The sequence below is a fragment of the Scyliorhinus torazame genome, chromosome 20 (assembly GCF_047496885.1).
Source record: "Scyliorhinus torazame isolate Kashiwa2021f chromosome 20, sScyTor2.1, whole genome shotgun sequence".
Lineage (NCBI taxonomy): Eukaryota > Metazoa > Chordata > Chondrichthyes > Carcharhiniformes > Scyliorhinidae > Scyliorhinus > Scyliorhinus torazame.
In genome coordinates, this window is record NC_092726.1 from 30,550,022 (window position 1) to 30,683,324 (window position 133,303).

At 45.4% G+C, this 133,303-nt stretch overlaps 1 long non-coding RNA gene, 11 other non-coding genes and 2 pseudogenes across 12 annotated transcripts; all 14 read left to right on the plus strand.

The window, feature by feature from the left end:
* The first annotated feature begins 14,609 nt into the window (after nucleotides 1-14,609).
* On the plus strand, nucleotides 14,610-16,638 carry LOC140397036 (uncharacterized). The gene is made up of 3 exons (XR_011936670.1): nucleotides 14,610-14,717; nucleotides 15,202-15,333; nucleotides 16,329-16,638. It is a non-coding gene; the product is annotated as an uncharacterized lncRNA (long non-coding RNA).
* Nucleotides 16,639-36,967: 20,329 nt separating this feature from the next.
* On the plus strand, nucleotides 36,968-37,157 carry LOC140397914 (U2 spliceosomal RNA). The gene has a single exon (XR_011937336.1). It is a non-coding gene; the product is annotated as a U2 spliceosomal RNA (small nuclear RNA).
* A 6,132-nt stretch (nucleotides 37,158-43,289) lies between these two features.
* LOC140397136 (U2 spliceosomal RNA) lies at nucleotides 43,290-43,465 on the plus strand (annotated as a pseudogene).
* Nucleotides 43,466-49,608: 6,143 nt separating this feature from the next.
* LOC140397281 (U2 spliceosomal RNA) lies at nucleotides 49,609-49,787 on the plus strand (annotated as a pseudogene).
* Nucleotides 49,788-50,572: 785 nt separating this feature from the next.
* On the plus strand, nucleotides 50,573-50,763 carry LOC140397573 (U2 spliceosomal RNA). Its single transcript, XR_011937007.1, has one exon. It is a non-coding gene; the product is annotated as a U2 spliceosomal RNA (small nuclear RNA).
* Nucleotides 50,764-56,889: 6,126 nt separating this feature from the next.
* On the plus strand, nucleotides 56,890-57,074 carry LOC140397120 (U2 spliceosomal RNA). Its single transcript, XR_011936715.1, has one exon. It is a non-coding gene; the product is annotated as a U2 spliceosomal RNA (small nuclear RNA).
* A 5,770-nt stretch (nucleotides 57,075-62,844) lies between these two features.
* Nucleotides 62,845-63,032, plus strand: LOC140397162 (U2 spliceosomal RNA). The gene has a single exon (XR_011936734.1). It is a non-coding gene; the product is annotated as a U2 spliceosomal RNA (small nuclear RNA).
* Nucleotides 63,033-63,817: 785 nt separating this feature from the next.
* LOC140397688 (U2 spliceosomal RNA) lies at nucleotides 63,818-64,008 on the plus strand. The gene has a single exon (XR_011937120.1). It is a non-coding gene; the product is annotated as a U2 spliceosomal RNA (small nuclear RNA).
* Nucleotides 64,009-64,792: 784 nt separating this feature from the next.
* LOC140397712 (U2 spliceosomal RNA) lies at nucleotides 64,793-64,983 on the plus strand. Its single transcript, XR_011937143.1, has one exon. It is a non-coding gene; the product is annotated as a U2 spliceosomal RNA (small nuclear RNA).
* Nucleotides 64,984-65,760: 777 nt separating this feature from the next.
* LOC140397478 (U2 spliceosomal RNA) lies at nucleotides 65,761-65,951 on the plus strand. Its single transcript, XR_011936914.1, has one exon. It is a non-coding gene; the product is annotated as a U2 spliceosomal RNA (small nuclear RNA).
* Nucleotides 65,952-66,736: 785 nt separating this feature from the next.
* LOC140397762 (U2 spliceosomal RNA) lies at nucleotides 66,737-66,927 on the plus strand. The gene has a single exon (XR_011937190.1). It is a non-coding gene; the product is annotated as a U2 spliceosomal RNA (small nuclear RNA).
* A 785-nt stretch (nucleotides 66,928-67,712) lies between these two features.
* LOC140397598 (U2 spliceosomal RNA) lies at nucleotides 67,713-67,903 on the plus strand. The gene has a single exon (XR_011937031.1). It is a non-coding gene; the product is annotated as a U2 spliceosomal RNA (small nuclear RNA).
* A 785-nt stretch (nucleotides 67,904-68,688) lies between these two features.
* LOC140397674 (U2 spliceosomal RNA) lies at nucleotides 68,689-68,879 on the plus strand. The gene has a single exon (XR_011937107.1). It is a non-coding gene; the product is annotated as a U2 spliceosomal RNA (small nuclear RNA).
* Nucleotides 68,880-78,971: 10,092 nt separating this feature from the next.
* On the plus strand, nucleotides 78,972-79,154 carry LOC140397400 (U2 spliceosomal RNA). Its single transcript, XR_011936853.1, has one exon. It is a non-coding gene; the product is annotated as a U2 spliceosomal RNA (small nuclear RNA).
* Nucleotides 79,155-133,303: the final 54,149 nt, after the last annotated feature.

The window sequence follows — 133,303 nt, forward strand, 5'->3', positions numbered from 1 at the left end:
AAGGAGGTAAGTTGCTTGATTAGTGTTGGAGCGGAAATGAGCCAATGTCCAAACTAATCGTGACAGATTCTCATTCAGCAGATGTGTACAGATTTGTAAATCATTTGTATCATTGTAATCTATTGTTGCTCAGCCCACAGATTTCCCAGATTGGTATCCCAAGGTGCACACTGCGCTGGAAGACTGGAGATCCAGGTCGGTATAACCTGGGGAACAGTTTGTAACCTTGACTGGGACTGGAATGATGCCATGGTAGTCTGTGCTCAACTTCAGTGTGGAGTCGCCGTGTCTGTGAGAAGAGGGGGTGATTTTGGAGAGGGCACTGGACTGATACACAGCGATAGATTTCAATGCATAGGCAACGAGACAAGCCTGGAGGACTGTCCTCTTGTTCCAGTAAATCGGACCCAATGCACTCACAGCAACGATGTCAGTGTGATCTGTTCTGGTGAGTGTTGAATTATGAATGATAGATCATTTTTGTCCAATATTTCAGTAACTGAGCAAAAGACAATCCAAGTCCGAGATATTCAGTTCTAATCACTTATTTAGAGATCACGATGCCCGGCCAATCAGTGATTAATTTCATATTTCTGGCGTGACCTTACAAAGTAAGCACGGATATTGATAATGGTAAATATCTACATTTAATTGATCTTGTGAAAACAACAAATTATCATTGCTAATTACACATTGATGTAACTTTATATCGTACACTTCAATAGACAAGCTCTGTCTCCCCAGTCATGATCCACTTTATGGACTCTAACAATAGGTAATTTAGTAATTAACGGTGTTTACATTGTTAATAGAGAAAGATCTAGGGTATTGACAAAAGGAAAAAGATGAAGAGGTAGAACCATACAGTAATAGAATTTGAAGTGGAGAAGGAGGCCATTCGGCCCATCACGTTACCACCGGCCCTTGGACATAGCACCCCAGTTAAGGCCTCAACTCCGTCCTATCCCCGTAACCCAGTAACCCTACCTAACCTGTTTTGGATACTAAGGGCAATTTATCATGGCCAATCCATCGAACCTGCACATCTTTCCACTATGGAAGGGAACTGGAGCACCCGGAGGAAACCAATGCAGACACGGGGAGAACGTGCAGACTCCGCACAGACAGTGAACCAAGCCGAGAACCGATCCTGGGACCTGGAGCTGTGAAACAACGGTTCTAACCATTGTGGTATCGTGCTGCGCCTAAAGTATATATGTCATTTTTTGCTGCCGGTAGAAATTAATGAAGTTAGCTCTGTAACATAATTGCAAATGCCCGGTTAACATTCGGACACCAGCACTTGTAGTGGATAGTTTTCAAGCAGTTGAGTATAGAAATGAACAATACATGGAGAATTTTCCAAGAACGTCATAACCCCAAGAATTAAAACTATTCCAATAAACGGCCTCTTTCTGCATTTCCCGATCAGCGCCCTGTCTAAACATTGAAAGTCCTTCAACATTTTAAACATAATTCAGTCAACTCTGGACTGAGTCGATACGATACGTTTTTCAAACTGGCATAATCATGCAAAGCTTAATTAAACAGCTTTTACTTAGTTGTAATCTATACAATGTCGCCTTTAAACCCACTATAATCGGCAATATTCCATCAGATTGATTTTCAGGATGAACACTCACATTTGAGTTGAGGCAGCTTCTTAAAAGTGTCCAGCACCATTTTAACTCCTTTAAAATGAGTATTTGGTGAACATGAGCAGTGGGTATAGGTGCCTTGGTATAATTTACTTTCCTTACTTTTGACGTGTGACTATTCTAATGGATATCTACAAGTTACGTGGGTCCGTGTTTATATCCGAAACAGGACAACATGGTCCCCGATTGGTTGGTGGCCAGGACAGGTGCTCAGGACGGGTGGAGTTGTTACACGGAGACCGCTGGGGGACGCTGTGTGATGTTTACTTTGGTTTAGAAGCCGCCAGTGTGATCTGTGAGCATCTTCAGTGCGGGGCGGTAAAGAACATCATGAGAGGTGTTGCCTTTGGAAAGGGAACCGGCCCTGTGTGGAAGGAGAACTACAGGTGCGGCGGGAACGAGTCCAGGTTGTGGCAGTGTCCGCTTTCATCCGTGGACGATTTTAGCTGCTCCCATGGAAATGAAGCCAGTGTCATCTGCTCGGGTGAGTGCCCTCAATCCAGATAATCCGAGCAAAGTAAAATGTGGTACAGAAAGTGACCGTGCAAGCGTTTTGGAAATGTAACTCACCTCATCACAGCCCTGGAGTGCCCTCGCAGACTGTATTATTTCCCTTCCACATAATTGATCAATTCTCTTTTCAATGACATGATTGATCTCCACCTCCATTATACCCACACTGTCCATTTCCGATCCAAACCACTCACTGCCGATGAAAGTACTCTGAGGTCACAATTGTTATTTTGTCAAGTATCTTAAATCTGAACCTCCTCCCATCCTCGCCCTATGCCGACGGGAACATTGCGTCCATATCTGTGTTACACAGAACTCAGGACTCTGAACACACGGTCAAATCGGGAAGTTAAAAAATCCTCACACTGCATTGAGGGTAATTAGAGGAGAAGTCCCGCGTGTCCACGCCTGTATTTTCTTTCACTCAATATCACACAGGACAGATTAATGGCTACTCTCACATGGCTGTTTGCGGGACTTTGGTCTCCTCCTTAATGTCTCTATTTTTTTTTTCATTTTGCATATTCCTGCAGCTGTTTCAGACAATTCACCTTTGCAATGGCAGAATAATAGCTCTCGGTATTCGGCACTGCAGGCAAATTCTTTCCCACACTCTGAATTTACATCCCTAGAATGCAAGCGTAATTTCAAAGGAGTTACATTCTCTTCTCCTATAATCCCAGATAATGCCGCAATCGCCCATCCTCTCGTGCTAGCTGCCAGCACCGATTCTCCGAACGTGATCGATTTCCCCTAATGTTACCTCATAGCTCCAAAATGTTTTCCAAATCTGTCCTGACCATACCGATGGAACTAGCCAATTGAACTGGAAGGATATGGGACGCGACTGCGTTCAGCTGCAACCTATCCCAACATTCCCTGATCACTCTTCCGCAGAACTGTTGCCCATATTGGAGGAAATTTATGTCCAAACCCCAGCATCTAATATCCAGCAAGGTGTACATGCGTTTCCTAATGTTACAAAAACAGAGCTGCATTTGCTCAGCATCCGCTCAGTCACACCCTTCACTCTTGCACCAGAGAAGCAGTCGGGGTGAAGATGATCGAAATCTGCGTTAATTTGTTTCACTGTTACCATTGTTCTCAACGTCTCACTTCACACAGATGAAAATTGGTCACTGAGATTGATGAATGGGGGTAGCAGGTGTGATGGCCGAGTGGAGATTTACTACAACCGCAGCTGGGGCAGAGTCCAGGACAGCCTCTGGGACCTGAATGACGCTCACGTGGTCTGCAGACAGCTGGGCTGCGGAGCCGCGATAGCCGCATATAACTCTTCACAATACGGAGAGGGTGAAGGGTCAGTGTGGTTGAATTATGTCCATTGTAAAGGAAACGAATCGCATGTCTGGAACTGCAGCTCATTCCCACCGATGTTGCCTCACACTGACAGCATCGACGTAGGGGTTCTGTGTTCAGGTGAATAAACACGTCATGTGACTGAAATGAATGGGAAATGTGTCATCGGCAATGGGAACATGTCATTTCTTCCTCAGGGGCCTGTGGAACAATTATTTAACACTGGAGCCAGGATGAACATGGGCAGTAATAACACATATTTGGAACTATGTTGACAGATTGAACAACGCGATAAATCTCTAGGTCCCGCCCTCAGTAAATACAGACAAAGCCAATAAGGACCAATGGCAACGATGACAAATGAATTGGTCAAAGGGGTAGATTTCATCAGCGCAACTGAAAGGGAGAGGAAAGGTTTATGTAAAGGAATTCTGATATTGTCTGTCAAAAGCCAATGTCGGGGCTGTTGATTTTTTTTTGTTCGTTCTTGTGATGTGGGCGTCGCTGTCTGGGCCAGCAATTGTTACCCAAATCTAATTGCCCTTGAACTGAGTGGAGTTCTAGACTATTTCAGACTGGGGGAAACTAAGACTTAACCGCATTGGTGTGTGGGGCTATAGTCACATGGAGGTCAGAGCGGGTTAGGACAACAGATTTCCTCACTGAGGTGCATTAGTGAATGAGATGGGTTTTTACGACAATCGACAATGGTTACATTGTCATCAATAGACGTCCAATTACAGATTTTAGTTGAATTCAAATTCCACCATTTCGCAAGATGGGATTAGAAGCCGCGCCCCCAGAGATATCCCCAGGTCTCTGCATTAGTAGTCCAGTAACAATACCGCTACGAAGACGCCTCCTCATTAAGTATGGGGGATCGATTGATGTATTTGTGCATTTGAACATGACAATGATATTCTAAAGCTAAATTATATTATAGGATGAAAGTGCAGGATAGATCAAATAGGTGATTTTGGTAGGCGGGGGGAGTGTGTGAGGCAATGTAATTGCGGTGGGCATTTCTGGTGAGATCAAATTTGCGCGGTTCACTTTGGAAAGTGTTGTTTGCAATAGCGTTTTTGAAGGGAGCAAGATTGGTTTCCCAGCTAGGCATTTGAGAAATCCTCCTGTCTTGAAAGAACATGGATCTTCTGAAACTTTCAGCCGGATGTGTGGTGAATTCGCGGGGAGGGTCAGTGCTTGAGCGGTTAAGCCGCTTATTCTCTCAATGATGCTACCAACCCATTGAACATTTTCTGATTTGTACCATTAAGAACATTATGGCGATATCTGATGAAATATGGGCAGCAAAACAGTATGCAGTGAAAAACATAACATAAAATGTTTGCTTAAAGGGATTGTGTTTAGACCAATTAATTAACATAATTAGACAATTGCGGGCGAAATATACTATCCAGCATAGAATGGGCCAATCCCTAAAACCACGGTGCAGATTTTATAACATAAATTGAGAGTACCCACTAATTTTTTCCAATTAACGGGCAATTTAGCGTGATCAAATCACCATACGCTATTCATGTTTGGGTTGTGAGTGTGAGAACAACGCAGACACGGGCAGAATGTGAATTCTCCACATTGCCAGTGACCCAGGGCCGGGATTAATCCTGGGACCGCTGCGCGGTGAGGCAGCGGTGCTAACCACTGCTCGCTTTATCAATCTCCAAATGATTTGTATCGGTTGATTCAGATTTTCGGAACAGGCATTTCCCTACGTCCCATTGAAGAGCAGTTCCACATTGCCTTCACGGCGTAATTTTCCAGTCACCATATTATACATTTAGGTAAGACTACAAAAGTGTTGGACAACAGGTATTCATTTACCTGTGAACAGCAGCTTGAAAGGGAGATTTTGATTCAGCCGGCTATGACACAATAGTTTGAATTAAACAGTGATATGAATTTGTGTTAGAAGGATAATATTCCACTGCATTATTTTCTATCAGGACACAAACAGTTAAGGCTGTCTGACGGGGCAAGCCGGTGTGCTGGCCGATTGGAGATTTATTACTCTGGGACCTGGGGCTCAGTTTGTGACGATTCCTGGGACCTGACAGACGCTGACGTTGTTTGCAAACAGCTGGGCTGTGGAAATGCATTGCAGCTTCCATTTCCTGCCCCGTCTGGACCAGGCACAGGCACCATTTGGCTTGAAGAGCTGGACTGCTCCGGGAACGAATCGTCTATCTGGCAATGCCCCCATGCATTGTGGGGAAATCACGACTGTAATCATAAAGAAGATGTGGAGATCATGTGCTCAGGTAAAGATCGTATTTCCTTCAGTTATAAGCGAAGTTTCATACTGAAGATATATCCCCGAATTTGGTCGGAACTGCACTGACGTAGGTTAGTCGGACTAACGCCGAGTGTGGCGTTTATTCTGCACACAAATAGCATTAAAACGTTGATTCAGCCTACCGGATCTATGTTCCCTTCCGATTCTTTCTCCTCTCACTTCCGTTTATACTCTCAGTGTAAAAGCATCGATGCTGTCCGCCTCAAGTATCTTATGTTTTCTGAGTTTCACTTTCCTCCAACCTTCTGGCAATCAGAAGAAAAACATGTTCTCCTGAACTCACTGTGAATGTTATTCGTACAAGAGATGGTCGTAACAGGGTCATACAAATCCACAGCACAGAAAAGAGCTCTCGGCCCATCGTGTCTGTTATATATTGTGCAGCCCTCTTCAGAAGTAACTGCTTGCCCCATTTTCTGCCTCCTATAAATTTGGAACTTTTACTTGTGAGGGCAAAGTACGACTGGTTGATGTATATCATCAGGAACAGTAAAACCAGCACCAATCCATGTGAACATCCCGTTCGTACTTCTGCTATTTAACTAACAGAATAATTTACAGCTAATTTTACAGCAACTTTCCTACTGACTCGCTGGTTTCTCATTTTCTGACATGAGTTAACAATGTGGGAACTTGTCAAAGCTCTGCTGACAATCCAGGCTGATTTAAAGGAACGCATTTATCATAGATTATCATAGAATTTTCAGTGAAGAAGGACGCCATTGGGCCCATGGAGTCTTCACCGGCTCTTGGAAAGAGCACCCTACCCAAGGTCAACACCTCCACACCCAATCCCCATAACCCAGTAACTCCACCCAACACTAAACTTTGCAAAGTTTCCTAGTCATTCAATGCGGTACATCATGTAAATATCTGGTTTGGAATTCACATTTACTTATTATGGACTGTATCGTTTGATTGCAGCTGCTCGTTTCTGTTAATTTTCTGAAATAATATCAATGAAAATGTTAACTCAACTGGCGCAACATATGTATTGCAGTGCACTGTGGATAAACAATTGGTCAATTGAACCAACAGGGTGTTTGTTATTTCATTGATAGAACACAAAGAGCTACGTCTGGTTAATGGAAAGCATCGCTGTGAGGGGAGAGTGGAAGTGTTCTACAATGGGACCTGGGGCACAGTGTGCTCTGACAAACTGGAGAACCGTGATGCAGATGTGATCTGTAAACAGTTAGAGTGCGGCACCGCCGATTTCATTGACTATGACGCTAAATCATTTGGAATGGGTACCGGCCACATTTGGCTCGATGAGATCGAATGTCTGTCACATGAGACGACGCTTTGGCAATGTCAGGGAGACCCGTGGGGTCAACACAACTGTGAACATCGGGAAGATGCGGGTATTGTTTGTTCAGGTAACACAATGAACTACTTTGTTTGCAGATGTAATTTCACATATTAATTTCATCTTCATTCAACATGTCTGTCTTATCAACAGGGGGAAACACAATAAAGGGACCACACTACAGTTTCAAGGACTGCGGTGGAGAATCAGGTTCTCCTTCATCTTTTCTAACAGCTGCCTGATTGTATTCTGCGCTTGTGTCACGTCAAGTGTAATAATTATTTTTTCTTTTACAAATTCAGGACAAATCTTGCGCTTGGCTGGAGGTGACACCAAATGCTCCGGGCGAGTGGCGATATTGTGTAACGACACTTGGGGCACGGTATGCGATGATTCCTGGGATATGAACGATGCCAGAGTTGTGTGCAGGCAGTTGGAGTGTGGTCCCCCTCTATTGGCCCCAGGAGGGGCCTCTTTTGGCCAGGGTAACGGTACTACCTGGCTGGATGAGGTGAAGTGCACTGGAAATGAATCCTTTCTCTCTGATTGTCCTTTATCATTGTGGCCTCAAGCTGACTGTGATCACAAGGAAGACGCCAGTGTGGTTTGTTCCGGTAAGCATCGCACAGAGTGGTGGGAGCTTGAGCTGGACAGGGGTGTTTGGTTCTTGGTTTCATAGATTATCATAGAATTTACAGTGCAGAAGGAGGCCATTCGGCCCATCGAGTCTGCACCGGCTCTTGGAAAGAGCACCCTACCCAAGGTCAACACCGCCACCCTATCCCCATAACCCAGTAACCCCACCCAACACTAAGGGCAATTTTGGACACTATAGATTAAATCTTCTGAATATGAAGCACGTATATAAATTAAGAATAACAGCTAAATTTCGAACATCAAACCCAAATAATTGTTTATTTTTTTCGACATGTTCCACAGATCCGCCTTTCTCTCCAACTTCTTCTCCATCCACGCCTGAAGGTACATCTCGTTGATAGAAATCATTCAATATTATTGTTATTTTTATATTCGGGGAATAATTGGACATTGGAATTGCCTAGTTGTGAGGATTTCTCAAAATGATAATCATGTAAACATTGAAAATTACACGGTGAAACCTTTATCTGTGAAAACGTTCCTGAATCTTTAATACAGCTCCTGGAGATGAAAACACTTCCATTCCTCTTGTTATCTGCATATCACTCGGAGTCCTATTGATCTGTGAGTTACTCGCCCTGGTGACAGTAATGCAGAGGAAGATGTCAATAAAAGGTGCGGCTCGAATCGGATTGTGAACCTCACACTGAATTTTGAATGTTGCTTTATCTTCTCTTCAATGTCTCTTTCCCCAAACTGTACCCAGTCGGTTGTAAGACAGAAAATAACATGCTATTGGTCAGTCATTTCGTTCAAGGTATTCGAGAAACAGTAACATCATAGAATCATAAAAACTGTACAGTACAGAGGGAGACCAGTCGCCCCATCGAATCTGCACCAACCCTCCTAATGCGCACCCGACGTAGGCCTGATCCAACCCTCTATTCCCGTACCCGCACCTAACCATAGGCACTAAGGGGAAATTTTGAATTGTCAATCCGACTAACCTCCACATCTTTGAATAGATTCAAAACATTACACTTAAAATAGGGACTTTTCATCAGCCGTCCAGGAGACTCGAAATTAGTTTCATTTTTGTAACAATAGATCAACACATGGAATGAAAACACTTTAAACTCTGAGCTCAGTATTTTCTTTAGCTGCTTATATATATTATTCCATTCAGTATTCGTTGTAAGCCTGCACAGTCTGTGCCGATGTCCACTGTCAACTTCTCTGAATGGAATCAGCCGCCGTTTTCAGAAGTGATGGAACATTTTCTATCTTTTACATTCTGCATCCCAGCACAACAAACACTCTGGTATCAGTGGATCTCTGCTGGTGGTGCAGTGAGTACTGGGCCCACAGCCGAGTCAGAAGCTCCGCTTCAGGTCCAAAGACTTCATATACCAAGGAATATCAAAACACCTTGAAAGTTCTTTCCATGGCCACAATGACACACAGGTAAAGTGGGGGAAAGTCCTGCTCCGTCAAGCTTGGTGTGGATTTGTGACCGTCTGGCGACAGGCTGGCGACATTTTCCCTACAGAATTTTGGCTATAGAATCTGATGAACCTTTGTCTTGTGAACCACTATGATTGGGGCTGAGAAACAAAACTGCTCCCCGTATCTTAACTCGCACCAAGTTATTTTGATTCATATCTGATGGACAGAACAATAGTGGCCCGGAAATCCCTCCGTTACTGATCCTTGAAATCGAGTAAGTGGAATTATTACTGGGCCAATCATCCAGAGACACAAAGTAATGCTCTGTGTTCCGTGGTACAAATACAGCCTCGGCAAAGAGGGAGATTTGAAATGAGTCAATCTGGAATTATATGTCTAACTATGATTGTAACAATATGCTAATCGTTCCGCTCTCCCGCCAACAGGTCCTCTCACTGGCGGCTGGGACTCACCATCTGGTTTCTACCAACCAATTTATGCAGAAATATATAATACTCCACCTGACAAGGTTTCCATCCAGACCCGTGATTCAGGTTTGCATTCTGTATTCACTTCAAAACCAAGTTACAAGGGCAAATACCGGTTCAGGTTTAACAAGTTTAATTTTCAGTGCACTGGCTGCACAACACCATTCTCGTGCAACAAGGAGATCTGTATTTCTTCATCTTCAGATGACGAATGATTTTGATTCGATTCCCACTCTCCCGAATTGTTCCAGAATGTTTTTGGCGGCCAGTGCATAACATATAGAGCACCGTAGGAGTTTCCCACAAGGCTGCATCGCGGCTCCATTTGCCCCCAGCAACGTTCAGCTTCAAATACGTATCGGCAAAGCGGCTGCTGGAATATGTAAATGAACATTTCAAAGCTTGCAGATGATACCACGTTGGGTGGGAGGGTGAACTGTGACGAGGATGCCGGAATCCAACAGCATGCTCTGGACAGGTACGGTGAGTGGGGAAATCAATGGCAGATGCAGTATAATTTGGATAAGTGTGAGATTAATCACTTTGGAAGCAAAAACAGGAAGGCAGATTACCACCTGAATTGTTGTAATTTGGGAGAGGGGAGTGTGCAGCGGGACCTGGGAGTCATTGCGCACCAGTCGCTGAAGGTAAGCATGCAGATGCACAGGCGGTAAAGGAGGTTAAGGGCTGGATGAGCTCAGTGGGCTCGACCGTTGGTTTCCAGTGCCGAACAAGGCTAGCAGCGTGGGTTCAATCCCCGTACCAGCTTACGCGAACAGGTGCCGTAATGTGGCAACGAGGGGCTTTTCGCAGTAACTTCATACTTATGACAATAAAAGATTAGTATTATATTATGGTATTTTGGCCTTCATTGCAAGAAATTTCGAGTACAGATGCCGGGATGTGTTGCTGCCATACCTCGAATATTGCGCACAGTTTTGGTCTCCCTTTCTGAGGAAGAATGTTCTTGCTCTCGAGGTAGTGCAACGAAGGTTTATCAGACTGATCCCAGGTATGGACTGATACCAAGAATGGTAGATCTGTCAAATGCGGAGAGATTCAGTACGTTAGGATTGTCCTCTCTGAAGTTCAGGAAAATGATCTCATCGAGACTTACAAAATTCTAACAGGTCTAGACAGGGTAGATGCAGGGAAGATGTTACCAATGATGAGTGTGTCCACAACCAGGAGTCAGTCTGAGGATTCAGGGTAAACTATTTCGGACAGAGATGAGGACACGTTTCTTCACCCAATGTGTGGTGAGCCTGTGGAATCCATTCTCACAGAATGTATTCACGAGGCGGCAAGATATAGCACTTGGGGAGAGTGGGACATAAATGGAAAAGATAGCAGAGGCAGTACTGCAGTTATTTACTAATCATGACTAAAGGTGTAATGTCAGGCTCCTAGCGGAAAGCTAGGGATATTACGAATAAATAATATTACTAAAGGATATTACTAATAAAGGATGAGAAGAATGTCTAGGAAAATAAACATCAATCCGCTGAACATTATCGAGAGGAAAATTCCGACTAAAGGAGGGAAGAAAATCAATACAAATAAAAGAATATTAGAACGGTCAGCGCATCTTTCAAATAGGACCTCTCAACACCGAATTAATTTAAAGGCGCCGGAGCAGATATGGTTTACACTATAAATCTTGATGTCTAATATTAGGCTAGAAGTTAGCACCTAATACACTAATGAATGAGACCAGAGCACAGCTGTCAGCTAGGTGATAAGTAGGTGCAATGTGGCCTCTGAGTCAGACGTTTTCAGGTTCAGGCTCCACCCCATAACTTGGACAGATAAATGAAGTCTGGCACTGCGGTGCATTGCTGAGCGGGGAGCTGTGCATCTTCGGATGTCAGCTTTCATTGGAGCTATTGAAGAGAGGAACATCATGTCCTCTATTCTGAGTATAAAGTATCAATTGACCATGCTGAAGAAGTCTTGAGGGTTTGCCGTTTTGTCCTGACCAATAATGACCCCTGTCGCAAATTCACACAATCAGGTGACATGTTCTTTATGTTGAAATGCTGTGATGTCCGTGGTAATTCACAATTTGACTGCTGTGTTCCCATATTGTAACAGCGACTAATTTTAATTGTACATCTTTAGCTGCAAAGAGTTTAAAACCTGCTGATCATGAAAAACACGAAAAACAAGTGGTTATTTCATGAGTATGGAGTCACGTGGAAAGCAGAAGAATTAGTCCCAGTCGGTAGTGATCGAAGGACTAAATTCTGGGAATAAATGCATCCATATAGACGGAAGGAGGTTAGGAATGTGCTCTGCATGAATAGGCGCTAAGATGAATGTTGTTTGTAATTTGTTGGATCAACTTTGAGTTTGGAGTCAAAACTACATTTTTACGATGGTCTCAAATTGTGGTAGGCGGAGATGTACTGACTTGATAGAATAGATATACGATTGGAAAATTAATTTTTACATAAGTAACTAACATAAATGAAAACTTTGTGAGAAAAGGCACCATGTCATGTATTAAATTAAGAATAATTTAAATGACATACTTACTAAATGGGGTTAAGAACACAAAGGTAGAATAGTAATCTGATGTAAAGTAAAAACGTCAACTAAAACCAAATAAAACACAAATGTTCATTTCTAACTCCGGGAAAACAGACATTTCCGGACAAAGTCAGCAGGTGTGGCAGGATTCTGGGCGAGACCAACAAATCCAACACTTTGAGACCATGTGACTCTTCCTGCCAGACCATCTGACTGTGACATAATTTGATTTTCAGCATCCGCAGTATGTTGCTTTTATAAAAGTTTATTTTTAACCAGGTATAACTGGAAGGTAGAAGAATGAAGATCAAAGTCAATCGAACTTTGGTTGGATGGAATTGGAGTAGATTGTATGGATCTGAAGAGGATATTACGAAAGTGCAAGAACAGTTAAGGGGAGGGCTGATCACAATGTACAAGAGCGTGAACAGTATTGAGGGGTGCTGTTTATCCAGAATGGCTGAACAGAAAGGAAGCAAAATGATCGCATTTGGCGCATTCTGGCTCTTCCCTGAACCATTGCCCGCGGGTTCCACGATCTAAATCCACTTCTGATGTATTTACCGTCAGTGATATTGAAACAGAGGGAATTATTGTGGGAGGGGAAGCGGTTCTGTATCAAACACCCAACGGCTGATGCAGACCTCACGGATTATGCCTTATATTATTTAATCCACTGGGATATCTGACACATTAACTATCCGAACGGACGGAACTGTTAGATGACAGAAGTGACATTTATTGTCCACCTGATGGACATAAATAACAAACCAGTCATTTTCTGGAACACAGGGTTTACTGCAGAAACTCAGTATTAGTAAAGAAGTGGAGATAGGAAACTGATGACAGTGAAGGCCGATAAATATCAGGACTTGATAATATACATTCCAGGCTACTTACCAACGTGGCGCTAGATCTTGTTGATGCATTGTGCGTCATCTTTTATGATGATTTGCACTTTGTAATTAATTATTGGAGGATAGCTCATGTAATCCCATTATTCAGAAGGAGAGGGTGACTGAAAATGGGAAATGATAGATCAGTACACCTAACGTCAGTAGTGGGGACAATTCTAGAGTCATTATGAAAAACCAAATAGCAGGCCACTTATAAAACAGTGATAAAATCGTGCAGAGTCATCATGGATTTACGAAAAGGAAAACATGCTTATGAGTACGACTGGAATTATTTGAGCATATAATCAGTAGAATATATAAGGTGGGACAGTGGGCCTGGTTTACCTAGACTTTCAGAAGGCTTTCTACAATGACCCTCACCCGATTATCAGCAAGTGACATTGAAGCGCAAACGATTAGGAGGAGGATATTAAGATGGATGGAATTTTGTTTGGCAGAAAAGAAGCAGAAGAGTAGGGATTTTTAAAAAAAATCTGAATGGCAGTCATTGAGGTATTGCATGTTTCAGTGCTGGGACCCAAGCTGTTCACAATATACATTAATGATTTAAAGAATGCAATATGCCCAACACTTCAGATGACACACGCTGGGTGAGAGGGTGAGCTATAAGGAGGATGGATACAAAGATGTTTCAGTGTGATTTGGCCGAGCTGAGTGGGAAAATTCAGGGGATATGCAGTGTTATGTGGATAAATGTGAGGTTGGCGGCAAAAGTAAGAAGACAGAATATCATCTGATTGATTATAAATTGAGAGAGCGGTTTGTGCAACGAGACCCGGGTGTCTTCTCACACCAGTCGCTGAAGGTAATCCTGCAGGTACAGCAGGTGGAACAGAAGGCAACTGGTTTGCTGGCCATAAAAGTAGAAGAACAGGATGTCATGGTGCAATTATAAAGTGCCTTCGTGAGACCACACCAGGAATATTGTACAGTTTTGGTCACCTTATCTGAGGGGTGATTTGTTTTTGCCATAAAGGGAGTGCAACGAATATTTACCAGATGGATCCCTATAATGGTGGGTCCGACATATGAGGAAATAGTGAGTCCTTCACGATAATTTACGCTTGAGTTCAGAAGAATGCAGAGCGTTTGTGGCATCTATCTGAAACCTATAAAATGCAATCAGGATTACTTCCTTCACTTGGATATGATATTGTGTAATTTGCTACTACAAAAAGTAATTGAGCCCAAAACACATATGTTGATTTCCAGAACGAATTAGAAGGGCCGAATGACCCACTCCTGCTCCTACGTTCCATATTTCTATGTCTCTCTATGTTCCTCTGTATAGTTGTCCTGAAAAGTTTGTGCAGTTTCTTCGCCTGATCTCCCAAAGTTGAATGTTCTTCCAAAGTGGAGTCATGTATCAATTCCAGGACATTGTCACAATGATGGTGAAGTTATTGATACCTCGCCTCTGATTGGTTGAAATATTATGTGTCGTGATGACTTTATGATGACCCCACCACAAACAACTGATCCATTAACCAATCACTTTCTGTTTAGCAGATTCTGCAACGATTAACACTCTCAACCAGATTGAATATTACAGCAGTCACAGTTTGGGTGACACTGATCCTGGATCCGCATATCCTGAAGATGAATGCTCAAATATGCAGGGTATGTAGAAATTTACTTTCCACCATCTCGTTTCAGTTCTTCACTCTGTAATATCTGAAATACCAAAACAGATCAACTATTAAATGAGAGATTCAAGGATCTCAGGTATTGCACAATGATTTCAGTAACCGAAACATCGAAACTGCTTGAGTCTGAAACAACGTCTTATCATTTCTCCCAATAAAATAAATTAATTAAAAATAAACGTTTCCTTGTGATTCTACACAAGCCTATGGAGGCTGTGAAATGTTTGCAGGTTGGTGGGATGTACATTTTCTGGGAACAGTATGAATTTAAACTAAAATTGAAAATACTGCCGCACAAGCTGGCTCAATAATTCTCTCCACTCAAACTCAATGACATTATACCGTAATCGATCTACTTTCCTGCCCCGGTATTACTTGGGAGAGAATGATTAAAGTATATCATTCTAACTGTCCTTTGGACGTAAGTAACTTCAACTGCAAACACCTGTGCCTCTCAGCTCCTGTTTCTGCCGACTATGACGATGCTGAGACTGAAACCATTGACGCCCAGAGTGGACACATGCTGCAGGATCCTGGGTCTGATGATCGCATTACATTGGGAAAGTTCAGCGGTGATATCCACACTCTGGGTAAGATAATCCTTTGATTCTTCTGTTTCTTTGAGAATCGCTCGCTTCCGTCGATGATTTTCTCCAGCTCCGCTGAGATAGGCTCTAGGATGAACGATGAGCCCAATGGACGACCTGCAGATTTTGCTACATCTGGGGCAGCTTGATGGGCTGGGAAAACAGGTTGTTTAACAGGAGGATCATCAACTTTTCACAACTCAAGTTCGGCTTTGCGCATTTCCACGAAGTCTCTTGATGTGCTTCATGCCATTGGGGGTGACCCTTCTACATTATTGGGCTTTCAAATTCCAGGTCCTTCCATTGGTCATCGCGCATGTTTCAATTTGCTTGGATGTTTGATGACACCCCTGTACTTTTCCACGTCCCTCTTGCTGTCTTCTGTTGCGACTGCGTTCCCAATAGATTATCAGCTCTGGTTATTCCCTCAGTCACCAACCTTCTTGTGAGGAATTGACTCTCTCTGGATTGAAGTTATTCTAATCGATCATGGAACAAAGTGGGATTTGCAATTGTTCATGTCGCAAATGCAAATAATTTAAAGAAAACATCTAACTTTCAGCCCAATGTTTAACTGAAGTATGCTCATCCCCACAGTGTACAACAGTCATATCCTCATTGACCCAGCGTTATCGGTTCCTTCCACACCTTCTCACAATACCAATGTTATCTGTGTCACAGGCCGGGGGGTTCTACCATCATTGGGCAGTGACCGTTTACATCTAAAGTTTACAAATCTGCATTGCACTGTTAAACGGTGATGGTTAGTTCCATTTCCCTCTGTATGTGGCGCGCTGCTGGGGCGTTCCGTGTCCCGTATAATTTTGGGTCTCCTGGACTATTCCCACGGTTCACTGAGTGAGAGTTTATGAGAGAAAAAACGGAGAATGTTTTTGATAGAATTTTAAAAGGCCAGTTGCACTTGAAATGTTACGAAAGAGAAAACATGTAGATGTGATTTCTTTCGATGATCTCTTCTTTCTTTTCACCCATCTCAGATAATAGTCAACTCCACATCCCTGAGGTGACGTCCACAGATATATGATTCTACATTAAATCTGATGGAAGACATCAGAACTTTTCCAAAATGTCATCGCTTTGATTATGCTTTGCTGCCCGATATCAATATTGTATTTGACTGAATGAGAGATTACTTCCTGTTGTGTTTCTTAGAATCACATTTCTCTCCTTATTTTGTGTGAAAGAATCTGCATTCTGTCTCTTTAGAAATGAAAAACAAAATAGAATGTATATCCAGTATTGCACTGCCCATGTTAAAGCTGTGTTAAATCGCAGTGCATTGTGGAACCGAACCGGCATTATAATTAAATAACTGATGCTGTTTCATGTCAGGTGTATTGGAAGACCATTTGGTAAAATCCCTCACTCTTGCACCATTACATTAAGATTAGGAGTGATAAATGCATTATTTCTCTGTTTTATCTCCAGTTATTGATGATGTGGAGATGCCGGCGTTGGACTGGGGTGAGCACAGTAAGACGTCTTACAACACCAGATAAAAGTCCAACAGATTTGTTTCGAATTACTAGCTTTCGGACCTCAGCTCCTTTCTCAGGTGAAGGAGCTGCACTCCGAAAGCTAGTAATTCGAAACAAATCTCTTGGACTTTAACCTGGTGTTGTTAGACATCTTACTGCCCAGTTATTGAGCCCGTACATCATGTATTCGAGGAACAGCGATCACTGCATTCTCCCAGCAGCAAAGTCCCACACATTCATTCCAGCACTGCCCCTGACAATCGGGTCCTGAAGGCTGTAATCAGAATTTAACGTAGTTTTCTCACTTCAATTCCCCAATTTGTATATTCATTTCCATTAGTGTTGCCCCACTCAAGAGATCATCGGCAGTATCACCCAGTATCACCCAGTGCTGGAGAGAATTCTTCGAGACAGGATCTGCTCACATTTGATTATCATAGAATTTACAGTGCAGAAGGAGGCCATGCGAATCATCGAGTCTGCACCGGCTCTTGGAAAGAGCACCCTACCCAAGGTCAACACCTCCACCCTATCCCCATAACCCAGTAACCCCACCCAACACTAAGGGCAATTTTGGACACTAAGGGCAATTTATCATGGCCAATCCACCTAACCTGCACATCTTTGGACTGTGGGAGCAAACCAGAGCACCCGGAGGAAACCCGCGCACACACGGGGAGGATGTGCAGACTCCGCACAGACAGTGACCCAAGCCGGAATCGAACCTGGGACCCTGGAACTGTGAAGCAATTGTGCTATCCACAATGCCACCGTGCTGCCCATTTGGAAGCAAATGGACGTGTTAGTGAGAGGCAGCATGGTTTTGTGAAGGAGAGGTCGTGTCTCACTAAATTGATAGAGTTTTTCAAGGAGGTCACAAAGATGATTGGTGAAGGTAGGGCAGTGGATGTTGTCTATATGGACTTCAGTAAGGCCTTTGACAAGGTCCCTCATGGCAGACTAGTACAAAAGGTGAAGTCACACGGGTGAGCTGGCAAGGTGGATATAGAACTGGCTAGGTCATAGAAGGCAGAGAATAGCAATGGAAGGATGCTTTTCTAATTGCAGGGCTGTGACTAGTGGTGTTCCGCAGGGATCAGTGCTGGGACCTTTGCTGTTTGTAGTATATAAAAATGATTTGGAGGAAAATGTAACTGGTCAGATTAGTACGTTTGCAGACGACACAAAGGTTTGTGGAATTGCGGATAGCGATGAGGACTGTCAGAGGATACAGCAGGATTTAGATTGTTTGGAGATTGGGCGGAGAGATGGCAGATGGAGTTTAATCCGGACAAATGTGAGGTCAGGCATTTTGGAAGGTCTAATGCAGGTAGTGAATATACAGTGATAGGTAGAACCCTCAAGAGTATTGAAAGTCAGAGAGATCTAGGTGTACAGGTACACAGGTCACTGAAAGGGGCAACACAGGCGAAGAAGGTAGTCAAGAAGGCATACGGCATGCTTGCCTTCATTGGCCGAGGCATTGAGTAAAAGAATTGGCAAGTCATGTTGCAGCTGTATAGAACCTTAGTTAGGCCACACTTGGAGTATAGTGTCCAATTCTGGTCGCCACACTACCAGAAGGGTGTGGAGGCTTTAGAGGGGGTGCAGAAGAGATTTACCAGAATGTTGCCTGCTATGGAGGGCATTAGCTATGAGGAGGGTCAAAGACATAGTGGCTAGTCAGAGGCTTTTTCCCAGGGTAGAGGGGTCAATTACTAGGGGGCATAGGTTTAAGGTGCGAGGGGCAAGGTACAGAGTAGATGTACGAGGCATGTTTTTTACGCAGAGGGTAGTGGGTGCCTGGAACTCGCTGCCGGAGGAGGTGATATTTAAGGGGCATCTTGACAAATACGTGAATAGAATGGGAATATATGGATACGGACCCAGGAAGTGTAGAAGATTGTAGTTTAGCCGGGCAGGATGGTCGGCACGGGATTGGGTGGCCAAAGGGTCTGTTCCTGTGCTGTACGTGTCTTTATTCTTTTTCCTTATAAACAGTGCCCTAAAGTAAACGAAAGGCATTTGAACAGGGCCCGCCAGTAAATCATTACATTTAAACCGTGTCCTCCAGCAAACAAAATGTATTTAAACAGTACCCGACATAAATCAAGTGCATTTAAACAGTGCACCTACAGTGAATCAAATGTATTTAAACAGTGCCCTACAGTAACTCAAATGTATTTATACCGTACCCTAAAGTAAATCAATCACATTTAAACAGTTCCCGACAGTAAACCAAATGTATTTAAACAGTGCTGTATAGAAAATCAAATGCATTTAAACAGTGCGCTACAGTAAATCAAATGCATTTCAACTGTGCCCCACAGTAAATCAAATGTATTTCAACGGTGCCCGACACGAAAGCAAATGCATTTAAACAGTGCCCTACAGTAAATAAAATGCAGTTAAAGTGCCCTACTGAAAATCAAATGCTTTTAAACAGTGTCCAACAGTAAACTAAAGACAGTTAAACAGTGCCTGTCACTAAATCTAATGCATTTAAACAGTACCCTACAGTAAATAAAATGCTGTTAAAGTACCCTACAGAAAATCAAATGCATTTAAACAGCGTCCAACAGTAAACTAAAGACAGTTAAACAGTGCCCGTCACTAAATCTAATGCATTTAAACAGTGCCCTACAGTAAATCAAATGCATTTAAACAGTGTCCAACAGTAAACTAAAGGCAGTTAAACAGTGCCCGTCACTTAATCTAATGTATTTAAACAGTGTCCTATAGGAAATCAAGTGCATTTAAACAGTGCCCAAATGGAAACCAAATGAATTTGAACAATGCGCTACATTAAAGAAAATGCTTTTAAACAGTGCTCGACAGTAAATCAAAGGCATTTAAACAGTGCGCTACAGAAAATCAAATGCTTTAAAATAGTGCGCTACAGTGAACCAAATGCCTTTAAACAGTGCCTGACAGTAAACAAATAGCATTAACAGCGCATTACAGGAATTCAAATGTACTTAAAGAGGGTCCTGGAGTAAATTAAATGCATTTAAACAGTGCTCGACTCTAAATCAAATGTCTTGAAACAGTTCTCTACTGTAAATCAAATTTATTTAAACAGTGCCCTCCAGTAAATCAAACGTATTTAAACAGTGTCCTACATAAATCAGATGCGTTTAAACAGTGCCCTACAGTAAATCAAATGTATTCAAACAGAGACCGACAGTAAATCAAACGCATTTAAACAGTGTCCTACAGTAAATCAAACGCATTTAAACAGTGCCCTACAGTAAATCAAATGTATTCAAACAGAGCCCTACTGTAAATCAAACGCATTTAAACAGTGTCCTACAGTAAATCAAATGCATTGAAGCAGTGCCCTACAGTAAATCAAATGTATACAAACAGAGCCCGACAGTAAATCAAATGTATTCAAACAGTGTCCTACAGTAAATCAAATGTATGCAAACAGTGCCCTACAGTAAATCAAATGCATTTAAACAGTGCCCTACGGTAAATCAAATGCTTTTAAATAGTGCCCGACAAAAACCAAATGCCTTTGAAGTGCATTACATTAAATCAGACAAATTTGAACAATGAAATGAAATGAAAATCGCTTATTGTCATACGTAGGCTTCAAAGGAAGTTACTGTGAAATGCCCCTCGTCGCCACATTCCGATGCCTGTTCGGGGAGTCGTTACGGGAAATACGGAAAACAGTGCCCTGAAGTAAACCAAATGCATTCAACAGTGCACAACAAAAAATCAAATGTATTTAAACAGTGCCCTGCGGTAAGTCAAATGCTTTTAAACAGCGCCCTATAGCAAATAAAATGCATTTAAACAGTGACCTACAGTATATCAATCGCATTTACAAAGTGCCCTCCAGTAAACCAAATGCTCTTAAATAGTGCCCTACAGTAAATCAAAAGCATTTAAACAGTGCCCTACAGTAAATCAAAAGCATTTAAACAGTGCCCTACAGTCAACCAAATACATTTATATAGTGCACCACAGTAAATCAAATGTATTAAAAAAGTGCCCGACACTAAAGCAAATGCATTTAATCAGGGCCCTACAGCAAGCCAAACGTATTTAACCAGTGCCCTAATGTAAAATCACTTGGATTTAAACAGTGCCCTGAAGTAAATCAAATGCATTTAATAAGTGCCCTATAGCAACTCATATACATTTAAACAGTGCCCGACAGTTAACTGAGGCAGTTAAACAGTGCCCGTCACTAAATCTAATGTATTTAAACAGTGTCCTACAGGAAATGAAGTGCATTTAAACAGTGCCCAATTGGAAACCAAATGCCTTTAAACAGTGCCTTACAGTAAACAAATAGCATTAACAGCGCATTACAGGAATTCAAATGTACTTAAAGAGGGTCCTAGAGTAAATTAAATGCATTTAAACAGTGCTCGACTCTAAATCAAATGTCTTGAAACAGTTCTCTACTGTAAATCAAATTTATTTAAACAGTGCCCTCCAGTAAATCAAACGTATTTAAACAGTGTCCTACAGCAAATCAGATACATTTAAACAGTGCCCTACCGTAACCCAAATGCATTTAAACAGTGCCCTACGTTAAGTCAAATGAATTTAACCAGAACCCTACAGTAAAGAAAATGCATTTAAACAGTGTCCTGCAGTAACTCAAATGCATTTAAACAGTGTCCTACTGTAAATAAAATGCACTGAAGCAGTGCCCTACAGTAAATCAAATGTATTTAAACAGTGTCCTACTGTAAATAAAATGCACTGAAGCAGTGCCCTACAGAAAATCAAATGCATTTAAACAGTGCCCTACCGTAACCCAAATGCGTTTGAACAGTGATATACGTCAAATCAAATGCATTTAAACTGGACCCTCCAGTAAATAAAATGTATTTAAACAGTGCCCGACAGTAAATCAAAGATAGTTAAACAGGGCCCTGCAGAAATACAAATGCATTTGAACAGTGCCCCCGAGTAAATCCAATGTATTGAAACAGTGTCCTACAGTAAGTCAAACACATTTAAACAGTGTCCTACAGTAAGTCAAATGCTTTTAAATAGTGCCCGGCAAAAACCAAATGCCCTTGAAGTGTCTTACAGTAAATCAGACAAATTTAAACAGTGAAATGAAATGAAAATCGCTTATTGTCATAAGTAGGCCTCAAAGGAAGTTACTGTGAAAAGCTCCTCGTCGCCACATTCCGATGCCTGTTCGGGGAGTCGGTACGGGAAATACGGAAAACAGTGCCCTGAAGTAAACCAAATGCATTCAACAGTGCACAACAAAAAATCAAATGTATTGAAACAGTGCCCTAAGATAAACCAAATGCATTTAAACAGTGCCCTACAGTAAGTCAAATGCATTTAAACAGCGCCATGCAGAAAATCAAATGTATTTAAACAGTGCCCTGCGGAAAGTCAAATACATTTAAACAGCGCCCTATAGCAAATAAAATGCATTTAAACAGTGACCTACAGTATATCAATCGCATTTACAAAGTGCCCTCCAGTAAACCAAATGCTCTTAAATAGTGCCCTACAGTTTTTCAATCGCATATAAAATGTGCCTCAAAGTAAATAAATCACATTTAAACAGTTCCATGCAGTGAACCAAATGTTTTTAAACAGTGTTTTATAGTAAATCAAATGCATTTACAGTGCCCTGCAGTAAACCAAATGCATTTCAACTGTGCCCCACAGTAAATTAATTGTGCTTAAACAGTCCCATGCACAACACAAATGCAGTTGAACAGTGGCCCACACTCAATCAAATGCATTTAGAAAGTGCCCTGCAGTCAATCAAATGCAGTTAAACAGCGCCTCAGAGGAAATAAATGCATTTCAACAGTGGCCTACAATAAACCAAATACGTTTATCCAGTGCACTACAGTAAATCAAATGCATTTAAACAGTGCCCTACAGTCAACCAAAGACATTTATACAGTGCACCACAGTAAATCAAATGTATTAAAAAAGTGCCCGACACTAAAGCAAATGCATTTAATCAGGGCCCTACAGCAAGCCAAACGTATTTAACCAGTGCCCTAATGTAAAATCACTTGGATTTAAACAGTGCCCTGAAGTAAATCAAATGCATTTAAAAAGTGCCCTACAGTAAATCATATACATTTAAACAGTGCCCGACAGTTAACTGAGGCAGTTAAACAGTGCCCGTCACTAAATCTAATGTATTTAAACAGTGTCCTACAGGAAATGAAGTGCATTTAAACAGTGCCCAATTGGAAACCAAATGCCTTTAAACAGTGCCTGACAGTAAACAAATAGCATTAACAGCGCATTACAGGAATTCAAATGTACTTAAAGAGGGTCCTAGAGTAAATTAAATGCATTTAAACAGTGCTCGACTCTAAATCAAATGTCTTGAAACAGTGCTCTACTGTAAATCAGATTTACTTAAACAGTGTCCTGCAGCAAATCAGATGCATTTAAACAGTGCCCTACCGTAACCCAAATGCATTTAAACAGTGCCCTACGTTAAGTCAAATGCATTTAAACAGAACCCTACAGTAAATAAAAAGCATTTAAACAGTGTCCTGCAGTAACTCAAATGCATTTAAACAGTGTCCTACAGTAACTCAAATGCATTCAAACAGTGCCCTACCGTAACCCAAATGCGTTTGAACAGTGATCTACGTACCCTCCAGTAAATAAAATGTATTTAAACAGTGTCCGACAGTAAATCAAAGATAGTTAAACAGGGCCCTGCAGAAAATCAAATGCATTTAAACAGTGCCCCCGAGTAAATCCAATGTATTTAAACAGTGTCCTACAGTAAGTCAAACACATTTAAACGGTGCCCTGCAGTAAATCAAATGCATTTAAACAGTGCCCTATAGTAAATCAAATGCTTTTAAACAGTGCCCAACAGTAAATCAAATGCATTTAAACAGTGCCCTGCAGTAAATCAAATGCATTTAAACAGTGCCCTACAGTAAATCAAATGCTTTTAAACAGTGCCCTACAGAAAATCAAACGCATTTAAACAGTGTCCTACAGTAAATCAAACACATTTAAACAGTGCCCTACAGTAAATCAAATGCTTTTAAACAGTGCCCTACAGTAAACCAAACGCATTTAAACAGTGCCCTACAGTAAATCAAATGCATTTAAACAGTGCCCTGCAGTAAATCAAATGCATTTAAACAGTGCCCTACAGTAAATCAAATGCTTTTAAACAGTGCCCTACAGAAAATCAAACGCATTTAAACAGTGTCCTACAGTAAATCAAACACATTTAAACAGTGCCCTACAGTAAATCAAATGCTTTTAAACAGTGCCCTACAGTAAACCAAACGCATTTAAACAGTGCCCTACAGTAAATCAAATGCATTTAAACAGTGTCCTACAGTAAATCAAACGCATTTAAACAGTGCCCTGCAGAAAATCAAATGCATTTAAACAGTGCCCTACAGTAAATCAAATGCTTTTAAACAGTGGCCTACAGTAAATCAAACGCATTTAAACAGTGCCCTGCAGTAAATCAAATGCTTTTAAACAGTGTCCTACAGTAAATCAAACGCATTTAAACAGTGCCCTCCGGTAAATCAAATGCATTTAAACAGTGCCCGACAGTAAATCAAATGTATTTAAACAGTGCCCTGCAGTAAATCAAATGCATTTAAACAGATTCCTACAGTAAATCAAATGCATTTAAACAGTGCCCTGCAGTAAATCAAACGCGTTTAAACAGTGTCCTGCAGTAAATCAAACGCATTTAAACAGTGCCCTGCAGTAAATCAAATGCTTTTAAACAGTGTCCTACAGTAAATCAATCGCATTTAAACAGTGCCCTGCAGTAAATCAAATGCATTTAAACAGTGCCCTACAGTAAATCAAATGCTTTTAAACAGTGTCCTACAGTAAATCAAACGCATTTAAACAGTGCCCTCCGGTAAATCAAATGCATTTAAACAGTGCCCGACAGTAAATCAAATGTATTTAAACAGTGTCCTACAGTAAATCAAACGCATTTAAACAGTGCCCTGCAGGAAATCAAATGCATTTCAACAGTGCACAACAAAAAATGTAATGTATTTAAACAGTGCCCGACAGAAAATCCAATGTATTTAAACAGTGCCCTACAGTAAATGAAATGCATTTAAACAGTGCCCTACAGTAAACCAAATGCATTTAAACAGCGCGCCAGAGTAAATAAAATGCATGAAAACAGCGGCCTACAATAAACCAAATACGTTTATCCAGTGCACTACAGTAAATCAAATGCATTTATACAGTGCACCACAGTAAATCAAATGTATTTAAAAAGTGCCCGACACTAAAGCAAATGCATTTAAACTGTGCTCTGAAGAAAATCAAATGAATTTAATCAGTGCCCTACAGCAAACCAAACGTATTTAACCAGTGCCCTGATGCAAAATCACTTGGAATTAAACAGTGCCCTGCAGAAAATCAAATGCATTTAAACAGTGCCCTGCAGTAAATCAAATGCTTTTAAACAGTGTCCTACAGTAAATCAATCGCATTTAAACAGTGCCCTGCAGTAAATCAAATGCATTTAAACAGTGCCCTACCGTAAATCAAATGCTTTTAAACAGTGTCCTACAGTAAATCAAACGCATTTAAACAGTGCCCTGCAGGAAATCAAATGCTTTTAAACAGTGTCCCACAGTAAATCAAACGCATTTAAACAATGCCCTACAGTAAATCAAACGCATTTAAACAGTGCCCGACAGTAAATCAAATGTATTTAAACAGTGCCCTGCAGTAAATCAAATGCATTTAAACAGTGTCCTGCAGAAAATCAAATGAATTTAATCAGTGCCCTACAGCAAACCAAACGTATTTAACCAGTGCCCTGATGCAAAATCACTTGGAATTAAACAGTGCCCTGCAGAAAATCAAATGCATTTAAACAGTGCCCTGCAGTAAATCAAATGCTTTTAAACAGTGTCCTACAGTAAATCAATCGCATTTAAACAGTGCCCTGCAGTAAATCAAATGCATTTAAACAGTGCCCTACCGTAAATCAAATGCTTTTAAACAGTGTCCTACAGTAAATCAAACGCATTTAAACAGTGCCCTGCAGGAAATCAAATGCTTTTAAACAGTGTCCCACAGTAAATCAAACGCATTTAAACAATGCCCTACAGTAAATCAAACGCATTTAAACAGTGCCCTCCGGTAAATCAAATGCATTTAAACAGTGCCCGACAGTAAATCAAATGTATTTAAACAGTGCCCTGCAGTAAATCAAATGCATTTAAACAGTGTCCTGCAGTAAATCAAATGCATTTAAACAGTGCCCTGCAGTAAATCAAACGCATTTAAACAGTGCCCTGCAGTAAATCAAATGCATTTAAACAGTGCCCTACAGTAAATCAAATGCATTTAAACAGTGCCCGACAGTAAATCAAATGTATTTAAACAGTGCCCTGCAGTAAATCAAACACATTTCAACAGTGCCCTACAGTAAATCAAATGCATTTAAACAGTGCCCTACGGTAAATAAAATGCGTTTAAATAGTGCCCGACAAAAACCAAATGCCTTTGAAGTGCATTACAGTAAATCAGACAAATTTAAACAGTGAAATGAAATGAAAATCGCTTATTGTCATACGTAGGCTTCAAAGGAAGTTACTGTGAAATGCCCCTCGTCGCCACATTCCGATGCCTGTTCGGGGAGTCGGTACGGGAAATACGGGAAACAGTGCCCTGAAGTAAACCAAATGCATTTCAACAGTGCACAACAAAAAATGTAATGTATTTAAACAGTGCCCGACAGAAAATCCAATGTATTTAAACAGTGCCCTACAGTAAATCAAATGCATTTAAACAGTGCCCTACAGTAAACCAAATGCATTAAACCGCGCGCCAGAGTAAATAAAATGCATGAAAACAGCGGCCTACAATAAACCAAATACGTTTATCCAGTGCACTACAGTAAATCAAATGCATTTATACAGTGCACCACAGTAAATAAAATGTATTTAAAAAGTGCCCGACACTAAAGCAAATGCATTTAAACTGTGCTCTGAAGAAAATCAAATGCATTTAATCAGTGCCCTACAGCAAACCAAACGTATTTAACCAGTGCGCTGATGCAAAATCACTTGGAATTAAACAGTGCCCTGCAGTAAATCAAATGCATTTAAACAGTGCCCTACAGTAAATCAAATGCATTTAAACAGTGCCCTACAGTAAATCAAATACATTTAAACAGTGCCCGACAGTTAAATGAAGGTAATTAAACAGTGCCCGACATTAAATCAAATGTATTTAAACAGTGTACTACAGTAAATCAAAGGCACTTAAACAGTACTTTACAGTAAACCAAAGGCATTTAATCAGTGCCCTACTGTACATCAATCGCATTTAAACAGTGTCCTACAATAAACCAAATGCACTTAAATAGTGCCTACAGTACATCAATCTTATTTGTTCTGGGCCAGGGTTTAGAGATTCCCAAAGTGTATCATGAAGTTCACCTCACGCCCCTGACCCAGAACTTTTAATAGACTGTGGTATGGGGAGCACACGGCCCACTCTACAGGAGTGGTACAGCAGAAATGGAAAATATATTTTAAATAACAAATCGATGTTTATTCTATGAATTTAAGTTAACCTTTTTAAAACATACAGTGAACTTCTTAGCAACCATTAATTCAACTACAACCCCCAAAGAATACAACACTAAGTAATGCTTACGCTGTCCTTTTAACATCCAGAAGACTTACAAAAAACAGAACCTTTAACAGAAGCACATCTGGTTAACGTCACTCCTGAAAACGTTTATAATTCTGACTTCACCAAATGATCAAGAGATAGACGCTTCATGGCAGAGAGATCAAGAGTACACCTGCTTTGTCTGGCTTCTGCTCCAACACTGAAACTAAAACACACCCTGCAGCAAACAGCCTAAAACGAAAGTAAAAAGCTGCCAGACATCCCAGCTCCACCCATACTCTGACATCACTGATAAACACCCGTTTCTTAAAGGTTCATTTCTTAAACACCCATTTCTTAAAGGTACTCTCACATGACACCTCCGCCCAAGAAAAAATATAAACCATCAACTTCAAGATGGTTTCATTTTTCACCTTGTCACTATCCTTTAAGAAATGCACGAAGTAAACACACTTTTGCGTTTCTAAAAACAACACACGCAAACAGGGATAATAATATAGTCCATTTGTGTTCTTCTTCCTTCAACTGAAGCCCTTCTCGATTGACAGTCACTTTCAACATGAAATTTTACTTAAATGTTTAATGAAATTCACTCATGCCAAGAAATCGCATTATTTCCCTACGTTTGAGGGTATCGGAAACTTCGCAATGAAAGTGACTTGGGTTTTTCCAAATTCACTTTTGGCTAGGTTTATCACCAAACCAGCCTCCTGAAGTCGATCGAATAATTCCATCAGACGTTTCAACTGTTCTTTCCATGTCTGGCTGAAAACTATCAGATCGTCGATGTATACCACACGATTGGGTAATCCTGAAACAACTTTGTTAGTTAACCATTTAAACGTGGTTCGGCGTTTTTCATGCCAAATGGCATAACTTTGAATTGTTATATACCATCTGGAGTCACAAAAGCTGAAATCTCCTTCGCCCTTTCGGATAAAGGTACCTGCCAGCAACCCTTAAGTAAATCCAGTTTGGAAATAAAAGCTGATTGTCCCACTTTCTCAATGCAATTCTTCAAACGTGGGATAGGGTAAGAGCCCGTTCTTGTAACTGCATTAACCTTTCTATTGTCTACACACAACTGTTGGGTACCGTCTGGTATTGGTATCATCACTATGGGCGAGCTCCATTGGCTGCAACCCACTTCAATTATGCCATTTTAAAGCATAATCACCATCTCTTTGTTAACCTGTGCCAATTTTAAAGGATTAAGTCTACATGGATGTCGTTTGATTGGAACAGCATTTCCCACATCTACATCATGTATAGCCATTTTAGTACTTCCCAATTTATGTCCACAAACTTGCCCATGTGATAACTTTCAGGTCAGTCCGTTTTTCCTCTGGAAGGTAACTCTACAATTTATCCCAATTTTTAAGAACATCCCCGTTTTCCAATTTAATTTGAGGTGTGTCAAATTCACAGTCATCTGGATTTGGTTGGTCATTTTGAGTTAGAATCATTAAAACCTTTTTCTCTCCTTCCCTTTCCAAGCACCTTTTAAGCATATTCACATGACACACTCGGTGAGTCTTCCTTTTATCTGGTGTTGTTACCACGTAATTCATTTCACTTAATTTCCTTTCAATCTGATATGGTCCACAAAGCCTAGCTTTTAAAAGTTCACCTCCCACTTGGAACAATACTAAAGCTTGATCTCCACAGGCGAAACAACAAACTTTGGATTTCTTGTCCGCTACCCGTTTCATCGCATTTTGTGCAACTTTTAAATGTTGTCTAGCCAATTGACCTGCTCTATTTAATAGTTCCCTAAAAATTGCCACGTAATCCAATAATGTAATTTCTGATTACTCACGCACCAATTTTTCCTTACTCAATTTAAGTGACCCTCGTACCTCATGACGAAAGGTTAGTTCAAAAGACTAAATTTGGTTGACTCAGTAGGTGCATCCATAATTGCAAACAGTACGAATGGAATTTCTTTATCACAATCCTCTCAATTATCGTGACACTAAGCCCTCAACACTGTCTTTAATTTCTGACATTTACCTTTCGATTACTCCGTGCGATTCTGGGTGGTACGCAGTTGATTTAAATTGTTTTATTCCGAAACTATCCATAACTTCTTTGAATAATCAGGAGGTAAAATTTGACCCTTGATCCGGTTGTATTTCTGTGGGTCGTCTATTGCTAGTAAATAATTCAAGTAATTCCTCCAGAATCTTTTTAGCTGTAATATTACTGGATGGCCTCCGGAAACCTAGTAGACACCTCCATTATCGCCAAAAGATATTGATTCCAACATTTTGTTTTAGGAAGTTGTCCTACACAATCAATTAGGACCCTTGGAAAAGGTTCCTCAAATGCTGCAACGGGTATTCAGGGCGCTGCTTTTATCACTACTTGAGGTTTCCCTCTCATTTGACATGTGTGACATGACTGACAACATTTAATTACATCTTTCTGGCGTACAGGCCAATAAAATTGTTTTTGTATTTTAGCTTAAGTTTTCCTTATTCCCAAATGACCTCCCACTGGAACCTCATGTGAAACTCGCAACACCTCCTTTCCATACCCAACGGCAATACTACTTGATGAACCTCTGCCCACTTTTCATCAGCCTGCATATGTAAAGGTCTCCATTTTCTCATCAAGCCATTACTTTTACGGTAATAACACTCTGTTATACACTCTTCCGTGTATGTTTCTGATACATCCGTTTTATTTCTACACCTTTCTGTTGTAACTCTGCCAATTTTCCTGAACTAAAAATATCCGCCTCATCCTCCACCTTTGTCAACCATCTGATCAAAAATCCTTTCTGATAATTGCACTTCAACTTCATCTTCACTCTCTGAATTCCCCTCCTGTCTTAACCTGTGACTTTGCGACCTTGTAACTACAGAATCCGGAAAAATCCTTCAACACTTCAGTTGTCTGATTTTCCACTGGATTATCAACCACCGTGGGCATCAGTCCCACCTGCGATTCAGCTGTATCATTACCAGAGATAAACTGTATTCCTGGACAAGATAGTTTCTCTATTACTCCTACTACCACCTCACGCCTCTTCACTGGACTTTCCAACCTTACCTTATATAATTGAACACTACTCCTCTCACCCTGAATTCCACATATTACCACCTTTTCTGGCAGCATTCTTCCCAAACTACATAACTCCTCATCTCCTACCATTAAAGATTGATTAGCTCCCGTATCTCTTAAAATTGTGACTTCTTGACCTACTCCTCATGATACACATGAGTAACCTTTACCAACACAAGTAAATTCTTTAAAGAGATCTGGCACCATTTGATAAATCACCTCTTGATCAGGTGTACAATCTTTTGCAACTCCTTCGCTTCATTTGGGCTTTCCTTTACCACTTTAACTACCCCCACTGTCTTATCCTGTTTTACCACATCAGCCTTCCCAGCGCTTTTCTTCAAGCACCAACACTGTGACTTTACATGGCCTAGTTTATTACAGTGAAAACATTTGAACCTTTTCATGTCTCTTCCACCCTCCTGGATTTTTACTCTGAGGTACACTTTCCTTATTATATCCCATCACATCACCTTTACTTTTACCACTTGAGTATTTCTCATGTCCCCAGTTTCTATCCCTCACAGGCTGAAACTGATGTCGGAAACCAAGCTTTGATTTATGAACTAATTCATAATCATCTGCCATTTTGCTGCTAATCTCGCAATTTTAACCCTCTGTTCATGCACATGAGTGCATACTGCATCAGGAATTCAATGTTAAACTACTCCAAAAGTATAATTTCTCTGAGAGCTTTGTACGTTTGGTCTATTTTCAAATCCCTTATCCACCTATCAAAATTAATTTGTTTGAGCCTTTCAAACTCCATGTATGTATGACCAAATTCTTTCTTTAATTTTCTAAACCTTTGTCAGTGAGCTTCGTGCCCGAGTTCATATGCACCTAAGATGGATTTTGTCACCTCCTCATACGTCCCAGATACCTCCTGCGGTAGTGATGCAAACACTTCACTGGCTCTACCTTCCAGCTTTGTTTGAATCAGTAATACCCACATGTCCTGTGGCCATTTTATTTGTTTAGCCACCTTATCAAATTAAATGAAAAAGGCTTCTACTTCCTTCTCGTCAAACCTTGGCAATGCTTGGACATATTAAAAAAAAATTCCACCAAGCCTTCAACTTTGACGCTCTTTCTCACTCTCTTCATCACTATCATCCAACTGTACGTTTCCCTTTGCATCTACCAATTTTAACTGACTGTCATGTTTCATGGCTATTTTCTGAAGTTCAAACTCTCTCTCTTTACTTTTTCCCCTCATCTGTATCTCCCGTTTTCTTTCTCTTTGTTCTGCTGGGGCTATTCTTCCATTTCTACTTACTTCTCTCACCTTTTCTATTTCTTCTCTCTCTCTCATTCATTTCCGTCTCTCTCCCTTTCTTATTCCTCTCTATCTCTTTCTTTCTCCCTTTCTTTTTCCTACAGCAAACTAAAGGCATTTAATCAGTGCCCTACAGTAAATCAAATGTACAGAAACAGTGCCCCAGAATAAATCCAAAGTATTTAAACAGTGCACTGCAGTAAATCAAATATAATTAAATAGCGCACAACAGTCCATCAATTGTATTTAAACAGTGCCCTCGAGTCAATTAAATGCATTTCAACAGTGCCCGACTGTAAATCAAATGCATTTAAACAGTGCCCTAAGTTAAATCAAATGCATTTAAACAATGCCCTACAGTAAACCAAACGTTTTTGAACAGTGCTTTATAGTAAATCAAATGCATTTAAATAGTGCCCTACAGTAAATGAAATGCATTTAAACAGTGACACAGTAAATCAAATGTATTTAAACAGGCGCTGCAATAAATCAAATGCGTTTAAACAGTGCCCTACCGGAAACTAAATGCATTAAAAAAGTGCCACGAAGTAAATCAAATGCATTCAAACAGTGCCCTACAGTGAGCCAAATATATTTAAATCGTGATTTATAGTAAATTAATTGCATTTAAACAGTGCCTGACAGTAAATCAAAAGTATTTAAATTTGCGCCCTAGAATAAATTAAATGCGTTTACACAGTGTCCGACACGAAATCAAACGCATTGAAACAATGCCCTACAGTAAGTCAAGTGCATTTAAACAGTGCCCGACAGCAAACTAAAGGCATTTAAACAGTGCCCTGCAGTACATTAAATGCATTTAAACTGCCCGACAGTAAATCAAATGTATTTAAACAGTGCCCCAGAATAAATCCAAAGTATTTAAACAGTGTACTGCAGTAAATCAAATATAATTAAATAGCGCACAACAGTCCATCAAATGCATTTAAACAGTGCCCTCGAGTCAATTAAATGCATTTAAACAGTGCCCTACAGTAAATCAAATGCATTTGAACAGTGGCCTAAAATAAATCAATTATATCTAAACGGTGCCAAATGTATTTAAACAGTTCTTTATAGTAAATTAAATGCATTTAAACAGTGCCAACAATAAATCAAATGTATTTAAACAGTGCCACGACAGTCAATCAAATGTGTTTAAACACTGCGCAAGAGTAAAACAAATACTTTTAAACAGTGCACCACAGTAAATCAAATGCATTTAAACAGTGCCCTACAGTAAATCAAATGCATTTAAACAGTGCCCAACAGTAAATCAAATGCATTTTGTTCCCTACAGTAAACTAATTGCATTTATACAGTGCCCGATACTCAAATGCATTTTATCATTGCCCTCCTGTAAATCAAAAGCATTTAAACAGTGTTCTACGTTAAATCAAATGCATATAAACAGTGCCCTACAGTAAATCAAATGCATTTAAACAGTAACATAGTAAATCAAATGTTTTTAAACAGGCGCTACAATAAATCAAATGCATTTAAACAGTATCCCACAATGAACTAAATGCATTTTAAAAATGCCCTGCAGTGAATCAAATGCATTCAAACAGTGCCCTCCAGTATACGAAATGCTTTTAAACAGTTTCTGACAGTTAAATAAATGCATTTAAAGAGTGCCCAACACTCAAATGCATATAAGTAGTGCCCTACAGTAAATTAAATCAATTTAAACAGTGCCCTGTTGTAAACCAAATGCGTTTAAATAGTGCGGTGAAGTAAATGAAATGCATTTAAACTGTGCCCTACAATAAATCAAATGCATTTTAACAGTGCCCATCGTAAATCAATGCATTTAAACAGTGCCCTACAGGAAATCAAATGCATTTATACAGTGCCCTACAGTAAACCAAATGCATTTAAACAGTGCCCTATAGTCAATCAAATGTATTTAAACAGTGCCCGACAGTCAAACGGACCTTATTTAAACAGAGCCTTACAGTAACACACCAATTAAAAGTGCCCTACTGTAATCGGACTTAAAATGTGCCCGATAATAAATCATGTTTTTAAACATTAAACATGTTTATGTAAAGCGAATTGCTTTGGAGACCTAAAAAACAACTTTCCCGAGGACAGTATATGCCCTTCCAAAAACTGAACGGGATCCAGCCAAAATAATACTGTTCCATATTTCTATCCAGCATATTAATTCTGCTCCATTTTAATATGCAGCCATATTAAAACGGCTCCATATTAATACTGTTCCATATTAATACTCTTCCACATTAATACTGTTCCATATTAATACTGTTCCATATTCGTGCTGCTTCATTTTAAGACCGTTACAAATGAGTACTGTTCCCTATTAATGTCCAGCATATAAACATTGTTCCATATTAATACTCGCTCAGATTATAACTTTTCCATATTAGTAGTGTTCCATATTAATACTGTTCTATATGATTACCGGTACATATTAATATCCAGCCATGTTAACACTGTTCCATATTAGTACTGTTCCATATTAACATCTGGCCAATTTAATATCCGGCTATATTAACACTGTTCCATAGTAATACAGTTCCATATTAACATCCAGCCACATTCCATATTAATAATAATTATCTTTGTCACAAGTAGTCTTACATTAACACAACAACGAAGTTACTGTGAAAAGCCCTTCGTCGCCACATTCTGGCGCCTGTTCGGGTACACAGAGGGAGAATTCAGAATGTCCAATTCACCTAACAAGCACGTCTTTCGGGCCTTGTGGGAGGAAACCGGAGCAGGAAATGCACGCAGACACCGGGAGAACATGCAGGCTCCGCAAAGAGACTGACCCAAGCTAGGAATCAAATCTGGGACCCTGGAGCTGTGACGATATGGTTCCATATTAATACTGTTCCATATTAGTACTGTTCCATATTAATATTCAGCCATATTAATACTATTCCATATTAATACGGTTCCAAGTTAATATGCAGCCATATTAATCCTGCTCCATATGAATAATGTTCCATATTAATATCCAGCCACATTAATGCTCTTCCATATCAATATGGTTCCATATTAATATGCAGCCAGATTAATACGTTTTTGCTCAATGCCTGCTACCCCGCCCCCCACATGGATGTTGGACATGGCCCGACTTGCACAGAATGCTTTGTGCAAGAAAATATCACAGCCACAGATAACTATATTATTAATAACTAGAATGGGGAAGTCCCGCCCTTCACGCTCTGGGAGGCCACGAAGGCTGTGGTCAGGGGTGATATCATAGCCAAGAACGCACGTAGAGACAAGGTAGAGAGGGTGGCTAGGCGACAGTTGTGGACTCCATACTGGAGGTAGACAGGCGATACTCTGAGGGCCTGACCAAAGAACTCCTGGCGGAGAGGAAAAAGCTACAAATGGACTTTGATCTGCTCTCCACGAGGGAAGCATTGCAGTAACTCCGCCAGGTACGGGAGACCCTTTACGAACACGGAGATAAAGCCAGCCACTGCTGGTTCGCCAGCTGAGAAAGCAGGCAGCCACGGGGGTAATAGCTCAGATTAGAAGCAGCAGACCGAATCCAGTGGCAGAGCCAAAAAATGTCTACGAGGCATTTGAGACGTTCTACCGGGGGCTATTCACCTACAAGCCATCACCTCAGGGATGAAACAGTTCATCGATGGACGGGACACGCCAGTTGTGAGACAGGCTGAAAATGGGACTGGAAGCACCAGTAAAACTGGGAGAAGGATAGCGCAGTGGTGAGCCGTCGTTCCTCATGATCCCGCCCGCCCCAAACATCCCTGTGACTATGGATGTGGCTGTCCTGAAACCCAGTTGTGTGTAGAAGCTGGGATTCGTCTTTCTGGAGCGCAGGAGGTTAGGGGGAATTGAAACAAGTCTTCAACGTCATAAAGATTTTTTTTTAATGATAGAAATGGATAGATCCTCTGCCCCCAATTGCTCGACTGCATAAATCCCACCTTAGTTAGTGTACCAATCCACCGGACTTTCCACAATACCATATCCAGCAATGCTCAGGAAGAATAATTGTTTTCCTATCCAGCCGAATGTTCTATATTGAAGAAGCTGGTGAACTTTAGAAGGACAATTCTGCCTTCCTATCCACACTGCTGTTCACACATCAGTGCACTACGTCGAGATATACTTTGGACTGACTTTTCTGTGTCATTTTTGGCTCTATTGTTCATAAAAACAGATCAAGCTGAGCTGGACGAGATCTGCGTGTTCCCAGTGCACTCTGCTGAACACATCCAGATATCGTCTGGAGTAATATTTCGCTCTTCCGTTCTAACCTGGTGCTCCAACGGACACATGCACCTGCCCTGCAGCCGAACATGTATGTGTTTCATTTCCCAACCACTGTCCACACCCACTGACCCAAGCTGTACTTCAGAAGCCAATCTGCCTGTGCCATTCGCCTTGGATTGTTTCGAAATCCCACGTCAGGCTCGAATGCAGGTTACGATTCTTTATAGAATCATAGAATACAGAGCGGAAGGCGGGTCATTCGGCGCAACGCGTCTGCACCAGCCCTTAGAAAGAGCAACCTATTTAAGCCCACACCGCCACCCTATCCACATTCCCGCAAACCAAACTAACCTAAAGGGCAATTTAGCACGGCGAATCCACCTGACTTGCACATATTTGGACTGTGGGAGGAAAACAGAGAACCCAGAGGAAACCGTGTCAGAGAAAGTGCAAACTCCACATGGACAGACATCCGAGGCTGGAATTGAACCTGGGTTGCTGGCGCGCTGAGGCAAGCGTGCAAACTACTGTGACACCGGATTGCAGCCTCCTGGACTCTGCACAGCACCGATTCACCGTGTAGGACAATCTCTGGGGTCTCTGACATCCTCTTTTTTGTTTTACAATGAAATACACAGTTCTTAAAATTTAGAGTAGTCAATTATTTTTCCAATTTATGGTGGCTAATCCACCTACCTCTCACATCTTTGAGTTGTGGGGTGAGACTCACGCAGAACCGGGGAGAATGTGCAAACTCCACGCGGCCAGTGACCCGGGGCCGGGGTCGCAATGTGGACTGGGAACTTCAGGTAATTAGGAGAGCAAAAACGGTACATGAAAGGATACAGGCAGGTAAAATGAACGAACGTCCTAAGTAATTTTACCAGCTCATTACGGGTAAAAGGATAACTCGGGAAATAGCCGGAAAACATGGGCTATCGCTTCTCGGCCTTTTGGTTCAGATCAAGTGTTGTATCTGTTCTTATCAGTTTAATATCTTGTATGTCCCCTTCGGGGGACCGAATATTAAATTGATTTTTGGGACACGGAGATGGTTCAGGGGCTTTCTTGCTCCGCTCCAGGCATCAACCTGGTCTTGCAATGTTTCCAGGAATGGTGCCTTCACCCCGCTTTGGGCACAAATAGTGCAAAAGCAGAAAATGGCGCAAAACCTGGCTTCCCCTCTCCTGTCTTGTCCAGTTGTCTCATCCTGACCAATTAAAAAAATTTCAGGCTCCAGAGCATTGCTAGCTTTTCTGCTGGCGGGCGCTTCGCGCACTAATGTCGTGAGCCTATGGGCTCGCGGACTTGCGGCAGCCAGGCTCCGTTTTCAGCTGATATGCCAAACAGATTTCCTGCTGCTTTTTACAGGCCACTCACCCTCACCCTCGGATGCCGACTTGCCTTCTCCTCACTTCAGTTACCACATCCCTTCATCCTGCACAACGGGGAAGTGTGGCGACAGACTGAACGGCATCCTGATTTGGATGTAGGTACACCTTCACGGCGTCTCTTTTCGTTCTCGTGACTCCACGACCAACATGCCAGGGTGAAGCTCAGGGAGACTAGACATTTCCCCCTGTTGGATTCCGCCAGTACTTGCTGCTTGCACGGATTGCCCTTTGTTCGGCAAAGGTGGAGATTTCTTCGACTCCCTCCGTTGGGTGTCACTGGGCCTTCACAGCGTCTCCATTTAATCTGGTGACGACAGGGGGCGGCTTGCCAGACGATGTCTTCCTGTTGTGTTTTACTGGTTCTGCATGCACAGACTCCACCGTGCTCGGCCAAGCTGGAGGTCTCTTGACCAACAGTGACCGTAGACTAAAAGTTCCAAAGCACGGTCGAGCGCAGCAAGGTGCTCCTGAATGTCGGTGGACGAGGAGGACAAGAGCCATAGCCGGAAAATATTGGCTATCGCTTCTCGGCCTTCTGGCTGAGATCAAGTGTAGTCTCATTTGATCGAGGGAAGCTGAGGATCTCGATGACGATCGTGGATTGGAGAACTCGGAGGGATTGAAGTCGTCAAAGAGGAAACGTTTGGAGCCCGGCTGCTATTGGTGGATCTACATACTGGCCTAAACTTCTGGTTTAGGCCTAACGCCGATACAGTTCAGACCCAACGTACGAGCTATGGATGCAGCTGCATCCCGACCACCAGGCTGGGGAGTGCGAAACACTGTCCGAGTCACAGTGAAGAAAACGGAAGGAGAGTCACCTGTGGACAGGAAACATTTCGTGAAGAGGGTGCTGCTCGAGTGTTGAGGGTTTAAAGCAACAGAGATCTTCTGCTTGCAAAACTTCCCCAACAATGTTTGTTTTGATGTCACCTTCAAGAGCGTCGCAACGTGCATCAAATTCTTGATTGTCTTCAAGGAAAATGGTAACCAGAGTCCCTTGTCGATCCTGACTGCGGATCCTCTGTTTACGCTACCGTCGCAGCGAAATCGGGTTGTTACACTGCACACGTACAACCCCCACGTCCCTGTGTCTGATGTGCCTACGTTCCTCGCCAGGTACGCTGAACTGAAAAGTGACAGCGTGCAAGTGAAAGACACCTTCGGCATCTGGACAAGTGAGCACCAGGTCAAGGTGACTCTATGAACAGACAGCAAATGAACCATCCTGCATCCCCCCTCCAATTTCGCTATTGGAGTAAGTCGTGGCTACCTCGACTACGTGGGACAGCCACGAGTATGCCACACCTGTGGCAAAACGGGGCATGTTGCAGCAAACTGCAGTGTGACCTTCTGCAAAAACTGCAGGCAGGAGTGACACATGATTAAGGAATGCAAGGAAGACAAGTACTGCAACCTGTGTGGGGAGGCCGGCCGTCTTTACAGGGCCTGCCCGAAACGCGGGGCGACATACGCTCAAATCATCAGCAGCGGAGTTAAAAAGGCGACCAGAGAGGAGGAGCATACACCCTCCACCGAAAAAGACAGCACGGCTCAGAATGAGGAAAAGCAACAGAAGGGCCCCCAACAAAAAGAGGAGGCCCCAGCACCTCCTGACAACCCAGCCCCAGCCCCATCTGATGAGGAACACTCAATGGAAGAGGAAGAGGATGGGACAAAGAATAAAGAGCCCTGGGAAACAGTGAACAGGGACAAACGAAAGCGGAAACAAAAAAACAAACTGAAGAACCCCCCGAGGGGTAGTGGCAAAAAGCGACAACTTTCAGCCGGCGCACTTAGCGCCGACACCTCATCCGATGAGTGAAAACAGGACAAGAATCGGCCTCAAATAAACAGACAAAGCACCAACGTGGAACGGGAGGCACAGACCCTCCAGACCACCGACCGGGAAGAAAACAAGGTCACAGACCAAACCCCGATAGTAACGAGCAGCAACAACCCAGGTGAAGACCGGCCTGCAACCCCAACACCTACTGTCTGCCACGACGAACCCCAGGAATACACCCCCCACCCCAATGCATCTGCATCAAAACCACGGGGCCAGTATGGACCAGAACAGCTTCCTCAGCCCTGCACCTGTGCTAAAGTTTGCGAGCACTACCGGCATGCTGGGGAACATTCAACAGCTGGAACAGCCAACTGTATAGACTCTGGACTCTTGAGACTGGTAAATCTACCTTTTTATAATGGGTTTAAAAATTGCATCCATAAATGTGCGAAGCATCAAAGATACTTCGCGGTCTGTAGCCACACTCAACTATTTGGCAAATGCAAAAGCTGACCTACTGTTCCTGCAGGAGTGCGGAATTCCGCACCTCAGCAACTACAGGCGCTGCTCGAGCTGGTGGTCCCACGGACCATCCATCTGGTCAGGAGGAAACGACTGCCGCTCCTCCGGCCTGGGTATTCTGCTGCGGGGAGGCAACTTCACCATCTCTGACGTTAAGGAGGTGGTGGGCGGGCGCCTCCTCGTAGCAGACGTGAAATACAAAAACACCCCTCTCAGACTTATTAATGTGTACGCCCCGGCCGTAAAAAGTGAGCGGCTGGCAGTCCTTCAGCAACTCCCACTGCTGTTGGCCACCTCCCAGCCGGTCATCCTGGGTGGTGACTTCAACTGCATCATCGATGCGGCTGGACGATCCAGCAAAGCCGACAGCAAACTAGACGCTACGTCCAGACTCCTGATGGAAACGGTAAAAGACGCCAAGCTGCTCGACGTCTGCATCAACCCTGCAGACGGCGCGCAGCGTAGATACACATGGTCATGGCCAGACGGGTCCGTCCGCTCCAGGATAGACTTCTTTTTTGTGTCCCGAGCTTTCACGGTCAGGTCCACCGACGTAACGCCGGTGTTCTTCTCTGACCACTGCCTCCTACTGGCCGACTGCCACCTGCAGGAAGACCAGGGGGTAGGCAGGGGGACATGGAAGCTAAATGTAAAACTGCTGACCCCTGAGAACATCGAGGAACTCAGGAGGGATTACAAAGGTTGGAGAACCGTGAAACCCCTCTTTGAGGCCCCACATCTCTGGTGGGAAGCAATCAAGGGGAATATCAAGAGGTTTTTCATCCTCAAGGGCGTTCAAACGGTGAGAGAGAGACGAGGGGTCATGTCCAGGATCCAGAAAAGTATGCAAAATTTGCTCCAGCTGCAGTCGATGGGGGTGGATGTCAAGGAGGATTTCCAAGAGGTGAAGAGCCAGCAAGCCTCGGAGGCCTCCAAGGTTATCTTCCGTTCCAGAGTCCGCTCCGTGGAGCAGGACGAAAAGTGCTCACGCTTCTTCTTCCAAAAGGTGCACAGAGAGACCTCTGTGATCAGCAGCCTGAAGGAAGAAGATGGCTCTGAAAAGTCATCGCAGTCTGACATCCTGAGGATCAGCCAATCCTTTTATGCCGGACTGTATGACCTGAAGCCAACAGATAGCACTGTTTCCCAGACCTTCCTGTCGACTATCACGGAGGTCATAGGCGACAGCGAGCTGGAAAACCTGGACAAACCACTAACTCTGGACGAGCTGACAAAGGCCGCCAAGTCCTTCGAGACGAGTAAAACTCCCGGAAGCGACGGCTTACCGGTTGAGTTGTATTCGGCTCTGTGGGACTGGATGGGCCCAGACCTGCTGGAAGTGTACGAGAGTATTCTTCTGGAAGGCAGCATGTCAGAGTCCATGAGGAAAGGCATCATCACCCTCATCTACAAGCAGAAGGGGGAAAGGGAAGAAATTCGAAATTGGCGACCCATTTCACTGTTGAATGTGGACTACAAAATTCTAGCCAAGGTCATCGCCAATCGGATCAGGTCTGCTCTGGAGTCGGTGATCCACCCTGACCAGACCTGTGCTGTACCCGGCAGAAAGATCTCTGATAGCCTCGCGCTACTCAGGGATACGATCGCCTACGTGCAGGACAGGGGGGTGGACACTTGCCTCATCAGCCTTGACCAGGAGAAGGCTTTTGACAGAATATCACACACCTACATGATGGATGTGCTCTCCAAAATGGGGTTTGGGGAGGGAATTCGCAATTGGATCAAACTGCTCTCCACAAACATCTATAGCGCAGTCTCAATCAATGGCTGGGAATCAGAAAAGTTCCAGATCAAATCTGGTGTCAGGCAGGGCTGCCCTCTCTCCTCTGCCCTTTTTGTGTGCTGCATAGAACCTTTTGCCGAGTCCATCAGGAGGGATCCGGGCATAAGAGGAGTGACGATTCCAGGTAGTGGAGGCATGCAAGTCAAGGCCTCCCTGTACATGGACGACGTTGCCGTCTTCTGCTCGGATCCTGCGTCTGTGCGCAGGCTCTTGACCACCTGCGACCAGTTTGAACTGGCCTCGGGAGCCAAGGTAAACCGGGGCAAGAGCGAGGCCATGTTCTTTGGGAACTGGGCCGACCGGTCCTTTGTCCCCTTCACTGTCAGGTCAGATTACCTGAAGGTGCTGGGGATATGGTTCGGAGCTGCTGGGGCGTGCACCAAAAACTGGGAGGAGCGCATAGGAAAGGTAAGACAGAAACTGGGCTGGTGGGAGCAACGCTCCCTCTCCATTGCGGGCAAAACCCTGGTCATCAGGTGTGAGGTACTCTCGGTGCTACTGTACGTGGCGCAGGTCTGGCCCATAACCCGACCCTAGGCCACAGCAGTCACCCGGGCCATCTTCAAATTTATCTGGCGATCCAAGATGGACCGTGTCCGAAGGGACACCATGTACAAACCTCTGGAGAAGGGAGGGCGGAACGTACCCAACGCCTCCCTCATCCTGTTGGCCACCTTTGTGTCCAGCTGCATCAAGCTGTGCGTGGACCCCCAGTATGCAAACACCAAGTTTCACTACATACTGAGGTTCTACCTGTCCCCGGTGTTACGAAGGATGGGCCTGGCCTCATTGCCGCGGAACGCTCCAAGTAGTTGGACCGGACCGTACCACCTGTTCTTCGTGGAAAAGTTTTTGAAGTAAAACACCTTTGACCACAAGGCAATGAAGCAGTGGTCAGCACGTAATGTCCTCGAGGCCCTCAGGGAAAAGGAGACCGTGGAGGACGTTGGATGGTTCCCTGAGCAGACTGCCAGAGTCATCTGGCAGAACGCCTCATCACCAGAACTTTCAAACAAGCACCAAGACCTAGCTTGGCTGGTGGTGAGAAAGGCCCTCCCTGTCAGATTCTTCATGCACACCCGAAGGCTCTGCAACAATGCACGCTGCCCTCGGAGTGGCTGTGGGGGAAATGAGACGGTCACACACCTCCTTGTGGAATGTGCCTTTGCAAAGAAGGTCTGGAGAGAGATGCAGTGGTATTTGTCAAGGTTTATCCCAAACAGATCAGTGACACAGGACTCTGTGCTCTACGGACTGTTTCCAGGGACACACACCGAGACAAATATCAACTGCTGCTGGAAGGTCATCAACTCGGTAAAAGACGCTCTTTGGTCTGCCCGAAACTTGCTGATCTTCCAGTGCAAAGAATTGTCATCGACCGAGTGTTGCAGACTGGCACATTCCAAGGTCCAGGACTACGTGCTGAGGGACGCACTCAAGCTTGGGGCAGCTGCCGCCAAGGCGCAATGGGGAAAGACCACTGTGTAAAGTCTTTCCAGCAAATGTACACCAAGGGGCGCGTAACAGTGTAAAGCCCCTCGGTCTGGGCAACCAACACTCCAATGTATAAAACAAACATGCCACTGTAAATATTTAAGAAGGAATTGTAATGTAAAGAGTGATATGTGTACGACAATATCAAAATTAAATGAAAGAAAGTCAAGGCAGCATGTAACCCTGCCGGAAATGTACAGTCAAGACAATTTGAAATGTTTCTGTAATGCTCATGATAAAGTTTTATGAATAAAGTATATTTTTTTGGAAAAAAAAAAATCTGTTCTTATCAGTTTAATATCTGATATGTCCTCAATCTGGGGACCGAATATTAAATTGATTTTTAGGACTGGGAGATGATTCAGGGGCTTGCTCCTTCCGCTCCACGCATCAACCTGGTCTTGCAGTGCTTCCAGGAATGGTGCCTTCACCCCGCTTTGGGGCGAAAATGTATAAAAGCAGAAAATGCCGCAAAACCTGCCTACCCCTTTTCTCTGTTATCCAGTTGCCTCATCCTGACCAATTTAAGGCATTTCAAGCTCCAAAGCATTGCTAGCTTTTCTGCTGGCGGGAGCTTCGTGCACTCATGTTGCGAGCCGATGGACTCGAGGACTTTCGGCAGCCAGGCTCCGTTTTCAGCTGATATGCAGCACAGATTTCCTACTGCTTTTTACAGGCCACTCACCCTCACCCTCGGATGCCGACTTGCCTTCTCCTCACTTCAGTTACCACATCCCTTCATCCTGCACAACGGGGAAGTGTGGCGACAGACTGAACGGCATCCTGTTTGGATGTAGGTATACCTTCACGGCGTCTCTTTTCGTTCTCCTGACTCCACGACCAACACGCTATTGTGGAGCTCAGGGAGACTAGACATTGCCCCCTGTTGGATACCGCCAGTACTTGCTGCTTGCACGGATAGCCCTTTGTTCGGCAAAGCTGGAGATGACTTCGACTCCCTCCGTTGGGTGTCACTGGGCCTTCAGAGCGTCTCCATTTCATCTGGTGACGACAGGGGACGGCTTGCCAGAGGAAGTCTTCGTGTTGTGTTTTACTGGTTCTGCATGCACAGACTCCACCGTGCTCGGCCAAGCTGGATGTCTCTTGATCAACAGTGAGCGGAGACTAAAAGTTCCAAAGCACAGTCGAGCGCAGCAAGGTGCACCTGAATGTCGGTGGACGAGGAGGACAAGAGCCATTGCCGGAAAATATGGGCGATCGCTTCTCGGCCTTTTGGCTAAAATCAAGTGCAGTCTCATTTGATCGAGAGAAGCTGAGGATTTCCATGTCGATCGTGTATTGGACAACTCGGAGGGATTGAAGTCGGCAAAGAGGAAACGTTTGGAGCTTGGCTGTTATTGGTGGATCTACATGCTGGCCTAAACCTCGGGTTTATGCCTAACGCCGATACAGTTTCACACCCAACGTACGAGCTATGGATGCAGCTGCATCCCGACCACCAGGCTGGGTAGTGCGAAACACTGTCCGAGTCACAGTAAAGAAAACGGAGGGAGAGTCACCTTTGGACCGGAAACACTTCGTGAAGAGGGTGCTGCTCGAGTGTTGTGGGTTTAAAACAACAGAGATCTTCTGCTTGCAAAACTTCCCCAAGAATGGTTTCTTTGATGTCACCTTCAAGAGCGTCGCAGCGTGCATCAAATTCTTGAACGTCTTCAAGGAAAAAGGTAACCAGAGTCCCCTGTCGATCCTGACTGCGGAGCCTCTGTTTACGCTACCGGCACAGCGAAATCGGGTTGTTACACTGCACACGTACAACCCCCACGTCCCTGTGTCTGATGTGCTCACGTTCCTCGCCAGGTACGCTCAGCTGAAAAGTGACAGCGTGCAAGTGAAAGACACCTTCGGCATCTGGACAAGTGAGCACCAGGTCAAGGTGACCCTACGAATGGACAGCAACGAAGCCATTCTGCATCCCCCCTCCAATTTCGCTATTGGAGTAAATCGTGGCTACCTCTACTACGTGGGACAGCCACGAGTATGCCACACCTGTGGCAAAATGGGGCATGTTGCCGCAAACTGCAGTGTGACCTTCTGCAAGAACTGCAGGCAGGAGGGACACATGACTAAGGACTGCAAGGAAGACAAGTGCTGCAACCTGTGTGGGGAGGCCGGCCATCTTTACAGGGCCTGCCCGAAACGCGGGGCGACATATGCACAGATCATCAGCAGTGGAGTCAAAAAGGCGACCAGAGAGGAGGAACATACACCCTCCACCGAAAAAGACGCCACGGTTCAGAATGAGGAAAAGCAACAGAAGGGCCCCCAACAAAAAGAGGAGGCCCCAGCACCTCCTGACAACCCAACCCCAGCCCCATCTGATGAGGAACACTCAATGGAAGAGGAAGAGGATGGGACAAAGAATAAAGAGCCCTGGGAAATCGTGAACAGGGACAAACGAAAGAGAAAACAAAAAAACAAACTGAAGAACCCCCTGAGGGGTAGTGGCAAAAAGCGACACCTCTCAGCCGGCGCACTTAGTGCCGACACCTCATCCGATGAGGGAAAACAGGACAAGAATCGGCCTCAGATAAAGAGGCAAAGCACCAACGTGGAACGGAAGGCACAGACCCCCCAGACCACCGACCGGGAAGAAAACAAGGTCACAGACCAACCCCCGATAGCAACGAGCAGCAACAACCCTGGTGAAGACCGGCCTGCAACCCCAACACCTACTGACTGCCACGACGAACCCCAGGGCTACACCACCCCCCCATTGCATCTGCATCAAAATCACTGGGCCAGTACGGACCAGAACAGTTTTCTCAGCCCTGCAACTGTGCTAAAGTTTGCGAGCACCACCGGCATGCTGGGGAACATTCAACAGCTGGAACAGCCAACTGTATAGACTCTGGACTCTTGAGACTGGTAAATCTATCTTTTTATAATGGGTTTAAAAATTGCATCCATAAATGTGCGAAGCATCAAAGATACTTCGCGGTGTGTAGCCACACTCAACTATTTGGCAAATGTAAAAGCTGACCTACTGTTCCTGCAGGAGTGCGGAATTCCGCACCTCAGCAACTACAGGCGCTGGTCGAGCTGGTGGTCCCACGGGCCATCCATCTGGTCAGGAGGAAACGACTGCCGCTCCTCCAGCCTGGGTATTCTGCTGCGGGGAGGCAAATTCACCATCTCCGACGTTAAGGAGGTGGTGGGCGGGCGCCTCCTCGTAGCAGACGTGAAATACAAAAACACCCCTCTCAGATTTATTAATGTGTACGCCCCGGCCGTAAAAAGTGAGCGGCTGGCAGTTCTTCAGCAACTCCCACTGCTGTTGGCCACCTCCAAGCCGGTCATCCTGGGTGGTGACTTCAACTGCATCATCGATGCGGCTGGACGATCCAGCAGAGCCGACAGCAAACTAGACGCTACGTCCAGACTCCTGATGGAAACGGTAAAAGACGCCAAGCTGCTCGACGTCTGCAGCAACCCTGCAGACGGCGCGCAGCGTAGATACACATGGTCACGGCCAGAGGGTCCGTCCGCTCCAGGATAAACGTCTTTTTTGTGTCCCGAGCTTTCACGGTCAGGTCCACCGACGTAACGCCGGTGTTCTTCCCTGACCACTGCCTCCTACTGGCCGACTGCCACCTGCAGGAAGACCAGGGGGTAGGCAGGGGGACGTGGAAGCTAAATGTAAAACTGCTGACCCCTGAGAACATCGAGGAACTCAGGAGGGATTACAAAGGTTGGAGAACCGTGAAACCCCTCTTTGAGGCCCCACATCTCTGGTGGGAAGCAATCACGGGGAATATCAAGAAGTTTTTCATCCTCAAGGGCGTTCAAAAGGTGAGAGAGAGACGAGGGGTCATGTCCAGGCTCCAGAAAAGTATGCAAAATTTGCTCCAGCTGAAGTCGATGGGGGTGGATGTCAAGGAGGATCTCCAAGAGGTGAAGAGCCAGCAAGCCTCGCTCTACACCTCGGAGGCCTCCAAGGTTATCTTCCGTTCCAGAGTCCGCTCTGTGGAGCAGGACGAAAAGTGCTCACGCTTCTTCTTCCAAAAGGTGCACAGAGAGACCTCTGTGATCAGCAGCCTGAAGGAAGAAGATGGCTCTGAAAAGTCATCGCAATCTGACATCCTGAGGATCAGCCAATCCTTTTATGCCGGACTGTATGACCTGAAGCCAACAGATAGCACTGTTTCCCAGACCTTCCTGTCGACTATCACGGAGGTCAGAGGCGACAGCGAGCTGGAAAACCTGGACAAACCACTAACTCTGGACGAGCTGACAAAGGCCGCCAAGTCCTTCGAGACGAGTAAAACTCCCGGAAGCGACGGCTTACCGGTTGAGTTGTATTCGGCTCTGTGGGACTGGATGGGCCCAGACCTGCTGGAAGTGTACGAGAGTATGCTTCTGGAAGGCAGCATGTCAGAGTCCATGAGGAAAGGCATCATCACCCTCATCTACAAGCAGAAGGGGGAAAGGGAAGAAATTCGAAATTGGCGACCCATTTCACTGTTGAATGTGGACTACAAAATTCTAGCCAAGGTCATCGCCAATCGGGTCAGGTCTGCTCTGGAGTCGGTGATCCACCCTGACCAGACCTGTGCTGTACCCGGCAGGAAGATCTCTGATAGCCTCGCGCTACTCAGGGATACGATCGCCTACGTGCAGGACAGGGGGGTGGACATTTGCCTCATCAGCCTTGACCAGGAGAAGGCTTTTGACAGAATATCGCACACCTACATGATGGATGTGCTCTCCAAAATGGGGTTTGGGGAGGGAATTCGCAATTGAATCAAACTGCTCTACACAAACATCTATAGCGCAGTCTCAATCAATGGGTGGGAATCAGAAAAGTTCCAGATCAGATCTGGAGTCAGGCAGGGCTGCCCTCTCTCCTCTGCCCTTTTTGTGTGCTGCATAGAACCTTTTGCCGAGTCCATCAGGAGGGATCCGGGTATAAGAGGAGTGACGATCCCAGGCAGTGGAGGCATGCAAGTCAAGGCCTCCCTGTACATGGACGATGTTGCCGTCTTCTGCTCGGATCCTGCGTCTGTACGCAGGCTCTTGACCACCTGCGACCAGTTTGAACTGGCCTCTGGAGCCAAGGTAAACCGGGGCAAGAGCGAGGCCATGTTCTTTGGGAACTGGGCCGACCGGTCCTTTGTCCCCTTCACTGTCAGGTCAGATTACCTGAAGGTGCTGGGGATATGGTTCGGAGCTGCTGGGGCGTGCACCAAAAACTGGGAGGAGCGCATAGGAAAGGTAAGACAGAAACTGGGCTGGTGGGAGCAACGCTCCCTCTCCATTGCGGGCAAAACCCTGGTCATCAGGTGTGAGGTACTCTCGGTGCTACTGTACGTGGCGCAGGTCTGGCCCATAACCCGACCCTACGCCACAGCAGTCACCCAGGCCATCTTCAAATTTATCTGGCGATCCAAGATGGACCGTGTCCGAAGGGACACCATGTACAAACCTCTGGAGAAGGGAGGGCGGAACGTACCCAACGCCTCCCTCATCCTGTTGGCCACCTTTGTGTCCAGCTGCATCAAGCTGAGCGTGGACCCCCAGTACGCAAACACCAAGTGTCACTACATACTGAGGTTCTACCTGTCCCCGGTGTTGCGAAGGATGGGCCTGGCCTCATTGCCGCGGAACGCTCCAAGTAGTTGGACCGTACCGTACCACCTGTCCTTTGTGGAAAAGTTTTTGAAGGAAAACACCTTTGACCACAAGGCAATGAAGCAGTGGTCAGCACGTAATGTCCTCGAGGCCCTCAGGGAAAAAGAGACCGTGGAGGACGTTGGATTGTTCCCTGAGCAGACTGCCAGAGTCATCTGGCAGAACGCCTCATCACCAGAACTTTCAAACAAGCACCAAGACCTAGCTTGGCTGGTGGTGAGAAGGGCCCTCCCTGTCAGATTCTTCATGCACACCCGAAGGCTCTGTGCCAATGCACGCTGCTCTCGGAGTGGCTGTGGGGGAAATGAGACGGTCACACACCTCCTTGTGGAATGTGCCTTTGCAAAGAAGGTCTGGAGAGACATGCAGTGGTATTTGTCAAGGTTTATCCCAAACAGATCTGTGACACAGGACTCTGTGCTCTACGGACTGTTTCCAGGGACACACACCGAGACAAATATCAACTGCTGCTGGAAGGTCATCAACTCGGTAAAAGACGCTCTTTGGTCTGCCCGAAACTTGCTGATCTTCCAGTGCAAAGAATTGTCCTCGACCGAGTGTTGCAGACTGGCACATTCCAAGGTCCAGGACTACGTGCTGAGGGACGCACTCAAGCTTGGGGCAGCTGCCGCCAAGGCGCAATGGGGAAACACCACTGTGTAAAGTCTTTCCAGCAAATGTATACCGAGGGGCGGGTAACAGTGTAAAGCCCCCTCGGTCTGGGCAACCAACACTCCAATGTATAAAATCAACATGCCACTGTAAATATTTCAGAAGGAATTGTAATGTAAAGAGTGATATGTGTATGACAATATCAAAAGTGAATGAAAGAAAGTCAAGGCAGCATGTAACCCTGCCGGAAATGTACAGTCAAGACAATTTGAAATGTTTCTGTAATGCTCATGATAAATTTTTATGAATAAAGTATATTTTTTGAAAAAAAAAAAAAAAATCTGTTCTTATCAGTTTAATATCTGATATGTCCTCAATATGGAGACCGAATATTAAATTGATTTTTAGGACTCGGAGATGGTTCAGGGGCTTGCTCCTTCCGCTCCACGCATCAACCTGGGCTTGCAGTGCTTCCAGGAATGGTGCCTTCACCCCGCTTTGGGGCGGAAATGTATAAAAGCAGAAAATGCCGCAAAACCTGCCTACCCCTTTTCTCTGTTGTCCAGTTGCTTCATCTTGACCAATTTAAGGCATTTCAAGCTCCAAAGCATTGCTAGCTTTTCTGCTGGCGGGAGCTTCGTGCACTAATGTTGCGAGTCGATGGACTCGAGGACTTTCGGCAGCCAGGCTCCGTTTTCAGCTGATATGCCGCACAGATTTCCTGCTGCTTTTTACAGGCCACTCACCCTCACCCTCGGATGCCGACTTGCCTTCTCCTCACTTCAGTTACCACATCCCTTCATCCTGCACAACGGGATACTGTTGCGACAGACTGAACGGTATCCTGTTTGGATGTAGGTATACCTACACGGCGTCTCTTTTCGTTCTCCTGACTCCACGACCAACACGCCAGGGTGGAGCTCAGGGAGACTAGACATTGCCCTCTGTTGGATTCCGCCAGTACTTGCTGTTTGCACGGATTGCCCTTTGTTCGGCAAAGGTGGAGATGACTTCGACTCCCTCTGTTGGGTGTCACTGGGCCTTCACAGCGTCTCCATTTCATCTGGTGACGACAGGGGACGGCTTGCCAGACGATGTCTTCCTGTTGTGTTTTACTGGTTCTGCATGCTCAGACTCCACCGTGCTCGGCCAAGCTGGATGTCTCTTGTCCAAGAGTGAGCGTAGACTAAAAGTTCCAAAGCACAGTCGAGCGCAGCAAGGTGCACCTGAATGTCGGTGGACGAGGAGGACAAGAGCCATTGCCGGAAAATATGGGCCATCGCTTCTCGGCCTTTTGGCTCAGATCAAGTGTAATATCTGTTCTTATCAGTTTAATATCTGATATGTCCTCCATCTGGGGACCGAATATTAAATTGATTTTTAGGACTCGGAGATGGTTCAGGGGCTTGCTCCTTTCGCTCCACGCATCAACCTGGTCTTGCAGTGCTTCCAGGAATGGTGCCCTCTCCCCGCTTTGGGGCGCAAAATGTATAAAAGCAGAAAATGCCGCAAAACCTGGCTTCCCCTTTTCTCTCTTGTCCAGTTGTCTCATCCTGACCAATTTAAGGCCTTTCAGGCTCCAAAGCATTGCTAGCTTTTCTGCTGGCGGGAGCTTCGTGCACGAATGTTGCGAGCCGATGGACTCGCGGACTTGCGGCAGCCAGGCTCCGTTTTCAGCTGATATGCCACACAGATTTCCTGCTGCTTTTTACAGGCCACTCACCTTCACACTCGGATGCCGACTTGCCTTCTCCTCACTTCAGTTACCACATCCCTTCATCCTGCACAACGGGGAAGTGTGGCGACAGACTGAACGACATCCTGTTTGGATGTAGGTACACCTTCACGGCGTCTCTTTTCGTTCTCCTGACTCCACGACCAACACGCCAGGGTGGAGCTCAGGGAGACTAGACATTGCCCTCTGTTGGATTCCGCCAGTACTTGCTGCTTGCACGGATTGCCCTTTGTTCGGCAAAGGTGGAGATTACTTCGACTCCCTCCGTTGGGTGTCACTGGGCCTTCACAGCGTCTCCATTTCATCTGGTGACGACAGGGGACGGCTTGCCAGACGATGTCTTCGTGTTGTGTTTACTGGTTCTGCATGCACAGACTCCACCGTGCTCGGCGAAGCTGGATGTATCTTGACCAACAGTGAGCGTAGACTAAAAGTTCCAAAGCACAGTCGAGCGCAGCAAGGTGCACCTGAATGTTGGTGGACGAGGAGGACAAGAGCCATTGCCGGAAAATATGGGCTATCGCTTCTCGGCCTTTTGGCTCAGATCAAGTGTAGTCTCATTTGATCGAGGGAAGCTGAGGATTTCGATGACGATCGTGGATTGGAGAACTCGGAGGGATTGAAGTCGTCAAAGAAGAAACGTTTGGAGCTTGGCTGCTATTGGTGGATCTACATGCTGGCCTAAACCTCGGGTTTAGGCCTAACGCTGATACAGTTTCACACCCAACGTACGAGCTATGGATGCAGCTGCATCCCGACCACCAGGCTGGGGCGTGCGAAACACTGTCCGAGTCACAGTGAAGAAAACGGATGGAGAGTCACCTTTGGACCGGAAACACTTCGTGAAGAAGGTGCTGCTCGAGTGCTGTGGGTTTAAAGCAACAGAGATCTTCTGCTTGCAAAACTTCCCCAAGAATGGTTTCTTTGATGTCACCTTCAAGAGCGTCGCAGCGTGCATCAAATTCTTGAACGTCTTCAAGGAAAAAGGTAACCAGAGTCCCTTGTCGATCCTGACTGCGGAACCTCTGTTTACGCTACCGGCACAGCGAAATCGGGTTGTTACACTGCACACGTACAACCCCCACGTCCCTGTATCTGATGTGCTCACGTTCCTCGCCAGGTACGCTGAGCTGAAAAGTGACAGCGTGCAAGTGAAAGACACCTTCGGCATCTGGACAAGTGAGCACCAGGTCAAGGTGACCCTAAGAACGGACAGCAACGGAGCCATCCTGCATCCCCCCTCCAATTTCGCTATTGGAGTAAATCGTGGCTACCTCTACTACGTGGGACAGCCACGTGTATGCCACACCTGTGGCAAAACGGGGCATGTTGCCGCAAACTGCAGTGTGACCTTCTGCAAGAACTGCAGGCAGGAGGGACACATGACTAAGGACTGCAAAGAAGACAAGTGCTGCAACCTGTGTGGGGAGGCCGGCCATCTTTACAGGGCCTGCCCGAAACGCGGGGCGACATACGCTGAAATCATCAGCAGCGGAGTTAAAAAGGCGACCAGAGAGGAGGTGCATACACCCTCCACCGAAAAAGACACCACGGTTCAGAATGAGGAAAAGCAACAGAAGGGCCCCCAACAAAAAGAGGAGGCCCCAGCACCTCCTGACAACCCAACCCCAGCCCCATCTGATGAGGAACACTCAATGGAAGAGGAAGAGGATGGGACAAAGAATAAAGAGCCCTGGGAAACCGTGAACAGGGACAAACGTAAGAGGAAACAAAAAAACAAACTGAAGAACCCTCTGAGGGGTAGTGGCAAAAAGCGACACCTCTCAGCCGGCGCACTTAGTGCCGACACCTCATCCGATGAGGGAAAACAGGACAAGAATCGTCCTCAGATAAAGAGGCAAAGCACCAACGGGGAACGGAAGGCACAGACCCCCCAGACCACCGACCGGGAAGAAAACAAGGTCACAGACCAACCCCCGATAGCAACGAGCAGCAACAACCCAGGTGAAGACCGGCCTGCAACCCCAACACCTACTGACCACCACGACGAACCCCAGGGCTACACCACCCCCCCAATGCATCTGCATCCAAATCACGGGGCCAGTACGGACCAGAACAGTTTTCTCAGCCCTGCAACTGTGCTAAAGTTTGCGAGCACCACCGGCATGCTGGGGAACATCGAACAGCTGGAACAGCCAACTGTATAGACTCTGGACTCTTGAGACTGGTAAATCTATCTTTTTTAAAATGGGTTTAAAAATTGCATCCATAAATGTGCGAAGCATCAAAGATACTTCGCGGTGTGTAGCCACACTCAACTATTTGGCAAATGTAAAAGCTGACCTACTGTTCCTGCAGGAGTGCGGAATTCCGCACCTCAGCAACTACAGGCGCTGGTCGAGCTGGTGGTCCCACGGGCCATCCATCTGGTCAGGAGGAAACGACTGCCGCTCCTCCGGCCTGGGTATTCTGCTGCGGGGAGGCAACTTCACCATCTCCGACGTTAAGGAGGTGGTGGGCGGGCGCCTCCTCGTAGCAGACGTGAAATACAAAAACACCCCTCTCAGACTTATTAATGTGTACGCCCCGGCCGTAAAAAGTGAGCGGCTGGCAGTTCTTCAGCAACTCCCACTGCTGTTGGCCACCTCCAAGCCGGTCATCCTGGGTGGTGACTTCAACTGCATCATCGATGCGGCTGGACGATCCAGCAAAGCCGACAGCAAACTAGACGCTACGTCCAGACTCCTGATGGAAACGGTAAAAGACGCCAAGCTGCTCGACGTCTGCAGCAACCCTGCAGACGGCGCGCAGCGTAGATACACATGGTCACGGCCAGACGGGTCCGTCCGCTCCAGGATAGACTTCCTTTTTGTGTCCCGAGCTTTCACGGTCAGGTCCACCGACGTAACGCCGGTGTTCTTCTCTGACCACTGCCTCCTACTGGCCGACTGCCACCTGCAGGAAGACCAGGGGGTAGGCAGGGGGACGTGGAAGCTAAATGTAAAACTGCTGACCCCTGAGAACATCGAGGAACTCAGGAGGGATTACAAAGGTTGGAGAACCGTGAAACCCCTCTTTGAGGCCCCACATCTCTGGTGGGAAGCAATCAAGGGGAATATCAAGAGGTTTTTCATCCTCAAGGGCGTTCAAAAGGTGAGAGAGAGACGAGGGGTCATGTCCAGGCTCCAGAAAAGTATGCAAAATTTGCTCCAGCTGCAGTCGATGGGGGTGGATGTCAAGGAGGATCTCCAAGAGGTGAAGAGCCAGCAAGCCTCGCTCTACACCTCGGAGGCCTCCAAGGTTATCTTCCGCTCCAGAGTCCGCTCCGTGGAGCAGGACGAAAAGTGCTCACGCTTCTTCTTCCAAAAGGTGCACAGAGACACCTCTGTGATCAGCAGCCTGAAGGAAGAAGATGGCTCTGAAAAGTCATCGCAGGCTGACATCCTGAGGATCAGCCAATCCTTTTATGCCGGACTGTATGACCTGAAGCCAACAGATAGCACTGTTTCCCAGACCTTCCTGTCGACTATCACGGAGGTCATAGGCGACAGCGAGCTGGAAAACCTGGACAAACCACTAACTCTGGACGAGCTGACAAAGGCCGCCAAGTCCTTCGAGACGAGTAAAACTCCCGGAAGCGACGGCTTACCGGTTGAGTTGTATTCGGCTCTGTGGGACTGGATGGGCCCAGACCTGCTGGAAGTGTACGAGAGTATGCTTCTGCAGGGCAGCATGTCAGAGTCCATGAGGAAAGGCATCATCACCCTCATCTACAAACAGAAGGGGGAAAGGGAAGAAATTCGAAATTGGCGACCCATTTCACTGTTGAATGTGGACTACAAAATTCTAGCAAAGGTCATCGCCAATCGGGTCAGGTCTGCTCTGGAGTCGGTGATCCACCCTGACCAGACCTGTGCTGTACCCGGCAGGAAGATCTCTGATAGCCTCGCGCTACTCAGGGATACGATCGCCTACGTGCAGGACAGGGGGGTGGACACTTGCCTCATCAGCCTTGACCAGGAGAAGGCTTTTGACAGAATATCGCACACCTACATGATGGATGTGCTCTCCAAAATGGGGTTTGGGGAGGGAATTCGCAATTGGATCAAACTGCTCTACACAAACATCTATAGCGCAGTCTCAATCAATGGGTGGGAATCAGAAAAGTTCCAGATCAGATCTGGAGTCAGGCAGGGCTGCCCTCTCTCCTCTGCCCTTTTTGTGTGCTGCATAGAACCTTTTGCCGAGTCCATCAGGAGGGATCCGGGTATAAGAGGAGTGACGATCCCAGGCAGTGGAGGCATGCAAGTCAAGGCCTCCCTGTACATGGACGACGTTGCCGTCTTCTGCTCGGATCCTGCGTCTGTACGCAGGCTCTTAACCACCTGCGACCAGTTTGAACTGGCCTCTGGAGCCAAGGTAAACCGGGGCAAGAGCGAGGCCATGTTCTTTGGGAACTGGGCCGACCGGTCCTTTGTCCCCTTCACTGTCAGGTCAGATTACCTGAAGGTGCTGGGGATATGGTTCGGAGCTGCTGGGGCGTGCACCAAAAACTGGGAGGAGCGCATAGGAAAGGTAAGACAGAAACTGGGCTGGTGGGAGCAACGCTCCCTCTCCATTGCGGGCAAAACCCTGGTCATCAGGTGTGAGGTACTCTCGGTGCTACTGTACGTGGCGCAGGTCTGGCCCATAACCCGACCCTACGCCACAGCAGTCACCCGGGCCATCTTCAAATTTATCTGGCGATCCAAGATGGACCGTGTCCGAAGGGACACCATGTACAAACCTCTGGAGAAGGGAGGGCGGAACGTACCCAACGCCTCCCTCATCCTGCTGGCCACCTTTGTGTCCAGCTGCATCAAGCTGTGCGTGGACCCCCAGTATGCAAACACCAAGTGTCACTACATACTGAGGTTCTACCTGTCCCCGGTGTTGCGAAGGATGGGCCTGGCCTCATTGCCGCGGAACGCTCCAAGTAGTTGGACCGTACCGTACCACCTGTCCTTCGTGGAAAAGTTTTTGAAGAAAAACACCTTTGACCACAAGGCAATGAAGCAGTGGTCAGCACGTAATGTCCTCGAGGCCCTCAGGGAAAAGGAGACCGTGGAGGACGTTGGATGGTTCCCTGAGCAGACTGCCAGAGTCATCTGGCAGAACGCCTCATCACCAGAACTTTCAAACAAGCACCAAGACCTAGCTTGGCTGGTGGTCAGATTCTTCATGCACACCCGAAGGCTCTGCACCAATGCACGCTGCCCTCGGAGTGGCTGTGGGGGAAATGAGACGGTCACACACCTCCTTGTGGAATGTGCCTTTGCAAAGAAGGTCTGGAGAGAGATGCAGTGGTATTTGTCAAGGTTTATCCCAAACAGATCTGTGACACAGGACTCTGTGCTCTACGGACTGTTTCCAGGGACACACACCGAGACAAATATCAACTGCTGCTGGAAGGTCATCAACTCGGTAAAAGACGCTCTTTGGTCTGCCCGAAACTTGCTGATCTTCCAGTGCAAAGAATTGTCCTCGACCGAGTGTTGCAGACTGGCACATTCCAAGGTCCAGGACTACGTGCTGAGGGACGCACTCAAGCTTGGGGCAGCTGCCGCCAAGGCGCAATGGGGAAAGACCACAGTGTAAAGTCTTTCCAGCAAACGTACACCGAGGGGCGCGTAACAGTGTAAAGCCCCTCGGTCTGGGCAACCAACACTCCAATGTATAAAACAAACATGCCACTGTAAATATTTAAGAAGGAATTGTAATGTAAAGAGTGATATTTGTACGACAATATCATAATTGAATGAAAGAAAGTCAAGGCAACATGTAACCCTGCCGAAAATGTACAGTCAAGACAATTTGAAATGTTTCTGAAATGCTCATGATAAATTTTTATGAATAAAGTATATTTTTTTGAATAAAAAAAAAAAAAAAAAATCTGTTCTTATCAGTTTAATATCTGATATGTCCTCAATCTGGGGACCAAATATTAAATTGATTTTTAGGACTCGGAGATGGTTCAGGGGCTTGCTCCTTCCGCTCCACGCATCAACCTGGTCTTGCAGTGCTTCCAGGAATGGTGCCCTCTCCCAGCTTTCGGGCGCAAAATGTATAAAAGCAGAAAATGCCGCAAAAACCTGGCTTCCCCTTTTCTCTCTTGTCCAGTTGTCTCATCCTGACCAATTTAAGGCCTTTCAGGCTCCAAAGCATTGCTAGCTTTTCTGCTGGCGGGAGCTTCGTGCACGAATGTTGCGAGCCGATGGACTCGTGGACTTGCGGCAGCCAGGCTCCGTTTTCAGCTCATATGCCACACAGATTTCCGGCTGCTTTTTACAGGCCACTCACCTTCACACTCGGATGCCGATTTGCCTACTCCTCACTTCAGTTACCACATCCCTTCATCCTGCACAACGGGGAAGTGTGGCGACAGACTGAACGGCATTCTCTTTGAATGTCGGTGGACGAGGAGGACAAGAGCCATTGCCGGAAAATATGGGCTATCGCTTCTCGGCCTTTTGGCTAAGATCAAGTGTAGTCTCATTTGATCGAGGGAAGCTGAGGATTTCGATGACGATCGTGGATTGGAGAACTCGGAGGGATTGAACTCGCCAAAGAAGAAACGTTTGGAGCTTGGCTGCTATTGGTGGATCTACATGCTGGCCTAAACCTCGGGTTTAGGCCTAACGCCGATACAGTTTCACACCCAACGTACGAGCTATGGATGCAGCTGCATCCCGACCACCAGGCTGGGGCGTGCGAAACACTGTCCGAGTCACAGTGAAGAAAACGGATGGAGAGTCACCTTTGGACCGGAAACACTTCGTGAAGAAGGTGCTGCTCGAGTGCTGTGGGTTTAAAGCAACAGAGATCTTCTGCTTGCAAAACTTCCCCAAGAATGGTTTCTTTGATGTCACCTTCAAGAACGTCGCAGCGTGCATCAAATTCTTGAACGTCTTCAAGGAAAAAGGTAACCAGAGTCCCTTGTCGATCCTGACTGCGGAACCTCTGTTTACGCTACCGGCACAGCGAAATCGGGTTGTTACACTGCACACGTACAACCCCCACGTCCCTGTATCTGATGTGCTCACGTTCCTCGCCAGGTACGCTGAGCTGAAAAGTGACAGCGTGCAAGTGAAAGACACCTTCGGCATCTGGACAAGTGAGCACCAGGTCAAGGTGACCCTAAGAACGGACAGCAACGGAGCCATCCTGCATCCCCCCTCCAATTTCGCTATTGGAGTAAATCGTGGCTACCTCTACTACGTGGGACAGCCACGAGTATGCCACACCTGTGGCAAAACGGGGCACGTTGCCGCAAACTGCAGTGTGACCTTCTGCAAGAACTGCAGGCAGGAGGGACACATGACTAAGGACTGCAAAGAAGACAAGTGCTGCAACCTGTGTGGGGAGGCCGGCCATCTTTACAGGGCCTGCCCGAAACGCGGGGCAACATACGCTGAAATCATCAGCAGCGGAGTTAAAAAGGCGACCAGAGAGGAGGTGCATACACCCTCCACCGAAAAAGACACCACGGCTCAGAATGAGAAAAAGCAACAAAAGGGCCCCCAACAAAAAGAAGAGGCCCCAGCACCTCCTGACAACCCAACCCCAGCCCCATCTGATGAGGAACACTCAATGGAAGAGGAAGAGGATGGGACAAAGAATAAAGAGCCCTGGGAAACAGTGAACAGGGACAAACGAAAGCGGAAACAAAAAAACAAACTGAAGAACCCCCCGAGGTTGTAGTGGCAAAAAGCGACACCTCTCAGCCGGCGCACTTAGCGCCGACACCTCATCCGATGAGGGAAAACAGGACAAGAATCGGCATCAAATAAAGAGGCAAAGCACCAACGTAGAACGGAAGGCACAGACCCCCCCAGACCACCGACCGGGAAGGAAACAAGGTCACAGACCAACCCCCGATAGTAACGAGCAGCAACAACCCAGGTGAAGACCGGCCTGCAACCCCAACACCTACTGACTGCCATGACGAACGCCAGGGCTACATCACCCCCCCAATGCATCTGCATCAAAATCACGGGGCCAGTACGGACCAGAACAGCTTTCTCAGCCCTGCAACTGTGCTAAAGTTTGCGAGCACCACCGGCATGCTGGGGAACATCGAACAGCTGGAACAGCCAACTGTATAGACTCTAGACTCTTGAGACTGGTAAATCTACCTTTTTTATAATGGGTTTAAAAATTGCATCCATAAATGTGCGAAGCATCAAAGATACTTCGCGGTGTGTAGCCACACTCAACTATTTGGCAAATGTAAAAGCTGACCTACTGTTCCTGCAGGAGTGCGGAATTCCGCACCTCAGCAACTACAGGCGCTGGTCGAGCTGGTGGTCCCACGGGCCATCCATCTGGTCAGGAGGAAACGACTGCCGTTCCTCCGGCCTGGGTATTCTGCTGCGGGGAGGCAACTTCACCATCTCCGACGTTAAGGAGGTGGTGGGCGGGCGCCTCCTCGTAGCAGACGTGAAATACAAAAACACCCCTCTCAGACTTATTAATGTGTACGCCCCGGCCGTAAAAAGTGAGCGGCTGGCAGTCCTTCAGCAACTCCCACTGCTGTTGGCCACCTCCAAGCCGGTCATCCTGGGTGGTGACTTCAACTGCATCATCGTTGCGGCTGGACGATCCAGCAAAGCCGATAGCAAACTAGACGCTACGTCCAGACTCCTGATGGAAACGGTAAAAGACGCCAAGCTGCTCGACGTCTGCAGCAACCCTGCAGACGGCGCGCAGCGTAGATACACATGGTCACGGCCAGACGGGTCCGTCCGCTCCAGGATAGACTTCTTTTTTGTGTCCCGAGCTTTCACGGTCAGGTCCACCGACGTAACGCCGGTGTTCTTCTCTGACCACTGCCTCCTACTGGCCGACTGCCACCTGCAGGAAGACCAGGGGGTAGGCAGGGGGACGTGGAAGATAAATGTAAAACTGCTGACCCCTGAGAACATCGAGGAACTCAGGAGGGATTACAAAGGTTGGAGAACCGTGAAACCCCTCTTTGAGGCCCCACATCTCTGGTGGGAAGCAATCAAGGGGAATATCAAGAGGTTTTTCATCCTCAAGGGCGTTCAAAAGGTGAGAGAGAGACGAGGGGTCATGTCCAGGCTCCAGAAAAGTATGCAAAATTTGCTCCAGCTGCAGTCGATGGGGGTGGATGTCAAGGAGGATCTCCAAGAGGTGAAGAGCCAGCAAGCCTCGCTCTACACCTCGGAGGCCTCCAAGGTTATCTTCCGTTCCGGAGTCCGCTCCGTGGAGCAGGACGAAAAGTGCTCACGCTTCTTCTTCCAAAAGGTGCACAGAGACACCTCTGTGATCAGCAGCCTGAAGGAAGAAGATGGCTCTGAAAAGTCATCGCAGTCTGACATCCTGAGGATCAGCCAATCCTTTTATGCCGGACTGTATGACCTGAAGCCAACAGATAGCACTGTTTCCCAGACTTTCCTGTCGACTATCACGGAGGTCATAGGCGACAGCGAGCTGGAAAACCTGGACAAACCACTAACTCTGGACGAGCTGACAAAGGCCGCCAAGTCCTTCGAGACGAGTAGAACTCCCGGAAGCGACGGCTTACCGGTTGAGTTGTATTCGGCTCTGTGGGACTGGATGGGCCCAGACCTGCTGGAAGTGTACGAGAGTATGCTTCTGGAAGGCAGCATGTCAGAGTCCATGAGGAAAGGCATCATCACCCTAATCTACAAGCAGAAGGGGGAAAGGGAAGAAATTCGAAATTGGCGACCCATTTCACTGTTGAATGTGGACTACAAAATTCTAGCAAAGGTCATCGCCAATCGGGTCAGGTCTGCTCTGGAGTCGGTGATCCACCCTGACCAGACCTGTGCTGTACCCGGCAGGAAGATCTCTGATAGCCTCGCGCTACTCAGGGATACGATCGCCTACGTGCAGGACAGGGGGGTGGACACTTGCCTCATCAGCCTTGACCAGGAGAAGGCTTTTGACAGAATATCGCACACCTACATGATGGATGTGCTCTCCAAAATGGTGTTTGGGGAGGGAATTCGCAATTGGATCAAACTGCTCTACACAAACATCTATAGCGCAGTCTCAATCAATGGGTGGGAATCAGAAAAGTTCCAGATCAGATCTGGAGTCAGGCAGGGCTGCCCTCTCTCCTCTGCCCTTTTTGTGTGCTGCATAGAACCTTTTGCCGAGTCCATCAGGAGGGATCCGGGCATAAGAGGAGTGACGATCCCAGGCAGTGGAGGCATGCAAGTCAAGGCCTCCCTGTACATGGACGACGTTGCCGTCTTCTGCTCGGATCCTGCGTCTGTACGCAGGCTCTTGACCACCTGCGACCAGTTTGAACTGGCCTCTGGAGCCAAGGTAAACCGGGGCAAGAGCGAGGCCATGTTCTTTGGGAACTGGGCCGACCGGTCCTTTGTCCCCTTCACTGTCAGGTCAGATTACCTGAAGGTGCTGGGGATATGGTTCGGAGCTGCTGGGGCGTGCACCAAAAACTGGGAGGAGCGCATAGGAAAGGTAAGACAGAAACTGGGCTGGTGGGAGCAACGCTCCCTCTCCATTGCGGGCAAAACCCTGGTCATCAGGTGTGAGGTACTCTCGGTGCTACTGTACGTGGCGCAGGTCTGGCCCATAACCCGACCCTACGCCACAGCAGTCACCCGGGCCATCTTCAAATTTATCTGGCAATCCAAGATGGACCGTGTCCGAAGGGACACCATGTACAAACCTCTGGAGAAGGGAGCGCGGAACGTACCCAACGCCTCCCTCATCCTGTTGGCCACCTTTGTGTCCAGCTGCATCAAGCTGTGCGTGGACCCCCAGTATGCAAACACCAAGTGTCACTACATACTGAGGTTCTACCTGTCCCCGGTGTTGCGAAGGATGGGCCTGGCCTCATTGCCGCGGAACGCTCCAAGTAGTTGGACCGTACCGTACCACCTGTCCTTTGTGGAAAAGTTTTTGAAGGAAAACACCTTTGACCACAAGGCAATGAAGCAGTGGTCAGCACGTAATGTCCTCGAGGCCCTCAGGGAAAAGGAGACCGTGGAGGACGTTGGATGGTTCCCTGAGCAGACTGCCAGAGTCATCTGGCAGAACGCCTCATCACCAGAACTTTCAAACAAGCACCAAGACCTAGCTTGGCTGGTGGTGAGAAGGGCCCTCCCTGTCAGATTCTTCATGCACACCCGAAGGCTCTGCACCAATGCACGCTGCCCTCGGAGTGGCTGTGGGGGAAATGAGACGGTCACACACCTCCTTGTGGAATGTGCCTTTGCAAAGAAGGTCTGGAGAGAGATGCAGTGGTATTTGTCAAGGTTTATCCCAAACAGATCTGTGACACAGGACTCTGTGCTCTACGGACTGTTTCCAGGGACACACACCGAGACAAATATCAACTGCTGCTGGAAGGTCATCAACTCGGTAAAAGACGCTCTTTGGTCTGCCCGAAACTTGCTGATCTTCCAGTGCAAAGAATTGTCCTCGACCGAGTGTTGCAGACTGGCACATTCCAAGGTCCAGGACTACGTGCTGAGGGAAGCACTCAAGCTTGGGGCAGCTGCCGCCAAGGCGCAATGGGGAAAGACCACTGTGTAAAGTCTTTCCAGCAAATGTACACCGAGGGGCGCGTAACAGTGTAAAGCCCCTCGGTCTGGGCAACCAACACTCCAATGTATAAAACAAACATGACAATGTAAATATTTAAGAAGGAATTGTAATGTAAAGAGTGATATGTGTATGACAATATCAAAATTGAATGAAAGAAAGTCAAGGCAACATGTAACCCTGCCGGAAATGTACAGTCAAGACAATTTGAAAGGTTTCTGTAATGCTCATGATAAATTTTTATGAATAAAGTATATTTTTTTGAAAAAAAAAAAAAAAAAAAAAAAATCTGTTCTTATCAGTTTAATATCTGATATGTCCTCAATCTGGGGACCGAATATTAAATTGATTTTTAGGACTCGGAGATGGTTCAGGGGCTTGCTCCTTCCGCTCCACGCATCAACCTGGTCTTGCAGTGCTTCCAGGAATGGTGCCCTCTCCCCGCTTTGGGGCGCCAAATGTATAAAAGCAGAAAATGCCGCAAAACCTGGCTTACCCTTTTCTCTCTTGTCCAGTTGTCTCATCCTGACCAATTTAAGGCTTTTCAGGCTCCAAAGCATTGCTAGCTTTTCTGCTGTCGGGAGCTCCGTGCACGAATGTTGTGAGCCGATGGACTCGCGGACTTGCGGCAGCCAGGCTCCGTTTTCAGCTGATATGCCACACAGATTTCCTGCTGCTCTTTACAGGCCACTCACCTTCACACTCGGATGCCGACTTGCCTTCTCCTCACTTCAGTTACCACATCCCTTCATCCTGCACAACGGGGAAGTGTGGCGACAGACTGAACGGCATTCTCTTTGGATGTAGGTATACCTTCACGGCGTCTCTTTTCGTTCTCCTGACTCCACGACCAACACGCTAGGGTGGAGCTCAGGGAGACTAGACATTGCCCCCTGTTGGATACCGCCAGTACTTGCTGCTTGCACGGATTGTCCTTTTTTCGGCAAAGGTGGAGATTTCTTCCACTCCCTCCGTTGGGTGTCACTGGCCTTCACAGCGTCTCCATTTCATCTGGTGACGACAGGGGACGGCTTGCCAGACGATGTCTTCGTGTTGTGTTTTACTGGTTCTGCATGCACAGACTCCACCGTGCTCGGCCAAGCTGGAGGTTTCTTGACCAACAGTGAGCGTAGACTAAAAGTTCCAAAGCACAGTCGAGCGCAGCAAGGTGCACCTGAATGTCGGTGGATGAGGAGGACAAGAGCCATTGCCGGAAAATATGGGCTATCGCTTCTCGGCCTTTTGGCTCAGATCAAGTGTAGTATCTGTTCTTATCAGTTTAATATCTGATATGTTCTCAATATGGAGTCCGAATATTAAATTGATTTTTAGGACTCGGAGGTGGTTCAGGGGCTTGCTCCTTCCGCTCCACGCATCAACCTGGTCTTGCAGTGCTTCCAGGAATGGTGCCTTCACCCCGCTTTGGGGCGGAAATGTATAAAAGCAGAAAATGCCGCAAAACCTGCCTACCCCTTTTCTCTGTTGTCCAGTTGCCTCATCTTGACCAATTTAAGGCATTTCAAGCTCCAAAGCATTGCTAGCTTTTCTGCTGGCGGGAGCTTCGTGCACGAATGTTGTGAGCCGATGGACTCGCGGACTTGCGGCAGCCAGGCTCCGTTTTCAGCTGATATGCCACACAGATTTCCTGCTGCTTTTTACAGGCCACTCACCCTCACCCTCGGATGCCGACTTGCCTTCTCCTCACTTCAGTTACCACATCCCTTCATCCTGCACAACGGCGAAGTGTGGCGACAGACTGAACGGCATCCTGTTTGGATGTAGGTACACCTTCACGGCGTCTCTTTTCGTTCTCCTGACTCCACGACCAACACGCCAGGGTGGAGCTCAGGGAGACTAGACATTGCCCTCTGTTGGATTCCGCCAGTGCTTGCTGCTTGCACGGATTGCCCTTTGTTCGGCAAAGGTGGAGATGACTTCGACTCCCTCCGTTGGGTGTCACTGGGCCTTCACAGCGTCTCCATTTCATCTGGTGACGACAGGGGACGGCTTGCCAGACGATGTGTTCGTGTTGTGTTTACTGGTTCTGCATGCACAGACTCCACCGTGCTCGGCCAAGCTGGATGTCTCTTGACCAACAGTGAGCGTAGACTAAAAGTTCCAAAGCACAGTCCAGCGCAGCAAGGTGCACCTGAATGTCGGTGGATGAGGAGGACACGAGCCATTGCCGGAAAATATGGGTTATCGCTTCTCGGCCTTTTGGCTCAGATCAAGTGTAGTATCTGTTCTTATCAGTTTAATATCTGATATGCCCTCAATCTGGGGACCGAATGTTAAATTGATTTTTAGGACTCGGAGATGGTTCAGGGGCTTGCTCCATCCGCTCCACGCATCAACCTGGTCTTGCCGTGCTTCCAGGAATGTTGCCCTCTCCCCGCTTTGGGGCGCTAAAAGCATAAAATGCCGCAAAACGTGGCTTCCGTTTTTCTCTCTTGTCCAGTTGTTTCATCCTGACCAATTTAAGGCCTTTCAGGCTCCAAAGCATTGCTAGCTTTTCTGCTGGCGGGAGCTTCGTGCACGAATGTTGCGAGTCGAAGGACTCGAGGACTTTCGGCAGCCAGGCTCCGTTTTCAGCTGATATGCCGCACAGATTTCCTGCTGCTTTTTACAGGCCACTCACCCTCACCCTCGGATGCCGACTTGCCTTCTCCTCACTTCAGTTACCACATCCCTTCATCCTGCACAACGGGATACTGTTGCGACAGACTGAACGGCATCCTGTTTGGATGTAGGTATACCTTCACGGCGTCTCTTTTCGTTCTCCTGACTCCACGACCAACACGCCAGGGTGGAGCTCAGGGAGACTAGACATTGCCCTCTGTTGGATTCCGCCAGTACTTGCTGTTTGCACGGATTGCCCTTTGTTCGGCAAAGGTGGAGATGACTTCGACTCCCTCTGTTGGGTGTCACTGGGCCTTCACAGCGTCTCCATTCCATCTGGTGACGACAGGGGACGGCTTGCCAGACGATGTCTTCGTGTTGTGTTTACTGGTTCTGCATGCACAGACTCCACCGTGCTCGGCCAAGCTGGAAGTCTCTTGACCAACAGTGAGCGTAGACTAAAAGTTCCAATGCACAGTCGAGCGCAGTAAGGTGCACCTGAATGTCGGTGGATGAGGAGGACAAGAGCCATTGCCGGAAAATATGGGTTATCGCTTCTCGGCCTTTTGGCTCAGATCAAGTGTAGTATCTGTTCTTATCAGTTTAATATCTGTTATGTCCTCAATCTGGGGACCGAATATTAAATTGATTTTTAGGATTCGGAGATGGTTCAGGGGCTTGCTCCTTCCGCTCCACGCATCAACCTGGTCTTGCAGTGCTTCCAGGAATGGTGCCCTCTCCCCGCTTTGGGGCGCAAAATGTATAAAAGCAGAAAATGCCGCAAAACCTGGCTTCCCCTTTTCTCTCTTGTCCAGTTGTCTCATCCTGACCAATTTAAGGCCTTTCAGGCTCCAAAGCATTGCTAGCTTTTCTGCTGGCGGGAGCTTCGTGCACGAATGTTGCGAGCCGATGGACTCGCGGACTTGCGGCAGCCAGGCTCCGTTTTCAGCTGATATGCCACACAGATTTCCTGCTGCTTTTTACAGGCCACTCACCTTCACACTCGGATGCCGACTTGCCTACTCCTCACTTCAGTTACCACATCCCTTCATCCTGCACAACGGGGAAGTGTGGCGACAGACTGAACGGCATCCTGTTTGGATGTAGGTATACCTTCACGGCGTCTCTTTTCTTTCTCCTGACTCCACGACCAACACGCTAGGGTGGAGCTCAGGGAGACTAGACATTGCCCCCTGTTGGATACCGCCAGTACTTGCTGCTTGCACGGATTGTCCTTTGTTCGGCAAAGGTGGAGATTTCTTCCACTCCCTCCGTTGGGTGTCACTGGCCTTCACAGCGTCTCCATTTCATCTGGTGACGACAGGGGACGGCTTGCCAGACGATGTCTTCGTGTTGTGTTTTACTGGTTCTGCATGCACAGACTCCACCGTGCTCGGCCAAGCTGGAGGTTTCTTGACCAACAGTGAGCGTAGACTAAAAGTTCCAAAGCACAGTCGAGCGCAGCAAGGTGCACGTGAATGTCGGTGGATGAGGAGGACAAGAGCCATTTCCGGAAAATATGGGCTATCGCTTCTCGGCCTTTTGGCTCAGATCACGTGTAGTATCTGTTCTTATCAGTTTAATATCTGATATGTCCTCAATATGGAGACCGAATATTCAATTGATTTTTAGGACCCGGAGATGGTTCAGGGGCTTGCTCCTTCCGCTCCACGCATCAACCTGGGCTTGCAGTGCTTCCAGGAATGGTGCCTTCACCCCGCTTTGGGGCGGAAATGTATAAAAGCAGAAAATGCCGCAAAACCTACCTACCCCTTTTCTCTGTTGTCCAGTTGCCTCATCTTGACCAATTTAAGGCATTTCAAGCTCCAAAGCATTGCTAGCTTTTCTGCTGGCGGGAGCTTCGTGCACTAATGCTGCGAGCCGATGGACTCGAGGACTTTCGGCAGCCAGGCTCCGTTTTCAGCTGATATGCCACACAGATTTCCTGCTGCTTTTTACAGGCCACTCACCTTCACACTCGGATGCCGACTTGCCTTCTCCTCACTTCAGTTACCACATCCCTTCATCCTGCACAACGGGGAAGTGTGGCGACAGACTGAACGGCATCCTGTTTGGATGTAGGTACACCTTCACGGCGTCTCTTTTCGTTCTCCTGACTCCACGACCAACACGCCAGGGTGGAGCTCAGGGAGACTAGACATTGCCCTCTGTTGGATTCCGCCAGTACTTGCTGCTTGCACGGATTGCCCTTTGTTCGGCAAAGGTGGAGATTACTTCGACTCCCTCCGTTGGGTGTCACTGGGCCTTCACAGCGTCTCCATTTCATCTGGTGACGATAGGGGACGGCTTGCCAGACGATGTCTTCGTGTTGTGTTTTACTGGTTCTGCATGCACAGACTCCACCGTGCTCGGCCAAGCTGGAGGTTTCTTGACCAACAGTGAGCGTAGACTAAAAGTTCCAAAGCGCAGTCGAGCGCAGCAAGGTGCACCTGAATGTCGGTGGACGAGGAGGACAAGAGCCATTGCAGGAAAATATGGGCTATCGCTTCTCGGCCTGTTGGCTCAGATCAAGTGTAGTATCTGTTCTTATCAGTTTAATATCTGATATGTCCTCAATCTGGGGACCGAAGGTTAAATTGATTTTTAGTACTCGGAGATGGTTCAGGGGCTTGCTCCGTACGCTCCACGCATCAACCTGGTCTTGCAGTGCTTCCAGGAATGGTGCCTTCACCCTGCTTTGGGGCGCAAATGTATAAAAGCAGAAAATGCCGCAAAACCTGCCTACCCCTTTTCTTTGTTGTCCAGTTGCTTCATCCTGACCAATTTAAGGCATTTCAAGCTCCAAAGCATTGCTAGCTTTTCTGCTGGCGGGAGCTTCGTGCACTAATGCTGCGAGCCGATGGACTCGAGGACTTTCGGCAGCCAGGCTCCGTTTTCAGCTGATATGCCACGCAGATTTCCTGCTGCTCTTTACAGGCCACTCACCTTCACACTCGGATGCCGACTTGCCTTCTCCTCACTTCAGTTACCACATCCCTTCATCCTGCACAACGGGGAAGTGTGGCGACAGACTGAACGGCATTCTCTTTGGATGTAGGTATACCTTCACGGCGTCTCTTTTCGTTCTCCTGACTCCACGACCAACACGCTAGGGTGGAGCTCAGGGAGACTAGACATTGCCCCCTGTTGGATACCGCCAGTACTTGCTGCTTGCACGGATTGTCCTTTGTTCGGCAAAGGTGGAGATTTCTTCCACTCCCTCCGTTGGGTGTCACTGGGCCTTCACAGCGTCTCCATTTCATCTGGTGACGACAGGGGACGGCTTGCCAGACGATGTCTTCGTGTTGTGTTTTACTGGTTCTGCATGCACAGACTCCACCGTGCTCGGCCAAGCTGGAGGTTTCTTGACCAACAGTGAGCGTAGACTAAAAGTTCCAAAGCACAGTCGAGCGCAGCAAGGTGCACCTGAATATCGGTGGATGAGGAGGACAAGAGCCATTGCCGGAAAATATGGGCTATCGCTTCTCGGCCTTTTGGCTCAGATCAAGTGTAGTATCTGTTCTTATCAGTTTAATATCTGATATTTCCTCAATATGGAGACCGAACATTAAATTGATTTTTAGGACTCGGAGATGGTTCAGGGGCTTGCTCCTTCCGCTCCACGCATCAACCTGGGCTTGCAGTGCTTCCAGGAATGGTGCCTTCACCCCGCTTTGGGGCGGAAATGTATAAAAGCAGAAAATGCCGCAAAACCTGCCTATCCCTTTTCTCTGTTGTCCAGTTGCCTCATCTTGACCAATTTAAGGCATTTCAAGCTCCAAAGCATTGCTAGCTTTTCTGCTGGCGGGAGCTTCGTGCACTAATGTTGCGAGTCGATGGACTCGAGGACCTTCGGCAGCCAGGCTCCGTTTTCAGCTGATATGCCGCACAGATTTCCTGCTGCTTTTTACAGGCCACTCACCCTCACCCTCGGATGCCGACTTGCCTTCTCCTCACTTCAGTTACCACATCCCTTCATCCTGCACAACGGGATACTGTTGCGACAGACTGAACGGCATCCTGTTTGGATGTAGGTATACCTTCACGGCGTCTCTTTTAGTTCTCCTGACTCCACGACCAACACGCCAGGGTGGAGCTCAGGGAGACTAGACATTGCCCTCTGTTGGATTCCGCCAGTACTTGCTGCTTGCACGGATTGCCCTTTGTTCGGCAAAGGTGGAGATGACTTCGACTCCCTCCGTTGGGTGTCACTGGGCCTTCACAGCGTCTCCATTTCATCTGGTGACGACAGGGGATGGCTTGCCAGACGATGTCTTCGTGTTGTGTTTACTGGTTCTGCATGCACAGACTCCACCGTGCTCGGCCAAGCTGGATGTCTCTTGACCAACAGTGAGCGTAGACTAAAAGTTCCAAAGCACAGTCGAGCGCAGCAAGGTGCACCTGAATGTCGGTGGATGAGGAGGACAAGAGCCATTGCCGGAAAATATGGGTTATCGCTTCTCGGCCTTTTGACTCAGATCAAGTGTAGTCTCATTTGATCGAGAGAAGCTGAGGATTTCGTTGTGGATTGGAGAACTCGGAGGGATTGAAGTCGTCAAAGAGGAAACGTTTGGAGCTTGGCTGCTATTGGTGGATCTACATGCTGGCCTAAACCTCGGGTTTAGGCCTAACACCGATACAGTTTCACACCCAACGTACGAGCTATGGATGCAGCTGCATCCCGACCACCAGGCTGGGGAATGCGAAACACTGTCCGAGTCACAGTAAAGAAAACGGAGGGAGAGTCACCTTTGGACCGGAAACACTTCGTGAAGAGGGTGCTGCTCGAGTGTTGTGGGTTTAAAGCAACAGATATCTTCTGCTTGCAAAACTTCCCCAAGAATGGTTTCTTTGATGTCACCTTCAAGAGCGTCGCAGCGTGCATCAAATTCTTGAATGTCTTCAAGGAAAAAGGTAACCAGAGTCCCCTGTCGATCCTGACTGCGGAGCCTCTGTTTACGCTACCGGCAGAGCGAAATCGGGTTGTTACACTGCACACGTACAAACCCCACGTCCCTGTGTCTGATGTGCTCACGTTCCTCGCCAGGTACGCTGAGCTGAAAAGTGACAGCGTGCAAGTGAAAGACACCTTCGGCATCTGGACAAGTGAGCACCAGGTCAAGGTGACCCTAAGAACGGACAGCAACGGAGCCATCCTGCATCCCCCCTCCAATTTCGCTATTGGAGTAAATCGTGGCTACCTCTACTACGTGGGACAGCGGGGCATGTTGCCGCAAACTGCAGTGTGACCTTCTGCAGGAACTGCAGGCAGGAGGGACACATGACTAAGGACTGCAAGGAAGACAAGTGCTGCAACCTGTGTGGGGAGGCCGGCCATCTTTACAGGGCCTGCCCGAAACGCGGGGCGACATATGCACAGATCATCAGCAGCGGAGTCAAAAAGGCGACCAGAGAGGAGGTGCATACACCCTCCACCGAAAAAGACACCACGGTTCAGAATGAGGAAAAGCAACAGAAGGGCCCCCAACAAAAAGAGGAGGCCCCAGCACCTCCTGACAACCCAGCCCCAGCCCCATCTGATGAGGAACACTCAATGGAAGAGGAAGAGGATGGGACAAAGAATAAAGAGCCCTGGGAAACCGTGAACAGGGACAAACGAAAGAGAAAACAAAAAAACAAACTGAAGAACCCCCTGAGGGGTAGTGGCAAAAAGCGACACCTCTCAGCCGGCGCACTTAGTGCCGACACCTCATCCGATGAGGGAAAACAGGACAAGAATCGACCTCAGATAAAGAGGCAAAGCACCAACGTGGAACGGGAGGCACAGACCCCCCAGACCACCGACCGGGAAGAAAACAAGGTCACAGACCAACCCCCGATAGCAACGAGCAGAAACAACCCAGGTGAAGACCGGCCTGCAACCCCAACACCTACTGACTGCCACGACGAACCCCAGGGCTACACCCCCCCCCCCCCCAATGCATCTGCATCAAAATCACGGGGCCAGTACGGACCAGAACAGTTTTCTCAGCCCTGCAACTGTGCTAAAGTTTGCGAGCACCACCGGCATGCTGGGGAACATTCAACAGCTGGAACAGCCAACTGTATAGACTCTGGACTCTTGAGACTGGTAAATCTATCTTTTTATAATGGGTTTAAAAATTGCATCCATAAATGTGCGAAGCATCAAAGATACTTCGCGGTGTGTAGCCACACTCAACTATTTGGCAAATGTAAAAGCTGACCTACTGTTCCTGCAGGAGTGCGGAATTCCGCACCTCAGCAACTACAGACGCTGGTCGAGCTGGTGGTCCCACGGGCCATCCATCTGGTCAGGAGGAAACGACTGCCGCTCCTCCGGCCTGGGTATTCTGCTGCGGGGAGGCAACTTCACCATCTCCGACGTTAAGGAGGAGGTGGGCGGGCGCCTCCTCGTAGCAGACGTGAAATACAAAAACACCCCTCTCAGACTTATTAATGTGTACGCCCCGGCCGTAAAAAGTGAGCGGCTGGCAGTTCTTCAGCAACTCCTACTGCTGTTGGCCACCTCCAAGCCGGTCATCCTGGGTGGTGACTTCAACTGCATCATCGATGCGGCTGGACGATCCAGCAAAGCCGACAGCAAACTAGACGCTACGTCCAGACTCCTGATGGAAACGGTAAAAGACGCCAAGCTGCTCGACGTCTGCAGCAACCCTGCAGACGGCGCGCAGCGTAGATACACATGGTCACGGCCAGACGGGTCCGTCCGCTCCAGGATAGACTTCTTTTTTGTGTCCCGAGCTTTCACGGTCAGGTCCACCGACGTAACGCCGGTGTTCTTCTCTGACCACTGCCTCCTACTGGCCGACTGCCACCTGCAGGAAGACCAGGGGGTAGGCAGGGGGACGTGGAAGCTAAATGTAAAACTGCTGACCCCTGAGAACATCGAGGAACTCAGGAGGGATTACAAAGGTTGGAGAACCGTGAAACCCCTCTTTGAGGCCCCACATCTCTGGTGGGAAGCAATCAAGGGGAATATCAAGAGGTTTTTCATCCTCAAGGGCGTTCAGAAGGTGAGAGAGAGACGAGGGGTCATGTCCAGGCTCCAGAAAAGTATGCAAAATTTACTCCAGCTGCAGTCGATGGGGGTGGATGTCAAGGAGGATCTCCAAGAGGTGAAGAGCCAGCAAGCCTCGCTCTACACCTCGGAGGCCTCCAAGGTTATCTTCCATTCCAGAGTCCGCTCCGTGGAGCAGGACGAAAAGTGCTCACGCTTCTTCTTCCAAAAGGTGCACAGAGAGACCTCTGTGATCAGCAGCCTGAAGGAAGAAGATGGCTCTGAAAAGTCATCGCAGTCTGACATCCTGAGGATCAGCCAATCCTTTTATGCCGGACTGTATGACCTGAAGCCAACAGATAGCACTGTTTCCCAGACCTTCCTGTCGACTATCACGGAGGTCATAGGCGACAGCGAGCTGGAAAACCTGGACAAACCACTAACTCTGGACGAGCTGACAAAGGCCGCCAAGTCCTTCGAGACGAGTAAAACTCTCGGAAGCGACGGCTTACCGGTTGAGTTGTATTCGGCTCTGTGGGACTGGATGGGCCCAGACCTGCTGGAAGTGTACGAGAGTATGATTCTGGAAGGCAGCATGTCAGAGTCCATGAGGAAAGGCATCATCACCCTCATCTACAAGCAGAAGGGGGAAAGGGAAGAAATTCGAAATTGGCGACCCATTTCACTGTTGAATGTGGACTACAAAATTCTAGCAAAGGTCATCGCCAATCGGGTCAGGTCTGCTCTGGAGTCGGTGATCCACCCTGACCAGACCTGTGCTGTACCCGGCAGGAAGATCTCTGATAGCCTCGCGCTACTCAGGGATACGATCGCCTACGTGCAGGACAGGGGGGTGGACACTTGCCTCATCAGCCTTGACCAGGAGAAGGCTTTTGACAGAATATCGCTCACCTACATGATGGATGTGCTCTCCAAAATGGGGTGTGGGGAGGGAATTCGCAATTGGATCAAACTGCTCACCACAAACATCTATAGCGCAGTCTCAATCAATGGGTGGGAATCAGAAAAGTTCCAGGTCAGATCTGGAGTCAGGCAGGGCTGCCCTCTCTCCTCTGCCCTTTTTGTGTGCTGCATAGAACCTTTTGCCGAGTCCATCAGGAGGGATCCGGGTATAAGAGGAGTGACGATCCCAGGCAGTGGAGGCATGCAAGTCAAGGTCTCCCTGTACATGGACGATGTGGCCGTCTTCTGCTCGGATCCTGCGCCTGTACGCAGGCTCTTGACCACCTGCGACCAGTTTGAACTGGCCTCGGGAGCCAAGGTAAACCGTGGCAAGAGCGAGGCCATGTTCTTTGGGAACTGGGCCGACCGGTCCTTTGTCCCCTTCACTGTCAGGTCAGATTACCTGAAGGTGCTGCTGATATGATTCGGAGTTGCTCGGGCGTGCACCAAAAACTGGGAGGAGCGCATAGCAAAGGTAAGGCAGAAACTGGGCTGGTGGGAGCAACGCTCCCTCTCCATTGCGGGCAAAACCCTGGTCATCAGGTGTGAGGTACTCTCGGTGCTACTGTACATTGCGCAGGTCTGGCCCATAACCTGACCCTACGCCACAGAAGTCACCCGGGCCCTCTTCAAATTTATCTGGTGATCCAAGATGGACCGTGTCCGAAGGGACACCATGTACAAACCTCTGGAGAAGGGAGGGCGGATCGTACCCAACGCCATCCTCATCCTGTTGGGCACCTTTGTGTCCAGCTGCATCAATCTGTGCGTGGACCCCCAGTATGCAAACACCAAGTGTCACGACATACTGAGGTTCTACCTGTCATCGGTGTTACGAAGGATGGGCCTGGCCTCATTGCCGCGGAACGCTCCAAGTAGTTGGACCGTACCGTACCACCTGTCCTTTGTGGAAAAGTTTTTGAAGGAAAACACCTTTGACCACAAGGCAATGAAGCAGTGGTCAACACGTAATGTCGTCGAGCAACGAGTATGTCACACCTGTGGCAAAACGGGGCATGTTGCCACAAACTGCAGTGTGACCTTCTGCAAAAACTGCAGGCAGGAGGGACACATGACTAAGGACTGCAAGGAAGACAAGTGCTGCAACCTGTGTGGGGAGGCCGGCCATCTTTACAGGGCCTGCCCGAAACGCGGGGCGACATACGCTCAAATCATCAGCAGCGGAGTCAAAAAGATGATCAGAGAGGAGGTTCATACACCCTCCCCGAAAAAGATACCACGGCACAGAATACGGAAAAGCAACAGAAGGGCCCTCAACAAAAAGGGGAGGACACAGCACGCACTGACAACTCAACCCCAACCTCATCTGACAGGGAACACTCAATGGAAGAGGATGGGACAAAGAACAAAGAGCCCTGGGAAACAGTGAACAGGGACAAACGAAAGAGAAAACAAAAAAACAAACTGAAGAACCCCATAATGGGGAGTGGCACAAAGCGACACCTTTCAGCCAGCGGACTTAGTGCCGAAACCTCCTCCGACGAGGGTAAACAAGCCAAGGATCGGCCTCAAATAAAGAGGCAAAGCACCAACGTGGAACGGGAGGCACAGACCCCCCAGACCACAAACCGGGAAGAAAATAAAACCCGCCGAGACAACCAACCCCTGGCTCATGGGAACACCAATATGACCAACGGCCACCAAACGCCGGACATCGAAAACAAGGTCACAGACCAACCCCCGAAAGTAACAAGAAGCAACAACCCAGGCGAAGACCGGCCTGCAACCCCAACACCAACTGACTGCCACAACGGACGCCAGGGCTACACTCCCGCGCCCCCCCCCCCTCAATACATCTGCATCAAGTTCACTAGCCAGTGCGGACCAGGACAGTTTTCTGAGCCCTGCAACTGTGCTAAAGTTTGCGAGCAACACCGGCATGCTGGGGAACATTCAACAGCTGGAACAGCCAACTGTAAAGACTCTGGACTCTGAGACTGGTAAATCTATCTTTTTATAATGGGTTTAAAAATTGCATCCATAAATGTGCGAAGCATCAAAGATACTTCGCGGTGTGTAGCCACACTCAACTATTTGGCAAATGTAAAAGCTGACCTACTGTTCCTGCAGGAGTGCGGAATTCCGCACCTCAGTAACTACAGGCGCTGGTCGAGCTGGTGGTCCCACGGGCCATCCATCTGGTCAGGAGGAAACGACTGCCGCTCCTCCGGCCTGGGTATCCTGCTGCGGGGAGGCAACTTCACCATCTCCGACGTTAAGGAGGTGGTGGGCGGGCGCCTCCTCGTAGCAGACGTGAAATACAAAAACACCCCTCTCAGACTTATTAATCTGTACGCCCCGGCCGTAAAAAGTGAGCGGCTGGCAGTCCTTCAGCAACTCCCACTGCTGTTGGCCACCTCCAAGCCGGTCATTCTGAGCGGTCACTTCAACTGCATCATCGATGCAACTGAACGATCTGCCGGAGCCGACACAAACGAGACGCGACGTCCAGACTCCTGATGGAAACGGTAAGAGACGCCAAGCTGCTCGACGTCTGCAGAAACCCTGCAGACGGCGCGCAGCGTAGATACGCATGGTGACGGCCAGACGGGTCCGTCCGCTCCAGGATAGACTTCTTCTTTGTGTCCCGTGCTTTCACGGCCATGTCCAAGATGTATGGCCGGTGTTCTTCTCTGACAACATCCTCCTGCTGGCCGACTGCCACCTGCTGGAAAACCAGGCTGCAGGCAGGGGGACATGGAAGCTGAATGTAAAACTGCTGACCCCTGAGAACCTCGAGGAACTCGAGAGGGATTACAAAGGTTGGAGAACCGTGAAACCCCTCTATGAGGCTCCACATCTCTGATGGGAAGCAATCAAGGGGAATATCAAGAGGTTTTACATCCTCAAGGGCGTTCAAAAGGCGAGAGAGAGACGAGGGGATCATGTCCAGGCTCCAGAAAAGTATGCAGAATTTGCTCCAGCTGCAGTCGATGGGGGTGGATGTCAAGGAGGATCTCCAAGAGGTGAAGAGCCAGCAAGCCTCGCTCTACACCTCGGAGGCCTCCAAGGTTATCTTCCGTTCCAGAGTCCGCTCCGTGGAGCAGGACGAAAAGTGCTCACGCTTCTTCTTCCAAAAGGTGCACAGAGACACCTCTGTGATCAGCAGCCTGAAGGAAGAAGATGGCCCTGAAAAGTCATCGCAGTCTGACGCCCTGAGGATCAGCCAATCCTTTTATGCCGGACTGTATGACCTGAAGCCAACAGATAGCACTGATTCCCAGACCTTCCTGTCGACTATCACGGTGGTCTTTGGCGAGCTGGAAAACCTGGACAAACCACTAACTCTGGATGAGCTGACAAAGGCCGCCAAGTCCTTCGAGACGAGTAAAACTCCCGGAAGCGACGGCTTACCGGTTGAGTTGTATTCGGCTCTGTGGAACTGGATGGGCCCAGACCTGCTGGAAGTGTACGAGAGTATGCTTCTGGAAGGCAGCATGTCAGAGTCCATGAGGAAAGGCATCATCACCCACATCTACAAGCAGAAGGGGGAAAGGGAAGAAATTCGAAATTGGCGACCCATTTCACTGTTGAATGTGGATTCCAAAATTCTAGCCAAAGTCATCGCCAATCGGGTCAAGTCTGCTCTGGAGTCGGTGATCCACCCTGACCAGACCTGTGCTGTTCCTGGCAGGAAGATCTCTGAGAGCCTCGAGCTACTCAGGGATACGATCGCCTATGTGCAGGACAGGAGGGTGGTCACATGCCTCGTCAGCCTTGACCAGGAGAAGGCTTTTGACAGAATATCGCACACCTACATGATGGATGTGCTCTCCAAAATGGGGTTTGGGGAGGGAATTCGCAATTGGATCAAACTGCTCTACACAAACATCTATAGCGCAGTCTCAATCAATGGGTGGGAATCAGAAAAGTTCCAGATAAATCCGGAGTCAGGCAGGGCTGCCCTCTCTCCTCTGCCCTTTTTGTGTGCTGCATAGAACCTTTTGCCGAGTCCATCAGGAAGGATCCGGGTATAAGATGAGTGACGATCCCAGGCAGTGGAGGCATACAAGTCAAGGCCTCCCTGTACATGGACGACGTTGCCGTCTTCTGCTCGGATCCTGCGTCAGCACGCAGGCTCTTGACCACCTGCGACCAGTTTGAACTGACCTCGGGAGCCAAGGTAAACCGTGGCAAGAGCGAGGCCATGTTCTTTGGGAGCTGGGCCGACCGGTCCTTCGTCCAATTCACTGTCAGGTCAGATTACCATGGGATATGGTTCGGAGCTGCTGGGGCATGCACCAAAAACTGGGAGGAGCGCATAGCCAAGGTAAGACAGGAACTCGGCTGGAGGGAGCAACGCTCCCTCTCCATTGCGGGCAAAACCCTGGTCATCAGGTGTGAGGTGCTCTCGGTGTTACTGTACGTGGCGCAGTTCTGACCCTACGCCACAGCAGTCACCCGGGCCAACTTGAAATTCATCTGGAGATCCAAGATGGACCGTGTCCGAAGGAAGGAGAAGGCTCTGTAAAGTCATCGCAGTCTGACATCCTGAGGATCAGCCAATCCTTTTATGCCGGACTGTATGACCTGAAGCCAACAGATAGCACTGTTTCCCAGACCTTCCTGTCGACTATCACGGAGGTCATAGGCGACAGCGAGCTGGAAAACCTGGACAAACCGCTAACTCTGGATGAGCTGACAAAGGCCGTCAAGCCCTTCGAGACGAGTAAGACTCCCGGAAACCTCTGGAGAAGGGAGGGCGGAACGTACCCAACGCCTCCCTCATCCTGTTGGCCACTTTTGTGTCCAGCTGCATCAAGCTGTGCGTGGACCCCAAATATGCAAACACCAAGTGTCACTACATACTGAGGTTCTACCTGTCCAACGTTTTACGAAGGATGATCCTGGCCTCAGTGCCGCGGAACGCTCCAAATCGTTGGACCGTTCCGTACTACCTGTCCTTCGTGGAAAGATTTTCGAAGAAAAACACCTTTGACCACAAGGCAATGAAGCAGTGGTCAGCACGTAATGTCCTCGAGGCCCTCAGGGAAAAGGAGACCGTGGAGGACGTTGGATGGTTCCCTGAGCAGACTGCCAGAGTCATCTGGCAGAACGCCTCATCACCAGAACTTTCAAACAAGCACCAAGACCTAGCTTGGCTGGTGGTGAGAAGGCTCTGCGCCAATGCACGCTGCCCTCGGAGTGGCTGTGTGGGAAATGAGACGGTCACACACCTCCTTGTGGAATGTGCCTTTGCAAAGAAGGTCTGGCGAGAGATGCAGTGGTATTTGTCAAGGTTTATCCCGAGCAGCTCTGTGACACAGGACTCTGTGCTCTACGGACTGTTTCCAGGGACACACACCGAGACAAATATCAACTGCTGCTGGAAGGTCATCAACTCGGTGAAAGACGCTCTTTGGTCTGCCCGAAACTTGCTGATCTTCCAGTGCAAAGAATTGTCCTCGATCGAGTGTTGCAGACTGGCACATTCCAAGGTCCAGGACTACGTGCTGAGGGACGCACTCAAGCTTGGGGCAGCTGCCGCCAAGGCGCAATGGGGAAAGACCACTGTGTAAGGTCCTTCCAGCAAATGTACACCGAGGGCCGGGTAACAGTGTAAAACCCCTCGGTCTGGGCAACCAACACTCCAATGTATAAAAGAAACATGACGATGTAAATATTTAAGAAGGAATTGTAATGTAAAGAGTGATATGTGTATAATAAGATCAAAATTGAATGGAAGAAAGTCAAGGCAATGTGTAACTCTGACGGAAATGTAGTCAAGACAATTCGAAATGCTCTGTAATGCTCATGATAAATTTTATTAATAAAGTATATTTTTTTGAATAACATTTTTAAAAAAAATCTGTTCTTATCAGTATAATATCTGATGTGTCCTCTATCTGTGGACCGAATATTAAATTGAATTTAAGATTCGGAGATCGTGCAGGGGCTTGCTCCTAACACTCCACGCATCGACCTGGTCTTGCCATGCTTCCGGGAATGGTGCCTTCACCCCGCTTTGGGGAGCAAAGGTGCGAAGGCAGAAAATGGCGCAAAACCTGCCTTCCCCTTTTCTGTCTTGTCTAGTTATCTCATCCTGACTAATTTAAGGCCTTTCAGGCTCCAAAGCATTGCTAGCTTTTCTGCTGGCGGGAGCTTCGTGCACGAATGTTGCGAGCCGGTGGACTCGCGGACGTTCGGCAGCCAGGGTCCGTTTTCGGCTGATATGCGCACAGATTTCCTGCTGCTTTTTACAGGCCTCTCACCCTCACCCCCGGATGCCGACTTGCCTTCTCCTCATTTCACTGACCAAAGCCCTTCATCCTGCACAACAGAGAAGTGTGGCGACAGACTGAACGGCATCCTGATTTGGATGTAGGTGTACCTTCACGGTGTCTCTTTTCATTCTCCTGACTCCACGACCAACACGCCAGGGTGGAGCTCAGGGGGACTAGACATTGCCCCCTGTTGGATTCCGCCAGTACTTGCTGCTTGCACGGATTGCCCTTTGTTCGGCAAAGGTGGAGGTTTCTTCGACTCCCTGCGTTGGGTGTCACTGGGCCTTCACAGCGTCTTCTTTCCTTCTGGTGACGACAGTGGAAGGCGTGCCAGACGATGTCTCCCTGTTGTGTTTTTCTGGTTCTGCATGCACAGACTCCACAGTGCTCGGCCAAGCTGGAGATCTCTTGACCAACCATGACCGTAGACTAAACGTTCCAATGCACAGTCGAGCGCAGCAAGGTGCACCTGAATGTTGGTGGGCGAGGAGGACAAGAGCCATAGCCGGGAAATATTGGCTATCGCTTCTCGGCCTTTTGGCTTTGATCAACAGTATATTGGATCAAGAGAAGCTGAGGATTGTGATGTAGATTGGAGAACACAGAGGGATTGAAGTCGTCAAAGAGAAAACGTTTGGAGCTCGGCTGCTATTGGTGGATCTACATGCTGGGCTAAGCTTCTGGTTTAGGCCTAATGCCGATACAGTTTAGACTCAACGTATGAGCTATGGCTGCAACTGCATCCCGACCACCAGGCTGGGGAGTGCGAAACACTGTCCGATTCACAGCGAAGAAGGCGGAAGGGGAGTCACCTGTAGACCGAAACTTCTTCGTGAAGCGGGTGCTGCTCGAGTGCTGCGGGGTTCAAGCAACAGATATCTTCTGCTTGCAAAACCTCCCCAACAATGGATATTTTGATGTCACCTTCAAGAGTGTTGCAGCGTGCATCAAATTCTTGAACGTGTTCAAAGAAAAGGGCAAGCAAAGTCCCCTGTTTATCCTGACTGCGGAGCCTCTTTTTACGTTACCGTCGCAGCAAAACCGGGTTGTTACACTGCACACGTACAAGCCCCACGATCCCGTGTCTGATGTGCTCACGTTCCTCGCCAGGTACGCTGAGCTGAAAAGTGACAGCGTGCAACTGATGGACACCTTTGGCATCTGGACAAGTGAGCACCAGATCAAGGTGACTCTGAGAACAGAGGGCGGCGGAACCATCCTGCAACCCCCCTCCAGTTCCGCCATTGGAGTAAATCGTGGCTACCTCTACTACGTGGGACAGCCACGAGTATGCCACACCTGTGGCAAAATGGGGCATGTTGCCGCCAACTGCAATGTCACCTTCTGTAAAAACTGCAGGCAGGAGGGACACATGACTAAAGACTGCAAGGAAGACAAGTGCTGCAACCTGTGTGGGGAGGCCGGCCATCTTTACAGGGCCTGCCCGAAACGCGGGGCAACGTACGCACAAATCATCAGCGGCAGAGTCAAAAAGGCGACCTCAGAGGAGGTTGATGCCACCTCCATCGACAAAGACACAACAGCGCAGAATGTGTAAAAGCACCAGAAGGGCCCTCAACAAAAAGGGGAGGCCACAGCACGCCCTGACAATACAACCCCAACCTCATCTGACGAGGAACACTCAATGGAAGAGGATGGAACGAAGATTCAAGAGGAATAAAAGGTGAACAACATTAAACCAGCTGTACCGCTCCGTGGAAATCTCAGAGACAACCCCAGACAATGAGGCGCTGAGATGAATGTGTGTTTAAAAGGTGCGGGATGCAGAATGTGCCGGTGAAAAGGCGACTGCACCTTTCCGCTGTGTCTGTCAATGAATTAAAGACTCAAATCCCTCTCTGTCTCAAACCTCTGTCAGTGTGGCTGATTCAACTGCTTCAAGGCTGCCGCCTGCTGGTGGTTCACAGCCGCTGCAGGCGCTGCTCTGCGGCCAGAGAGACGTCGGCGGCTGTTTCCCGTCCCGGCCGCCAGAGGGCGTGGGTCACTCTCCCAGAAGCCGATGCTGCTTCCGCTCCTCCCAGTATCACCTCCTGTCCGCAGCCCGGCCCGGCCGCTGCTTGTTGGCGGAACATCCGGTTCCCGGTGTTGGGCGGGGCATCCGCCATGTTGCCGTGACGTCACCTCTCCACCCACCGGTTATTTCACAGAAAAGAGGAAGAAGCGGCTGCTGGGAAACGGGGGAGTTGACTTAAATTCAGAGCCGCCCCCAGGAAATGAATTAAAATCAAATCAACAGGTCATTTCATAACCCAGTGACGGCTGCGGGACTGCGCATGCGCCGCCGCATCCCCCAGAGTGCGGCCAGAGGAGCCCAGGTTTGAAAAATAAATCAAATTGTCAAAAACAGATCAAAACTGGAATCGAAGCTTCAGAACCGAGAAGGAAGAGGAATTCAGACGGGAGAGGATGCGAGTAATTATAATCATCAGATGCAAATTAAAATTCAAACATGCGCCTGTGCTCATGTGCGGAGGGGCTTTCCCCCAGAGGACAGCGCGCGGGCCATCACCTCAATGAAGCCGTTTCCCCTGGCAACTCAAGATTGCCGCCGGCCGTCTCCCCGGCAACTCAAAATGGCGCCGGCCGTCACACCGAGCAGCTCAAGATGGCCGCCATCCTCAGGCTGTGGTTGTGGCGCAGGCGCAGTGGCGACTCCTGCAGCCCATTGTCCAGATTGGATGGAGCAGGAGATGGACAACAATTCCCTAAGGCAGAGACTGGCCAATGGCAGCATCTTTATTGACAAAACCAGTTCACATTGACTGAGCTTCAGCTCAATCTCAATGATGGCCGTTGACCAGCTCCACATTGAAACCACCGCGCCATCCACGGTGAAAAGTCCTTCTTACAAAGTAGACGTCTATCCTGAGATTGGACATTGCCCGTGACCCACAATATAACAGAAATTCCAAACTCAAATCACACGCAATGTGACAAAGGGCCACCCAGGCACAACACCAGAGTTTGGTTTGACCAACACCAATGTGTGTTTGATTCTGGTGCCACGCACTCCGACCTGGTGTGGGATCATTCTGAGGCAGAGAGACATCAGGATAACATCAGACGAAACATTGTGCCTTTTAATCTCTCTCCCTCTGACAGTCCCCGAGCAGGTACAACACGGCCATTAGACAGCCGTTCAGGTTGGGTGGATTGGCCATGAAAAACTGCCCGTTAATGTCCAAGTGTGTGCAGGTTAGGTTACTGGGTTATTGCGGTCGAGGGGGGTGGGCGGGGGAGTGGAACTCGGTACAGTACACTTTCGGAGGGTTGGCGTAGACTCAATGGGCCAAATGGCTTCCTTCTGTAATTGGAGTCATAAAATCATACAGCACAGAAAGGGCCATTCGGCCCATTGCGCTTGTGCGGGTCATAAATGAACAACTAACCATTCTAATGCCGTTTTCCAGGACTTGGCCCATAGCCTTCTATGCCGTGTAGGAATTCCATGTGATTCCATAAAATGTGCTCTTGATATCCATGATGGATTCTACTTCCACTTCAATGTCAGGCAGTATATTCAGGACAATAGTCACTGACTACATTAATACAATTCCTCAGTCACCTCTGTCGCAAAACTATCGACAACCGCTTCATCAGTGACCTTCCCTCCATCATAAGATCGCTGATAATTGCACAATCTTCAGCACCATACACAACTCCTCAGACAATGAAATGGAAAATGTGATCATACGAAGCAGGTCAGGCAGCATCTATGGAGATGCAAACAAATTACTTGAGTTATATGACACAGGAGTGCATCAGAAGCTCAGCAGATTGATTCTTGGGAGGGAAGATTGTCGCCTTGGAGAGATTGGGTTGACAGCACCTGCATTCACTAGAATTGAGAAGAATGGGAGGGAATCGAATTGAGCCGTATAAAAAACTGACAGTGCTGGAGAAGCTGGATGCAGGGATGTTCGTTATTCTGGTTGGAGGCTGGGGAAGAAGAAGGTGTCACTGCAAATTATTTCTATTTAAATAGTCACCCAATGCCCTCTTGAGTGCCTCGATTCAAACCTTCCACCAATGTGCCAAGGGCAGCATGGTAGCCTTGTGGATAGCACAATTGCTTCACAGCTCCAGGGTCCCAGGTTCGATTCCAGCTTGGGTCCCTGTCTGTGCGGAGTCTGCACATCCTCCCTGTGTGTGCGTGGGTTTCCTCCGGGTGCTCCGGTTTCCTCCCACAGTCCAAAGGTGTGCAGGTTAGGTGGATTGGCTATGATAAATTGCCCTTAGTGTCCAAAATTGCCCTTAGTGTTGGGTGGGGTTACTGGGTTATGGGGATAGGGTGGTGGTGTTGACCTTGGGTAGGGTGCTCTTTCCAAGAGCCGGTGCACACTCGATGGGCCGAATGGCCTCCTTCTACACTGTAAATTCTATGAAAGCAAATTATTTTACTCCCATCATTCAAAGCTGATCCATTGTCCATCAAAAAAATCAATTGCTTCAACAAATGTACGGAAATATGATATCCTTTTGCGCTATTCATGACCATATTGTTATGGGCGAGGCGTTTTTAGAACCCGAAAATCTATCATGGAGTTCAACCAACCTCTCCCTTTAATGGATTTGTTGCTTTTCCTAGCACACGGCTTTTTCCCGAGGTGTAGGATTGCAATTATGGATACGTGGGTTTTTAAACACAAAACACTTTTATTCCATGAACTCAACTTAACATCTTAAATAAACATTGGATCTCTTAACACCCTTTTCTTCAAAGATAACTCAGAAAATATTGCAACAGTAAATAATTCCTAAAAATGTTCCTTCGAACTTCCAAAAGACTTAACACCTTCAAACAAAATCACATCAGGTTGAAGGCTTTACTTTAAATCACCCAAAATGATCCACGGATAGTCTTTCATGGCAGAGACCCAGCTCACTGTAAAGCACAGAAACACACAAGCTGCTTTTCAAACTGCAAACTTCTTGAAACACACAGACACACACAAGCTGCTTTTTAAAACTGCAGCTCTCTGGAAACACCGAGACACAGACACGCTCTTTTTCCAACTGCAAAACAAAACTGCAAAATGGCTGACCTGACCTCAGCTCCACCCACTCTCAGACATCACTGTTTTCTTAAAGGTACATTGCTTCAACATCCATGTCTTAAAGGTACTCTCACATGACAATGTCCTGTGTTTCTATGTTACACCGATATTGTATTTTGATCAGATCACTGGGGTTGTGTTATCTGGTCGAAGGTTTTTCCAGAAGGAAATCCGGTGGAGGAGAGGTTGCGACATTATAATTCTCTTGGGCAGCCAGATTGCAATTGCAGGTAGGCTATTACTAGGCCAAGCATTACCCCGCCTCCTGTTTCTGACCCCGAAAACCTCTACCGCAGGGATAACCTGTCAGTTCTTGCCAGGTTGGGTGAAGTATCTATTAAACTATCAAGAAAAAGATTCTTACATTTACAAGTTCAGGACAATTACCAACACACCATACCCTAGCCTAAAATTACATCAGTGGCATTGGAATGGGGAAGATTATGTATTCCTTAAAAAACAAACCCACAAATAACAAGTCAAATTTGTTATTGAAGTCAATGCCTGGACGATCATTTTCCAGCATCCCATAATCAGACGGGCATCCCCCAGAGCCGAGGGGTTAGACAAGCAAAGTGAAAGAGAATACATTATATTTAATGGAGTGTGTTTTGACACATAGAAGTGTCCCCAACAAAACTGGAGAGTAAGGAAGATGGAGGATATTCCTTCAGACACTATCGCAGAGGCAGACGTCTGTCAAAATATTAATAGTAAGTGTGGGAAACATTTGCAATAATTCTATACATGATTAAGGAGAATGAAATAAATAGTTAATTGGTCGATCATTTTTACAACGCACTGTGGGACATGGTCTGTGTGGGTATGTTGTTACAAATGGATCTTCCATCCTTTTTTTTAAAGAACAACATTGAACGAAATGTCCTTGTCACTAGGTTATATATGCGGTTGTAAAAAAAACATGTAAAAAGTTCTCCCATATTCTTAGAGGTTTTGCCTTTCGCCATAGCTTATATTTTACCATTCTGACAATTCAGAAAAATAACAATAAATGTATAAATTTCCACTTTGAGCATTGTATCTCAATTAGAATTCCGTGAAGGTTTCGTGGCCAAATCCCGTGAAACCCCGTTGGCTTCATCAACAGACAGCCCCTTCCTACACCACCAACCCGCCACTCGCTGACACAGAGACACAGCATCTGCTGTCAAAAATAACGGCCTTTGCGATCATGCGCTACATAATGTTCCAAGATGCAGCATGCAGTGGTGGCATTTCAGGCCTTAACACAGGGAGCATGTTGTGGGCCTCGTTTGGAAGGATGGGGTTGAGGGGCAGAGGGGTAGTGGTGCGGTGCCCCAGGATATAGTGTGATGCTGTCCACAGTTGTCTTCATAAGATACCGTAAATCATGCTCGATGGTTGGAAATATGAAGGCACGGCTAGGGAATAAACAGAGAATTTGGCAGCCCTCAAATAGTAAAATTATTTGATGAAAATTGGCCAGGACGGGTAACAGAGAGTTTCATTGAATGGCTGTTGGTCAACAGAAGTCAAACATGTATTACTGTGTGAGTTCTGATATGCGGTCACTGTATGTATTTTGGGACATTAGTTAATACTGAGGTAATTCTTCAGCAACTCATAAAACACTGATTTAAAAAACCATAAAATGAAAAATATATTTCTTCCCAGAGATGTGAGACGTGAGAAATTTTAGTTGCAAAACATATGTTCCGCATCCGGGTATTGCCAAATGGATAGAGAAATGCTGATGGCGTCTAAAAGTCACGAACTCTTGCTGAATCAAAATTCTTAAAGTGACTCGACAGGAACAGAACTGCTCTACGAACCAGGACACAGCATACAACTGAGACATCACCCGAAATATTAACAGATTAATAGCTGGATCCCTCATTTTCACAACACCCAGACACTGCTCCAGAATTCATCTCTGAACAAAGGTACAAGAGTGCATCAGTGGGCCTCTCGCTAATAAAGCAATACAGGGATGACCAGGTAGCCGTGTGGTCCCAATTACTGAGGAAATCACATCGTGGTTAGTGCTTGACATGCTGTTGTTATGGGCGAGGCGTTTTCAGAACCCCAAAATGTGCCATGGAGTTGAACCAATCTCCCCCTTTAATGCAATTGTTGCTTTTCCGAGCACACAGCTTGTTCCCTAGGTGTGGTATTTCAATTATGGACACGTGGGTTTTCAAACACAACACAATGTTTATTCCATGAACTCAACTTAACCTCTGAAATAAACATTGGATCTCTTAACACCCCTTACTTCAAAGATAACCCCGAAAACATTACAACAGTAAATAATCCTTCAGTTATTCCTTTCAACATCCAAGAGAGACTTAACACCTTTAAACAGAAACACACCAGGTTAAACGCTTTACTATTATGAGTTTAAATCACCCAAATGATCCAGAGATAGTCTTTCACCTTTGAACATCCTTGAGATTAATACCTTTAAACAGAAACACATCAGGTTAAATGCTTTACCATTATGAGTTTAAATCACCCAAATGATCCAGAGATAGTCTTTAACCTTTGAACATCCTTGAGACTTAACACCATTAAACAGAAACACGTCAGGTTAAAGGCTTTACTATTATGAGTTTAAATCACTCAAATGATCCAGAGATAGTCTTTCATGGCAGAGATCACAGCAGATCCAGCTCACTGCAAACACAGACAGACACCCAAGCTCTTTTCAAACTGAAACTACAAACTGGCTGAACTGAGCTCAGCTCCACCCACTCTCTGCTTTCACTGTTTTCTTAAAGGTACATTGCTGAAACATCCATTTCTTAAATGTACTCTCACATGACACTGTGTATTGAAATATATCAGAGGAAACTGGCAACCAGATTGTAACTGACCCAGAAACCGTAATAACATCCTGCAACTAAAGGTAAGAGGAGGACCTAACATCCCAAGTACCTTTCTGCTCGCATCTCAACGGTATGTGTGGCATGTTCCTGTGAGGAAGAAGGATAAATACGGCAATTTTCAGGAGCCTTGGAAAACGAGAGATATTGTAGGCCTCGTCACAAAGAAAAAGGAGCAATTTGTCAGGGCTAAAAGGCTGGGAACAGACGAAGCCTGCGTGAAATATAAGGAAAGTAGGAATGAACTTAAGAAAGGAGTAAGGAGGGCTAGAAGGGGTCACGAAAAGTCATTGGCAAATAGGGTTAAGGAAAATCCCATGGCTTTTTACACGTACATAAAAAGCAAGAGGTAGCCAGGGAAAGGGTTGGCTCACTGAAGGATGGGCAAGGGAATCTATGTGTGGAGCCAGAGGAAATGGGCGAGGTACTCAATGAATACTTTGCATCAGTATTCACCAATGAGAAGACATTGGTAGATGTTGAGTCTAGAGAAGGGTGTGTAGATAGCCTGGGAGACATTGAGATCCAAAAAGACGAGGTGTCTTAAAAAATATTAAGGTAGGTAAGTCCCCAGGGCCTGATGGGATCTACCCCAGAATACTGAAGGAGGTTGGAGAGAAAATTGCTGAGGCCTTGACAGAAATCTTTGGATCCACACTGTCTTCAGGGGATGTCCCGGAGGACTGGAGAATAGCCAATGTTGTTCCTCTGTTTAAGAAGCGTAGCAACAATAATCCAGGGAACTACAGGCCGGTGAGCCTTACTTCAGTGGTAGGGAAGTTACTGGCGAGAATTCATCGAGACAGGATCTACTCCCATTTGGAAGCAAATGGACGTATTGGTGAGAGGCAGCATGGTTTTGTGAAGGGGAGGTCGTGTCTCACTAACTTTATAGAGTTTTTCGAGGAGGTCACTAAGATGATTGATGCAGGTAGGGCCGTGGATGTTGTCTATATGGACTTCAGTAAGGCCTTTGACATGGTCCCTCATGGTAGACTAGTACAAAAGGTGAAGTCACACGGGGTCAGGGGTGAGCTGGGAAGGTGGATACAGAACTGGCTAGGTCATAGAAGGCAGAGAGTAGCAATGGAAGGATGCTTTTCTAATTGGAGGGTTGTGAGCAGTGGTGTTCCACAGGGATCAGTGCTCGGACCTTTGCTGTTTGTCGTATATATAAATGATTTGGAGGAAAATGTAACTGGTCTGATTAGTAAGTTTGCAGACGACACAAAGGTTGGTGGAATTGCGGATAGCGATGAAGACTGTCAGAGGATACAGCAGGATTTAGATTGTTTGGAGACTTGGGCGGAGAGATGGCAGATGGCGTTTAATCCGGACAAATGTGAGGTAATGCATTTTGGAAGGTCTGATGCAGGTAGTGAATATACAGTGAATGGTAGAATCCTCAAGAGTATTGAAAGTCAAAGAGATCTAGGAGTACAGGTCCACAGGTCACTGAAAGGGGCAACACAGCTGGAGAAGGAAGTCAAGAAGCCATACGGCATGCTTGCCTTCATTGGCCGTGGCATTGAGTATAAGAATTGGCAAGTCATGTTGCAGCTGTATAGAACCTTAGTTAGGCCACACTTGGAGTATAGTGTTCAATTCTGGTCGCCACACTACCAGAAGGATGTGGAGGCTTTAGAGAGGGTGCAGAAGAGATTTACTAGGATGTTGCCTGGTATGGAGGGCATTAGCTATGAGGAGCGGTTGAATAAACTCGGTTTGTTCTCACTGGAACGAAGAAGGTTGACGGACGACCTGATAGAGGTCTACAAAATCATGAGGGGCATAGACAGAGTGGATAGTCAGAGTCTTTTCCCCGGGGTAGAGGGGTCAATTACTAGAGGGCATAGGTTTAAGGTGAGAGGGGCAAGGTTTAGAGTAGATGTACGAGGCAAGTGTTTTACGCAGAGGGTGGCAGGTGCCTGGAACTCGCTACCGGAGGAGGTGGTGGAAGCAGGGACGATCGTGACATTTAAGGGGCAACTTGACAAATACATGAATAGGATGGGAATAGAGGGATACGGACCCAGGAAGTGTAGAAGATTGTAGTTTAGTCGGGCAGCATGGTCGGCATGGGCTTGGAGGGCCGAAGGGCCCGTTCCAGTGCTGTACATTTCTTTGTTCTTTGTTGTTTATAGTCCATCCGGCCTGCTGTGTGTAGTCAGGAAGTACTGAGGGGTTTCAGCTGGATCGTGGCTCCTGTACAACTAAGCAGGACAAGGTATACGTATAGCTTATTGATTTTCACTTGAAAATTTTATGTAGAAGCCATGCTTTCAGAAGTTACCAGTAAATGGTTACAGTTTAGCAATGTTACCTCCCCGCTACATTGCCCAGCACAAGTTAGAACATTCAGCAGCAGCGTGGCAACGCAAACGGAGATCAAAGACTGAAATGCAAACACAGACATCGCTAGAACGCCAGGTGCTTCCTGTCAGTTTTGCAGAACAGGAAAAGACACAGCGAGTCTTCTGAGGCTCTGCAAACTTAAACCTGCTTTCGCATTACCCAAAATATGTCTCAATGCCAATTGGTCAGCTTCTCATCAACATTTCTCTTCGTGTTTACAACAAATATAACAGTGCGCGTTACGTCTGTGCCAGAAGCTCGATAAATATTGCAGCACGTTTACTCAACTGACTGGCAAGTTGACCGATGAAGGTGCAAGAATTTTGGTGCATTAATAATGAACGATTACTGAGCGGCATTGGCCTGACGTACTCTCTTACTCTAAGCTGGGCACAGGCAGCAAACACGCTCAGAAATGTAATGTTGGCCTCGATCGTCTGATCGAAAAGTAATTAAATTCAATTGAAGAATTACTATTTTTTAACAGAGCCTTTAATAACTTCTGCAATAAGTCGCTGCAAATTAGAAGTTAATTGAGATTGAGCCGCCATTTAGACTGAAAGTTATATAAAACCCAATAGGTTGCTGAAATCCTTGGTTAAACTGCGTGTCATTCCTTTAAGTATGTTCAAGGCTGAGATAGATATAATTTAAATCAATAAGGGGATCATGGGATATTGGGATAACGGGTAAAAGTGGTCTAGAAGATTATCATTGCAAATCAGTATTGTACAGTATTCAATTGTGGAACAGACTTGATTGGATAAATGACCTACTTCTGCCCCAACGTCTTGTCGATTTATGATCTGTAATGCATCCCCAAATCTTTAGTTATCCCTGTACAGGATCACCGACAATAATCCTCTGCATATTTCACGAACACAGCTGATTTGCTTGCAGAATAACCAGGAAAATGTTATAAATTTGACACAACGTCTATTTGAAACATACGACAACATCGCGATCCACATCAAAGATCAGTTTAAAATAGGGCCGTTTGAACTTCAGGAATAGAGAGAAAAGTTGGAAATAGACGTTTCACTTCACTGTCTCTATCATGTTCCAATTGGATTGGGGACACGGCAGTACATGTCCGCGTGCGTCTGGGTGTGCTTTGATTTAGATTTTAAAAATGTACGGAACATGCGGTAAAGGATTTTGCATTCTGCGATGGACATTGAAAAGTGAAAATCACACTGTGTCAGCACAAACACTGAGTGCAATCAGGATGTGGAAACAAATGTCACAATAGGCTTCAAATATAAAATCTGACTAATTTCAAATATAATCGATGAGCTGCCTCTGAATCTATTGGTGGCCAGGTTTAACATGATATTTTAAATGAGGATGATAAAAAGATCCATTTCGAGCTTAATTTTTACTTTGTTTTCAGGTTTTCCTGCGGATGTGTTGTTTCTCCATTATAAACCCCGCATTTAGGCGGATTAGCAAACACAATTTAGTCTTCCAATGCCTGCTTCATTTCAGGTGAACATTCTATCTCACGCACGGCTCTCTCTGACTGACAGAGCTGCAGTTTCAGTGCGAAATTGCCTTTCATCTGAATCCGGATGCTATGTTGCTGAGGTCACCTTGTCATGAAAGGTTGCATGTTTCGCTCCAAAGATGCTGCTACATCATTCAAGTCATTCAAACATTTTATTTTTCGCGTTTGTAATCCAGTACATCAGGTTCAACAGCATTGTGCTTGTATGCTGCACGGGAACCTTTGTGAAAGAAGAACATGGCTGACAAAGGGCCACAAAGCAGCTTAGAAGGGCCACCAAAAATGAATAATGAAATGAAACTTGCAAGGGGCATCAAAATGAAAAAGAATAAGTTTGACAGCTGTACAAAAGGAACGCCGGCGATCAGGAGCACTATTGGCCCGCTGCAGACTGAAAGTGAGGATATTGTCAATGACTGTGACAACTTTGCACACACGGTGAATAATTATTTGCCTGAGCATTCACATTAGGGCAGGACGCTGGAAAGCGTTAGGCCTCCTATTGTGGACCAAGAAAGGAGATACCTGGATACTTTCTGGATCGAGATGGTATGAAACTAAATTCAGGGGAATCCGAGAGGGGCCTGTGGGTTCAGCTGCCCACAACAAAGAACAAAGAAATGTACAGCACAGGAACATGCCCTTCGGCCCTCCAATCTTGAGCCAATCATGATGCCCTAACTAAAAAACAAAACCTTCTGTACTCGGACCGTATTCCTCTATTTCCTCCATGTGGATGTACCTAGCCTCTTAATTTTGCTAATATGCCTACTTCCACCACATCCTCTGGCAGCATGGTCTACGTGCCCACCACTCTGTGTGAAAACCTTACCCCGCACACCTTCCTTACACTTTCCCCCTCTCACGTAGAATCTCTGCCCCCTTCTAATTGACACTTCCACCCTTGGAAAAAGCCGCTGACTACCCACCCGGTCTATGCCTCGCATAATTTTGTAGAACTCTATCAGGTGTCTCCTCAGCTTCTGTCTTTACAGCGAAATCAATTCTTGTTTATTCAATCTTTCCTCACAGTGAACACCTTCGAGACCAGGCACCATCCTGGTGAACTTACTTTTCACTCCCTCCAAACTAACACGTCTTTCTGATAATGTGGTTACTAGAACTGCACGCAATATTCTAAATGCGCCTAACCAAGGTTTTAAATAGCTGAAACGTGATTTTCTAACTCCGATACTCAGTGACCCGGCTGATGAAGGCAATCATGTCATTTACCTTCTGAATCACCTTGGCCACCTGTGTTGCCACTTTCACGGAAGTGTGGACCTGCACGCCGTGATCCCTCTGTTTGTTAATGTTCCTGAGCGTTCTGCCACTTACAGTATAATTCATACCTAGATTTGATACTCTAAAATGCATCATCTCGCCTTTGTCCGGAATAAACTCCAACTTTAATGTGTTTGCCCAAATTTCCAAACTATCTATACCCTGTTCTGTACTCTGGCAATCCTTGCCACGATCAGCAACTCCGCCAATCTTCACGTCATCCCCAAACTTACTGAAAATACCACCCACATTTTCTTCCAGATCATTTATGTATACAGCGATCGCGGCACCGATCCCTGCGGAACATCCCTAGCTACAGATCTCCGTTCTGAAAAACACCCTTCCACCGCTACGCTCTGCCTTGTACAACCAAGCCAATTCTGTGTCCATCTGGCCATCCCACGACGAATCCCATGAGATTTTAGTTTTTCTACCACTCTGCCATGTGGAACCTTGTCAATCTCCTTACTAACGTCTTTATAAACTATATCCAGAGCCCTTTCCTCATCAATTTTCTTTGTTACGTCTTCAGAAAACTCAATAAGTCGGTGAGGCATGGCCATCTACGTGCAAAACCGTGCTGTCTGTCACTAACTAGTCCATTTTCGTCCAAATGATCACAGAGCCGGTCCCTCACACTATTTTCCAAAAGCAATAGATAATTCAAATTCCATGAAGAAGGGCAGAAGGTAATCAAGAAGGATAATGGAATGCTGGCATTTATACTTAGAGGACTGCAATATAAATATGCAGGGGTTGTATTGCAGCTTTACAAAACCCTTGTTATACCACAATTGGAGTACTGTGGGCAGATCTGGCCATTACACTCCAGGCAGCATATTCTGGCCTTGTGTGGAGTGTAGGCTAGGTTGAGGAGAATGACACTTTAACATCAGGGGATAAGTGGAGAGATTAGACAAATTTCCTCTAGAATGTGAAAGGTTAAGAGGTGATCTGATCGACATCTTAAATATATCAAGACCAAAGGATAGATTAGGTAAATTTAAAGTGATTCAGCTGCTTGGAGATGTGAGGAAGCACTGCGTCACACAAAGTGTGGCAGAGATTTGGATCAAACTTCCAACAACGGCAATTCATACTCCATCAGCTGTTAATTGAAATCGGAGACAAAAACACCTTTCTATAAACCAAGACATTAAGGGAAATGGGCCACGGATTACTTAGTACTCAACAAGCCCTTAAATCCAATCAGATAGAGTTAGGCCCCGGATCAGCTAATTAATCACAGTGCAGTCTCGATGGGCTGAATGACCTTTTCCAGTTCCTATGTTGCATTGCAATTTCAGAGATAGATATTTGGAAAGAGATATTTAGTTATGAACGTCGAACCAAAAACAGGAGGCCAGATGTACATACAAACATACACATGTGCATACACACACACCGCACCATCACACGCAGAGATTGCGAAGAGATTTAGATAGAGGTGAGAGAGACAGATTGAAAGCGAGAGATAGAGATAGATAGATAGAGTAATAGAGAGAAAGAGAGAATGAGAGAGCGAGAGAGAGAGAAATAGAAACAGCCAGGAGAGTTAATAAAGTGCAGATGGAGACTATTAAGAAATCATATTCGACATGCATTGGCTTATATCATTGGGTTTTCTCACTTTTGTACAATTTTTCTCAGATACTTTAGGCTGCACGATTGAGGTTCCTTGACAGGATATGGATTATATTTCGCAGATTAATACCATAGGGACGGGTCTGCTGTTATTTCGAGAAATTGCTTCGTTTGGGCTGTGCCTCCTTCGAGAATATAGTTCTCCAAATAGAAATGGTGGTAGAGTAGTATTGTCGCAGAGCGAGAAATCCAGAGACCCAGGATATGAAATGGGGACCCGGGTTCGAATCCCACCATGCAAAGTGATGGAATTTAATCTCAATAAAATATCTAAGTTAAAATGTCTACTGATGACCATGAACTATTATCTATTGTCTGATAAACCTATCTGGTTCACTCATGCCATTTAGAGAAGGAAATCTGCCATCCTTACCTGGTCTGGTAGTCGGTCTAACCTACATGTGACTCCAGGTCCACAGCCATGTGATTGACTCTCAACTGCCCCCTCAAGAGCTTTTGGGAAGGGCAATAAATGCGTGCAGCACGAGCGACACCCATGACCCATGAAAGAATAAAATGACATCTGCGAGTTGCTGTAAGAGTAAGTAGGAAAGATTTTAATTCCCCCACAAGTTATTTATTATATTCAGATTGCATAGATTTGAAATTGTTGATTAACTTGTTGCTGAACAGAAAGTTATTCATTCACCGAGTTGTTAAGATGTGGACCGCGCGGTGAGAATACTGCTCAATTCAGACTCCACGGGATTCTGGGAACTCTGCTGGGACATGTGCGTTAGGAACACTCACTTCCAGATTTGTGGAGGAAAAGCAAAAGGCTCTGGCGTTGCAGCTGCAATAGGCCGCTGCGTCTGTGGTGGGAGATTCTATGACTCTATGATGCAGGATACGTCATCTACTTCCCTTCATGGGCCGCACAGGACAAGAAGGTGGATGAAACCTGGGCTTTTCTCACGTGTTATTGCTCTGATTGTTTCTCATTGGTGCACTTTATCAAAGGGCGGTTTACCTTATCCACATGACAGCATGAATTGATTATGCAGAAGAGGACAAACTGTTCTCAAAGAAATAATTGTCTGAACAGTCTGGGTTTCAGATCGTGCAGGAAAGGCAGTCTAGTGTCTGTGCACAACATCTGGTTAATATTCCAGTCTGATCGCAGTAAAGGACTGCCGGGACGATGATGCGCTCCTTTCTGACACTAGTTACACTGCAGCTTCTGAACTGTGAGTTATTATTGACTAAAACTATTCTGATTCCTGTTGAGAAATCAGCTATTATAAATATTTACATCAAATGAAGTGATGTACTAATTATTCGTCATGAAAATGCTTATGTGCTACATTGAGGAAGATAGGCGTTTGAATATTAACATTGGATACCGGAGTTAAAGGGATATTAATATATAATAAACTGCATTGGGAGGAGGGAAGCTCAGTGTCTGAAAAACTGAAATCCTCAGCGTTTTTCCATCATTCTTGATTCTTGGATTGAATTATTGTTTCGCACGAAGAAAGAACTAAGATCAGGTAACAGGCACAAACTGGATCAAATTTCCTTCCATCCATACACTCAGGTTGGACCAATAGGCCTATGTTTGTGACACAAATAATTCTGAGTTCACTAGTCTCCAGCGGAAACTGTCTTTAATCTCCGTTCACCGGAGATTCTTGGTGCAGGCTGCAGATATTGGAGTTAAAAATCAAAAGGGAGAGTTCACACTGAACCTGGAAGAAACAATTGACTTTTCCCTCAGAGTTTCAGAATCTGGGCTCCTTTTAGGAAAAGGTGACCGGGGATTTTCAACTGTGACCTTCAGTCATGTCTTTTCAGCTTTCTGTGACCTTCAGCTTTCCCGATAAAGCTGGGAAATTAACTGGCAGAAGTTCTCGTTATTTAATATTTTAGATTCTTTGTTTCATATTAAAATCCACCACTTTGAAGTAAATTTAGAATATAGTATAAATGATTTACTTATTTTTAAAATTTTCAGTTGAGATTTACATCAAATTGAGATTTAAATCTGTCCTTGAACATAAACACATTAGCAGATGGGTTTACTTTGGCATCCGCCACCCCTGTATATTATAGAAACAGCATATATTTCGAAACACATTGAAGTATTTAAGTGAGCTTGTCCGTTTTAAGTGTGTAGCCGCTGATTGAAGCAGTTAAATCCAGGCTGCCCGGCAGCACAGTGTTGAGCATGGTGCCGAGGATGTGCAGACTTTGGCCACGCTAAATTGCACCAGAATGCCATGTTGTTATTGTTGAATGGAAGCCGACGTATAAGCCAATGCAGTGAGTTTAAACTGCACTAACATCGCCATGAAGCTCCCTATATATCTGTCAGAGATTTTCCACAGTAGACCTTCCACATGAGTCCGTGTCCGGGGAAAATTAATATTTTTTAACAACCTTACAGCGTTGTGCAAATTGGATACACAGCGGACTGGATTCTCCACTATCCCAGCCGCGTGCTTCTCGGCGGCGCGCCGTTCTTTGGCGGCGGAATTCTTCACTCCCGCCGCTTGTCAATGGGATTTCCCATTGACGACACCCCACACCGCCGGGAAACCTCTGGGTGGGAGTGCGCTGACGGCGGGAAAAGTGTATCTTAACACAGGAATTACAAGAGCAATTAATGCTGTTATTAATTACTTTTGTTTGGGGGGGTGAGGAACATTCTCACAAGCTGAGATTTACTCATTCTGTGGGAAACTTGCTTTGTGAATACTGTTGCATAAGCGGCTCAGAAATGCTTTCATATATAACCACGTCGTGTTAAATTAGTATTTCTGTGCAATGTTTCTACTTTCTTTTTGTCGTCACTAATTTTGCGCAAACCCATTCCATATTTTTATTTTTGCTGTATACCAGGCAGTGTTCAGCAACATTTTCAGAATTGTTTCTTCATTCCCTTTCTCATCTCGGGCATTCTGCTGAGTCCTATGCCGATGAGTCAGTTCAGTTCCTCGCTATTCAAAATGAGTCTCTTAAGTTAAAGTTTTTAACCTCTAACTATTAATAACAATCACCGACACTCGTCCCTGCACTGATATTGATGTTACTGTCAAGTTAAGAACAGGCATCTTATGGAATAATATGTTGTCGGCAAATAGGGAAATAATTTTCCAACTATAATCACAGCAGTGTCATACGTAGGGTATCTTGCATCTGATTAATAGATACTTTAAATTTGTCACCAGTATTAACATCAAAAACAGAGTGAACACGGACTGTAACTCCAGACTGAGGTCGTTTTAAAATGTTCAGCTGCGGCTTTTGTGCAGACATAGCAGGCTGGAATTGAAATTCGAGTTCAACTGATCCGGCTACAAATAGTTAGAATAGATTGTACCGCAGTCCTGGATGCCTGTTAAGTTGCTGACTCCAGCTGTAGTTACTGCCCACTGAGCACACCCTCAGGTTAGGTAAAGCTGTATCTAAATGGAACCGCTGTGTGCCTGGTCTGCGGTATAGTGAACTGTTTTAACACCTTATTCTGGGTAATTGGATTGTTGGACACGGTGTATTAATATTGTAAATGTGGAAATTAAATTAAGCTGGAGCCAATGTTACTTTAACCATTATAAGTATGATTAATATCAATTACAATCTCGAATATGTTTCAAAACATAAATGGACATCTGTCTGTTTGTCTAACAATGAGGATTTTCCAGCCTCTCCACAGAGATTCCCTATTTCACGCGGGTTTCTGCAGAATGTAATGAGAACCTGTTCCTCAATCTCTTTGCACCTGCTCCATCGTCTATTCGTAAAACACGTGTGAAGCATTTTGTATCTTCACCTTCCACTGAAAGATCCCATAAAATTTCATCCGGTCCCGGAATTATAACATACATAACGGGTTACATTCTAAACTCACATCCAGTACGAGTTCATTTGGTGTGATGTAACTTTATGAAATTGAAGTTGCACTTTTCACACATATTCTGGGCCTGCTGACAATTATTTCTTTTAACCTATAATCAATATTTGTTTTAATAATTCTGCTCGTATCATTTAAATTTATTTCTGACAACTCTCCAATTCACGTGCCATAGTTTAAGATAAAATATTATTATTATCGACACATGGAACAATCCGCCATGGGAAGATACATTTACATTAAAATGACCAAGAAATATTCTGACCTTCACATCCCGCCTGTATTTAACGGTAAATGTTTCTGAGTCGGCTTATTCACCGGCAGCGGAACACGTTGTATACGGACAAGCATAGTGAGGTTAAGGAGGGATCATTCCCGATATAGGAATGTCGATATAGTTCCCAGGCCGCATTGCATCTGTCTTGCATTTCTTGGTGCTCCCACATGTCTGCGGCCCGTGTTTTTCCGGGCGGTAGAGGTCCGGGGTTTGGAAGCAGCTGTGGAAGTATGTCTGACGCTTTGCTACAGTTTACTGTTTAAAATCCACTTACTGCATGAGGGTGTCGCTGGCAAGACCTGCGTTTATTGTCCAGCCCTACATGCCCTTCAGAGGTTGGTGGCGATGTGTCTTTATGCACCTCTGCAATCCCTGATGTGCAACTACATCCACCGTGCTGTTTGGCTGGGGGGAGGGGTTTGCAGGTTTTTACCGAGCTGCAGTGAAGGAATGGTCCACATCTTTCCCAGTTCGGATGGTGGATGACTTGGAGAGGGTCTGCCAGGTGTCGCTGTTCCCAGGAATCTACTGCTGCCGTTCTCCTCGAGGGTCGTGGTCGTTGGTTTAGCGGGAATGTCTCAGGGACGTGGCAAGTTTAATGAAACCGCTGACATGTGCCTTTTAGGTGATTTGCAGTCTTTACTGTGTCAGGAGTTGAGTGCGAATTGACTGAATTCGTGATGCTTGGGCCTCCGGTGCAGGCCGAGATGAATCACCCACGGGGCACTTCTGTTTGATAACTGTTGTCATAACCTTTGCACAGTTGTTGCTGGGGTCCTGCATCACTGTGGATGGGGATATTTGTGGATACTCATTCTCGAGTGCGTTGTTTAATGGTCCAGCGCCATTCAATGTATTTTTGCAGGTGACACACTGACGAGTAAGGTCATGGTTGAGCTGCCCATCGATATAAATGTGCTTTTATCTGGAGGTCCTCTTAATGATTCTGTTTTGTGGCTTGTCAATGTCTGTGGCAATGCGCTTTTAGAGCAAACTAATGGAAAATAACTGAGGAAACATTACGAAGATTAACTCGGAAAAGGATTGTTTATAACTGGAGCAGGACAACAAAAGACGGAATGGAGTAAATACGTTTCGTATATTCCAGTGAGACCATTGTGGTTGTGACATTCCTGAGTAGCTATTGGAATATGTTCCATAAGTCAGGCAATGGGTATCAAAAGATGGATTTATAGGCAGTATAACTACCAGGATTGAGTTCTTAAGGATGACTGAGGATTTCCAGGATTGGCCACACTTGACGAACACTCGATATTATAGAATGCGGAGGTACAGAAGTTACATGATCGTTGTTAATTTTGATATCAAGTGACAAACGTCGGCAAACCAACAGCACGGAGGAATCTCTATCCAGTTTTAATAGTTTTTCATGTTTTTAATAGTGTATATACGAGCGGTTGGAAGCAATCTGGAGATTTGACAGACACGCTGGCTGACCAGTCTGCGAATGTATATTTTTATTTTTAAAAATAAATTTAGCGGACCCAATTAATTTTTTTCCAATTAAAGGGCAACGTAGCGTGACCAATCTACCTACTGTGCACATCTTCGGGTTGTGGGGGCGAAATCCACGCAAACCCGGGGAGAATGTGCAAAACCCACGCGATTAGTGACCCAGAGACGGCATCGAACCTTTGACCACTGCACCATGAGGCAGCAAGGTGAACCCACTGCGCCACCGTGCTTTCCGTCTGGGTGTATATAAAGGAAAAATGAATAGTATTGAGGCAACACATAGAATGTGACCATGATTTATGAAGTCCCCAACATCATGGGGGCGCCATTTTGAATAGTTTGCCGATTCGTGAGATTGTCACCATAGACCGACGGTATTGCAGGGTGACTATGGCAAAAGTCATGATGATCTGTGGGAGACAATGACCTCAGGAATATTGGGAAAAGCTCAACATTTTGGCAGTTAAAACAATTCTGGGTAAATGTTGACATGTTACTGATATTAGCCATGTTACAATCGATTTAATCACAATACCGGTGTTCCTTTTTCCTGACATTCATGAAATTCAACCCGAAAGAAAATGTCGGATCCTGGATTTAGGTCAAATATTTTATCATTAGGTGTGAATTATGGTGGTGAATTAATAAAACAAATCACCGTGTTGTCTTTGTTTGTATTCTTCGAAATTTAGAGTAACGAATTATTATTTTCCCAATCAAAAGACAATTTAGCGTGGTCAATCCACCTGCCCTGCACATCTTTGGGTTGTGGGGGTGAAACCCACGCAGGCACGGGGAGAATGTGCAAATTCCACATGGACAATGACCCAGGGCTGGGGTTCGAACCCATGTCCTTAGCGTCTGCACCACACGCAGCTCCAGGGTTGCCTATGTGATGCTTGATTTGGACAGGTTCATTCATGTCGTGTTCCAGTGAGCACTAATTCTCAACTATTTATTGCAGGCAGACCCGGGAGCAGCCAGGCTGATTCAGCAGGTAATCGCTTTCATTCTCATAGCTGATATTTTCCTGCCCAACGCATCCAACTGAATGTTAAATCTGTGAGACAATCTCAGTGCTTTTCTGTTTAATTATTGACACGCTATCAATTAATTCCTGTTGCGAGATTAATGCTGGATATTTCAGAGCGACAATTGATTGTGTCCGTGGGCTTACGGAAAAATCAGACACAGCTGTCGGTCTGAAACAGATATTCAGTTCTCGAATTGCCAGCCAGCGCTGACATATCGTGGAATTTTATGGTCCTTCCGCCGTCGACATCATCCGGTTCCACCGAAGGCAGTGGGTTCACCGCATTTTCCCCTCCCGCCCCCTCCCTGAGCGGGCAGCACATTACATATCTGTCCCTTCCAGCGGTGAGCGGGAGGGCGCAGCTGGCTCGGCGGTGATGGCAGATATCTTGTAATCCGCACTAGGATTGGAATCTCACTGTGCTCGGCCAATCCGTGTGATAGACCGCTGACTATTCCAATCTTGACCTGTGTAGAGAAAATAAATTATTTTTATAATATAAATTTAGAGTACCCAATTCATTTTTTCCAAGTAAGGGGCAATTTAGCATGGCCAATCCCCCTACCCTGCACATCTCTGGGTTGTGGGGGTTGCGACCCACGCAAACACGGGGAGAACGTGCAAACGCCACACGGACAGTGACACAAAGCCGGGATCGAACCTGGGATCTCGGCACCGTGAGGCAGCAGGTCTCACCCTCTGCGCCACCGTGCTGCCCTGAGCGAATAAATTCTGAGCCGATGCACACTCCAGGCTGACGCAGCCGGTAGGATTGTTTTTAAATATCCCACTATTCGCCCCGTGTTTATACCATTTAGAAAGATTCTCTCTTACATTTGCAATGTCTAATATTTGCTGCGTGTTTGTTGAGCTCCTGTAAACGGCCCAATGCTACCAATGATTCCGATATTTCCCGCAGCATTGGGGACCAATAACTCTGCATTTTATTTATGTACTTTACAGAGGCGGTGAAGCTGAGACTGAGCAATGTGGGCAGTCGGTGCGCTGGGAGAGTGGAGATCCACTATAGGGGACAGTGGGGGACAGTGTATGATGATGAATGGGACACGAAGGACGCCGCTGTTGTGTGTCGGGAGCTGGACTGCGGCACCGCGCGCGCTGCACCGCGCAGTGCTTACTTTGGTGAAGGCTCCGGACCCATTGTGACGTGGCAGGTGCAATGCAAAGGGATCGAATCCGCTCTGCGGGATTGTCCTTCACAACGTTGGGATGCCTATTCCTTGCCGCATTCCAATGATGCCGGAGTAATTTGTTCAGGTAATCATCTTTCTTTGTCTATTCTCTACCGAATGGAATCTGTTCACTGAAAACAGCGGCAGTGAAATGTCAGCTGTGAATTTTAACTTTAGGACATCCTGATTAATAAAATGGGTTACTTCACCATCCAAGGTCTGCATCCTGTGCTGGGTTAACGGTGCGGGTAAACGCCCATTCGCTTTCATGTGCAGGGTGAAATTCGCGGCTCCATCAGCGGCAACATTTCAACCTTTAGTTTCTGAAGTAGAAAATGGACGTGAGAAACAGGGAATAGAGCCAGCGCTGCTATTGGTAGGTCAGGGGTTACTTCCCCTCAATTTGGCTTTCTATCAATCAAGACGTCAACGTTATCACACTGGTGATAAAGTGCGTGTTTGCAACATGACACTGACGGTCTCTTTTAGACATACGGACAATTAATTTAATCTGGAAGGAAAAATTATGGTCGAGAGAGAAGCAAAAACATTTGGTGGAAGGAGGTAAGTTGCTTGATTAGTGTTGGAGCGGAAATGAGCCAATGTCCAAACGAATCGTGACAGATTCTCATTCAGCAGATGTGTACAGAATTGTAAATTATTTGTATCATTGTAATCTATTGTTGCTCAGCCCACAGATTTCCCAGATTGGTATCCCAAGGTGCACACTGCGCTGGAAGACTGGAGATCCAGGTCGATATTACCTGGGGAACAGTGTGTGACCTTGACTGGAACTGGAATGATGCCATGGTAGTCTGTGCTCAACTTCAGTGTGGAGTCGCCGTGTCTGTGAGTAGAGGGGGTGATTTTGGAGAGGGCACTGGACTGATACACAGCGATAGATTTCAATGCATAGGCAACGAGACAAGCCTGGTGGACTGTCCTCTTGTTCCAGTAAATCGGACCCAATGCATTCACAGCAACGATGTCAGTGTGATCTGTTCTGGTGAGTGCTGAATTATGAATAATAGATCATTTTTGTCCAATATTTCAGTAACTGAGCAAAAGACAATCCAAGTCCGAGATATTCAGTTCTAATCACTAATTTGGAGATCACGATGCCCGGCCAATCAGTGATTAATTTCATATTTCTGGCGTGACCTTACAAAGTAAGCACGGATATTGATAATGGTAAATGTCTACATTTTAATTGATCTTGTGAAAACAACAAATTATCATTGCTAATTACACATTGATGTAACTTCTATATCAAACACTTCAATAGACAAGCTCTGTCTCCCCAGTCATGATCCACTTTATGGACTTTAACAATAGGTAATTTAGTAATTAACGGTGTTTACATTGTTAATAGAGAAAGATCTAGGGTATTGACAAAAGGAAAAAGGTGAAGAGGTATAACCATACAGTAATAGAATTTGCAGTGTAGAAGGAGGCCATTCGGCCCATCACGTTACCACCGGCCCTTGGACATAGCACCCTACTTAAGGCCGCAACTCCGTCCTATCCCCGTAACCCAGTAACCCTACCTAACCTGTTTTGGATACTAATGGCAATTTATCATGGCCAATCCACCGAACCTGCACATCTTTCCACTATGGGAGGGAACTGGAGCACCCGGAGGAAACCAACGCAGACACGAGGAGAACGTGCAGACTCCGCACAGACAGTGAACCAAGCCGAGAACCGATCCTGGGACCTGGAGCTGCGAAACAACGGTTCTAACCATTGTGGTACCGTGCTGCGCCTAAAGTATAAACGTCATTTTTTGCTGCCGGTAGAAATTAATGAAGTTAGCTCTGTAACATAATTGCAAATGCCCGGTTAACATTCGGACACCAGCACTTGTAGTGGATAGTTTTCAAGCAGTGGAGTACAGAAATGAACAATACATGGAGAATTTTCCAATAACGTCATATCCCCAAGAATTAAAAATATTCCGATAAACGGCCTCCTTATGCATTTCCCTATCATCGCCCTGTCTAAACATTGAAAGTCCTTCAACATTTTAAACATAATTCAGTCAACTCTGGACTGAGTCTGTACGATACGTTTTTCAAACTGGCCTAATCATGCAAAGCTTGAATAGACAGCTTATACTTAGTTGGAATTTATACAATGTCGCCTTTAAACCCTCTATAATCGGCAATATTCCATCAGATTGATTTTCAGGATGAACACTCACATTTGAGTTGAGGCAGCTACTTAAAAGTGTCCTGCGCCATTTTAACTCCGTTAAAATGATTATTTGGTGAACGTGAGCAGTGGGTATAGGTGCCTTGGTATAATTTACTTTCCTTACTTTTGACGTGTGACTATTCTAATGGATATCTACAAGTTACGTGGGTCCGTGTTTATATCCGAAACAGGACAACATGGTCCCCGATTGGTTGGTGGCCAGGACAGGTGCTCAGGACGGGTGGAGGTGTTACACGGAGACCGCTGGGGGACGCTGTGTGATGTTTACTTTGGTTTAGAAGCCGCCAGTGTGATCTGTGAGCATCTTCAGTGCGGGGCGGTAAAGAACATCACGAGAGGTGCTCCCTTTGGAAAGGGAACCGGCCCAGTGTGGAAGGAGAACTACAGGTGCGGCGGGAACGAGTCCAGGTTGTGGCAGTGTCCGGTTTCATCCGTGGACGATTTTAGCTGCTCCCATGGAAATGAAGCCAGTGTCATCTGCTCGGGTGAGTGCCCTCAATCCAGATAATGAGAGCAAAGTAAAATGTGGTACAGAAAGTGACCGTGCAAGCGTTTTGGAAATGTAACTCACCTCATCCCTCGCAGACTGTATTATTTCCCTTCCACATAATTGATCAATTCTCTTTTCAATGACATGATTGATCGTCACCACCATTATACCCACACTGTCCATTTCCGATCCAAACCACTCATTGCCTATGAAAGTACTCTGAGGTCACAATTATTATTTTGTCAAGTATCTTAACTCTGCCACTCCTCCCATCCTCGCCCTATGCCGACGGGAACATTGCGTCCATATCTGTGTTACACAGAACTCAGGATTCTGAACACCCGGTCAAATCGGGAAGTTAAAAAATCCTCAGCACTACATTGAGGGTAAATAGAGGAGAAGTCCCGCGTGTGCACTCCTGTATTTTCTTTCACTCAATATCACAGAGGACAGATTATAGGCCACTCTTACATGGCTGTTTGCGGGACTTTGGTCTCCTCCTTAATGTCTCTATTTTTTTTTTCATTTTGCATATTCCAGCAGCTGTTTCAGACAATTCACCTTTGCAATGGCAGAATCATAGTTCTCGGTATTCGGCACTGCAGGCAAATTCTTTCCCACACTCTGAATTTACATCCCTAGTCTGTAAGCATAATTTCAAAGGAGTTACATTCTCTTCTCCTGTAATCCCAGATAATGCCGCAATATCCCCTCCTCTCGTGCTAGCTGCCTGTACCGATTCTCTGCACGTGATTGATTTGCCCCAATGTTACCTCATAGCTCCAAAATGTTTTCCAAATCTGTCCTGACCATACCGATGGAACTAGCCAATTGAACTGGAAGGATATGGGACGCGACTGCGTTCAGCTGCAACCTATCCCAACATTCCCTGATCCCTCTTCCGCAGAACTGTTGCCCATATTGGAGGAAATTTATGTCCAAACCCCAGCATCTAATCTCCAGCTAGGTGTGCATGCGTTTGCTAATGTTAAAAAAACAGAGTTGCATTAGCTGCAATACCTAATAAGGATCTTTCTCCGTATTCCGGCCAACGTGCGAGCGAACTCTGGCTTTCGATAAACAGTATTTGCATGACTCTATCCCTCTTTGTCATTGTTTCTGACACGGACCACGAATGCTGACTGTTCAGCTTCCTGCCTGACAGTGCTCAGCATTCGCTCAGTCACACCCTTCACTCTTGCACCAGAGAAGCAGTCCGGGGTAAAGATGATCTAAATCTGCGTTAATTTGTTTCACTGTTACCATTGTTCTCAACGTCTCACTTCACACAGATGAAAATTGGTCACTGAGATTGATGAATGGGGGTAGCAGGTGTGATGGCCGAGTGGAGATTTACTACAACCGCAGCTGGGGCAGAGTCCAGGACAGCCTCTGGGACCTGAATGACGCTCACGTGGTCTGCAGACAGCTGGGCTGCGGAGCCGCGATAGCCGCATATAACTCTTCACAATACGGAGAGGGTGAAGGGTCAATGTGGTTGAATTATGTCCATTGTAAAGGAAACGAATCGCATGTCTGGAACTGCAGCTCATTCCCACCGATGTCGCCTCACACTGACAGCATCGACGTAGGGGTCCTGTGTTCAGGTGAATAAACACGTCATGTGACTGAAATGAATGGGAAATGCGTCATGGGCAATGGGAACATGTCATTTCTTCCTCAGGGGACTGTGGAACAATTATTTAACACTGGAGCCAGGATGAACATGGGCAGTAATAAAACATTATTGGAACTATGCTGACAGATTGATCAACGTTATAAATCTCTAGGTCCCGCCCCACTGTAATACAGATAAAGCCAATAAGGACCAATGGCAACGATGACAAATGAATTGGTCAAAGGGGTAGATTTCATCAGCGCAACTGAAAGGGAGAGGAAAGGTTTATGTAAAGGAATTCTGATATTGTCTGTCAAAAGCCAATGTCGGGGCTGTTGATTTTTTATCTTCGTTCTTGTGATGTGGGCGTCGCTGTCTGGGCCAGCAATTGTTACCCAAATCTAATTGCCCTTGAACTGAGTGGAGTTCTAGACTATTTCAGACTGGGGGAAGCTAAGACTTAACCGCATTGGTGTGTGGGCCTAGAGTCACATGTAGGACAGAGCGGGTTAGGACAGCAGATTTCCTCACTGAGGTGCATTAGTGAATGAGATGGGATTTTACGACAATCGACAATGGTGACATTGTCATCAATAGACGTCCAATGACAGATTTTAGTTGAATTCAAATTCCACCATTTCGCAAGATGGGATTAGAAGCCGCGCCCCCAGAGCTATCCCCAGGTCTCTGCATTAGTAGTCCAGTAACAATACCACTACGAAGACACCTCCTCATTAAGTATGGGGGATCGATTGATGTATTTGTGCATTAGAACATGACAATGATATTCTAAAGCTAAATTATATTATAGGATGAAAGTGCAGGATAGATCAAATAGGTGATTTTGGTAGGCGGGGGGAGTGTGTGAGGCAATGTAATTGCGGTGGGCATTTCTGGTGAGATCAAATTTGCGCGGTTCACTTTGGAAAGTGTTGTTTGCATTAGCGTTTTTGAAGGGAGCAAGATTGGTTTCCCAGCTAGGCATTTGGGAAATCTTCCTGTCTTGAAAGAACATGGATCTTCTGAACCTTTCAGCCGGAAGTGTGGTGAATTCGCGGGGAGGGTCAGTGCTTGAGCGGTTAAGCCGCTTATTCTGTCAATGATGCTACCAACCCATTGAACATTTTCTGATTTGTACCATTAAGAACATTATGGCGATATCTGATGAAATATGGGCAGCAAAACAGTATGCAGTGAAAAACATAACGTAAAATGTTTGCTTAAAGGGATTGTGTTTAGACTAATTAATTAGCATAATTAGACAATTGCGGGCGAAATATACTATCCAGCATAGAATGGGCCAATCCCGAAAACCACGGTGCAGATTTTATAAAATAAATTGAGAGTACCCACTAATTTTTTCCAACTAACCGCCAAATTAGCGTGACCAAATCACCATACGCTATTCAGGTTTGGGTTGTGGGTGTGAGAACAACGCAGACACGGGCAGAATGTGAATTCTCCACATTGCCAGTGACCCAGGGCCGGAATTAATTCTGGGACCGCTGCGCGGTGAGGCAGCGGTGCTAACCACTGCGCACTTTATCAATTTCTAAATGATTTGTATCGGTTGATTCAGATTTTCGGAACAGGCATTTCCCTACGTCCCATTGAAGAGCAGTTCCACATTGCCTTCAAGGCGTTATTTTCCAGTCACCATATTATACATTTAGGTAAGACTACAAAAGTGTTGGACATCAAGTATTCATTTACCTGTGAACAGCAGCTTGAAAGGGAGATTTTGATTCAGCCGGCTATTACACAATAGTTTGAAATAAACAGTGATATGAATTTGTGTTAGAAGGATAATATTCCACTGCATTATTTTCTATCAGGACACAAACAGTTAAGGCTGTCTGACGGGGCAAGCCGGTGTGCTGGCCGATTGGAGATTTATTACTCTGGGACCTGGGGCTCAGTTTGTGACGATTCCTGGGACCTGACAGACGCTGACGTGGTTTGCAAACAGCTGGGCTGTGGAAATGCATTGCAGCTTCCATTTCCTGCTCCGTCTGGACCAGGCACAGGCACCATTTGGCTTGATGAGCTTGACTGCTCCGGGAACGAATCGTCTATCTGGCAATGCCCCCATGCATTGTGGGGAAACCACGACTGTAATCATAAAGAAGATGTGGAGATCATGTGCTCAGGTAAATATCGCATTTCCTTCAGTTATAAGCGAAGTTTCAAACTGAAGATATATCCCCGAATTTGGTCGGAACTGCACTGACGTAGGTTAGTCGGACTAACGCCCGAGTGTGGCGTTTATTCTGCACACAAATAGCATTAAAACGTTGATTCAGCCTACCGGATCTATGTTCCCTTCCGATTTTTTCTCCTCTCACTTCCGTTTATACTCTCAGTCTAAAAGCATCGGTGCTGTCCGCCTCAAGTATCTTATGTTTTCTGAGTTTCACTTTCTGCCAACTTTCTGGCAATCAGAAGAAAAACATGTTCTCCTGAACTCACTGTGAATGTTATTCGTACAACAGATGGTCGTAACAGGGTCATACAGATCCACAGCACAGAAAAGACCTCTCGGCCCATCGTGTCTGTTATATATTGTGCAGTCCTCTTCAGAATTAACTGCTTGCCCCATTTTCTGCCTCCTATAAATTTGGAACTTTTACTTGTGAGGGCAAAGTACGATAGTTGATGTATATCATCAGGAACAGTAACACCAGCACCAATCCATGTGAACATCCTGTTCGAACTTCTGCTATTTAACTAACAGAATAATTTACAGCTAATTTTACAGCAACTTTCCTACTGACTCGCTGGTTTCTCATTTTCTGACCTGAGTTAACAATGTGGGAACTTGTCAAAGATCTGCTGACAATCCAGGCTGATTTAAAGGAACGCATTCATCATAGATTATCATAGAATTTTCAGTGAAGAAGGACGCCATTGGGCCCATCGAGTCTTCACCGGATCTTGGAAAGAGCACCCTACCCAAGGTCAACACCTCCACACCCAACACCCATAACCCAGTAACTCCACCCAACACTAAACTTTGCAAAGTTTCCTAGTCATTCAATGCGGTACATCATGTAAATATCTGGTTTGGAATTCACATTTACTTATTATAGACTGTATCGTTTGATTGCCGCTGCTCGTTTCTGTTAATTTTCTGAAATAATATCAATGAAAATGTTAACTCAACTGGCGCAACATATGTATTGCAGTGCACTGTGGATAAACAATTGGTCAATTGAACCAACAGGGTGTTTGTTATTTCATTGATAGAGCACAAAGAGCTACGTCTGGTTAATGGAAAGCATCGCTGTGAGGGGAGAGTGGAAGTGTTCTACAATGGGACCTGGGGCACAGTGTGCTCTGACAAACTGGAGAACCGTGATGCAGATGTGATCTGTAAACAGTTAGAGTGCGGCACCGCCGATTTCATTGACTATGACGCTAAATCATTTGGAATGGGTACCGGCCACATTTGGCTCGATGAGATCGAATGTCTGTCACATGAGACGACGCTTTGGCAATGTCAGGGAGACCCGTGGGGTCAACACAACTGTGAACATCGGGAAGATGCGGGTATTGTTTGTTCAGGTAACACAATGAACTACTTTGTTTGCAGATGTAATTTCACATATTAATGTCATCTTCATTCAACATGTCTGTCTTATCAACAGGGGGAAACACAATAAAGGGACCACACTACAGTCTCAAGGACTGCGGTGGAGAATCAGGTTCTCCTTCATCTTTTCGAACAGCTGCCTGATTGTATTCTGCGCTTGTGTCACGTCAAGTGTAATAATTATTTTTTCTTTGACAAATTCAGGACAAATCTTGAGCTTGGCTGGAGGTGACACCAAATGCTCCGGGCGAGTGGCGATATTGTGTAACAACACTTGGGGCACGGTATGCGATGATTCCTGGGATATGAACGATGCCAGAGTTGTGTGCAGGCAGTTGGAGTGTGGTCTCCCTCTATTGGCCCCAGGAGGGGCCGCTTTTGGCCAGGGTAACGGTACTACCTGGCTGAATGAGGTGAAGTGCACTGGAAATGAATCCTTTCTCTCTGATTGTCCTTTATCAGTGTGGCCTCAAGCTGACTGCGATCACAAGGAAGACGCCAGTGTGGTTTGTTCCGGTAAGCATCGCACAGAGTGGTGGGAGCTTGAGCTGGACAGGGGTGTTTGGTTCTTGGTGCTGAATATGAAGCACGTATATAAATTAAGAATAACAGCTGAATTTCGAACATCAAACCCAAATAATTGTTTATTTTTTTCAACTTGTTCCACAGATCCGCTTTTCTCTCCAACTTCTTCTCCATCCACGCCTGAAGGTACATCTCGTTGATAGAAATCATTCAATATTATTGTTATTTTTATATTCGGGGAATAATTGGACATTGGAATTGCCTTGTTGTGAGGATTTCTCAAAATGATAATCATGTAAACATTGAAAATTACACGGTGAAACCTTTATCTGTGAAAACTTTCCTGAATCTTTAATACAGCTCCTGAAGATGAAAGCACTTCCATTCCTCTTGTTATCTGCATATCACTCGGAGTCCTGTTGATCTGTGAGTTACTCGCCCTGGTGACAGTAATGCAGAGGAAGATGTCAATAAAAGGTGCGGCTCGAATCGGATTCTGCACCTCACACTGAATTTTGAATGTTGCTTTATCTTCTCTTCAATGTCTCTTTCCCCAAACTGTACCCAGTCGGTTGTAAGACAGAAAATAACATGCTATTGGTCAGTCATTTAGTTCAAGGTATTCGAGAAACAGTAACATCATAGAATCATAAAAACTGTACAGTACAGAGGGAGACCAGTCGCCCCATCGAATCGGCACCAATCCTCCGAAAGAGCACCCGACGTAGGCCTGATCCAACCCTCTATTCCCGTACCCGCACCTAACCATAGGCACGAAGGGGCTATTTAGAATGGTCAATCCGACTAACCTGCACATCTTTGAATAGATTCAAAACATTACACTTAAAATAGGGACTTTTCATCAGCCGTCCAGGAGACTCGAAATTAGTTTCATTTTTGTAACAATAGATCAACACATTGAATGAAAATACTTCAAACTCTGAGCTCAGTATTTTATTTAGCTGCTTATATATATTGTTCCATTCAGTATTCGTTGTAAGCCTGCACAGTCTGTGCCGATGTCCACTGTCAACTTCTCTGAATGGAATCAGCCGCCATTTTCAGAGGTGATGAAACATTTTCTATCTTTTACATTCTGCATCCCAGCACAACAAACACTCTGATATCAGTGGATCTCTGCTGGTGGTGCCGTGAGTACTGGGCCCACAGCCGAGTCAGAAGCTCCGCTTCAGGTCCAAAGACTTCATATACCAAGGAATATCAAAACACCTTGAAAGTTCTTTCCAAGGCCACAATGACACACAGGTAAAGTGGGGGAAAGTCCTGCTCCGTCAAGCTTGGTATGGATTAGTGACCGTCTGGCGACAGGCTGGCGACATTTTCCATACAGAATTTTGGCTATAGAATCTGATGAACCTTTGTCTTGTGAACCACTATGATTGGGGCTGAGAAACAAAACTGCTCCCTGTATCTTAACTCACAACAAGTTATTTTGATTCATATCCGATGGACAGAGCAATAGTGGCCCGGAAATCCCTCCGTCACTGATCCTTGAGATCGAGTCAGTGGAATTATTACTGGGCCAATTATCCAGAGACACAAAGTAATGCTCTGTGTTCCCTGGTACAAATACGGCCTCGGCAAAGGGGGAGATTTGAAATGAGTCAATCTGGAATTATTTGTCTAACTATGATTGTAACAATATGCTAATCGTTCCGCTCTCCTGAACACAGGTCCTCTCACTGGCGGCTGGGACTCACCATCTGGTTTCTACCAACCAATTTATGCAGAAATAGATAATACTCCACCTGACAAGGTTTCCATCCAGACCCGTGCTTCAGGTTTGCATTCTGCATTTACTTCAAACCCAAGTTACAAGGGCAAATGCCGCTTCAGGTTTAACAAGTTTAATTTTCAGTGCACTGGATGCACAACACCATTCTCGTGCAACAAGGAGATCTGTATTTATTCATCTTCAGATGACGAATGATTTTGATTCGATTCCCACTCTCCCGAATTGTTCCAGAATGTTTTTTGGCGGCCAGTGCATAACATAGAGAGCAGCGTAGGAGTTTCCCACAAGGCGGCACCGCGGCTCCATTTGCCTCCGCCAACGTTCAGCTTCAAATAAGTATCGGCAAAGCGGCTGCTGGAATATGTAAATGAACATTTCAAAGCTTGCAGATGTTACCAAGTTGGGTGGGAGGGTGAACTGTGACGAGGATGCCGGAATCCAACAGCATGCTCTGGACAGGTTGGGGGAGTGGGGAAATCAATGGCAGATGCAGTATAATTTGGATAAGTGTGAGGTTAATCACTTTGGAAGCAAAAACAGGAAGGCAGATTACCACCTGAATTGTTGTAATTTGGGAAAGGGGAGTGTGCAGCGGGACCTGGGAGTCATTGCGCACCAGTCGCTGAAGGTAAGCATGCAGATGCACAGGCGGTAAAGGAGGTTAAGGGCTGGATGAGCTCAGTGGGCTCGACCGTTGGTTTCTAGTGCAGAACAAGGCCAGCAGCGTGGGTTCAATCCCCGTACCAGCTTAGGCGAACAGGCGCCGTAATGTGGCAACGAGGGGCTTTTCGCAGTAACTTCATACATGTGACAATAAAAGATTAGTATTATATTATGGTATTTTGGCCTTCATTGCAAGAAATTTCGAGTACAGATGCCGGGATGTGTTGCTGCCACACCTCGAATATTGTGCACAGTTTTGGTCTCCCTTTCTGAGGAAGGATGTTCTTGCTCTCGAGGTAGTGCAACGAAGGTTTATCAGACTGATCCCAGGTATGGACTGATACCAAGAATGGTAGATCTGTCAAATGCGGAGAGATTCAGTACGTTAGGATTGTCCTCTCTGAAGTTCAGGAAAATGATCTCATCGAGACTTACAAAATTCTAACAGGTCTAGACAGGGTAGATGCAGGGAAGATGTTACCAATGATGAGTGTGTCCACAACCAGGACTCACAGTCTGAGGATTCAGGGTAAACTATTTCGGACAGAGATGAGGACACGTTTCTTCACCCAATGTGTGGTGAGCCTGTGGAATCCATTCCCACAGAATGTATTCACGAGGCGGCAAGATATAGCACTTGGGGAGAGTGGGACATAAATGGAAAAGATAGCAGAGGCAGTACTGCAGTTATTTACTAATCATGACTAAAGGTGTAATGTCAGGCTCCTAGCGGAAAGCTAGGGATATTACTAATAAATAATATTACTAAAGGATATTACTAATAAAGGAGGAGAAGAATGTCTAGGAAAATAAACATCAATCCGCTGAACATTATCGAGAGGAAAATTCCGACTAAAGGAGGGAGGAAAATCAATACAAATAAAAGAATATTAGAACGGTCAGCGCATCTTTCAAATAGGACCTCTCAGATAATCAACAACACTGAATTGTTTTAAAGGCGCCGGAGCAGATATGGTTTACACTGTAAATCTTGGTGTCTAATATTAGGCTAGAAGTTAGCACCTAATACACTAATGAATGAGACCAGAGCACAGCTGTCAGCTAGGTGATAAGTAGGTGCAATGTGGCCTCTGAGTCAGACGTTTTCAGGTTCAGGTTCCACCCCAGAACTTGGGCAGATAAATGAAGTCTGGCACTGCGGTGCATTGCTGAGCGGGGAGCTGTGCATCTTCGGATGTCAGCTTTCATTGGAGCTATTGAAGAGAGTAACATCATGTCCTCTGTTCAGAGTAAAAAGTATCAATTGACCATGCTGAAGAAGTCTTGAGGGTTTGCCGTTTTGTCCTGTCCAATAATGACCCCTGTTGCAAATTCACACAATCAGGTGACATGTTCTTTTTGTTGAAATGCTGTGATGTCTGTGGTAATTCACAATTTTACTGCTGTGTTCCCATATTGTAACAGCGACTAATTTTAATTGTACATCTTTAGCTGCAAAGAGTTTAAAATCTGGTGATCATGAAAAACACGAAAAACAAGTGGTTATTTCATGAGTATGAAGTCACGTGGCAAGCAGAAGAATTAGTCCCAGTTGGTAGTGATCGAAGGACTAAATTCTGGGAATAAATGCATCCATATCGACGGAAAGAGGTTAGGAATGTGTACCGCATGAATAGGCGCTCAGATGAATGTTGTTTGTAATTTGTTTGATCAACTTTGAGTTTGGAGTCAAAACTCCATTTTAACGATGGTCTCAAATTGTGGTAGGCGGAGATGTACTGACTTGATAGAATAGATATACGATTGGAAAATTAATTTTCACATGAGTAACTAACTAAATGAAAACTTTGTGAGAAAAGGCACCATGTCATGTATTATATTAAGAATAATTTAAATGGCATACTTACTAAAAGGGATTAAGAACACAAAGTTAGAAAAGTTATCTGATGTAAAGTAAAAAGGTCAACTAAAACCAAATAAAACACAAATGTTCATTTCTAACACTGGGAAAAGAGACATTTCCGGACAAAGTCAGCAGGTGTGGCAGGATTCTGGGAGAGACCAACAAATCCAACACTTTGAGACCATGTGACTCTTCCTGCCAGACCATCTGACTGTGACATAATTTGATTTTCAGCATCCGCAGTATGTTGCTTTTATAAAAGTTTATTTTTAACCAGGTATAACTGGAAGGTAGAAGAATGAAGATCAAAGCCAATCGAACTTTGGTTGGATGGAATTGGAGTAGATTGTATGGCTCTGAACAGGATATTACGAAAGTGCAAGAATAGTTAAGGGGAGGGCTGAACACAATGTACAAGAGCGTGAACAGTATTGAGGGGTGCTGTTTATCCAGAATGGCTGAACAGAAAGGAAGCAAAATGATCGCATTTGGCGCATTCTGACTCTTCCCTGAACCATGCCCGCGTGTTCCACGATCTAAATCCACTTCTGATGTATTTACCGTCAGTGAAATTGAAACAGAGGGAATTATTGTGGGAGGGGAAGCGGTTCTGTATCAAACACCCAACGGCTGATGCAGACCTCACGGATTATGCCTTATATTATTTAATCCACTGGGATATCTGACACATTAACTATCCGAACGGACGGAACTGTTAGATGTCAGAAGTGACATTTATTGTCCACCTGATGGACATAAATAACAAACCAGTCATTTTCTGGAACACAGGGTTTACTGCAGAAACTCAGTATTAGTAAGGAAGTGGAGATAGGAAACTGATGACAGTGAAGGCCGATAAATATCAGGACTTGATAATATACATTCCAGGCTACTTACCAACTAGATATTGTTGATGCATTGTGCGTCATCTTTTATGATGATTTGCACTTTGTAATTAATTATTGGAGGATAGCCCATGTAATCCCATTATCCAGAAGGAGAGGGTGAGTGAAAATGGGAAATGATAGATCAGTACACCTAACGTCAGTAGTGGGGACAATTCTAGAGTCATTATGAAAAACGTAATAGCAGACCACTTATAAAACAGTGATAAAATCGTGCAGAGTCATCATGGATTTACGAAAAGGAAAACATGCTTATGAGTACGACTGGAATTATTTGAGCATATAATCAGTAGAATATATGAGGTGGGACAGTGGGCCTGGTTTACTTAGACTTTGAGAAGGCTTTCTACAACGACCCTCACCCGATTATTAGCAAGTGACATTGAAGCGCAAACGATTAGGGGGAGGATATTAAGATGAATGGAATTTTGTTTGGCAGAAAAGAAGCAGAAGAGTAGGGATTTAAAAAAAAAATCAGAATGGCAGTCATGCCCATTGAGGTGTTGCATGTTTCAGTGCTGGGACCAAAGCTGTTCACAATATACATTAATGATTTAAAGAATGCAATATGCCCAACACTTCAGATGACACACGCTGGGTGAGAGGGTGAGCTATAAGGAGGATGGATACAAAGATGTTTCAGTGTGATTTGGCCGAGCTGAGTGGGAAAATTCAGGGAATATGCAGTGTTATGTGGATAAATGTGAGGTTGGCAGCAAAAGTAAGAAGACAGAATATTATCTGATTGGTTATAAATTGAGAGAGGGTTTTGTGCACCGAGACCCGGGTGTCTTCTCACACCAGTCGCTGAAGGTAATCCTGCAGGTACAGCAGGTGGAACAGAAGGCAACTGGTTTGCTGGCCATAACAGTAGAAGAACAGGATGTCATGCTGCAATTATTAAGTGCCTTCGTGAGACCACACCAGGAATATTGTACAGTTTTGGTCACCTTATCTGAGGGGTGATTTGTTTTTGCCACAAAGGGAGTGCAACGAATATTTACCAGATGGATCCCTATAATGGTGGGTCTGACATATGAGGAAAGATTGAGTCCTTTACGATCATTTACGCTTGAGTCCAGAAGAATGCAGAGCGTTTGTGGCATCTATCTGAAACCTATAAAATGCAATCGGGATTACTTCCTTCACTTGGATATGATATTGTGTAATTTGCTACTACAAAAAGTAATTGAGGCCAAAACACATATGATGATTTCCAGAACGAATTAGAAGGGCCGAATGGCCCACTCCTGCTCCTACGTTCCATATTTCTATGTCTCTCTATGTTCCTCTGTATAGTTGTCCTGAAAAGTTTGTGCAGTTTCTTCGCCTGATCTCCCAAAGCTGAATGTTCTTCCAAAGTGGAGTCATGTATCAATTCCAGGACAGTGTCACAATGATGGTGAAGTTATTGATACCTCGCCTCTGATTGGGTGAAATATTATGTGTCGTGATGACTTTATGACGACTCCACCACAAACAACTGATCCATTAACCAATCACTTTCTGTTTAGCAGATTCTGCAACGATTAACACTCTTAACCAGATAGAATATTACAGCAGTCACAGTTTGGGTGACACTGATCCTGGATCCGCATATCCTGAAGATGAATGCTCAAATATGCAGGGTATGTAGAAATTTACTTTCCACCATCTCGTTTCAGATCTTCACTCTGTAATATCTGAAATACCAAAACAGATCAACTATTAAATGAGAGATTCAAGGATCTCAGGTATTGCACAATGATTTCAGTAACCGAAACATCTAAACTGCTTGAGTCTGAAACAACGTCTTATCATTTCTCCCAATAAAATAAATAAATTAAAAATAAACGTTTCCTTGTGATTCTACACAAGCCTATGGAGGCTGTGAAATGTTTGCAGGTTGGTGGGATGTACATTTTCTGGGAACAGTATGAATTTAAACTAAAATTGAAAATACTGCCGCACAAGCTGGCCCAATAATTCTCTCCACTCAAACTCAATGACATCATACCGTAATCGATCTACTTTCCTGCCCCGGTATTACTTGGGAGAGAATGATTAAAGTATATCATTCTAACTGTCCTTTGGACGTAAGTAAATTCAACTGCAAACACCTGTGCCTCTCAGCTCCTGTTTCTGCCGACTATGACGATGCTGAGACTGAAACCATTGACGCCCAGAGTGGACACATGCTGCAGGATCCTGGGTCTAATGATCGCATTACATTGGGAGAGTTCAGCGGTGATATCCACACTCTGGGTAAGATAATCCTTCTGTTCTTCTGTTTCTTTGAGAATCGCTCGGTTCCGTCGATGATTTTCCACAGCTCCGCTGAGATAGGCTCTAGGATGAACGATGAGCCCAATGGACGACCTGCAGATTTTGCTACATCTGGGGCAGCTTGATGGGCTGGGAAAACAGGTTGTTTAACAGGAGGATCATCAACTTTTCACAATTCAAGTTCGGCTTTGCGCATTTCCACGAAGTCTCTTGATGTGCTTCATGCCATTGGGGGTGACCCTTCTACGTTATTGGTCTTTCAAATTCCAGGTCCTTCCATTGGTCGTCGCGCATGTTTCAATTTGCTTGGATGTTTGTTGACATCCCTGTACTTTTCCACGTCCCTCTTGCTGTCTTCTGTTGCGACTGCGTTCCCAATAGATTATCAGCTCTGGTTATTCCCTCAGTCACCAACCTTCTTGTGAGGAATTGACTCTCTCTGGATTGAAGTTATTCTAATCGATCATGGAACAAAGTGGGATTTGCAATTGTTCATGTCGCGAATGCAAATAATTTAAAGAAAGCATCTAACTTTCAGCCCAATGTTTAACTGCAGTATGCTCATCCCCACAGTGTACAACAGTCATATCCTCATTGACCCAGCATTCTCGGTTCCTTCCACACCTTCTCACAATACCAATGTTATCTGTGTCACAGGCCGCGGGGGTTCCATCATCATTGGGCAGTGACCGTTTACATCTAAAGTTTACAAATCTGCATTGCACTGTTAAACGGTGATGGTTAGTTCCATTTCCCTCTGTATGTGGCGCGCTGCTGGGGCGTTCCATGTCCCGTATAATTTTGGGTCTCCTGGACTATTCCCACGGTTCACTGAGGGAGAGTTTATGAGAAAAAACGGAGAATGTTTTTGTTAGAATTTTAAAAGGCCAGTTGCACTTGAAATGTTACGAAAGAGAAAACATGTAGATGTGATTTCTTTCGATGATCTCTTCTTTCTTTTCACCCATCTCAGATAATAGTCAACTCCACATCCCTGAGGTGACGTCCACAGATATATGATTCTACATTAAATCTGATGGAAGACATCAGAACTTTTCCAAAATGTCATCGCTTTGATTATGCTTTGCTGCCCGATATCAATATTGTATTTGACTGAATGAGAGATTACTTCCTGTTGTGTTTCTTAGAATCACATTTCTCTCCTTATTTTGTGTGAAAGAATCTGCATTCTGTCTCTTTAGGAATGAAAAACAAAATAGAATGTATATCCAGTATTGCACTGCCCATGTTAAAGCTGTGTTAAATCGCACTGCATTGTGGAACCGAACTGGCATTATAATTAAATAACTGATGCTGTTTCATGTCAGGTGTATTGGAAGACCATTTGGCAAAATCCCTCACTCTTGCACCATTACATTAAGATTAGGAGTGATAAATGCATTATTTCTCTGTTTTATCTCCAGTTATTGATGATGTGGAGATGCCGGCGTTGGACTGGGGTGAGCACAGTAAGACGTCTTACAACACCAGATAAAAGTCCAACAGATTTGTTTCGAATTACTAGCTTTCGGACCTCAGCTCCTTTCTCAGGTGAAGGAGCTGCACTCCGAAAGCTATTAATTCGAAACAAATCTCTTGGACTTTAATCTGGTGTTGTTAGACATCTTACTGCCCTGTTATTGAGCCCGTACATCATGTATTCGAGGAAGAGCGATCACTGCATTCTCCCAGCAGCCAAGTCCCACACATTCATTCCAGCACTGCCCCTGACAATCGGGTCCTGAAGGCTGTAATCAGAATTTAACGTAGTTTTCTCACTTTAATTCCCCAATTTGTATATTCATTTCCATTAGCGTTGCCCCACTCAAGAGAACATCGGCAGTATCACCCAGTATCACCCAGTACTGGAGAGAATTCTTCGAGACAGGATCTGCTCACATTTGATTATCATAGAATTTACAGTGCAGAAGGAGGCCATGCGAATCATCGAGTCTGCACCGGCTCTTGGAAAGAGCACCCTACCCAAGGTCAACACCTCCACCCTATCCCCATAACCCAGTAACCCCACCCAACACTAAGGGCAATTTTGGACACTAAGGGCAATTTATCATGGCCAATCCACCTAACCTGCAGATCTTTGGACTGTGGGAGCAAACCAGAGCACCCGGAGGAAACCCGCGCACACACGGGGAGGATGTGCAGACTCCGCACAGACAGTGACCCAAGCCGGAATCGAACCTGGGACCCTGGAGCTGTGAAGCAATTGTGCTATCCACAATGCCACCGTGCTGCCCATTTGGAAGCAAATGGACGTGTTAGTGAGAGGCAGCATGGTTTTGTGAAGGAGAGGTCGTGTCTCACTAAATTGATAGAGTTTTTCGAGGAGGTCACAAAGATGATTGATGAAGCTAGGGCAGTGGATGTTGTCTATATGGACTTCAGTAAGGCCTTTGACAAGGTCCCTCATGGCAGACTAGTACAAAAGGTGAAGTCACACGGGTGAGCTGGCAAGGTGGATATAGAACTGGCTAGGTCATAGAAGGCAGAGAATAGCAATGGAAGGATGCTTTTCTAATTGCAGGGCTGTGACTAGTGGTGTTCCGCAGGGATCAGTGCTGGGACCTTTGCTGTTTGTAGTATATATAAATGATTTGGAGGAAAATGTAACTGGTCTGATTAGTACGTTTGCAGACGACACAAAGGTTTGTGGAATTGCGGATAGGGATGAGGACTGCCAGAGGATACAGCAGGATTTAGATTGTTTGGAGATTGGGCGGAGAGATGGCAGATGGAGTTTAATCCGGACAAATGTGAGGTCAGGCATTTTGGAAGGTCTAATGCAGGTCGTGAATATACAGTGATAGGTAGAACCCTCAAGAGTATTGAAAGTCAGAGAGATCTAGGTGTACAGGTACACTGGTCACTGAAAGGGGCAACACAGGCGAAGAAGGTAGTCAAGAAGGCATACGGCATGCTTGCCTTCATTGGCCGAGGCATTGAGTATAAGAATTGGCAAGTCATGTTGCAGCTGTATAGAACCTTAGTTAGGCCACAGTTAGAGTATAGTGTCCAATTCTGGTCGCCACACTACCGGAAGGATGTGGAGGCTTTAGAGAGGGTGCAGAAGAGATTTACCAGAATGTTGCCTGCTATGGAGGGCATTAGCTATGAGGAGGGTCAAAGACAGAGTGGCTAGTCAGAGGCTTTTTCCCAGGGTAGAGGGGTAAATTACTAGGGGGCATAGGTTTAAGGTGCGAGGGGCAAGGTATAGAGTAGATGTACGAGGCATGTTTTTTACGCAGAGGGTAGTGGGTGCCTGTAACTCGCTGCCGGAGGAGGTGATATTTAAGGGGCATCTTGACAAATACGTGAATAGGATGGGAATATATGGATACGGACCCAGGAAGTGTAGAAGATTGTAGTTTAGCCGGGCAGGATGGTCGGCACGGGACTGGAGGGCCGAAGGGTCTGTTCCTGTGCTGTACGTGTCTTTATTCTTTTTCCTTATAAACAGTGCCCTAAAGTAAACGAAAGGCATTTGAACAGGGCCCTCCAGTAAATCATTACATTTAAACCGTGTCCTCCAGCAAACAAAATGTATTTAAACAGTACCCGACATAAAACAAGTGCATTTAAACAGTGCACCTACAGTGAATCAAATGTATTTAAACAGTGCACGAGAGTTACTCAAATGTATTTATACCGTACCCGAAAGTAAATCAATCACATTTAAACAGTTCCCGACAATAAACCAAATGTATTTAAACAGTGCTGTATAGTAAATCAAATGCATTTAAACAGTGCGCTACAGTAAATCAAATGCATTTCAACTGTGCCCCACAGTAAATCAAATGTTCTTAAATATTGCCCTAGACAATACAAATGCAGTTGAACAGTGCCCTGCACTAAATCAAATGCATGAAGAAAGTGTGCCGCAGTAAACCAAATGCATTTAAACAGTGCCCGACTGTCAATCAAATGTATTTCAACGGTGCCCGACACTAAAGCAAATGCATTTAAACAGTGCCCTACAGTAAACTAAAGGCAGTTAAAGTGCCCTGCTGAAAATCAAATGCATTTAAACAGTGTCCAACAGTAAACTAAAGACAGTTAAACAGTGCCCGTCACTAAATCTAATGTATTTAAACAGTGTCCTACAGGAAATCAAGTGCATTTAAACAGTGGCCAAATGGAAACCAAATGAATTTGAACAATGCTCTACATTAAAGGAAATGCTTTTAAACAGTGCCCGATAGTAAATCAAAGGCATTTAAACAGTGCGCTACAGAAAATCAAATGCTTTAAAATAGTGCGCTACAGTGAACCAAATGCCTTTAAACAGTGCCTGACAGTAAACAAATAGCATTAACAGCGCATTACAGGAATTCAAATGTACTTAAAGAGGGTCCTAGAGTAAATTAAATGCATTTAAACAGTGCTCTACTGTAAATCAAATTTATTTAAACAGTGCCCTCCAGTAAATCAAACGTATTTAAACAGTGTCCTACAGCAAATCAGATGCATTTAAACAGTGCCCTACCGTAACCCAAATGCATTTAAACAGTGCCCTACGTTAAGTCAAATGCATTTAAACAGAACCCTACAGTAAAGAAAATGCATTTAAACAGTGTCCTGCAGTAACTCAAATGCATTTAAACAGTGTCCTACTGTAACCCAAATGCGTTTGAACAGTGATCTACGTCAAATCAAATGCATTTAAACTGGACCCTCCAGTAAATAAAATGTATTTAAACAGTGCCCGACAGTAAATCAAAGATAGTTAAACAGGGCCCTGCAGAAAATCAAATGCATTTGAACAGTGCCCCCGAGTAAATCCAATGTATTTAAACAGTGTCCTACAGTAAGTCAAACAGATTTAAACAGTGTCCTACAGTAAGTCAAACACATTTAAACAGTGCCCTACAGTAAATCAAATGCTTTTAAATAGTGCCCGACAAAAACCAAATGCCCTTAAAGTGTCTTACAGTAAATCAGACAAATTTAAACAGTGAAATGAAATGAAAATCGCTTATTGTCATAAGTAGGTTTCAAAGGAAGTTACTTTGAAAAGCCCCTCGTCGCCACATTTCGATGCCTGTTCGGGGAGTCGGTACGGGAAATACGGGGAACAGTGCCCTGAAGTAAACCAAATGCATTCAACAGTGCACAACAAAAAATCAAATGTATTTAAACAGTGCCCTAAGATAAACCAAATGCATTTAAACAGTGCCCTACAGTAAGTCAAATGCATTTAAACAGTGCCCTAAGATAAGCCAAATGCATTTAAACAGTGCCCTACTGTAAGTCAAATGCATTTAAACAGCGCCATGCAGAAAATCAAATGTATTTAAACAGTGCCCTGCGGTAAGTCAAATGCATTTAAACAGCGCCCTATAGCAAATAAAATGCATTTAAACAGTGACCTACAGTATATCAATCGCACTTAAACAGTGCCCTCAGTAAATCAAACGTATTTAAACAGTGTCCTACAGCAAATCAGATGCATTTAAACAGTGCCCTACCGGAACCCAAATGCATTTAAACAGTGCCCTACGTTAAGTCAAATGCATTTAAACTGGACCCTCCAGTAAATAAAATGTATTTAAACAGTGCCCTCCAGTAAATCAAACGTATTTAAACAGTGTCCTACAGCAAATCAAATGCATTCAAACAGTGCCCTACCGGAACCCAAATGCATTTAAACAGTGCCCTACGTTAAGTCAAATGCATTTAAACTGGACCCTCCAGTAAATAAAATGTATTTAAACAGTGCCCTCCAGTAAATCAAACGTATTTAAACAGTGCCCTACCGTAACCCAAATGCGTTTGAACAGTGATCTACGTTAAATCAAATGCATTTAAACTGGACCCTCCAGTAAATAAAATGTATTTAAACAGTGTCCGACAGTAAATCAAAGATAGTTAAACAGGGCCCTGCAGAAAATCAAATGCATTTAAAGAGTGCCCCGAGTAAATCCAATGTATTTAAACAGTGTCCTACAGTAAGTCAAACACATTTAAACAGTGCCCTACAGTAAATCAAATGCATTTAAACAGTGCCCTGCAGTAAATCAAATGCATTTAAACAGTGCCCTACAGTAAATCAAATGCTTTTAAATAGTGTCCGACAAAAACCAAATGCCTTTGAAGTGTCTGACAGTAAATCAGACAAATTTAAACAGTGAAATGAAATGAAAATCGCTTATTGTCATAAGTAGGCTTCAAAGGAAGTTACTGTGAAATGCCCCTCGTCGCCACATTCCGATGCCTGTTCGGGGAGTCGGTACGGGAAATACGGGAAACAGTGCCCTGAAGTAAACCAAATGCATTTCAACAGTGCACAACAAAAAATGTAATGTATTTAAACAGTGGCCCACAGAAAATCAAATGTATTTAAACAGTGCCCTACGGTAAATCAAATGCATTTAAACCGTGCCCTACAGTAAGTCAAATGCATTTAAACAGCGCCATGCAGAAAATCAAATGTATTTAAACAGTGCCCTGCGGTAAGTCAAATGCATTTAAACAGCGCCCTATAGCAAATAAAATGCATTTAAACAGTGCCCTACAGTAAATCAAATGCATTTAAACAGTGCCCTACAGTAAATCAAATGCATTTAAACAGTGCCCCACAGTAAATCAAATGCATTTAAACAGTGCCCTACAGTAAATCAAATACATTTAAACAGTGCCCGACAGTTAACTGAAGGTAATTAAACAGTGCCCGACATTAAATCAAATGTATTTAAACAGTGTACTACAGTAAATCAAAGGCACTTAAACAGTACTTTACAGTAAACCAAATGCATTTAATCAGTGCCCTACTGTACATCAATCGCATTTAAACAGTGTCCTACAATAAACCAAATGCACTTAAATAGTGCCTACAGTACATCAATCTTATTTGTTCTGGGCCAGGGTTTAGAGATTCCCAAAGTGTATCATGAAGTTCACCTCACGCTCCTGACCCAGAACTTTTAATAGACTGTGGTATGGGGAGCACACGGCCCACTCTACAGGAGTGGCACAGCAGAAATGGAAAATATATTTTAAAAAACAAATCGATGTTTATTCTATGAATTTAAGTTAACCTTTTTAAAACATACAGTGAACTTCTTAGCAACCATTAATTCAACTACAACCCCCAAAGAATACAACACTAAGTAATGCTTACGCTGTCCTTTTAACATCCAGAAGACTTACAAAAAACAGAACCTTTAACAGAAGCACATCTGGTTAACGTCACTCCTGAAAACGTTTATAATTCTGACTTCACCAAATGATCAAGAGATAGACGCTTCATGGCAGAGAGATCAAGAGTACACCTGCTCTGTCTGGCTTCTGCTCCAACACTGAGACTAAAACACACCCTGCAGCAAACAGCCTAAAACGAAAGTAAAAAGCTGCCAGACAGCCCAGCTCCACCCATACTCTGACATCACTGATAAACACCCGTTTCTTAAAGGTACATTTCTTAAACACCCATTTCTTAAAGGTACTCTCACATGACATCTCCGCCCAAGAAAAAATATAAACCATCAACTTCAAGATGGTTTCATTTTTCACCTTGTCACTATCCTTTAAGAAATGCACGAAGTAAACACACTTTTGCGTTTCTAAAAACAACACACGCAAACAGGGATAATAATATAGTCCATTTGTGTTTTTCTTCCTTCAACTGAAGCCCTTCTCGATTGACAGTCACTTTCAACATGAAATTTTACTTAAATGTTTAATGAAATTCACTCATGCCAAGAAATCGCATTATTTCCCTACGTTTGAGGGTATCGGAAACTTCGCAATGAAAGTGACTTGGGTTTTTCCAAATTCACTTTTGGCTAGGTTTATCACCAAACCCGCCTCCTGAAGTCGATCGAATAATTCCATCAGACGTTTCAACTGTTCTTTCCATGTCTGGCTGAAAACTATCAGATCGTCGATGTATACCACACGATTGGGTAATCCTGAAACAACTTTGTTAGTTAACCATTTAAACGTGGTTCGGCGTTTTTCATGCCAAATGGCATAACTTTGAATTGTTATATACCATCTGGAGTCACAAAAGCTGAAATCTTCTTCGCCCTTTCGGATAAAGGTACCTGCCAGTAACCCTTAAGTAAATCCAGTTTGGAAATAAAAGCTGATTGTCCCACTTTCTCAATGCAATTCTCCAAACTTGGGATAGGGTAAGAGCCCGTTCTTGTAACTGCATTAACCTTTCTATTGTCTACACACAACTGTTGGGTACCGTCTGGTATTGGTATCATCACTATGGGCGAGCTCCATTGGCTGCAACCCACTTCAATTATGCCATTTTAAAGCATAATCACCATCTCTTTGTTAACCTGTGCCAATTTTAAAGGATTAAGTCTACATGGATGTCGTTTGATTGGAACAGCATTTCCCACATCTACATCATGTATAGCCATTTTAGTACTTCCCAATTTATGTCCACAAACTTGCCCATGTGATAACTTTCAGGTCAGTCCGTTTTTTCTCTGGAAGGTAACTCTACAATTTAGCCCAATTTTTAAGAACATTCCCGTTTTCCAATTTAATTTGAGGTGTGTCAAATTCACAGTCATCTGGATTTGGTTGGTCATTTTGAGTTAGAATCATTAAAACCTTTTTCTCTCCTTCCCTTTCCAAGCACCTTTTAAGCATATTCACATGACACACTCGGTGAGTCTTCCTTTTATCTGGTGTTGTTACCACGTAATTCATTTCATTTAATTTCCTTTCAATCTGATATGGTCCACAAAGCCTAGCTTTTAAAAGTTCACCTCCCACTTGGAACAATACTAAAGCTTGATCTCCACAGGCGAAACTACAAACTTTGGATTTCTTGTCCGCTACCCGTTTCATCGCATTTTGTGCAACTTTTAAATGTTGTCTAGCCAATTGACCTGCTCTATTTAATAGTTCCCTAAAATTTGACACGTAATCCAATAATGTAATTTCTGATTACTCACGCACCAATTTTTCCTTACTCAATTTAAGTGACCCTCGTACCTCATGACGAAAGGTTAGTTCAAAAGACTAAATTTGGTTGACTCAGTAGGTGCATCCATAATTGCAAACAGTACGAATGGAATTTCTTTATCACAATCCTCTCAATAATCGTGATACTAAGCCCTCAACACTGTCTTTAATTTCTGACATCACCTTTCTAATACTCCCTGCGATTCTGGGTGGTATGCAGTTGATTTAAGTTGTTTTATTCCTAAACTATCCATAACTTCTTTGAATAATCAGGAGGTAAAATTTGACCCCTGATCCGGTTGTATTTCTGTGGGTCGTCTATTGCTAGTAAATAAATAAAGTAATTCCTCCAGAATCTTTTTAGCTGTAATGTTACTGGATGGCCTCCGGAAACCTAGTAGACACCTCCATTATCGCCAAAAGAGATTGATTCCAACATTTTGTTTTAGGAAGTTGTCCTACGCAATCAATTAGGACCCTTGGAAAAGGTTCCTCAAATGCTGCAACGGGTATTAAGGGCGCTGCTTTTATCACTGCTTGAGGTTTCCCTATCACTTGACATGTGTGACATGACTGACAACATTGAATTACATCTTTCTGGCGTACAGGCCAATAACATTGTTTTTGTATTTTAGCTTAAGTTTTCCTTATTCCCAAATGACCTCCCACGGAACCTCATGTGAAACTCGCAACACCTCCTTTCCATACCCAACGGCAATACTACTTGATGAACTTCTGCCCACTTTTCATCCGCCTGCATATGTAAAGGTCTCCATTTTCTCATCAAGCCATTACTTTTACGGTAATAACACTCTGTTATACACTTTTCCGTGTATGTTTCTGATACATTGGTTTTATTTCTACACCTTTCTGTTGTAACTCTGCCAATTTTCCTGAACTAAAAATATCCGCCTCATCCTCCACCTTTGTCAACCATCTGATCAAAAATCCTTTCTGATAATTGCACTTCAACTTCATCTTCACTCTCTGAATTCCCCTCCTGTCTTAACCTGTGACTTTGCGACCTTGTAACTACAGAATCCGGAAAAATCCTTCAACAATTCAGTTGTCTGATTTTCCACTGGATTATCAACCACCGTGGGCATCACTCCCACCTGCGATTCAGTTATATCATTACCCAAGATAAACTGTATTCCTGGACAAGATAGTTTCTCTATTACTTCTACTACGACCTCACGCCTCTTCACTGGACTTTCCAACCTTACCTTATATAATTGAACACTACTCCTCTCACCCTGAATTCCACATATTACCACCTTTTCTGGCAGCATTCTTCCCAAACTACATAACTCCTCATCTCCTACCATTAAAGATTGATTAGCTCCCGTATCTCTTGAAATTGTGACTTCTTTACCTACTCCTCATGATACACATGAGTAACCTTTACCAACACAAGTAAATTCTTTAAAGAGATCTGGCACCATTTGATAAATCACCTCTTGATCAGGTGTACAATCTTTTGCAACTCCTTCGCTTCATTTGGGCTTTCCTTTACCACTTTAACTACCCCCACTGCCTTATCCTGTTTTACCACATCAGCCTTCCCAGCGCTTTTCTTCAAGCACCAACACTGTGACTTTACATGGCCTAGTTTATTACAGTGAAAACATTTGAACCTTTTCATGTCTCTTCCACCCTCCTGGATTTTTACTCTGAGGTACACTCTCCTTATTATATCCCATCACATCACCTTTACTTTTACCACTTGAGTATTTCTCATGTCCCCAGTTTCTATCCCTCACAGGCTGAAACTGATGTCGGAAGCCAAGCTTTGATTTATGAACTAATTCATAATCATCTGCCATTTTGCTGCTAATCTCGCAATTTTAACCCTCTGTTCATGCACATGAGTGCATACTGCATCAGGAATTCAATGTTAAACTCCTCCAAAAGTATAATTTCTCTGAGAGCTTTGTACGTTTGGTCTATTTTCAAATCCCTTATCCACCTATCAAAATTAATTTGTTTGAGCCTTTCAAACTCCATGTATGTATGACCAAATTCTTTCTTTAATTTTCTAAACCTTTGTCAGTGAGCTTCGTGCCCGAGTTCATATGCACCAAAGATGGATGTTGTCACCTCCTCATACGTCCCAGATACCTCCTGCGGTAGTGATGTAAACACTTCACTGGCTCTACCTTCCAGCTTTGTTTGAATCAGTAATACCCACATGTCCTGTGGCCATTTTATTTGTTTAGCCACCTTATCAAATTAAATGAAAAAGGCTTCTACCTCCTTTTCGTCAAACCTTGGCAGTGCTTGGACATATAAAAAAAAATTCCACCAAGCCTTCAACTTTGACGCTCTTTCTCACTATCCTCATCACTATCATCCAACTGTACGTTTCCCGTTGCGTCTACCAATTTTAACTGACTGTCATGTTTCATGGCTATTTTCTGAAGTTCAAACTCTCTCTCTTTATTTTTTCCCCTGATCTGTATCTCCCTTTCTCTTTCTCTTTGTTCTGCTGGGGCTATTCTTCCTTTTCTACTTTCTTCTATCACCTTTTCTATTTGTTCTCTCTCTCTCATTCATTTCCGTCTCTCTCCCTTTCTTATTCCTCTCTATCTCTTTCTTTCTCACTTTCTTTTTCCTACAGCAAACTAAAGGCATTTAATCAGTGCCCTACAGTAAATCAAATGTACAGAAACAGTGCCCCAGAATAAATCCAAAGTATTTAAACAGTGCACTGCAGTAAATCAAATATAATTAAATAGCGCACAACAGTCCATCAATTGTATTTAAACAGTGCCCTCGAGTCAATTAAATGCATTTCAACAGTGCCCGACTGGAAATCAAACGCATTGAAACAATGCCCTACAGTAAGTCAAGTGCTTTTAAACAGTGCTCGACAGCAAACTAAAGGCATTTAAACAGTGCCCTGCAGTAAATCAAATGCAGTTAAACTGCCCGACAGTAAATCAAATGTATTTAAACAGTGCCCCAGAATACATCCAAAGTATTTAAACAGTGTACTGCAGTAAATCAAATATAATTAAATAGCGCACAACAGTCCATCAAATGTATTTAAACAGTGCCCCAGAATAAATCCAAAGTATTTAAACAGTGTACTGCAGTAAATCAAATATAATTAAATAGCGCACAACAGTCCATCAAATGCATTTAAACAGTGCCCTCGAGTCAATTAAATGCATTTAAACAGTGCCCTACAGTAAATCAAATACATTTGAACAGTGGCCTAAAATAAATCAATTATATCTAAACGGTGCCAAATGTATTTAAACAGTTCTTTATAGTAAATTAAATGCATTTAAACAGTGCCGACAATAAATCAAATGTATTTAAACAGTGCCCCGACAGTCAATCAAATGAGTTTAAACACTGCGCAAGAGTAAAACAAATACTTTTAAACAGTGCACCACAGTAAATCAAATGCATTTAAACAGTGCCCTACAGTAAATCAAATGCATTTAAACAGTGCCCTACAGTAAATCAAATGCATTTAAACAGTGCCCAACAGTAAATCAAATGCATTTTGTTCCCTACAGTAAACTAATTGCATTTAAACAGTGCCCGATACTCAAATGCATTTAAACATTGCCCTCCTGTAAATCAAAAGCATTTAAACAGTGTTCTCCGTTAAATCAAATGCATTTAAACAGTGCCCTACAGTAAACCAAATGCATTTAAACAGTGACATAGTAAATCAAATGTTTTTAAACAGGCGCTACAATAAATCAAATGCATTTAAACAGTATCCTACAGTGAACGAAATGCATTTTAAAAATGCCCTGCAGTGAATCAAATGCATTCAAACAGTGCCCTACAGTATACGAAATGCTTTTAAACAGTTTCTGACAGTTAACTAAATGCATTTAAAGAGTGCCCAACACTCAAATGCATATAAGTAGTGCCCTACAGTAAATTAAATGAATTTAAACAGTGCCCTGTTGTAAACCAAATGCGTTTAAATAGTGCGGTGAAGTAAATGAAATGCATTTAAACTGTGCCCTACAATAAATCAAACGCATTTTAACAGTGCCCATAGCAAATCAATGCATTTAAACAGTGCCCTACAGGAAATCAAATGCATTTATACAGTGCCCTACAGTAAACCAAATGCATTTAAACAGTGCCCTATAGTCAATCAAATGTATTTAAACAGTGCACTACAGTCAAACGGACCTTATTTAAACAGAGCCTTACAGTAACACACCAATTAAAAGTGCCCTACCATAATCGGACTGCCCTACTGTAATGCATTTAAACAGTGCCCTATAGTCAATCAAATATATTTAAACAGTGCCCTACAGCCAAACGGACCTTATTTGAACAGAGCCTTACAGTAACACACCAATTAAAAGTGCCCTACTGTAATCGGACTTAAAATGTGCCCGATAATAAATCATGTTTTTAAACATTAAACATGTTTATGTAAAGCGAATTGCTTTGGAGACCTAAAAAACAAATTTCCCGAGGCCAGTATATGCCCTTCCAAAAACTGAACGGGATCCAGCCAAAATAATACTGTTCCATATTTCTATCCAGCATATTAATTCTGCTCCATTTTAATATGCAGCCATATTAAAACGGCTCCATATTACTCCTGTTCCATATTAATACTCTTCCACATTAATACTGTTCCATATTAATACTGTTCCATATTCGTGCTGCTTCATTTTAAGACCGTTACAAATGAGTACTGTTCCATATTAATGTCCAGCATATAAACATTGTTCCATATTAATACTCGCTCATATTATAACTTTTCCATATTAGTAGTGTTCCATATTAATACTGTTCTATATGATTACTGTTACATATTAATATCCAGCCATGTTAACACTGTTCCATATTAGTACTGTTCCATATTAATATCTGGCCATTTTAATATCCGGCTATATTAACACTGTTCCATAGTAATACAGTTCCATATTAACATCCAGCCACATTCCATATTAATAATTATTATCTTTGTCACAAGTAGTCTTACATTAACACAACAACGAAGTTACTGTGAAAAGCCCTTCGTCGCCACATTCTGGCGCCTGTTCGGGTACACAGAGGGAGAATTCAGAATGTCCAATTCACCTAACAAGCACGTCTTTCGGGCCTTGTGGGAGGAAACCGGAGCAGGAAATGCACGCAGGCACCGGGAGAACATGCAGGCTCCGCAAAGAGACTGACCCAAGCTAGGAATCAAATCTGGGACCCTGGAGCTGTGAAGATATGGTTCCATATTAATACTGTTCCATATTAGTACTGTTCCATATTAATATTCAGCCATATTAATACTATTCCATATTAATACGGTTCCAAGTTAATATGCAGCCATATTAATCCTGCTCCATATGAATAATGTTCCATATTAATATCCAGCCACATTAATGCTCTTCCATATCAATATGGTTCCATATTAATATGCAGCCAGATTAATACGTTTTTGCTCAATGCCTGCTACCCCGCCCCCCACATGGAGGTTGGACATGGCCCGACTTGCCCAGAATGCTTTGTGCAAGAAAATATCACAGGCCACAGATGACTATATTATTAATAACTAGAATGGGGAAGTCCCGCCCTTCACGCTCTGGGAGGCCACGAAGGCTGAGATCAGGGGTGATATCATGGCCAAGAACGCACGTAGAGACAAGGTAGAGAGGGCGGCTAGGCGACAGTTGTGGACTCCATACTGGAGGCAGACAGGCGATACTCTGAGGGCCGGAACAAAGAACTCCTGGCGGAGAGGAAAAAGCTACAAATGGACTTTGATCTGCTCTCCACGAGGGAAGCATTGCAGCAACTCCGCCAGGTACGGGAGACCCTTTACGAACACGGAGATAAAGCCAGCCACTGCTGGTTCGCCAGCTGAGAAAGCAGGCAGCCACGGGGGTAATAGCTCAGATTAGAAGCAGCAGACCGAATCCAGTGGCAGAGGCAAAAAATGTCTACGAGGCATTTGAGACCTTCTACCGGGGGCTATTCACCTACAAGCCTTCAGCTTAGGGATGAAACAGTTCATCGATGGATGGGACACGCCAGTTGTGACACAGGCTGAAAATGGGACTGGAAGCACCTGTAAAACTGGGAGAAGGATAGCGCAGTGGTGAGCCCTCGTTCCTCATGGTCCCGCCCGCCCCATACATCCCTGTGACGATGGATGTGGCTGTCCTGCAACCCAGTTTTGTGTAGAAGCTGGGATTCGTCTTTCTGGAGCGCAGGAGGTTAGGGGGAATTTAAACAAGTCTTCAACGTCATAAAGATTTTTTTTTAATGATAGAAATGGATAGATCCTCTGCCCCCAATTGCTCGACTGCATAAATCCCACCTTAGTTAGTGTCCCAATCCACCGGACTTTCCACAATACCATATCCAGCTATGCTCAGGAAGAATAATTGTTTTCCTATCCAGCCGACTGTTCTATATTGAAGAAGCTGGTGAACTTTAGAAGGACAATTCTGCCTTCCTATCCACACTGCTGTTCACACATCAGTGCACTAC